The 119,708-nt window shown below is 42.1% G+C and overlaps 8 protein-coding genes across 10 annotated transcripts in view; 4 read left to right on the forward strand and 4 right to left on the reverse strand.

The window, feature by feature from the left end:
• Positions 1–2,706: 2,706 nt before the first annotated feature.
• On the reverse strand, positions 2,707–20,905 carry engase (endo-beta-N-acetylglucosaminidase). Its single transcript, XM_085785210.1, has 15 exons — positions 20,731–20,905; positions 18,947–19,026; positions 18,622–18,823; positions 14,867–15,015; positions 13,678–13,832; positions 12,542–12,690; positions 12,266–12,437; positions 11,431–11,537; positions 11,242–11,353; positions 9,806–9,880; positions 9,612–9,727; positions 9,375–9,505; positions 6,244–6,343; positions 4,645–4,756; positions 2,707–3,306 (listed from the first exon to the last, which is right to left on the reverse strand). The coding sequence occupies exons 1-15, from the start codon at positions 20,835–20,837 to the stop codon at positions 2,911–2,913; spliced, it is 2,163 nt and encodes a 720-aa protein (XP_085641336.1). The 5' UTR covers positions 20,838–20,905; the 3' UTR covers positions 2,707–2,910.
• Positions 20,906–22,943: 2,038 nt separating this feature from the next.
• On the forward strand, positions 22,944–51,120 carry csnk1da (casein kinase 1, delta a). The gene is made up of 9 exons (XM_085785213.1): positions 22,944–23,070; positions 32,617–32,727; positions 37,063–37,211; positions 39,567–39,795; positions 39,897–40,067; positions 40,919–41,067; positions 41,775–41,943; positions 42,708–42,817; positions 48,411–51,120. Exons 1-9 carry the CDS (start codon positions 22,995–22,997, stop codon positions 48,459–48,461), a joined length of 1,215 nt encoding a protein of 404 aa, XP_085641339.1. The 5' UTR covers positions 22,944–22,994; the 3' UTR covers positions 48,462–51,120.
• A 4,144-nt stretch (positions 51,121–55,264) lies between these two features.
• On the reverse strand, positions 55,265–67,788 carry slc16a3a (solute carrier family 16 member 3a). Its single transcript, XM_085785212.1, has 6 exons — positions 67,721–67,788; positions 61,383–61,649; positions 59,387–59,530; positions 57,842–58,455; positions 56,491–56,671; positions 55,265–55,705 (listed from the first exon to the last, which is right to left on the reverse strand). Exons 2-6 carry the CDS (start codon positions 61,603–61,605, stop codon positions 55,281–55,283), a joined length of 1,587 nt encoding a protein of 528 aa, XP_085641338.1. The 5' UTR covers positions 61,606–61,649; positions 67,721–67,788; the 3' UTR covers positions 55,265–55,280.
• Positions 67,789–70,887: 3,099 nt separating this feature from the next.
• Positions 70,888–82,173, forward strand: dus1l (dihydrouridine synthase 1-like (S. cerevisiae)). Of its 3 annotated transcripts, XM_085785218.1 has the most exons (14): positions 70,888–71,013; positions 72,426–72,667; positions 73,883–73,991; positions 74,110–74,160; positions 74,304–74,416; positions 75,483–75,565; positions 75,765–75,868; positions 75,975–76,122; positions 78,499–78,595; positions 79,693–79,790; positions 79,952–80,121; positions 80,208–80,245; positions 80,516–80,591; positions 81,838–82,170. In XM_085785218.1, the coding sequence occupies exons 2-14, from the start codon at positions 72,431–72,433 to the stop codon at positions 82,053–82,055; spliced, it is 1,542 nt and encodes a 513-aa protein (XP_085641344.1). In that variant the 5' UTR covers positions 70,888–71,013; positions 72,426–72,430; the 3' UTR covers positions 82,056–82,170. The 3 variants fall into 3 exon arrangements, with proteins under 3 accessions (XP_085641344.1, XP_085641343.1, XP_085641342.1); XM_085785217.1 differs by lacking the exon at positions 70,888–71,013 and having other exon boundaries at positions 72,385–72,667; positions 78,499–78,607; positions 79,714–79,790; positions 81,838–82,173; XM_085785216.1 differs by lacking the exon at positions 70,888–71,013 and having other exon boundaries at positions 72,385–72,667.
• Positions 82,174–85,826: 3,653 nt separating this feature from the next.
• LOC146983773 (tryptase-2-like) lies at positions 85,827–88,822 on the reverse strand. The gene is made up of 5 exons (XM_085785219.1): positions 88,744–88,822; positions 87,022–87,193; positions 86,586–86,863; positions 86,288–86,427; positions 85,827–86,160 (listed from the first exon to the last, which is right to left on the reverse strand). The coding sequence occupies exons 1-5, from the start codon at positions 88,793–88,795 to the stop codon at positions 85,984–85,986; spliced, it is 819 nt and encodes a 272-aa protein (XP_085641345.1). The 5' UTR covers positions 88,796–88,822; the 3' UTR covers positions 85,827–85,983.
• A 1,534-nt stretch (positions 88,823–90,356) lies between these two features.
• LOC146983774 (tryptase-2-like) lies at positions 90,357–93,961 on the reverse strand. The gene is made up of 5 exons (XM_085785221.1): positions 93,888–93,961; positions 93,152–93,323; positions 92,191–92,471; positions 91,784–91,917; positions 90,357–90,696 (listed from the first exon to the last, which is right to left on the reverse strand). Exons 1-5 carry the CDS (start codon positions 93,937–93,939, stop codon positions 90,523–90,525), a joined length of 813 nt encoding a protein of 270 aa, XP_085641347.1. The 5' UTR covers positions 93,940–93,961; the 3' UTR covers positions 90,357–90,522.
• Positions 93,962–96,581: 2,620 nt separating this feature from the next.
• Positions 96,582–116,140, forward strand: cln3 (CLN3 lysosomal/endosomal transmembrane protein, battenin). The gene is made up of 15 exons (XM_085785320.1): positions 96,582–96,651; positions 96,833–96,869; positions 98,067–98,163; positions 98,291–98,374; positions 98,704–98,783; positions 100,415–100,500; positions 103,341–103,413; positions 104,313–104,456; positions 106,959–107,092; positions 110,278–110,333; positions 110,531–110,599; positions 110,713–110,768; positions 110,873–110,966; positions 112,920–113,060; positions 114,175–116,140. Exons 1-15 carry the CDS (start codon positions 96,582–96,584, stop codon positions 114,289–114,291), a joined length of 1,338 nt encoding a protein of 445 aa, XP_085641446.1. The 3' UTR covers positions 114,292–116,140.
• Positions 116,141–116,635: 495 nt separating this feature from the next.
• The window catches only part of LOC146983776 (serine/threonine-protein phosphatase 4 catalytic subunit B), a 9,546-nt gene continuing 6,473 nt past the window's right edge, over positions 116,636–119,708 (forward strand). The window contains exons 1-4 of the mRNA XM_085785222.1: positions 116,636–116,759; positions 117,462–117,728; positions 117,999–118,050; positions 118,138–118,188. Coding sequence (XP_085641348.1) covers positions 117,619–117,728; positions 117,999–118,050; positions 118,138–118,188 — 213 coding nt within the window. The 5' untranslated portion in view covers positions 116,636–116,759; positions 117,462–117,618. The remainder of the gene's footprint in view (positions 116,760–117,461; positions 117,729–117,998; positions 118,051–118,137; positions 118,189–119,708) is intronic.

Consider the following 119,708-nt stretch of genomic DNA (forward strand, 5'->3'; position numbering starts at 1 on the left):
CTTAGAGATGTTGCTTGGATACAACCCATGCTGAATTAGAGTTAAAAGTCAATAATTGCACGTTGCTTGTAACTTAAACCGAGAACTGTGATCACATGACTCATCCGGTTTCCGACCACCAGCTGCCTTACAAACGAATTTGAAATTGTATTGTACATCTTTTACTATTCTGCATAGCACAAATAGACTCAGACAAGAAAGTAAATGGTAAAGTATGGTTTATCTTGATATTTCATCTTTAAAAAGCATAACCGTGTCATATAACATTATCTGCAGAGGTACATTTTTGCTTAAGCACGTACAAGCACAACAGAGTTAGAAGAGGGTGAACTACAGTCCTGTCTGTGAGGTAAATGTGAAGATAAAGCAGACACCAAAGTGTAAAAACTACGTCCCAAAGTCTTGTCGTCATTATGAGGTTCATTTGTGTTCATCTTTTAAAGATGGTGATACAGATTTTGTGACCACAGAGCAGAACAGAGCTGTGTCCAGTCTATAATGATCTAATCCACCCTAGAATGTGAATGTGTAGCTTCATATTTACTGTTTCTTACAGATGTTTTTTTTCTCAGAATTCTGACTTTAAACTGAGAATTCTAAGATTTTTTTTTTATAAGAAAAAAATAAAATAAAGAGCTCCAGAGACCGAGCTTTTTTTCTCTCTCTCTCTCTCTCAAAAAAAGAGTTTAAAGTCAGAATTCTGAGAAAAGTCAGAACTCAGTTTTTTTTCCTCTTCAGTAGTTTCTCATCTAACTCTTGATAAGACATTAAATGGACGGCTATTTCCCAACTGTTCCTTTAAGATCTATTTGCTGCTCTGGAGCTTTTAGCCACATTTCAAGTTCTTCACCCGTGAGTGGAGTTTGCTCAGTTCTTGTAGAGAAGGAAACTCACACCAAAAACAAAGTGTGTGATGAGGACTGAGCTGATTGGTTAAAGCAAGACACAGAATAGTTCGAGCACATTAGCGTCACGTTGTTTGATTAAAAGCCAGGCTTTGCCCCTCAAACCCAAAATTTAGAGACAAACTATAAAAACGGCCAAACATGTCAACAGACATCAGCGGGGGCCGAGGCCTCCTCCTGGCTCTTTGAGCCAAAAACACATCAACCCTGTGTCCATCTGAGCATCATCATCTTTTAACAGTTGTTAACTGAACTTCCTGAAAGGCTTTGGTGATGTCACTATGGCTCCTTTTCAGACAACCAATCAGATGAGGCTGGGACTGGTCACCATGCTCAATAAGAGAAGAATACTGTCTCATAAAGAGGGCGATGCTGGACGATTAGGGTTGCAAAATTCTGGGAATTTTCAAAGTTGGAAACTTTACATGGGAATTTGGCCCTTAACAGGGAACTTAAATATAGTTGAGGAGAATATATTGTAGCATAATCTTGGCTAAAACAACCAGATTTAATGCAAATACACTTGAATACCTATACAGTATGTTATTCCTCAGTTACATGCACACAGCTCACTGCTGACTGCAGCGCTATAGGCCACCCCCCCGACATGCACTGTGCCCTCCTCCATCACATGCACAGATCATTTCTTGAACCCTGGAGGCCACACTGTTGGGGGTCATTTTACTTTTTGATTGGGTGGGGGAGAGGAGGGGGGTGGGGGGTAATATTTTACTCAACATTCATGTTTTTGTTGTTCAGTAAAATAATTGATTGTTCATACAATAATTAAAACTTGATAAAGTTCTACTCACAAATAAATCTGTTGAAATGTCATGTTTTTCAATTGTATTATGTTGCATGGATGTCTGCTTATGACAAAACTAAATGTTTGCATGATACAGTTTGTTTAAATTACCTCCAATTTCCAGTTAATTCCCATAAATTCCTAGCCTATAAATCTCTCTGCCCCCTAGCAGCAGCAGATCTCTTTGCTCCGTAGGTCTAGAAACGAGCCATAGGAACTTTTTGAGTCTCCAACACCGTTTGTGTTGACCAATCACAGCGCTCTATCTGTTTAGAGAGTCGTTGGGCGGCTTAACGCCATGACGACATACATTTTAATTGGCTCGTCAGGCTAACGTCATCCTGCTCTTTGCTCTGATTGGTCGTAGCGCTACCCTATTGGTGCAGAGGCAGGTTGAAAGACAGACTTCATCCCCCCCCTGGATTGAGCCGAGGTCGACCGCTCGTTGCCAGACTGTTAAAGGGACAATGAGGAGTTTTGTTAAAGCGAAGTGTTTTCTCACTACATTTATGAGCCTCCGCACCGTGAAATTCTTTGACCGGTGCAAGACAGACTCATGTTTTCATTCATCAAGAATTAAAGTCAGAGGTTGGAAGACGATCACATACCGTCGTAGTTCCCACCATAAACGGAGATTCGGCGGCGTTATTCTCATGACTCGCCACGAAACCGAAAGTAAAGAAACACTGGTCGGCTCGCCCAGCATTTCCACCACCACTAATAATAACAAAATAACCATAGAGACAAAACCATAGATTTATCTAAAATGGACCATTAACAAGTGGTAACGTAGATTCATCCACATTAACGTGACACTTTTTTATAACCAAATAGAAACTCCTCGTTGTCCCTTTAATTCCCATAAATTCCAACAATTCCCATAATTCCCATGGAAAGTTTCCAATTTCTAATATTTCCAAAATTCCCCAGCTTAACTTCCTATAGAAAGTTTCTGGAAATTTACTGGGAATTTTCCGTCCCTTTGCAACCCTATGGACGATACAATGGCTTTTGGTGATTTGTGGTCAAGGTGCTGTTGTCATAGAAACAAACTGGGATGGCACTCCCCAGACCAGCCAGTAAAAAGCTCTAGATGGAGCCAGGCTAGAGTTCATCTGACATGTTGAGGTTTATATCATTATAGTCTGCAGCATCTAGAGAGAGCAGCAGCAGCAGCCTGATGACATCATCACTGTGGGACTAGCCGTCCTCTGTGTAGCTGAGGCTCCTCCTCCCCCAGTGGCTCTCTGGGACCGAGAAGCCGTTCTTCATCACCGGCTCCACCAGCAGCTCCAGCAGGCCGGGGGGCTCGGCCACCGACAGCTCCGTCACCCTGAACAGGTTGCAATAGGCCCGGCCCACCGGGATGCGTGGACTCGGGGGGATCCGGGGGTCGGGGCCTCTCAGCCGCCGCCAGTACACCCTGAAGTGGCGGACCAGCTGGGTGCGGTAGTCCCAGCGCAGGGTGGCGTTGAGGCGCAGGCAGGGCGTGGTGGAGTCGGGCGAGGTGCCGGCACCACGCAGCCACACCACGTCGTAGATACACAACCCCAGGAGGGGCTCAGAGGGGTCCTGGAGACTGGCCACGTCCAGGAACTAGCAGAGAGACAGAGGCACACGGACAGAGCAGCTGTCAGGGACTGTAGGGACATCGAGCTTTAGTATTTGCAGATCAAAGTGGCACAAGAAATACAAACACTGAGTAAAAGATCAAATGGAAGTAGGATTAATTAAGTAACTGAACGTTACCAGACAGAGTTGTTTTAGAGGTAAATGCAGAGACTGCTTGCCCCAAAAACTGCCCCCTACGGGAACGCGCATCAGCTGTTTTGCATGAATTTACCTTGAAAACAACTCTGTCTCCTAGTGTTAACTTATTATCTCATAGCGTGGTGAATGTACAGGTCACTACTTGTCCAAAAGAGCATTTTGGAGTTGTTGGATTGTGTATTTGATGAGTTTGATGAGGGATCCAAGAAATCGGTTCTGAGCTCTGAGCAGCTTGCGGCTCTGCTCCGCCGTTCTAAAAACAGCTTGCACCTACAATTACAGGTAACGAACCTACTCCTTAAAACTATAGGGATTATGGCAAAATGTTGAACTATCCCTTTAAACTTTAGCACATTGATTTAGTGAAATGAGAGTTGTGATGTCAATGATGAAATGTGGCAACACAACTAATTTCTAATACCTAAAACTATACTGTAGGGATTATGGCAATGGGCCAATTTGCCAAAATGTTGAACTATCCCTTTCCAGAGCTTCACTGCCACACCACAGCCCATTCAGGATTTTTGATGATGTGCAATCATTTTGTCAGAGGGAATGGTCATTTATGTATTTTATTTTTTCACAATATGTATTCCTTCATGTATTTATTTATTATTTTCTATACAGTTGTACAAGTTAGGGCTCATTTATTTATTTCTACCCCCCCGCCCTATGATTTGTCATGTTTACCATTTTGCCATATTTATAACCAGGTGTGTTTTTACAGTGGTTGTGATGTTTTATTTCTCTAAGTCACGCTATTTCAGTTCCATGGTCTCTAAACATGTATTTCACCTTGTGACTGTTGGTTTTACATTTTGTTTATCTGTGATCTCTTCTCTCTAGTATGATGCAGCCTGATTAGTAGTAGTAGTAGTTTGTGTTTAGAAATTCCATTGTGCTGCTCGTCTTCTCTTTACCCAACGACCAGCTGGATCTGGATGATGTTTCTTCTATTCTGGTATGGTATCCCTCCTCTGTGGGGAGCAGCTGCTTGTTTATTACACCGGTGCACCTTATCTATCAGTTTCACTATGTCGGCCTCTGTTTGGATTTGTTTGTGATTTTAATCATATTTGGATCAGTTGTTCAGTCGACATGGACAGATTAGAGCTGCGTCTCTTCTAATGAACAGAATGAACAGAGTGAGACCCTGTGACTCACCATGATCTCCCCCACCCTGCAGCTGAACGGTGTGTCCTGAGCAGCTCCACTCCGCTGGATCCTCACACACACTTCTCTGAGAGCGCTGCCACCCAGCTCCAGCTGTGAACACCTGCACACAGGGACCAGACCAGCAGACAGTCACTTACAAAATACAAGTCAGCTATGTCAACGTTTTTATGTTGCAGCTTTATAACTAATGTAATCCAGACCAGGCCCGTCTCCATGGTGACAGGCTGTTGTGACCATAGATATAGAAATGTAGATGCCGCGTTCTATATCTGGCGATACGTCAGCGGAGCCGCCATATTGTGCAGGACACAGAACGTCTAAGCCTGGGAATATTCTCATTTCATTTTGATTTATTTCATTCATGGTTCTCACATAGTTGCACATATACATTGTGTACACATTTTCATCATGAATGAAAAGGAGCAGGATGAAGAAAAAACTTATAGTACCTGCCCCTCTCTGTTGTTACAAATTGCATTGGCTTGCTTCAACACCAATATTATTCTCTGTTTCAAAATATTAAAGATAATGAAACATAGTAATGACAAAAAACAAACAAACAAACAAAATAACGGTAAGCACCACTCATCTATCTATCTTTTTCTTTTTTCCCTTCTTTTTCTCTTTCTCCTTCTTCTTTTTTGTAAATACTTATCTTTTCTTTAATATTCTCATTTGTCCAGGTCCAAGAGGCTTCATCAGTTGCTACATGAACTGATGAAGCCTCTTAGAGGTGAAACGTCTTCCTAGACAGAATAACCAGGTCCAGTTGCGTTTGATTTAAATTTCTTTGGGGATATCTACAGGTCTACAGCTCTAGGTCACTGAATTGTTAGACTACACTACAGTAGGTCATTCCAATTTGCGCGTCTGTGTGTTTTCCTTTTTATTTTTTTATATAATATTCATTTATATGCAGATCAAGAGTGAGCGAGTGAGTGCGAGAGAAACAGCAGATGCACCAGATGCAGGCTGACCGGCAAAAACTGAAACGAGACGGTTAAAGAGGAAAAACACAGAATATAGCTACAATAAGAGACTTTGTCCAGTCGTCACGACGTGAGTGGATCTGGTGGCTCAGGTTTAGTGATGAGGAAACTGTCACTGTCAGCTGCTGCTCCAAACAGTCACTAACTTTAATTTGAAGGGACAGATTAGATGTTGATTTTGTTAACAGGGACTTTGTTGCACCCAGACATTAAGCATATCACCGTGGTGCGTCTTGAAATCCCTCTTTGTCCAAAGCGGGAGACGACAGAAAGAGTCTGAGAAGTGAACTACTTCATTGAAGCTAGATTGTTGCAGGTTGGCTGCGGCGTACAGGAAGCTCTGCTCCGTGCTCAGTGTTTCAGCTGCTTCTAGGATCATGTAGTTAATTTGATGGTGGGGACCAAATCGTTCCTGACGTCTCCAGCGTAAATGACGCCTGTGAGTAGATTTAATCAGAATCTGGGGTTACAACCGTGGTTACAACGTTTAGAACGTCAGTCCTGCACAACATGGCGGCCAGCAGACGCATGGTGGCGCTGTTCAGCAGAATGGAGCTGCATCTACGTTTCTATGTCTATGGTTGTGACTGTGTCTTACCTGACGGTCCAGCCGCCGGGGTTCATGCCTCCACACAGTGTAAAGTACTGTCTCACCAGCTCGTGCCGGTCGTCCAACACGTCAGGACTCACACTGGAAACTACACACAGTCAGACACACAACGTTAGTGAACACTGAGGCTGTTGGGATTTATACAACTAGAATCCAGACAAAGCTCAGACTGAACGGAAACCAGGCTGACGAGAGGCGAGGCTACTCTGCCCTGTCACAATAAAAAGGTACATTTCCACCCCAGGAACTTTCCCTAGAAACCTTTCAAGGTGTTTCAATCACAGGAACCACAAAATACAGTTCTGGGATCAAATACAGTGGGGAAAATAAGTTTTTAATCCCCTGCTGATTTTTGTCCTTATTTCACCTGATAATGTAAATGAATTTCTAACCTTTATATAATGATATTATTTCTGGATGTTTTATTGATATTCTGTCTCTCTCTGTTAAAATAAACTTGCCATAAAAACTATGTCCCGTCAATGTCTTTGTGGGAAAGCAAGCCAACAAATTCAGCAGAGAAGAGGAGCAAATACTTCATTTCCCCACTGTATATATTCTGGGTTTTTTTGGTTGGTTTGGCCTTGCTCAGCGATACCCAGCGGGGATTTGAATCGAAGACCCGATATGATAAGGTCTGTGTGAATTAAACATAGACCACAACCCTGTCCAAAAATACATATTTTCTGGTGTAAGATTCAGAACTAGTGACTAGACTTGGAACTGACATCACATTTAACTGGGACAAACTTTTTTTTTTTCATGTACATGTCATGCCCGTGGGATTCTGCACCACTGCACATTTTGCACTATGTAAGGTTGTATGCTCCAACGGAATTTCTTTGTTATTTATGACAATGACAAATAAATGATTGATTGATTTGTGCCTGTACGCTCAACTGCAATAAGTGTGACAACTAATTATTAATTTGGAGTACTGAGTTTATCTGCTAGAAAATCAGTCACAAAGAAATGTCTTCAGCCAGACATCCCATCTGTTGACCAATGGTCTGGTATGATGTCATTTACAATATATTTGTGATGGAAAGAATCACTTTTTCAGTGAGGCTTCAGCGATCTAAAATCAAGACATTTGGAAGCAATGAAAAAGGTATATTTATTTATATTTATACACCCTTCTTTTGGTTTGATTGGCTGGTTGGTTTTGGTTTGTATTATTATGATGATAGAAAACACCTCATGTTCAGGTGTTATTTTATAAAATGCTTTGTAAAAGGAAAAAAAAACCCTAAATGAATAAATAAATATAGGCCGCACCGTGAAATAGGCCTGGAAGAAATTAAAGAAAGTTAAACAGGACTATGTGTTTTTCTAGTATTGGAGGCCACTCAGAGATCTGATGTGAGGACACGTCAACATGCAGACTGGAAAACTCCGGCTCAAACCACTGACCCCACAGTCACGTCTATATTTGTGCTCCACTTTAATTTTAGGCCTGTTGGTTACACTGATTTATTCTATGTGCCTCACCACAGTGTTAACACTGAACACCACATGTTTATTTTATGATGTTTTGCTATTTCACAACCTTATTTCAGTGCAGAGCTGAGCAGTGGACTGATTCCCCATAACTTCCTCCCTCATGACCACCCTGCAGACTTTAAAGGGATAGTTCAACATTTTGGCAAATTCGCCTATTGCCATAATCCCTATAGTCATAGCAGTAGGTTCATCACCTTTAATTATCGGTGCATGTTGTTTTGAGATCGGCGGGGCAGAGGCGTGAGCTGCTCAGCCAACACAATGGAGGTGAATGGTGCAGGTCCCCGGCTCTCATCAAACTCATCAAATACACAATCCATCAATTTCAAAACGCACATTCATCATGCCATGAAATAATCATGTAACATTACCAGATGCAATCATTCTGTATTTTCAAGGCAAATGCATAGCCGGAACTACATTCCACACATGGCTGCTGAGCGGAGTGATTTCAAAAGGGCAAGTAGTTCCGACTATTTGCTTCATGTGTTGTAATTAGGGCTGGGCAAGTTAACGCGTTATTATTGCGTTAACTCATTAAACTATATTAACGCCGACATTAATTTTATTGCGCATTAACGCATGTTGCTCACATGCTTTTATTTTGTAAAAGTCTGTTGCTGGCTGCTGCGGTGTAGGAGTCAGAGTCGCCGGCCGGGTAAACCGCATGACTCTTACCCGGGAGTCTGGGGTTCGAAGCCCTCTTCGCCTTGCCACATATGGTTTGTGAAGACGTACAGCGCGATGGAGAGAGAGAGAGAGAAAAGAGGGATCATGCAGTAGGCTATACAGCGCGCACTGCACACCAGCTGATCCACCGGTCCACTGAGTGAAATATGCAAGTTAGTGGAGCAGGGCCGTTGCTAGGAATTCTGGGGCCCCTGAAAGAATACTAAAGTGGGCCCCTGACCTTTCCACTACGTATGTATTATCATTTTTTATTTAGCCTACTTTGTTTTGATGCTAATGCAGCATTACTATGAGTATTAGTCAGGGTCTTATGCAGAATAAATCAGTCATACAAAGATTAGACTACTGGGGTTTTTTGTGGGCCCCACTGGGCGCTGGGCCCCTAGAGTTATCATCACCTTTCTCCCCTATACAACGGCCCTGCAGATAATTAATGACATGTCCTGAATCAAAAGGTGGCAAAGTGACTGGACTGACGAGTTTTGTTTTATTTTATTATTATTTTATTTTAACAACAAATGTTATGGCACTTTCGTTCATATGGCAGCAGAACATTGAAATAAAAGTGCACTTTACACGACTTTTGAATTCATTATTGGATTTTGCGTATACAATGCGATTAATCGTGATTACTCAGGAAAATCATGCGATTAATCGCAATTAAAAATTATAATCGTTGCCCAGCCCTAGTTGTAATGTTACATAATTATACATGATTATTTCATGATGAGTTTGATGAGGGACAGGGGACCTGTCAGCAGCTCGCGTCTCTGCCCCGCTGATCTCAAAACAACATGCACCGATAATTAAAGGTGATGAACCTACTGTTATGACTATAGAGGTTATGGCAATAGGCGAATTTGCTTAAATGTTGAACTATCCCTTTAAGCAGCCATTGGATAATGGATAGAGAGTGAGAAACGTACGTGTGACATCATCTGTTGGCGTGTAAACATCAGTGGTCTTCAGCTCCAGGGAGACGGTGATCCCAGCAGAAGGTTTACAGATGAAGCTCACCAGCGTCTTGGACGGCAGGGTCACGTGGAGCGAGAAGATCCTGACACACACACACACACACACACACACACAACATGGTGTGAGACTTGTGTGTGTTTGAGGGAGGTGAAAGGATGGGACAGAAAACACACACATCAAACACACACTTGGCACAAAGTGGAGCTGTGTGAGCGGCGGGGATGAGGCCCTCCAGCAGCAGCGAGCAGCAGCCGGTCCAGGCGTCCTCGGGGCAGCCCCGGGTCTTCAGCCAGCCCTGATCCCCCTGGACCCCCTGGACCCCCTGGCCCCCCTGGCCCCCCTGCTCCCCCTGGACCCCCTGCTCCCCCTGGCCCCCCTGGACCCCCAGCTGGGTGTGGTAGTAGAGAGGCTGGACCTCCTGGGCAGACAGGTTGAACCAGCTCCTCCTCAACTCCTGCTGCAAACACATCCAACCACAACACTTAGACAGGACAGCCAATAACACTTCATTTATACACAGTATACAGCTCTGGAAATGAAGACACCACTTCAAAATGATCAGTTCCTCTGGTTTTACTATTCATAGCTATGTGTTTGAGTAAAATGAACACTTTTGTTTCATTCTATAACCTACTGACAAAATGTCTCCCAAATTGGAAATATAAATATTGTCATTTAGAGCATTTATTTGCAGAAAATGGCAACAGGTCAGGTTTTTGGTGTTTTCAGACCTTGTATAATGCAAAGAAAACAAGTTCATATTCATTTTAAAACAACACAACACTACTTTTTAAACTTAGGAAGAGTTATAAATCAAAATTGGTGGAATAATCCCAATTTTAATCGCAGCAATGTTTTTTTTATTTATTTATAATCTTTCTTCCTCATTAAATATGATTTGGTTCAGGTGATCAGAGGTGCTTGTGTTGGAGTTGTGTAGGAGACACTGGAATCAATGGCTGCCATACATGTAGAGAAGCTGATTATGCATATATGTATGTATATACTATATTTACTACTGACTTTCTGATTAATCCTTGCATGTTTTTATTATTTATTGACTATAAAAATATGTATGCAGCACCACGGAGCCTATATTATACTTTTATCCAATGATAGAGTGCATGACAGACAATCATGACTCAGCAGGCCTGGAGCTCACATAAACTCCTCAAAAAAGTTTAGAAACATTATTTCAGTCATCCATTTCTCCCCTTTAATAATACCAATTTCTGTTTTCATGTTTCATATTGTTGGAAAGCCTGATTAGTCATCTTTCCAACAAGGTACAACTTGTAAGGATTTTGCATTCGTGGAATGGTCAACACAGCTAAACGTGTGGGTAGCACACCCACAAAAAAATTCTGGAGCCTGTGGTGATCTGGGACCTCCATCCTCCAGGATGACAACGCTCTCCCCCACAGAGCCAGAATCATCACACAGTAGCTCCAGAATTTGGGAATATGAGAAATGATTGATTGAAATAACGTTTCCAAACTTTTTTTTCATGGCAGCCACATCTTCCCTCCCAATTACCTCCACTATCTTTAAATAAATGTGTTTAACGTTAGTTTTTGCAGCCATCCTTCACTTCAAGGTGAAATGAGAGCTTTTATTCTGAAAAAGTCCAACAGAAGTTCAAAGGGGCCTGTTGTAATATCTGTTAATAATCACAATATGATTCATTTTGTATAGAAGTTAGAAGTTAGAAGTGTTAGAAGAAGTTAAGAAAGTACTTTCACTATGAATATCTAATGAAGAAAACAAACGTATAAGGTGCTGATGAGCAGTGGTGGAGATGTGATCCTGGATCAGTACCTTCCCTCTCCGGTAGGTGGCCTTCCCAAAGCCCTGGCAGAAGGAGGAGATGAAGGGGAGGGGCGAGGCCAGCCGGTGGATGTACAGGTGGTCTGACAGAAGAGCCCAGAACCTGCAGGGAGTTCAGTCTGTCAGCAGCTGGTCCACATGGCTGTGTTAGAGTCAGTGGAAACACCAAACACATCTCACCTGTCCTGATTCTTGCGGAACTGGGTCTTATCCTCGTGGGTCTCGTACACCCAGCCTGGAGCAAAGATGGCTGTGGAGAAGCCGTGCTTCCTGATGAGCTCCAGAGCCTGAAGGCAAACACACGACAAGAGGCACAGTCTCAGTCATCTGACAGCTGACAGTGGATTAGATCAATTGGAGAAAGCTCAGGGTGAGAAACAGAGGAGAGATCTCTCACCCAGGACGGACAGACGTGTAATAGATGTTGTTACAGACAAGAAAACAGTTTATAGTTTATGACACAGAATGTGAGAAACATAGAAATGTTAACAAGAGTTGATGAAGGCAGCCTCTGGTGGGGGGGGGGGGACTGGCCAGTTTAACAGCAGGAGAAAGGGCGGGGGGGGGTAACTTTGATCCAAAAACTTTGAATGTTTTTTCCCCAACTATTGGACATTTAAATGAAATTTGAAATTTTGATTTTGAATTTGAAACAATATTCACAATGTATTTGAGTAATGTATATTATTTTGTGGGTCTGACAAGGTCTGGCACCTTGTCAGACACCTCATTTTCAAATAAAAACACTTTGAGTGAGCCCGTGCTACCTGCTACTGTTGTTTACAGACCTAGTAGCCTTCAGTGTGATAAGCTCCAGATTTGGTGATCTTGAAAAGTTTGTATCTGGATCAGACTGATCTAATCCAACTTTGCTTTGAACAACTGGGATAAAAGTAAGAAGTAAGAAGTAAATCTGGATAATTGTGATCCAAATGACACCTTTTGAACAACTGGGCCCCGGTGGTTAATGTCATTCATAAAAAAGGTAGGCCTACACATTATCCATGGTGACTACCTTATTTGTCTCCAACATTCCTCCCACCACCTTGCCGCGGGCGAACACGTCCACGCCGACGTAGACGTCGGCCGCGCGGCCCTGGACCCCGCTGTAGTCCTTCATCCCCTCCAGGTTCTGCTCCGTCCAGTTGTAGTTGGTGAAGAACCCGTCACAGGCGTCGAAAAACACCCTGAGATGGAGAGAACGAGGACATGTGTGTGGTTAGTCTGTTACTCATTTCTCCATTCGTCTGAGTTCTTGGAGTTCTGTTCCTACGGTAACAAGGTCTTGTACCTGTTGTTCTGGTTGAGCTCGTTCTGCCAGTTGAGTTGTCCGTTCTGGGTCACGCTGTCGTACCACAGCACCAGGCTGCTGGGGACTCGCTCATGCATCTGGTCCGAGAGGTAGCGCAGGAACAGAGGAGTGTTCTTCACCGCGGTGTCCTGTAGGCAGAGCACAGCACGCTCTCTGTTTCTATCACGCTACGTCACACAGGCTGCTACAGGAGCTGGACTGGACCTTCAGACTGCTCAGTCTGTCAGATAACCTCAGCTGGTGATGTAACAGGTGTCAGGGTTGTTATAAGCTCATTCAGATCATAAACACTGAGAAATAAATGAGAGAAAAGTTCAATATTAATTCTATTTATCGATTATTTCTGAGCCTGTTATCACTGGAGGAAGAGGAGGCTAAATGTGTGCTATAGTCACAGAATAAACAATTGTATTATAGAATTATTTTTTTTGACATATACTATGTCTTCAAAATAACATAATGTCTATATTGTCTAAGTCACAACAACATGAGGTGGAGGCCAAGCATCAACCTCTAAAAAATGGAACCAATACAGAAGATGTGCAGTTCCTCTACTGGCCACTAGAGTAGGCCCTACGTATCCCAGTCCCCATTAACTCCTCTGTTAAAATATCCAACTTTACAGCAGAAACAAACATGTTTACTACCTGGTATATAAAAAAAAACTTCTTCTAGGGTGAGTGAGTGTATATCTACCACAAGCCAGCTGCCAGTCTCAACATGCACCCCTCCTCTCTGGTCATTTTTGTATTAGCTATAAGTGTTTTAAGCATTATTAAAGGTTTCATTGGAGAAAAAAAAGTTGTCTAACAGAGCTAATCACATTACTGAATATACACTACTCACAGACAGTTAGGGATATTTGACTTTTGGGTGAAATCTGCAGAAAATGTAAAAGTAAACAGTCACTATTTTAGTCAAATGAAAAATGTCTGTAAAGGTCCGTCAATAAAAGGGTATTTTATTGTTGTAAGTAGCACTTGCAATTACCCCTAGCAAGTACCACTAGGGATCCGATTACCCCGGTTGAGAAACACGGCTGTAGTCTGTGTGATGTGATGTGGGGTGAAGAAGCTCATGTGTTAGTCAGCTCAGCATCTTCTTCTTCCACTTACACTGAGGACGTTCTCCACGTTGACCAGCCAGCCGTCGAAGCCGTAGTAGTGGCTGATCTGGACCAGTTTATCGGCCACGGCGCGGTACGACTCCTCGTCCTTCAGGAAGGCCTCGCACATGGCCGCGCCGTCCGTCCACTCTGTGATGAACGTCCCTGGAGAGCGGGACAGGGACAGGGGGACAGGCACAGGGGGACAGGCACACAGGGGGACAGGCACAGGGGGACAGGCACAGGCACAGGGGGACGGGCACAGGGGGACAGGCACAGGGGGACTGGCACAGGGGGACGGGCACAGGGGGACGGGCACAGGGGGACAGGCACAGGGGGACAGGCACAGGGGGACAGGCACAGGGGGACAGGCACAGGGGGACAGGCACAGGCACAGGGGGACAGGCACAGGGGGACAGGCACAGGGGGACAGGCACAGGGGGACAGGGACAGGGGGACAGGCACAGGGGGACAGGCACAGGGGGACAGGCACAGAGGGACAGGCACAGGCACAGGGGGACAGGCACAGGGGGACAGGGGGACAGGGACAGGGGGACAGGCACAGGGGGACAGGCACAGGGGGACAGGCACAGCGGGACACGGTTACACCTGTGGGCTAGGGTTTCCAAATTGGAAACTTTCCATGGGAATTATGGGAATTATGGGGATTTATGGGAATTAACTGGAAGTTGGGGGTAATTTAAACAAACTGTATCATATCCAAACATAAATGCAAATATTTTGTTTTGTCATAAGCAGACATCCATGTAAAATAATACAATTAAAACACATTTCAACTGATTTATTTGTGAGTAGAACTTTATCAACTTTTAATTCTTGTATGAACAATCAATTCTTTTACTGAACAACAAAAACATAATAAAAAAAGTAAGCAGTGTGCTGTGTGCATGTGATTGAGGAATAGCATAGATATTCAAATGTACTTGCATTAAATCTGGTTGTTTTAGCTAAGATTATGCTACAATATATTTCCCCCTACTATATTTAAGTTCCCTGTTACGGGCTAACCTTAAATTTTCTGATTTATTCCTGTTTATTCCCATATATTCCCATAAATTCCCATGGAAAGTTTCCAACTTTGAAAATTCACGGATTTTTGCAACCCTAGACAGGACTCAACCGTCCTCTCACATCTTCACGCTGGAAGCTGTTTGTGTTATTTTGTGGCTGTCGCTCACCGATCATGACGACTCCGTGTTTATGAGCGGCGTTGGTCCACACGGCCGGGGGGATGGTCAGCAGGTGGTGTGTGAAGTAGTTGAAAATATCAATGTACTGCCAGTGGTAGAAGGCATACGGTGTTTCTGCACTGGTCCCCTGGATGAACCTTAAAGGGATAGTTCAACATTTTGGCAAATTGGCCCATTGCCATAATCTCTATAGTCATAGCAGTAGGTTCGTTACCTTTAATTGTCGGTGCAAGCTGTTTTTAGAACGGCGGAGCAGAGCCGCGAGCTGCTCAGAGCTACGCTACGGAGGCTCATTATGGGATTTCTTGGTTTCCCTCATCAAACTCATCAAATACACAATCCAACAACTCCACAACGCTCTGGTGGACAAGTTGTGAGCTGCACATTCACCACGCTATGAGATAATAACACAACGTTACCACACAGAGTTGTTTTAGAGGGAAATACAGAGACTGATGATGAAAAACTGTCCCTGAAGGCAACGTGCATCAGCGGTTTTGCATGAATTTCCCTCTAAAACAACTCTGTGTGGTAACGTTGTGTTATTATCTCATAGCGTGGTGAATGTGCAGGTCACAACTTGTCCACCAGAGCGTTGTGGAGTTGTTGGATTGTGTATTTGATGAGTTTGATGAGGGAAACCAAGAAATCCCAATAGTCTCTGTAGCGTAGATGTGAGCAGCTCACAGCTCTGCTCCGCCGTTCTAAAAATAGCTTGCACCGACAATTAAAGGTAATGAACCTACTCCTACTATGGGGATTATGGCAAAGGGCCAATTTGCCAAAATGTTGAACTATCCCTTTAACAACAGAGGGAAACATGACAGGACTGTATGACACATGGAAAAACAGAAATCCCCATCAGGACGAAATTAAACTCATTTTGTGCCTAAATAATTTCACCTAGGGGTTATGACATCCTAAACTACAAGCTACTGTTACAGTCTTCATCGGAGGTTGTGTTTTGCTTTATGGATGATGGGATGTTGACACACTCTCAGTGCAGCTCACACACTGCTGCTACTGGCCTCTCTGAGTCAGACCTCCCATCTGAACATGCAGACACGACGCACATATTTTTAGATGCACTGCTACTTACACTTTACCAGCACATCGTTACCCGTGTCCATTACAGATAAATATCCATCAGCCTGCTGCCGTCTGACTGCAGAGGTTTAGCTTTCCTTCACTAGGTCAACTAATCCACTGTTTCCTGGATATACATTACAAACAGTAACTGCTAATATAATATAATATGTAAGTCAGCGTACTTTTAATTGTGCCATTCTGCCAGTTTACATCACCAAGAGCATTATGGGAAATGTAGTTCCTCATCACTTAAATATGAAAAGAAAAGGAAAAACAGAATTGAAAAATCCAGAAAAGGAGTCGTTAGAGCATCAATGGTTGAGATGTGTTGAGATTGTGAGTGTTGATGTGAAGTCTACAAAAAGGCAAACTCAAGCCACCTATTTTATTTAATTCATGTAAAATTAATCTCTGTATTGGCCAAAAGACCAATGTGTATTAATTTAAATTCCAAGCTTTTTCTCTTAAAATGAAATGAACTGAAGTCTTATAGAGAAATTTGTACTTAAAATCCTTTCACTTTTCTTTTTGTTACTATACAGATGCAACAAAAATTATTGTATATTACTATATATAGCCTTGATTTTGATTATATTTATATTCACTTTCGGAGAACAAATCAGTGCAGTCAGTTTCCTGCTTCGAATGCAAAGTCTTCCCAAGAAGTGAAGGCTGTTCTAGGCTGTTCTAGGCTGTTATAGACTGTTATAGGCTGTTATAGACTGTTATAGGCTGTTATAGGCTGTTATAGGCTGTTCTAGGCTGTTCTAGGCTGTTATAGGCTGTTATAGGCTGTTATAGGCTGTTATAGACTGTTATAGGCTGTTCTAGGCTGTTATAGGCTGTTCTAGGCTGTTATAGGCTGTTATAGGCTGTTATAGGCTGTTGTAGGCTGTTATAGGCTGTTATAGACTGTTATAGGCTGTTATAGGCTGTTATAGGCTGTTATAGGCTGTTATAGGCTGTTATAGGCTGTTGTAGGCTGTTATAGGCTGTTATAGACTGTTATAGGCTGTTATAGACTGTTATAGGCTGTTCTAGGCTGTTCTAGGCTGTTATAGGCTGTTATAGACTGTTATAGGCTGTTATAGGCTGTTATAGACTGTTATAGGCTGTTATAGGCTGTTATAGGCTGTTATAGGCTGTTATAGGCTGTTATAGACTGTTATAGGCTGTTATAGGCTGTTCTAGGCTGTTCTAGGCTGTTCTAGGCTGTTATAGGCTGTTGTAGGCTGTTATAGGCTGTTATAGACTGTTATAGGCTGTTATAGACTGTTATAGGCTGTTATAGGCTGTTATAGACTGTTATAGGCTGTTATAGGCTGTTGTAGGCTGTTATAGGCTGTTATAGACTGTTATAGGCTGTTATAGACTGTTATAGGCTGTTATAGGCTGTTCTAGGCTGTTCTAGGCTGTTATAGGCTGTTATAGACTGTTATAGGCTGTTATAGGCTGTTATAGGCTGTTCTAGGCTGTTATAGGCTGTTATAGACTGTTATAGGCTGTTATAGACTGTTATAGGCTGTTATAGGCTGTTATAGGCTGTTATAGGCTGTTATAGACTGTTATAGGCTGTTATAGACTGTTATAGGCTGTTATAGGCTGTTCTAGGCTGTTCTAGGCTGTTCTAGGCTGTTCTAGGCTGTTATAGGCTGTTATAGACTGTTATAGGCTGTTCTAGGCTGTTCTAGGCTGTTCTAGGCTGTTCTAGGCTGTTCTAGGCTGTTATAGGCTGTTATAGGCTGTTATAGGCTGTTATAGGCTGTTCTAGGCTGTTATAGGCTGTTATAGGCTGTTATAGGCTGTTATAGGCTGTTATAGACTGTTATAGACTGTTATAGGCTGTTATAGGCTGTTATAGGCTGTTCTAGGCTGTTATAGGCTGTTATAGACTGTTATAGGCTGTTATAGGCTGTTATAGGCTGTTCTAGGCTGTTATAGGCTGTTCTAGGCTGTTATAGGCTGTTATAGACTGTTATAGGCTGTTATAGGCTGTTCTAGGCTGTTATAGGCTGTTATAGGCTGTTCTAGGCTGTTATAGGCTGTTCTAGGCTGTTCTAGGCTGTTCTAGGCTGTTATAGACTGTTATAGGCTGTTATAGACTGTTATAGGCTGTTATAGACTGTTATAGGCTGTTCTAGGCTGTTCTAGGCTGTTATAGACTGTTATAGGCTGTTATAGGCTGTTATAGGCTGTTATAGGCTGTTCTAGGCTGTTATAGGCTGTTCTAGGCTGTTATAGGCTGTTCTAGGCTGTTATAGGCTGTTATAGGCTGTTATAGACTGTTATAGGCTGTTCTAGGCTGTTCTAGGCTGTTCTAGGCTGTTATAGGCTGTTATAGGCTGTTCTAGGCTGTTATAGGCTGTTCTAGGCTGTTATAGACTGTTATAGACTGTTCTAGGCTGTTATAGACTGTTCTAGGCTGTTATAGGCTGTTATAGACTGTTATAGGCTGTTCTAGGCTGTTATAGACTGTTATAGGCTGTTATAGGCTGTTATAGGCTGTTCTAGGCTGTTATAGGCTGTTCTAGGCTGTGGTTTTAGAATCTGTGCTGTAGTTAAATGTGAATATGTTCAGGTGTCCCCATAATGTGGCAATTTGAAAATCTCAATTTATGATGAGCAGAAAACCGCCTCCTGTAAACACACCGTACCTGTCGTCTAGGTAACCGCCCATCATGTCATGAGACACCAAGGTCCGACGTGGAGAACTGGCCAGAGCAGGTTCCCGAGGGGCCAGGGGGACCGCTGCTACGTTGAAGGGGTTCGCCTCGCTTCGTTTCCATGACAGCAGCTCGTCCAGAGTCTGAAGGCCGCAGCTTATTGGCTCGGTGGTGTCGAGGTCGTAGTGTTTGGCTGGGGGAGAGGAGGAAGATGTCACAGCAGGTCCTACAGAGGAACTAGTGTACTGATGATGTCTTCACCTCACCTGGCATAGATATATAAACCTAACCCTAACGTATATATAGCGATGCTCACCTGGCAGCAGCGAAGGTGAGTAGCTGATGACCTCATGGATGCTGCTGGAGTCCATAGGCTGGTCCAGACAAGACTCCAGCCTGGTGGAGGTAAAAGACGAATCATACAGCAGCAGGCCGCCTGAGGACTGAAACCTTTATCTGGACTGTTTAACATCATGTCTACTAGTCTTTCTTTATGAAATATCAATCAATCAATCAATCAATCAATCAATCAATCAATCAATCAATCAATCAATCAATCAATCAATCAATCAATCAATCAATCAATCAATCAATCAATCACTCTGTATTGCAGACACAATAAACCAGTGGTTCCCATCCTTTTTTGGCTTGTGACCCCATTTTGACATCACAAATCACTGGCGACCCCACGATCACCATGGTATTTTTATATGCAGCATTGTTTGAACTCGATTTATATTCGAAAAAGTGAAAGTACAGAATAGTTGTTTAAGATTGTGCGTGGTGTTTTTAATCAAAATTTTTAAAGAATAATAATAATTAAATAAAATGAAATATATTTATCAGTAAGTTTTTTTTTTTTTTTTTTAATCAATTAGGCCTACTAGACATTTCAGGCGACCCAATGTGGGGTCCCGCCCCCAAGGTTGAAAAACACGGCAATAACCGGTCCATATGGACAAAAAGAATAAAATATAATCCCTGAGGGATGAGGCACAAAGGTCTTTCTGCAGCTTATCTGTGATAATGTACACTTTAAATGTCTAATCCGCTTGAATTTAGTACACTCTTTGAAATCAGATAACACTAGTTTTTACAGAAGCTGTTTTCACTCATCACTTCAGTTTACTTGATGCAGCTCTATAAAAAATAATACTGTATAAAGTCTTCTGTGGATAAGGACTGACATGTTTGGCAGAATTACCCTGGTGATTTATAACAGGGAGCTTTTTCATTATAACCTCTGATGTTAGAAAAACATATAGAACCAGGCAGGGGAAAGTATACAGAACAATCAAGCTTCATTTGGGGAAATGTGGGATGTAGTCTACTGTGTGCAATGAATTGATGATTAAACTAAACTAGGATCTAATGCGCAATGCAAACAGTAGGGGTTGACTCCTCAGTGATCCAACTCTGCCATAACACAGCTCAAATCCTTTTTAAAAGATGTAACCTGATTATCAAATGCATTATGAGAATAGCAAAACACCTGTGCAATATTTCAATATGTACAAGTTGCAAAAGTGCACACACACAAACAAATATATACACATATTCACATATTAGGAACTGGCATGATATGGCAAACCCACACAAATATGTGTGTATGTATGAAGGCTGTTGTAGGCATATGTTACATAAATATAAACCGATCCCAAGCAATAGAGTCAGGTGCAAAGGTCTGAAAGGAAGTTAGACACTGAGAAATGAATAGGAAAAGATACAAGTAGGTAGAGATATGTTATTACAGTATAGCCTACTTTTGATCAACTTTTCATAGATGCACATACACATAATTACTAAGGTTATTTATATCTCCATTACTCCAGAGCATGTGTGATGATGAGATCACTTTATAAGTAACTTTATAGGAAACATCACTCACACACTGTGGTTTAACATTACATACAGACTGAATGAAATCAGAGTGGCAGCAGTAGGCTACAGTAGACTACAGTAGGCTACAGTAGGCTACAGTAGGCTACAGTAGACTACAAAAAGTACAGCGCAATGCACTCAACCAGCCCAGTCCTTGTGGCTCAGGGTAATTCAACAGGGTAAGTTCTGTTCTCTGATCAGCAGCTTACAGTAACCTACCGGCTGGCTTCTCTTCTGTTCTTCTTCACACCGACATCCTCCTCTTCCTCTCCGTCTTGTCTCTTCCTCCGCAGTAAGAGCTGCTTTCCCTCCTCAGTCAGGTCCATGTTGCACTGCTCCTACAGACCTATGGTACAGACCTGGAGCATGGAGGTGACTGACAGCCTGAGGAACAAGGAAACAGACTGAGCCGTGTCTTCTTCTTCTTCCTGGTTGTTTGATGGCGGTTGCCAAGCAGCTTCCAGGCGCAGTACCGCCCCCTGCTGGGCTGTAGAGGCTCAGAACAGACTGGGCCAAGCGGTGCTAAAATAACACCAAAACACTCCTTTTGCTCCATCTTTTATTCTGTCAATATCATCAAATCAAATTCAGCTGGTTTATATATTTCAAAAATATATCTTTTTTTTTTTTGTTAATTTCAGGTGGAGCTTCACTTTACCATGTTATTTTACACTTATCACTATTTAGCGACTGTTTATATTCAGTGTTTTATTATTTTACAAAGTTGAGCCAGTCACCTGTACTAAGAGGATGGACTGAGGCCAGCTGGACAAAGAAACCACTCTTTTGTTGTTGTGCAGCACCAGACACAGTCACTTGGAGGAGAGTGGCCCCTAGCAGTAAGTCACGGGAACAACAACACGAGTGGGGAGGGTAAAGATGGCGGCTGTGATTATTAGCCTATCTTTTTTCTATATGCAGTACTATGAGAATTTAATCCATTATTTAAAAGCAAATACATGTTGAGTTGCAATTAAACTATCACAAAGTGCAAGCCCGAATAATTATCAGTCAAAAAACATTTCACATCTGGGATCAAATCGTCCCAATGAAGTTATAACAAAGGCTACAGTAGTTTAGCCTTAGTGAAGGATTGGAGGATTTCTCAGCAGACACGAAAGGAGCCAGTTTGAATGTATGAATAAATCAATGGACAATACATAAATGTGCAAGATATGGGTCATGAACCTTCACTAAATTTATGGAATCCATATAGTAGCCTGTATGGACGCCTGACAACTGAATGTTACTTTTATTTTTTTGCAGTTTGGGACTTTTTTTTTTGCTGCTGCCTGTCAGCTGCTGTACCTTCACATTTACCTTACAGACATGAGTGTTATACATCCTCTCATCTAATCTAACTTTATCATAGATAGTCTACAGCAATACATTTTACTTAGATGTTAGCAAAATAAACAAACAAAAAACTCCCTGCTGATATAATGTTATACAGTTATACTTTTCAAAAATATATTTTGAAATATCAAAATAGACCATCCTTGACTGTTTCCCTTCCTGATGTGAATTAAGGTATAGGCTACCCTATTGTAATAATTGTAATAAAGTTTATAGCACCATTCTATCTATCTAAGAAAGAAAGAAAGAAAGAAAGACTAACGTGTTGGTTTCTGGTCGTGGTGTGTGTTGGTGTCTCTTTTTTTTTTCCAAAGACATTACTTTTCTTACAATAAAAATAGAAAATTAAATCTACAAGGCTTGGTACTGAATAAGTAAATAGCTATTTTTAAAAATAAACAAATAAATAAATAAATAAGATAAAAGATATAACACAAGTTGAAGGCATTGTACTTATTGGGACTCTTCACAAATAAACAAATTACATCGTATTGCAATTTCCATCATACCATTCATTTTTTCATTTCCATCTGCCAGTAAATTTAAGGAACTAAAATATTTGTTTAGTTCATTTTTTAAACAGATTATTGACGCGGATTTACTTTTCCATTTACAGCAGTGTATGTGGTATTTTGTGTATTTTGTGTGTTGTGTCTCTGCGGTGAGAGGCTCTCTGGCCGCGGCCCGGAAGTGTCGTCAGACCGAGCAGCAGATCACTGAGCAGGACTCGAACAGGGAGCACAGACACAGCGGCTACAGGGAGAGGATCGATCCACAGAAAACCTCAGACAGTAGCTCCTCAAAATCCGTCTTCATCCGCAGAGAACTGAACCCAAATCACAGCGAAAACCGTGCGAGCACAAAGTCCGCTGTTCCACCTTCCCGACGAGCACCGTATTACCGCCGTGCGACGTTTGCGACGTTTTAAAACAAGTGGCGAAAGATTGTGAGAGCCGAGACAACAAACGGAAGACAGCTGGTGTCCTGCTGCAGAGAGGTCCTGTGAGCTGGATGCTTTGCCCCTGAACGCACCGGGACTGTAGAAACCTCTACATTTGTTTTGTTTTTGTGACCAGCTCGGAGCTAGCGGGCGAGGCGAGCGCTGCCGGCTGAAACAGCCCGTTACCATGGAGCTGAGAGTGGGAAACCGATACCGACTGGGCAGGAAGATTGGAAGTGGCTCGTTTGGAGACATCTACCTGGGTGAGTTGTAGTCTGAGACACCTGATAGGTCTTTCTATGTGTGTCCTGAACCCGGGGGCTGTGAGGGTTTGTCCGCTGCTTTCCTCTCGGGATAGTGGGTGAGCTGATAATCGATCAGCTGTTCGATGTTTGGAGCGTTAGCCGCTAAGCTAAGCTAGCAGTCTGTGGAGCTAACACAGCTAACGCTAGCTTAAACCGAAGCTCTGCTACGTTAATAATAGTAAACGTTATATTTGTACACTGGGCTCGAGTCGGGGACCACTTCTCCTGTCATGGTGTGATAGCAGCGTCTAAAACGAGCCGTGCTAACGACACACAGGGTCACTGACGGCTGCTGTGGAGCTAAAGCCTGCATCGCCAACCTGCTAGCTGGTGTTTGAGTTTGCTCTTTGCCTCGAAGGGAAGAGTCAGTTAGTCCGGGAACAGGGTGACTGACAGGGCCAAAGGTTCTGCTATGTGGTGCCTGAGGTGGTAAATGGCATTTAACAGCCGCCTTCAAATAACACAGGGTCGATTCCGTCCCTCCCATCCTCTGTTGTATGAAGCTAACGTAAATCAAACAGTGAGTGTTAGCCTCCGAGGTTAACACGGGTTAATCCCTGTATCTCAGGTTAAGCTAACACTGCCTCATAATGTTATTAAAAGTGAGTACATATCTGCAGGTCTCAGTTGGGGGCTTGATTTGAATATAATATGAAGCTTTGACTGTATCCATCCGCCTGTGTAAAGGGACCGTTCATATGTTATTACAGGTATTTGTAGTAGAGCATCAGCTGTGTTTCCTCTCACTGAGGACAAAGCTTCAAAAGAGAGAGACCGACCTGCAGCAGCAGTTTGGCCAGATGTGAGAAATCGGAGATAATGGGAAGTGCATCATCACTGTGTTCTGTGAGGTACAAAGGGGAACATAAATCTGCTAAAAGCCTGCAGCTAGCTAATGTAGTAGACACCAGAGCCCCCCCCTGCCCCCCTCCCCCATCCCGCCCCTGTCATGGAGCACCTTTACTCAGCGCATCCTCTGAAGGTCCACTGCTCTTGGCAACGGAGGTCAAGAAGAGCTGATCATATTTCTGAGCTTAACACTCAGTCATCTGAACAGCGGTGGGGAGAAGAGACATTGTTAATTCATGAGGCTTTTACAGGCTGCTGGGACACTTCATCACTGACACCACATCAGCTGCTGCCCTGTCCAGGCAGCAGACACACTGACACAGATGTTCAGTCTGATCTCAGAGGCCTTGGTGTTTACCAGCCATACCATAGAGACAGACCCTTCAGACTGCATCATGAAAAGGTTGAGGTCTAAAAATTCCTGATACATTTCTCACGTATGAAGGTTTTAATTATTAAAGTTGTTATAAAAAGGTATTAATTTCCTATTGATCAACTTGTTAAGGTGTTATGTAAGAGTGCTATGTACACATTACCAACAGCTAACTATTTAAATTGTCTGTTGAGAACGTATTTTATTTTCCTACTCATTCATGTGGTTTTATGGATTTTCAGTAAATTACCAGTAATTAAAAAATCACCTATGTTAAACAACATTTTAGGATTTTGCAACCATTGCTGCCAGATTTTAGAAATGTAAATGACTTTTTTTCTGTAACTGATACTGAACTGAAACTTGATTGCATAATGGGATGCTGCGGTGAGGACTATTAAAAACAGACTGCAGTTGAACTGCAATGACGGAGTTTAACGCTGAAAAACATGAGTGTAGATTTAGTTTCCTTTCAGTAAATGTTCAGCAAACTTGAGATGTACCCTTTAAATATCTTGCATGTGTGGCCTTTTTTCCCTGCACGTTAATATTTAATTTGACAGAAGTCGACTAAATGGCTCATTTTGATGCTGGTTGTGATGAGAGGTGGGCCACCTCCACCTCCACAGCAACACAGTGGATAAAAGCCTGAGGCTTCATGCATACTCATACATTTTAGTCTCATTTGCACCTGTCGTCCACACTTAGCGCCTCAAACAGACCCTCTGAAACATCAGCCCAGCTGTTTAAGCCTAAATACTTGTGGACGGTGATCAGTGTGAATGTGTATGAATGAATAATGGTTTCTGTAAAGTGCTTTGGGTGTTGGGAAAAGCGCTATAAATGTAAGCCATCAGTATTATTAACAAGAGTTACCAACCTCTCTTTTGAATTCTTATTTGTTTTTCTGTAGCACTTTGAGATTGTTGGTTCAATATAAAGTGCATTACAAATAAAATCCATTATTATAGAATAATTATTATTATAGTCTTTGCTCGCAGCTGTCGTCCAGTTTAATTCTGCTTTTTAATGCTGAACTCCGTCTGCCGTTCCTCATTCGCTCTATCTTGGGCAGCGGATCAAGTGAGCAGCAGACGACCTGCTTCCTGTTTACACCAGCTCACACACGTCCAGCGCGCGTGACTGCTCCACAGTTTGTGCTTTCAGGTGTGTTGGCTTCTTGTAGCTGCTGTGTCGTCTAATGATCGGGTCGTACTGTTGATCCTGGGCTAGGGTGAAAGTGAGCGTTCAAAGACGATTTATCAGTGAACAAGATTTGGCTTCTTTGCACATATCTTCATTATTGATCAGTGAGCTGATGAGGCCTCAACCTCAGTTTATTTTGTTGTTATTGTTTTTTCACTCTAAGCAAAGTCCAAGATAACAAACCGGATGGTTGAAAAAACCGTTTCCAGTCAGCCGTAGTTGCTGTGAACACAGGCTGCTTACATGACCTCTGCACCATCAGGTGTATATTTTATTTTTCCACTCACTCAGAGCTGTGTATTGAAGTGCAGCCGTGTGTTTGTATTGGTAATAGGAGCTTGAATAAAGGTTTGAAGTTGTCCTGAGTATCTCCTGGAGCTTGAATAAAGGTTTGAAGTTGTCCTGAGTATCTCCTGGACAACCGGACCAGTAGCCGGCCTGCCAGTGTCCAGCAGAGGGAAGGTTAATTAATGCATTAATTGGATCTCGTCTATCTTCCACATGAGCTGCTGTTTGGAGCGACAGTGAGCGCTGCCAGCTGCTTACATAATCACTTTGTGTTTTTGTCTTTCCTCGTCTCTCCCTGCTCTCCTCCCCACTGCGCGGCCGGTGACTAAATGTGACGCAACATTGTTAACAAGCCAGAACAGTGCTGCGTGTTTATTTAAACTCAAAGTACCTCACCCACCCAGCGCTTCAAGTTTGTTAGGTCTGCTGCCTGGCACCGTTGCGTGCTTGTAGTAAAAAAAAAAATTATGTAACTTAATGCACACAAGATCAATCTGAAAAGATAGTTTGAAGTTTGATAAATGTGTGCAACCTGACACCAAACGTGACAGTGTTTCACAGCGAGTCCCACGTGAACACGCCCACGCGGTGCGCTGCCGTGTGCGAGCAGCTCGCTGCGTCTGAGCGGTGGATTGAGCCTGTATCGGTGTGAGAGAGGCTGCTTGTTGCTGGCAGCAGCAGGAGGAGATGAGGTCAGCTCTTGGAACCGGTCCTTGTACTCTATGTTCTGTGACTGGGTTCAAACGTGGACCGTCGAATATTCACAAACTGGTAGAAGAGCTGGTGATCTCTGTCCAGGTTGGACAAGACTGTCAGTCATATGGCTGAGACGGCACAGCTGGATGATGAAAGAAGCTGCAGATATCCAGACTGTCACTCAGTGCGTTTACATGATGTTTACTTTAAAGAAACAAAAACAAATTATGGCCGTAATGTGTCTATAACTGGACAACTAAAGTGCATGTAAACACACATAGTCTGACTAGGATCTGACTAAAATGCCTGGATGATGTGATTGGAAAGTGAGTTTCTTCTGCATATATACGCCTTAAAGAGGAATATGTAGGATTTTCGCCTTAACTATGCTACATTTTTACCTTAATTAAACAGCTTCGGAGTCATTATAATATTTAAATAAATGACTTATAAGTTGTTCCAGGGAGATTGGAAGCTCTCTGCCTTCCACCGAGCGTCTCTTGGCTGAAAACCAACCTGGTAAGACCAGAGCCTCCGACCCGGTGTCCCAGCTCTCGCGACACAAACTCGCCCCGTAACCCCGTAATCTCTTGTTTATGACAGATAAGGCTACACAAATATACACATCGTGTCTGATAAATAGCGTTAGCCACCGCTCCATGGATTGCTTTCTCACCAGCTTCATTGAAAACAGGAGGAGGGTTAGCAACAGTGGAAAAGAGACGGGGTTTGCAGAGTTCCCCTTTAATCTGACTGAAACTGGACAATGCATGTGCGCACGCTTCACAACGGTAACGTTCTCGCTTCGCGAAATCGCCACAATCACGAGGGACAGCGTGCATCTCATCTGTACTGTATGTAAAGTCTACAGTATGTCAGTAAGACGTCACATTCTCCACGTTCTCACTGATGCGTCGGCGCCACTTCAGTGCAATTCATAATCAACAACACAGTACAACCAGCAAGAAGAAGTTGTATTAAAAAAAAGTGCATCTCTCCTGGTCGGTCGTCCAGTTGTTTACTAGGTGGAGGAATGGGTCAACCAGGGTCCATATGGTCACATGGATCTAAATAATGCCTAACGCCACCTAATGTAGAGGTGGCAGACATGTTTCCGTCAACTATTCAATTTTCCCTGTTGCATTAAAGAGGAACTATGCAGGGTTTGTAGCTTGACTCTGCTACATTTATTTTACCCCGATTTAACAGCTTTGGAGTAATTGTGACAGTAACCTGTAGTCTCTTGTTTATGACAGATTAAACTAACTAACCCTCTGTTGATTGCTTTCTCGCTGGCTTCGTTGTAAACAGATGCACATGGCCAGGAGAGGGTTAGCAAAACAGCGGAAAAGCGAGTGGACTTGCATAGTTCCCCTTTAAATTGTGACAAGGACAGAATTCCCATAAGACGGCCAACTGGACCTATGAGCAGAGCTTCTCGGCTGGTTTTGGCCCAGTGAAGTCAGATATTTGTGTTGTTGTCAGCCCTGTGTGTGTGTGTGTGTGTTTGTGTCCCATCAGGAGCGTTCTACTGTCAGGTACCATGAATATCTGCTCACATATTTAAGATTTGCAACTTCCCACTTTGCATGTGTTGCTTTTCGTGCAGCGTACAGGGACGTGTCCCAACATGTTTTGCCAACCGCACCGCACCGCTCGCACACAACACCACACGTGTGCCTGCTGCACCGCCTTCCCTGGAACATTGGTGCTCATTTTATTGATTTGATTTGATTTAATTTTATAGTTTTAGTGACATCTATCTGACCTCGTCCTTTTTTATTCTTTTACCTTTGGACTCTTTATTCATAATAAAAAAACATTTAAGTTTATTTGTCATTGCTTTTTCCAGGGTTCAGACAGACTGACCTGCTGTCCACTGCATCTTTACTCTATAGGACTATGTTGTTAACACAGCTGTGTCTTTGATCTGACATGTGACGTAGAGTATAGTTATCCTCCACATCTCTGCTTGCAGCTACGGTGGTTGTCTGTGTTGTTTTTGTACTCTGAACTTACCCACTACCTGTTTAGTCTTCTTCCTGTTTGTCTCTGCTATGAGGACAGAGGGGAAGAGGAGGGGGGAGGGGGGAGGGGAGACTCGTATACAGTTGTTTGTCGTGTTGGAAAATTTAAAAAAAAAGAAAGATATTATGTAAATGTTGTTTATGTTTTCTAAACTGGTTTTAACAGGTAGGTTTGCAACAACATGAGCAGGTTCGCTGCGTCGTAACGCTCAACAATATGAGTCAATCAGAAAAGAAACCTCCTCACAGTCAACACATTGTGCAACAGCCCTGCAGTAAATCCCACGCCAATAATGTTCAGCCTGTGGCAGAAAGTGCTGATTTTTTATTTTGAAGGCCTCGGTGGTTGTATTGTACTGACAGGGTTTAGAATAGGTGGAGCATTCACTATTTGAATAGGAGAAGTTATCTGCCGTTGTAAAGAAGGGCTTTTAGGCTCGGACATTGTTTGAAAAAAATCATTTGTAATTTCATCAACAAACATGGGGAGAGCTTCTGGTGCAGCTTTTATCTTCTCATCTGTGTTTCAGTCGTGTTTTTTTCCACTGATGTTGCATCTCGGATTGAGAGTCACGGTGACGTCAGAGCTGTCTTGTCTTACTCATGGAAACAAAGGTAGTTGGTGGTGGAACATATTTAGTCATAGTTAACTACATTAAACAAGGCTATAACGTGCTCTCACACACACCCATGTACACACACACACACACACACACACTCAACTACCCCACCGTGAGAGGACCAGTGGGTGCAGGGTGGGGCAGTGGGGGCGCATTCCCCAGAAAAATCTGCCCAGGCAAATCACATTCCTATTGTGCAAGACGGCACAGAGCACAATGGAACATGTTGACTGTGAAGAGCCTTTAGACACACACACCCCCCTCATCGCTGATAGTTCATTGATCGATTGACGTATTGATCGGCCCGGCACGAACTAGAACAACTCCCTTTTGGTGCGTTTCAAAGTGCTGTTCACTTGTGAGTCACAATGGCAGACTTAAAACACATATAAACCTCCTACATGTTTGAATGCTACCTGCATTGTTAGATAATCTGTCACTTATTATTTTCCATAAACCAGTCTATAAAATGACATAACAGATATGATTGGATTAGTTATTAGAGATGCACCGATCAATCGGCCGCCGATTAAAAAGGCCGGTTTTATATCCAGTCGGTGATTGGATAACACCATATAACGCCGGGGCGGAAGCTCCGAGAAGCGGGGGCATTTTCATTTCAGTGTCCAAATCCTCCGCGGCCGGCTCGCGCCCTGCAGCGATCGTTTCGGCATCTGGTCTATTTTGTGAACGAGCCGCGAGCGATCGCGTCAATCTTGGCAGGAAGTCACACAAAGAAACACGAGAGAATCTCTTTCAAAATAAAACAATTTTCAAAATAAAACACAGCGCTAAACAGAGCGCGAGAGATGGACACACACACAGACACACACACAGACAGAGCTGAGGGGCAGAAGCGCTTATAGACTCTCACTCTATTTCTTATTTGTGATGTTTTATTCTTGAAAAGGGGGGTTATGATAGCATCATATAGCCTACCACTAGTTGTGGTTTTAATTGCAATTATATAAGCAAATGTTGTCTGGGAGAGGGGTAGCCTACTTGTATTAAATTTGGGAAAGGGTACTCAAGCCAAACAAATGGTGTCTATTGTATGATTATAAATATTTCTTAGGTAGAAAATCGGTATCGGAAAAAACGGTTTTGGCAGGTCAGACCTCCTTAAAAACTGGAAATCGGTATCGGCCAAGAATTTTGCAATTGGTGCATCTCTATTAGTTATCGTCAAAGCCAAAATTATGGGTTTAAATCCTGTAATCACTTCAATACAATTATAATAATTGAATAATAAAAAATGTAACGACTCTTGTTGATTAACACATGATGAATGAGACGCTCTAACTCGTTTTGCATCCTGCGCGTCATGTGCACATAAAACTGCCTCTTAAAGTTGATATGAGTGATGACTAAGTGCCCCGCCCTGGTGGGAGCGGCCCACCTCCATGACATCATACAAAGAAACCCACCATGCTCTGCAGCGAGCCTCCACGATCCAAAGGCTGCTCACATGAGATCACTTGTGTGTGCGTGAAGTGCGATTATGTAACCCGGTGTCCAGTTGCTCTGTTGATGTGGAGGGAACTGGACCCCATGGCCATATTTAGGAAGAAAGCAGCTGAAGCTCTGGTTTATCAGATCACAGAGAGAGAGAGAGAGAGAGAGAGAGAGGTCCCAGCCAGGCAGACAATTCCCACAATCCTCCTGTCTGTCGGAGCAAGATGGAAACGTAATGATAGCTGGGAGGAATGTGGGCTGTGCATGCAAGTAGATGCATGAAGGAAGAGCAGCGCGCGGGTTACTGAGCCGTTTTTACACACGCACCACAAAAACAGAGGTTTTTCCACCTGGATGAACCAGAGAGACGCCCCCCAGTGGCTGAGTGACCCCACAGGAAGAGGGTCTGGAGGGGAGGGCAGTGGGTAGGTGGGTGTGTTGATAGAGTTTCTGTCATTTCTCCTGCATGCTCCACCCTCAGCCTGGGGGGGGGGCGGTGTATTTCCACTGGGTGAGAGTGGGTCTGAGACCAGCCCTGTTTCCACTGCAGGAACCTCAGGGTGATGTTACAGGACCGAGACCGGAGGAAAGAACTGTTTGAAGAGTGTTAATTAAATGACTTGTACTGAGAAACAGTGGGAACCTTCTACTGCAGATATTAAAGGTATAATATGTAGGAATCCCCCCCATCTAGCGGTGCGGTTGCATATCAGAACGTATTCTTGATGTTGCATTCAGGTGAAATGGGGCAGACGTCAGACAGACAACAGACGCTGCATGTAACAGGATAAACAAGCGTCTATGTAAACAAGTGGTCCGCCAGCACCAGGCAAAACAATACAGGCGTGACAACATGTTGTCATGGTGATGTGGTATTGTTTACCTGACCCACGTTTTACTTTCTCTCGTCTCGTCCTTCCTCACACTACACAGTGGTGACAGTTTTAACAGGCCGAGCCCACAGCTCCGCTCAGTTTCCGTGGTTACCTACGGTCATGCTGCCACTGAACCAAAAAATGGCGATGCAACATGGCCGCCCCGGTTCGGTTCGCCCCCCCCTTGCATATTTGTAACGACTTGTAACAACTCATTCTAAGGTAGAGAAAGCTTTCATTTGTAGCAGCTGTGATTCACCTTCAGTGAAATACGTATTTATGAAAGACATATTTGATTTTTGCTGATAAAAAGCCAAATAAGTTACAGACTGGGGCTTTAATGGCCATACCTCATACAACCCCACTTCAACAAAAGCTGGACTATCCCTTTAAGAACTGTTACATAATACAATGACTACGTTTATGGGTTGAAGTCAATATTCTGGTTTCTGAAACATTCGGTGTAACCTGTTTACATGTGTGAGCAAACAGTGCTATTCCTGTTAACATGGTAATTGTAATCCATTGGGATATCCTGATCAAAACAGCGACGCGCGGACAACGTCATGACGCAATGCGCCTCAATTCCACCTCAGTGTCCCAAAACAACCTGAGACACAAAGATTATGCAACGATCAAAACCGATGCACGTTAATTCCATGGCCTGGACAGTGTGGTGGGTCTAATACAGAGCCTACGGCCTCTTACATTTTACCAAGAGCTCCTGGTGTTAAAAAGTCCAACCGTGCACAGACCTGGTTCTCCTGGTTTTCCCAACAGGTCTTGTCGCTTCTCCTCAATTATGGCTCCACAGTATTAAGTAGCATACAACATATTCTAGGTCAGCTCAGTAAAACTCACAAACCGTATTTGTGAAACACGGCCATCAGTATTTGTTCAGTTCCAGCATCTCTATGACTGACTCACATAATTATGTAAAGTAGATTGAACCTATTCAAAGAGCCAGTGATGACGAGGTGTCGGTGCCGTTGGTTCCTCTATTAAAGTCTGGCCAGACTCAGAGCTGTGTGATTGTGATTGTGTTGTAGAACTGGTTCTCTGGACGTGTTACCTTGCAGCTGACTGTCCGTCTGTCTGTCCCTGTCTCTGTCTAGGCACTGATATCTCAGTCGGAGAGGAGGTCGCCATCAAATTGGAATGTGTGAAGACCAAACACCCACAGCTCCACATAGAGAGCAAAATCTACAAGATGATGCAGGGTGGAGGTACGTTATACACACGCACACACACACACCATGCACACACACACACACACACCTCCTGCCATGCATGACTGTTGTTGCTGCTTTTACAAACCAAGTCCTCCATAGTCACTTGCAAGCACTGAAAACATAAAACATCATATATGAACCTAATGTGGTGGTAAGACTGAGGAACTGACTGAAGGTAGGTGGTGCTCATCAACAAAACTGATTTATTGCCTTTATGTCCGCACTGACCACTTAACATTATGAGCTTCTTGGACTGCCCTCCTTTTCTTTCTTTCTTTCTTTCAAAATTATGTTTATTGGATTTTCCTTGTATGCATGTTTATATCAACTGTCAGGGCCCACAGGATTTAATCCAATATATCCATAAAATAGGTAAGTACAACGGTAATTATAATACCAAGATTATATAGAATCAAAATATACCAGAACAATATGAAAAATAACCATATATGAGAAAGACATAAAAAAAAAGAAAGACTGTCCTCCTTTTCTCCCCCATTCCCACACATAGAATCAAACACCAAGGCAAAATGTCATACATTTTGAATGTGTGAACTGGTCCAGTGTTTATTAAGCAGCACGCTGCAGAGAAACACTCGGGTCTGAACCATATTTAACTCCAGGCTACGCCACGCTGGCTGCATGTCCACATTAGGACACGTGTCCATATAGTGTTGTCCTCTGGTGGAGCTCTGCATCCATAAGCACCAAGAGTGGCTTTTGTTTCCATGGCAACATATCACCACCACAGCCCTTGTATGATGTAATGATATACGATCATACAGCCCAGGATAGACAGACACGCCAAGAAGTGTTAACCCCTGATGTACTGGTTACCAGGGTGATGAGCCCTGCCACATCTGATTTGGTTGTTTGAAAGGAGCCTTTCTAAAAAGTGAGCGGCCGATTCAAACGAGAGGTTCCCCGAACACACACACACACACACACACACACACACACACACACACACACACACACACACACACACACACACACCCTGAGTTTACTGTGAGTGTGTAAAGATGAGTGGAACCTAAACAACATTAAAACATGTTGTTCAAACCTGTGTCGTAGTTACAGAACACTCTTAGAACTTAGTGACCCTGAGACACCGGCAGTTTGTTATGTCTCTCACCCATCTCTGAAGGGTCTGCACTACGACCTTGGTTGCTATGGCAACATCCAGGTTGCATTGGGCAGATGTGTCATCACGGATACTCGATAAATAATAAATGGTTGCAAGCGACTTGTGTGGAAGCATGACAAGAGTCGTCTGAGTCTCAACTACACATTTGATTTCAAGTCAGTTTTACTTGTATGATGACAGTTCACAACAGAAGTCTTGTTGAGACACTTTACAGAGAATCTAGACCAGGCATGGGCAAACTATGTCCAGAAAGCTGCGAGCTGCTCAGAGCTACGCTATGGAGGCTAATGGGATTTCTTGGTTTCCCTCATCAAATACACAATCCAACAACTCCACAACGCTCTGGTGGACAAGTTGTGACCTGCACATTATGAGACGGAGTTGTTTTTGAGGCAAATTCATGCAAAACCGCTGATGTGCGTTCCTGTTTTTCAGCAGCAGTCTCTGCATTTCCCTCTACAACAACTCTGTCTGGTAACGTTGTGTTATTATCTCATAGCGTGGTGAATGTGCAGGTCACAACTTGTCCACCAGAGCATTTTGGAGTTGTTGGATTGTGTATTTGATGGGCTTGATGAAGGAAACCAAGAAATCCCACGAGCCTCTGTAGCGTAGCTCTGAGCAGCTCACGGCTCTGCTCCGCCGTTCTAAAAATAGCTTCCACCAACAATTAAAGGTAACGAACCTACTCCTAAAACTATAGGGATTACGGCAATGGGCCAATTTGCCAAAATGTTGAACTATCCCTTTAACAGAGACCCAACAGTCCCCAGTTACACACATGGAAAGCAGCTCACATGTGATCCAGGCGGAGTAACATTGATCTGGACACTCAGCCAGTTAGATGGTTAATGGACTTGTTCCTGTAGCCTTGATGGTGTTACGTTGTGTAAAGACTAACAGCTCTAGTCTCTGTGCGACTGAGCGTGGACTGTAGAAGAGCTGGTCTGTCTCTGCCAGGACAACACATGCATCTGTAGCTGGGATATATCGAGGCCTGGTGGCTGACCCAGACTGCGGGGTATATTTGAGTCAGTATGTATATAAATAGCGGATGCCGAGTGCATATATGTGCGAGTGCAGTGCCAGGTGCTGAGCAGCAGCATTTTGTTGCGGTCTGCCTGTAGAAGGAAATGCCATGTGGCCTCCTCGCCACGGCAACGTCAGCTAATTACCAGCTACTACAAAACCAGCTGCACTTTGCCCTGACACCCCCCCTGTGGGTGGGGGGAGGGGAGCTATCCTTCTCTTTTCATTCATTAAGATTTCTGTTTGCAAGCTACTGTCTTTTTTTAGGTGACAGTTGGTTTGTAGGTTGACCTGTAGTGACTAATATAAAAGCAGCAGCATTCATAGAGCTCTTTTCTAGTCAGTGGACCTCTCACAGTGCTCTACAGTGTCTCATGTCCTCAGTGATGGGTCAGCACCAGGAACAGTCAGGGGTCTGCTAGGACACTTTAAACTGTGGTCTGGAAAAGTCAGGCGTCCACTCAAAAGTCCTCTGACTACCAGTCAGCCACCGCCCTCCATAAAAGCTCCATAAAACAAAGACAACTATACAAGTGAGAAGAGTAGCGTTATTCATTTCAATATCAAATGGTAGACGTGCACGATATATCAGTCAAGTGGTGATATCGTGTATCTGATTCATGCCTCAGAAGCCAATCAGCGGGCAGGATTCAGTCATGTGGTGATTACGTAATCTCCCACAAGCAGTCTCGGTGGCGACCGTAACACATCGTCTCTAAGGCTCAGAGCAGAGAACTCCCAATTAAACTCCACACTGGGAGTTCTCTTAAATGCTGCAGTTTATAGAAAATAAAAAAGAACTGTGTCCATCTATAGATGTTCTGGTAAGAAGGAGAGTCTTACAGCATTTTTTGTAAAAGAAAAATCACATTTTAAAGGATATCGTCAGATCATCATTATCGTATAATTTTAAAAAAAATCTATTTTTTTTGCCCATATTGCCCACCACCCTAAGTGCAATATCCAAGAACAGGAGCTTCAGTTCTTGGTACATGAGCACTGTGGTGGCACAGAGAAGACTCAGACATAAGGAAACGTGTCGAGCTTCAGCAAAAATCACATCATCATTCTTATATTTTTATCAGTGAAAATGAAACGCAAAACGTCTCCAACTGAAGTCATAATTAGTTTCTGCCTAAGAATTGAAATATGGTGTTTTTTTAGTTGACAAAACCGTAGCAAATTCATAGTTCTGTTGATTTTGACTCATGAGACTTAAAAGGATAGTTCAACATTTTGGCAAATTCACCTATTACCATAATCCCTATAGTCATAGGAGTAGGTTCATTACCTTTAATTGTCAGTGCATGTTTTGAGATCCGCGAGTTGTTGGATTGTGTATTTGATAAGTTTTGAGGGACAGGGGACCTGTAGCGTTCACCTCTATTGTGTTCATTGAGCAGCTCACGTCTCTGCCCCGCTGATCTCAAAACAACATGCACCGATAATTAAAAGTAGGGATTATGGCAATAGGTGAATTTGCCAAAATGTTGAACTACCCCTTTAAAGCAGCAGAAGGACATTCAATGTATTAAACAAGAATACAGTATTCATTATTGTCCTATGAGGAAGGTGTGTTGTGGCTGCACCTACTGACTTCGGGTAAACCTTCAAATGTTTAGTATTATATATGATGACGCACTTCCTCTGGGTCTGAGTGAGGGGCGTGGCCTTAGATCACAGCTCTGTGGCATCAGGATGAGCGACGTGTGGTGTTGCCTCTCCCGCTCGTCCGTTGGTGCCTCGTGCTGAGTCACCTGGTGACCTACTTCCCTCCTCTGCTCTGTTATTATTTTAAATATCAGAGGTCAGAGCCGCAGGAGCGTCAGACTCAGTCCCTGGAAATCTGGAAAATCCAGCCTGGCTTTCTAGGTCAGCGGTGACCTTATTAGGGAGGAAGTATTATCCTCTTGTTTGTTTTACTTAAGGATGTGAACACTAATGACAGTACAACCAAGAAACACTTTCCACAGGAAGAAGCGTTCACTGGAAATGAAGAAACAATAAAAAACACCACAGTTTATAATCACTCCTGATTTATAAACCGATCAGAGTATGAATGATAGAAATATGAGCTGAGTGTCTGTTGGGAACTGAAGAAGCATCTCTGTGTGTTTACCTGCTCTGACCCTCTGCTCCCTCCTTTCTTCCAGTGGGCATCCCAACGATAAAGTGGTGCGGGGCCGAGGGCGACTACAACGTGATGGTGATGGAGCTGCTGGGACCCAGTCTGGAGGACCTGTTCAACTTCTGCTCCAGGAAGTTCAGCCTCAAGACGGTGCTGCTGCTGGCCGACCAGATGGTGAGACACACATCAAGACGAGGGCTGCCACAAACCATTATTTTGATAGTCGACTAGTCACCGACTATTTTCTTTCGATTAGTCGACTAATCGGATCATACGTAAATTGAATGTAAAACATACATCTTATCGCACCAGCATGCAGCTGCTCTTCTATAACCATAATTAGCTTTCAGCTTGAAGTGTTTAAGGTATATGCTAACTAAATAAAAGGACAATTAAGATGATAGTTCATTAAACTTTTAATGAAATATGCAGCTTGTAGCAACAAACAGTTCTTTAACTGTAGCATAAAGTGCAAACAGCTGAGTAAAATAAGGATAAGGCACTGGCCTAAACAACACCAAAATAAATACTTAAGGTTTTTTAGGTTTTTCTTTCCTTCATTTGTCTCTGGCATCAAACATACTGTATATGAATAAAATGAGGTAGACACCTGAAACTAAGGAATTATTCACAATAAAATGCAACAAATACAACAAAAGTAGCCTACATTTTGTGCTCAGTGTAAATAATAGTCGTTCTTTTTAAAAAAAATCGAATAGTTTGAGACAATCGTCTTGTCTGAAAAAATATAAATGTTCCCTTTTTTACTGTCACAGAAGGAGAAACATAGAAAGACTCAACAGAAAGTTCTGTGTGAAACTCTGTCAAGTGAAAACAAGTGAAACTGAGGTGCAGCTCAAACTCTGCAAGATTAAGATTAAGATTATACTTTATTATCAGATCACTCTGAAATTTGTCTTGCGTCCCATGACGTCCAAAGTTTCACATAAATAATAACAAAATACAAAAAACATACATTTACAGAAAGCATGTGTGGACTGTGATGAGAAGCTACCGGAAAATATTGACGTAGTTTTATGCCGGGAGAGAAGACTTCCTTGTTAAGATGAGCGCTCATTACGTGACCAGGACGCTGTGACCAGAAGCTGTAATGTTCCAATATTCTCCAATACCGAGTCTCAAAGTTTTTCAGTCCGTGATTTAAAACGGTCAACGGTTAAATCAAACTGTGATAAATATGAAGCTACTGTACCACAAGTAGCTAGACTTACGGTGCATAATGACAACATGGAAACATAATGGTGACCTCCAGACAGTGAGAAGAGATGAACAACATGGAGAAGCAGGAGAAATAAACAGCACAGACGTACCAGTGCTTAAAACAGGCGGGCAGGTCACATAGTCAGAGGTCAGAGGTCAGTCAGTTCTCAAGGAGAAGAACCACAGCAGCAGAAGCTCAGACACACTATGATTTGTCAACACTGAGCAGCACTGAGTCATTGTACAGTGTGGGCTCACTCACTGATTTATGTGAGTTATGGTGCGTTCCCGTTGCACTCGGAAGTCCGAATTTCCAACCTCCGAGACGGAATTTTAATCAGCTCGCCCCCAGAAGTCGAAACTCTGACTTGGAAAGTTGGACAAGTCTCACAAGCCCCAACAACAACTCATGATGGCTGCTGGTCACAGAAACAGTGGTGAACACACTGTAAATTAACTGTTTTATTTTATTTCTCTTGTAATTAAATCAAATCAGCCATGTGCCTTGCACTGGTCAATTCTTATCCCTGGACATTTCAGGATCAGGATATTCTTTATTGTCTCCAAAAGGAAATTTATCTTGGACAACAGCACTGTTGGCTGCAATTCATAATAATTAACGCATGTAATTGGGCAAACAAGACAAACAAGACAAACAAGATCAACACATTAGACATGGAAAGGTACTTGGCACGAATGGAGTATAACATGATTATTGTATTGCACGGACCCGTCAATCAATTGCACTTAGAATATAAAGAAAAAAGTGACAAGTGCATAGAAAAAGTTAAGGACTTAGTAAAAAAAAAAAAAAAGACACTGTGGTGTAAAGAAGTGACATCATTAGAACAAAAAAAAACAAGTAAAAGAAAAATGGCTCCATTTTCCTACACTGTATTTGTAAAAACAGTGGTATTACCACTACCATTATTAGCAGTGGTTATAATGGCTTGTTACATAGTTTTATTGTAAATTTGTAAGGCTTTTTAAAAATGTTATAAATTGTTAGCATTGAAATCTTCACAGAACATCTCCAAGTATATAAATGTTGTATTTTCGTTTTCTTTTGTTATCGTCCATTTTTCCGACTTCCATGTTAGTTTCTCAACTCAGAGTTCAGACTTCCAGTGTGAATGCAACGCACCATGACAGTAGAAACGTTGCTGTAAGACAAGAACACAGTGTTGGAGACAGAACAGGGTGATGAGTTTGAATAGACCTGAGATGTTCAGGTGGTTTGTCTGGAGCGTTGAGCAGAGCCACAAAGCTTTAGTTGACGTTAACCCCTCTCCTGCTCCCCCTCCTCAGATCAGCCGCATCGAGTACATCCACTCCAAGAACTTCATCCACCGGGACGTGAAGCCCGACAACTTCCTGATGGGGCTGGGCAAGAAGGGCAACCTGGTCTACATCATCGACTTTGGCCTGGCCAAGAAATACCGCGACGCCCGCACACACCAGCACATCCCCTACCGCGAGAACAAGAACCTGACGGGCACGGCCCGCTACGCCTCCATCAACACACATCTGGGCATCGGTACGACACAGCTAAAAAACAAAAACAAACACTTGACTTGAACGGATAAATCCTACAAAATAAAACCACCCGCTCTGACTTTGTCTGGTCTCTGTCCACAGAACAGTCCAGACGGGACGACCTGGAGTCGCTGGGCTACGTGCTCATGTACTTCAACCTGGGCTCGCTGCCCTGGCAGGGCCTGAAGGCAGCCACCAAGAGGCAGAAGTACGAACGCATCAGTGAGAAGAAGATGTCCACACCCATAGAGGTCCTCTGCAAAGGCTACCCATGTACGTCGGACCAAACCTCCATCTCTCATGAGAAGACCATTCTCTTTCTTCTTCTTCCTTTTTATTATTAGTATTTTTTAAAGGGATAGTTCAACATTTTGGCAATTTTGCACATTGGCATAATCCTTATAGTTTTAGGAGTAGGTTTGTTACCTTTAATTGTCGGTGCAAGCTATTTTTAGAGCAGCGGAACAGAGCCGCAAGCTGCGCAGATCTTAAAATAGCTTGCACCGAGAATTAAAGGTGTTCAGAAATGGCTGTTTGTCCTGTTTGTCGCGCCTCCTTCTACGAGTTTCAACGAGTTGCCGCATGAGTTTACCCGAGTAAGGAAAACAAATTTGATTGGTCATTACCCAGCGGGCGGGATATTCAATGTTTGGGGCGAGACCGAGCTCCGTGTGTGTGTGTGTCTCAGACGTTTGATTGGCGGATGACAGATCCAATATCAGTGGCTGATGAATCTTGAGCAGGCTGACGTATAATCCGTGCGCCTGCATTATCCAATGAGAAAAAAGACGACCCCACTTTCATCCCAGATTTACTCGAAAATAGAATTTTGCACAAAGTTTGGGCTCCATCGTCTGATAGATGAGTTATTACACTAATGTTAAGACCCACAGTGGAATCAAATTCATTTTTCTTTTCTGTACAGCTTTAAAGATAATGAACCCACTCCTAAGACTATAGGGAGTATGGCAGTGGTCCAATTTGCCTAAATGCTGAACTATCCCTTTTAATACGTATTACCACAGGAATATAGAGAATCAATGTGGACCTCCCTCCCGTTTCAGAGCTGAGTGTCAGTGTGATGTTTCTGTTGGTGAACCCTCGTGTCCGTTGTGTCTCCACAGCTGAGTTCGCCACCTACTTGAACTTCTGCCGCTCTCTGCGCTTCGACGACAAGCCCGACTACTCGTACCTGCGGCAGCTCTTCAGGAACCTCTTCCACCGACAGGGCTTCTCCTACGACTACGTCTTCGACTGGAACATGCTCAAGTTTGTACGTTGGATTTCCACATTCAGGGGATGTCCCACTCCCTCCCACATCGGTCACTTTCACCTTGTGCAATACAGACTGAAAACACCCTGTCTCGCTTTTATGAACATCAGCGTTAAAGGGATAGTTCACCCAAAATTTAAATTTCACTCATTATCTCCTCCCCCTCATGTGGACTAAGGGCTGGGAGAAGTTTCAGAGTCCTCCGTGGCTTCTCTGAGTTACAGGGGGTCTCGGCGTAGCAGTGCATGTCCATATAACGGTTGCAAATGGATACCAACTGTCTTCATAACAAAAAGACACACCAAAGAACATCCAAATACCTCCATGCTGCTCGTATGTAATGTCCCTCTGGTATTGAAGCCCCGAAATGCGAAATTGTCCCGAAAAAAATTGAATAAGTCTATATTTCAAGCTTGTTTGTAGCGGAAGCTTCTCTTCCCGGTTTGTCAAATTTGGAGGAACTGGGAAGAGGACAGACCCTGGTTCGTCCAAATTTGACGGACCAGGAAGAGGAGCTTCCGCTACAAACAAGCTTGAATGCAGCATGCTACCTCCCTGTCTCCACTTTGCTCCCAGTGTTGACTTTGTTTGTTGCCTTGATAAGATTGCCTTGAGGACATTGAGTTATCAGGAAACATCTGTAACATGTATTTACTTGTGGATTTACGCTGTGTTTGCGTGTGTGTGTGTGTTTGCGTGTGCTCCAGGGTGCCAACAGGGCTGTGGAGGACGCCGAGCGGGAGCGTCGGGAGCGGGAGGAGCGGCTGAGGCACAGCAGGAACCCCGGAGCCAGGGGCATGGCCTCGGCCTCGGGAAGAGCCAGGGCAGCTCAGGACGTGGCAGCCCCCTCCCCGCTAAACCCTGCCTCACACACAGGTCAGAACACACACACATAGAGTAGAATTGCACGAAACACACATATTTCCTTATGTCTGAAGCGAATGGTCTGCAGCTCCTGTCACTGGGAGATTGCACTTGGCCATTTTGGAAAGACCCGGGCATTAGGGATGTCCCATATTGGAATTTTTGCAGATATCCAATGCACCGATGCAATCAAACACTTAACGTCCAAAGCCGATAACCGATACCGATATGCAGGCTGTTCTTCCTCCAAAGCTAATTCATAACTGCTGTCAGTATTATTCCTACTTTTATTGTGATACCCCACAAATTAACATTGTTTTATTTGTATCACATATCCCTGAAACTACAAGTAACAGACAAACAGCCAATCATTTAACAGCTGTGTAGTTCGGTTGCAGCACCGTCGCCATGTGTTTGTTTACAACAGAACAGCGTGTAGTGAGAACACATGTGAGAACAGTATTACTGTGCGTCTGAAGCAGCTGCTACTTAATTCACTAAGATATCCAGGCTTTACCTTATCAGGGTTTTGTTATGGACAGATATTAATCATATGGACAGATGAAAAATGAAGATGTACAGCCTCTTGTGCTACTTGACTTCTGCTGAAAAAGCATTTCGTACAGCCCCGTGACCGTTTCCTCCTTCCTCTCGTCTGTCCAGCTGTTCCTCTCCACATATGTCTGGGTTTATTCTATATGTGAAAGCAAAACCAAACCACACTGTCTGCATTTCTATCCTCTAATAATCAGCTTCCATGCTCTCTGCTCTGTCAGGTATGGAGAAAGAGAGGAAAGTGAGTATGCGGCTTCATCGCGGAGCACCTGTCAACATCTCCTCCTCAGACCTGACAGGACGCCAGGACTCCCGCATGTCCACCTCACAGGTAACACACACACACACCTCCTTATTCTTTGGTAAATAGATAAGCTACAGACTTCTTTACTAATCCCCAAAGAGAAATTCAAAGTTCTTCTTCTTATTCACCTGTGTATAGCAGTATAAGTAATCTAGGACTGTCTCTATAAGGCACACAGTCCTCAGCAGATAAAAAGGATAAAGGGACAATAAAAGCACTAAGTGTTATGAGGTAAATGACGAGTGTTCAGTTGCCAAATAAGATTGACGCAGCTCAAAAAAAAGGAAGTGTATATTACAACAGAACACGCAGTGTGTATCAGCGCTAACACATCCTCCTCAGACGGCGTTAAGGTTGAAACATTTCCTCTTTTTTTTTTACTCAAAACTAAAGTTTGTTCCCCTTTTTTCCATTTTACAGTCCACAGTGAATCAGTGACAGGAAGCAGCCAATAAGAGCTGTAACGTCTGAACCAGAGTTAATATAGTTCACTAAAACTAAGACTAAAACTAGCCATGAAAAAATAATTTAGTAAACTGAAATAAAAAATAAAAATGACAGTTTTTCCCAAAACGAGAACTAAATAAAAATGAACAATGCAAAAATAACTAAAGCCAACCTGAATGTCAGATAACATCAGCTTAGTTGTAGTTTTCTTAGAGATGCTAAAGTTGCAGGAAGAAAACGCCACAGCTCAATATGGGACGACCCACAGGTAGATAAGTGTGAATGGCACGTGATGAGGACTGATTATGGGATGCAACTAAAAGGGAAAAATCCCACAAATTTGGAAGTTCATCTTCAAAGGTCTGACAGAGGCTCACACTGACTTTTCACTGTGGCTGGCCTGTGGCTGTAGCTGTAGCTGTGGCTGTAGCTGTAGCTGTAGCTGTAGCTGCAGCTGGCTGTGGCTGTAGCTGGAGCTGTGGCTGTAGCTGTAGCTGTAGCTGTGGCTGTGGCTGTGGCTGTAGCTGTAGCTGTGGCTGTGGCTGTAGCTGTAGCTATAGGTGGCTGTAGCTGTAGCTGTGGCTGTAGCTGTGGCTGTAGCTGGCTGTGGCTGTAGCTGTGGCTGTAGCTGTAGCTGTGGCTGTAGCTGTAGCTGTAGCTGGCTGTGGCTGTGGCTGTAGCTGTGGCTGTAGCTGTAGCTGTCTGTGGCTGTAGCTGTAGCTGTCTGTGGCTGTAACTGTAGCTGTAGCTGTAGCTGTAGCTGTGGCTGTAGCTGTAGCTGTGGCTGTAGCTGTAGCTGTCTGTGGCTGTAGCTGTAGCTGTAGCTGGCTGTGGCTGTGGCTGTAGCTGTAGCTGTAGCTGGCTGTGGCTGTGGCTGTAGCTGTGGCTGTAGCTGTAGCTGGCTGTGGCTGTAGCTGTAGCTGTAGCTGGCTGTAGCTGTGGCTGTGGCTGTAGCTGTAGCTGTAGCTGTAGCTGGCTGTGGCTGTAGCTGTAGCTGTAGCTGGCTGTGGCTGTAGCTGTAGCTGGCTGTAGCTGTGGCTGTAGCTGTAGCTGGCTGTAGCTGTGGCTGTGGCTGTAGCTGGCTGTAGCTGTGGCTGTAGCTGTGGCTGTAGCTGTGGCTGTAGCTGTAGCTGTAGCTGTAGCTGTAGCTGTAGCTGTAGCTGTAGCTGGCTGTTTGTGCGTTCAGAGTTGGGGTGTGTTGTCCAGGACCGTCCTGTAGCACAAACGTTCCCCCAAGAGGTGAAGAGTGGAACAGCACAGTCCACACTAAAAATTAAAAACTGGTCACGTCCACTGAAGTCAGGGATGTGATTTTACATTTAAAGAAATTCAGGAGGAATAATTGTTTGGATCTGATAGTTATTTTATTATTATTATTTGTATTATTATTTTATTTCACAAGAATCAAAGTCATTAATACAAATCCATAGTTATAAACACATAAATATGGTCATGGTATACACAATTATACCAAAAAGGAAGGACAAAAGAAATCAACAAAGGTGAAAATTATGTATAGCAAAAAAAAAGATCTAATAGTTAATTAGATAAAAGTCATTAATTTAAAATATCTACTGACAGGAAGTTGATCTTTGAAGGCATCCTCACTGAACCACAGTGGCCTGTGTTTGTCTGTGCGATCTCTGCTCATGAATAATGCAGATCCTGCTGAATAATTAATCATCATTATCATTTTCATGTATTAATATGCAAGACTGTGAATACTTCTGTTAAACCTAGACACTCACTAGCACTGTTGTCTGTGTAAAACAAACCACTGAGTCCGTTTAATTCTTAACGAGCCTTAATGAGAATACATGATGAACCTGATGTGATGATTAACAGTGTTAAAACCACTGAAACACAGTGTAACTGACTGTAACAGAATTTATAACCTCAACTGTGTAAAACACATTTTATATATTTAAATAATTAATTCAATTCAGACACAGCACCTCGCCCCCTGGTCACATGTCATCAGTTAAACAGTCATTAACAGAAGATTCCCTAGTATGTCCTATTTTTTATTTTCTTAGTTAGATTTCTTTCAATTCTTTCTCTAACATATGAGATATTTCTTTATAGTATTCCAGGTGGCCGATTTGGATATCAACACTGTTGTGCAGTGGATTTTATTTCTGTTCGAAAAACTGAGAAAAAAAAAGAAGGCTTTAATCCCATTATATGAATTTAAGGTTTTTAAAATCTCCTCTGTTCTCTTTGATGTGATGTCAGTGTTGTGTAGTAAAGTAGGATTAGCTTCAGCCTTTCTTTTGGATCAAACATTTTCATTTGAAGCAGTGGTGCACATAAAGTACAGCCATTCAGCTTGAGATTTAACAATAACATATAGACAAAGCTCAGTATGGACGCAAAGAAAGAAAATAAAAAGGGGGGTGGGGTGGCGGGGAAGAGACCGCCTCACCCAACCCCATCCCCCAAACACCAAACCCCAAACCCCAAACCCCACCCGCCCAGCACCACTTGCAATTCTTAAGTTTGTATTCAATTTGTATATTTTCGGAGAAAAGAACTAAATGGTGACCAAATCCTGAAGAATTGTTCCGTTTTTTTTAAAGGGATACGCCAACATTTTTTTTCATGTCTTGCCTACCATCCTTTCCACTGTGCGTGCAGTAACAAGGGAGATACGGGCGGAGCTGGCGCACCGCTAATTAGCTTAGCTCAAACACTGGAAGTGTATGGGTAGTGTTAGCCTGCCTCCTACCTGAGCCGAAATCAGCAGTCAGAAGCTGATTTCATTTTAGCTCTAAACTCTGTAAATATATCACTTTATCAACATTTCAAACATGTTTAGGTGAGAAAGTAGCCGTTTAGATCAGCAGTGTGTCGTTAATTTGTCTAAATACCAGCTGTTTACAATTTTGTTCGGATGAATTCGGCGCTACTCAAACTAGCCGCTGTGACCAACGCACTTTTGGCTACTTCCGGTTACTTTCACAAAATGAAACACCCGTTGCCCTTTACATACAGAAAACCATGACGATAGAATTTGTGCTTTTACTTTGAAATAGCGGCATTTGACCGCTCAAGATGCCTTACCGGAGAGTTCTGTCAGCTCTGAGACGAAGATCGGCCCGCTGGTTTCCGTTTAGAGTTGCTGAAGAGTTTCTCTGATGACTTTAGGTGGAGGCAGGCTAACACTACCCATACACTTCCAGTGTTTGAGCTAAGCTAATTAGCGACTTTAGGTAGGAGGCAGGCTAACACTACCCATACACTTCCAGTGTTTGAGCTAAGCTAATTAGCGACTTTAGGTGGAGGCAGGCTAACACTACCCATACACTTCCAGTGTTTGAGCTAAGCTAATTAGTGACTTTAGGTGGAGGCAGGCTAACACTACCCATACACTTCCAGTGTTTGAGCTAAGCTAATTAGTGACTTTAGGTGGAGGCAGGCTAACACTACCCATACACTTCCAGTGTTTGAGCTAAGCTAATTAGCTGGTAATGTTAAGGCTTTTAATTTCCTACCTTTTTCTATAGTAGAGGTTGCTAAAGCTCTTAAAGACCTTGATCCTAAAAAATCACCAGGACCAGATAATTTGGAGCCTTTGTTTTTAAAACTGGCATCTGAAATTGTAGCTGCTCCATTGTGTCACATTTTTAATCTTAGTTTGTTGACCAATGTAATTCCAAAAGCCTGGAAATCTGCATTTGTTATCCCCCTCTTGAAAGGAGGAGATCCAAATATTTTAAACAATTATAGGCCTATTTCTAAACTGTCTGTTCTGGCTAAGGTACTTGAATTCCTTGTCAGTGAACAAGTAAAAGCATACCTAGCCACTAATTCTATCTTGTCGATTTCCCAGTCAGGATTTCGCAAAAAACACAGTACTACCACTGCAGCCTTGAAGGTTATAAATGACATAACTGAAGCCTTAGATAATAAACAGTGTTGTCTCTCTCTTTTCATAGACTTTTCTAAGGCCTTCGATACCGTGGATCATGACATTTTGACTGAACGTCTTACAGCAGCTGGGTTTTCTGTACAGGCAGTTGGATGGTTTGCTAACTATCTTAAAGACAGAAGCCAGGCTGTTCAGTTAGATGGTGTCTCATCTGAGGTTCAGTTTGTCCACAAGGGAGTGCCTCAAGGGTCAGTGCTAGGCCCCTTGTTATTTACTTTGTATATAAATAATATTGAAATTAATATTCCAAATGCAGCCTTTCATTTCTATGCTGATGACACCGTCATATATTGCCTTGCACCCACACCTGCAGAAGTGTTTGCATATATGCAGAATGCATTCAATAGAGTGCAAGAACAACTCTGTCATTTGCAACTTGTTCTAAATGCAGATAAAACAAAACTTATGCTTTTCACTAATTCTAAATCAGCAAGATCAAGTCAGTCTGTCATTGTCACCAGTAATGGTCAAGAAATTGAACTTGTATCTACTTTTAAATATCTGGGGTTTTTGATTGATGACCACTTGTCTTTTAAGGCACATATTCAGTATACTGTAAAGAAGCTGAAGCTTTTACTTGGATTTTATTTTAGAAATAAGTCTTGCTTTTCTTTTAGGGTGAAACAGAAACTGGTGGAGTCGACCTTTCTTCCGATTATTGATTACGGTGATGTGTTATATGAGCTTAGCTAAGCTAATTAGCGACTTTAGGTAGGAGGCAGGCTAACACTACCCATACACTTCCAGTGTTTGAGCTAAGCTAATTAGCGACTTTAGGTGGAGGCAGGCTAACACTACCCATACACTTCCAGTGTTTGAGCTAAGCTAATTAGCGACTTTAGGTGGAGGCAGGCTAACACTACCCATACACTTCCAGTGTTTGAGCTAAGCTAATTAGCGACTTTAGGTAGGAGGCAGGCTAACACTACCCATACACTTCCAGTGTTTGAGCTAAGCTAATTAGCGACTTTAGGTGGAGGCAGGCTAACACTACCTATACACTTCCAGTGTTTGAGCTAAGCTAATTAGCGGTGCGCCAGCTCTGCCCGTATCTCCCTTGTTACTGCACACACAGTCGAATGGATGGTGTCTATCTGCTCGTCATGGACTCGGGAGTGAGGCAAGACACGTAAAAAAAATGTTGGTGTATCCCTTTAAAACATCTGATTGTCACTGTGAGTGTGTATTGATTGTTGATGACATCATCACTGAGTGCCCTCCTGTGTCCTGTGTCGTCCCCAGGCTCTGTCCCGGGTCACGCCCAGTGGCCTCCAGTCTGCAGCTCCACGGTGAAAAGTCCCATCAGCCCTTGCACCATGGAGGCCTCAACATGCAGCACACACAAACACACACACATACACACACACACACACACACACACAAACACACACACATACACACACACACACACACACACATACACATGCATACACGGGACTCTTGATTGATGCTGAGGACGACTGACCCAACGCGCGGGAGTCTGGCTGCGCTCTTGTTCACACGCCGGAGGAAGAGTCGCACAACCAGGAGTGTGTTTGTGAGAGAGAGAGAGAGAGAGAGACAGTCTGGTTGCCTTAACGACCTCGGCCAAGTAGCAGCCACAGCCTTCCTCCTCCTCCTCCTCCTCCTCCTCCTCCCCCCCCATGGAAGACGTGGACACACTCCCCCTCCTCCTCACTGTTGATGAAGCCATGGACTCACTTTTCTCCAGCATCATGTTTTTTATTATGTTGTTTTTTTTTTAACTTTGGTTTTAGTTGTTTTTATCCTCAGCATTAACCCCTTCCTCTCTCACCAGCTCCACTGGTCTGAAACAGGAGAAAGACGAGTCTCTTAGTAGTTTGAAAACAGCGTGCAGGACTTTATTTTTCAAATTCTCACATCAAGACGACGCATGATCCATCGCGGCAGTGTTAACAGACAGTGCCTAAGCTCTATTTTCTGTCCTGAAAGACTCTTTAAATACCACAAGTCAACTTTTTTTTTCTTTTTTTTCTTTCTTTTAAGGTGTTTGCGGTTTAGATTTAAAGGCGGGGGGAAACCCCCCCCCAATGTTTTTAAAACGGGACAGGAAAGGTCCTGTTAATTGTCTGCGCTGGTCCCGCGGTGTGAGTGTGTTTGTCCTCAGGTGCATCGGAACCAGGATGTCGTAGTGAATCTTAAAAACAAGACGCAGCGACGTCGTCCCTCGGCGGCGGTTTGCTGCTGGGGGGGGGGGGCTGTGAACGGCCAGAGACGTCCGGGACGTTTATGTTTTTTTTGTTTTTTTTTGTGCATAGTGACCGTGGTTTTTCGTGTGTGTTTGCGTGGTTCTGTCTTAGGCTTATACAGGCTCAAAGGGGGAGGGGGGGGGGTATGTGTGTGTGTTGTCTTTTTCCCAGTGTAACGATAACTACGCTGCAATTTTCCAGCTTTACAACTGTAGGACGGAGCATAACATTTTGTTAATTGTTCGATTTGCATGATTGTTTTTGGAGGAAACGCGTCTTAACACGAAAACACGACGGACGGCTTCGTGGCCGGTTGGTTCAGGATCGTCCCCCGATTCGTTCTTCTAGCCTCATCCCGAGCTGAGCGTCGTCACATCCAGTTACGTGCCATTACACAATGTTTTACCACATGGTTGCACAGTGCACAACTGAACTACAACAACTCCAGAAAAAAATAATAACACAAGCCCACATGAAGGCACACTCCTTCTGGATCACTCCTCCACCTGTGAAAGCAAATGTATAAAGTCTGCTGGTGCTCTGGAAGCCGCTTTCACTTCAGACTGCCCAGTTGCATCATGGTCTTTGTAGGCTTCAGTGTTTCTGCAGCTTGGTCGTATTAGGAGGATTGTATCTGTCTTGGTTGCCTCTTTTTTTCACTGAATCTGTTGTTGCGAGCCCGTCTAAGTCATCAGAGACAATATTTAACAGTTGAAAAGATGCTCTCCTGGAATTTAGTACCCGACCCACGAGTTGAGCTTCACACCGTCAGCAGCAAATTAACGATTCTGGAGCTCAGCAAATCCAGCTCGTGTCCCGGCCTCCTTTTAACTCTTCGTTTTAACAGAATAAACAGAGGAAGTGTCATTATTAGCTGTAACTGGCACCACCTTTTTTGAAAAAAAAACAAAAAACCACACACATAAGTAGGAGTTGGAGCCACCACCAGTGCTGTCATGTCTCAGTTTTAGACATTTGCCGGAAAGATCCAATGTACAAAATGTAGAAATCGCAGCGGAATCAGCTCCACGTCGTTAGGAGAGATCTGAGAAGCCAGGTAGATGATGTGTCGGTGTGCTTTAAAAGAGGGGGTGGGGGGGGGGGGGAGTTAGGAAGGCCGACTAAAACCCTGCAGGTTTTTGAAGTAGCTGGTAGACTGGTTCCAAAGTGTCGTAGGCCGTTATCTGTAGTTGAAGCGGGGGAAAGGGGGGGCAGGGGGGGGGGGGGGTTGTAGTGCTAAGTTGTACATGTTTGTTCTGTTGTGTATAGGATGTGCCTCCTCTGGTCACCGCGGTGACGACGGGTGTACAGAGGGCCTCTGGGATGCTTCACTCCGTTAGGGTTTTCTGCTGAGGCAGCTTTTTGAAAATAAACTTCACCTGTGGGCTTGAAAAACCAACCAAAAAGGAAAAAAAACAAAAAAAAAAATTATATCGATGAATATTTGTCTCACTGATGATGGCTATGATAACTGCAAGTACACTCTACATGGGATACTAGTTTACTTTTCTTCTCAGTCTGCTTTACTCAGTTCTTTCTTACGTACGTCACCACCTGTGCAATTTGCTTTTGACTGTGCAGTGGAGGCGGTTGCTCATGTCCCACATTGCATCTCTTTTCACTGTGGATTCATGGGAAATCTTTGTCTTTCCACTCCCACCTTATGACTTTTGCTCCTCACTTGTAATACCACTGTATTTGTGTATTTTAAAATTGTGTAAATAAATTAATAAGTACTTGTATTTGTCGATTTTATTGACTCGGGTGAAAGGAAATTGTCGCGTTGCTTTGGATATCCTATGACTCAACTCACTTTAACATTTTCGTAAATCAAAACTGCTTTTTTACTCAATTTATAATTTAAATCTGAGTTCAGTTCATGGAATATTTTTGTAGTTTAGGATTTAGACATTAAAGGTCCAGTGTATAATATTTGTCAAGATTTATTGGCAAAAATAGCTATGAAAACCAAACAGATATTACTTTATATACACTTCTTTTATATATACATATAGCAAGGGTCTTGCTTTGAGAGTGTCGCCATCTTGTGCCACCATGTTTGTACTGAACCAGAGAGCATAAATACAATAAACAATAGGATTAGTTAATGGATAAATAATAGAATCAGAATGTTAGACGTCACTGTTTTCCCCTCATTTTATACACTGGACCTTTATCAAACAACAATAGAATTATATTTGTGATTTTTAAACCTAAGATATTTTTTCTATAATGAAAAGTGAAACCAGGTCCTTTGAATTTCTTTTTTTTGTCAAGTCATTTGGTAACACTTTATAAATAAGTACACACTATTAAGCATTTAATACTGAATTCATCATTTATAACACATGAATACTCATTAGTATGTAGTTTATAAACACAGTTAAAATGTTTTACTCAACATTGATAAGCACTAACTGCATTTATAAACTACATACTAATGAGTATTCATGCGTTATAAATTAATTCAGTATTTATTAATGCTTAATAGTGTAGGCTACTTACTATGAAGTGTTACCAGTCATTTTCATTCCTGTGATCAAACCATTTATTGTCTATACTGCTTATCTGTGGTGTGCGGAGTCAATCCCAGCTGACAGGGTGAGGACGGGGTTAGTTAGACCTGTCCACATACAAACCATTATGTTCATAGCAAACCAGAGGTGGCTGATGGGAACAAGCACACACACCTCACCACGGTTCACCTGTAAAATGACCCACCACCACAAACACAGTTCATTTTTGTTGTTTGACTTTATTGATGTAGTAAGGCTTCATATTGCACATACAGCACATGAGGAGGCTGAATAAATCAGATCTATCTGCTTCTAGTCGCTCATCGATCGGCCGAGGCGTCGTAACGAGCTCGTATGAAGGGAACATTTACTGTTTTACTGCACATTCTGACCACATCTTTTACAGCAACTATGTAAAGCAACAGAGTTTCCAGCATCAACAGTTTTAAAGGGATAGTTCACCCAAAATTCAAATTTCACTCATTATCTACTCACCCTCATGTCGACTAAGAGCTGTGAGAATTTTCCGAGTCCTCCGTTCCTTCTCTGAGTTACGGGGGGGGGGGTCCGCGCAGCAGTATTTGTCCATATAATGGTTGTCAATGGATACCAACTGTCTTCGTCAGACACACCAAAAAACATCCAAATACCTCCATGCTGCTCGTCTGTAATGTCCCTCTTGTATTGAAGCCCCGACATGAGAAATTGTTCCGAAAAAAATTAAATAAGTCTATATTTTAAGCTTGTTTGTAGCGGAAGCTCCCAGTGTCTCAGTTCACTGCTCTTCCTGTGTCAGTGCAAATCTCGTGTGATTTGCACTGACCAGCGGAACAGTTTCTCATGTCGGGGCTTCAATACAAGAGGGACATTACAGACGAGCAGTATGGAGGTATTTGGATGTTTTTTGGTGTGTCTTTTTGGACGAAGAAAAGGGAGCACCATTCACAACCATTATATGGACAAATACTGCTGCACGGACCCCCCCCCATAACTCAGAGAAGGAACGGAGGACTCTGAAAATTCTCACAGCCCTTAGTCGACATGAGGGGGAGGAGATCATGAGTGAAATTTGAATTTTGGGTGAACTATCCCTTTAAGGACAGTGCAGAAAAAAACACTTAACAGGGTCACAAGTTTGAGTTCATCTCCAGGGAGACACATGAGGTCTGTAAGTCTCAGGACATCCCATCCCCTCACACACTTGATGTGATGAAGGTAAAAATGTCGTCGTACTGTGCGTATGTCAAAAACGTCCACAAGTGCAGGTGTTGGAGCGTGTCCTGTATCACACATGGCAGATGGTCAGCGAGTGCGCGTGGTGTACACAGCTCACCACAGGACACTGGTTTCATCAGGGTTCCCTGAAGGGAGCGTAGTGAATGTTGTTCACCTTAAATTCAGCAAAATGTGTTTGGGTTTGTTGCCAGTTTTTTTTTTTTTTTGACAAAACTGTATTTTCATGTGCTCAAATGAAAGACTTTGAGCTTGTAAAGTAAAAAGTCTAAAGTGCTCAGAAATAAATCTGCATGAGAAATTCAAGTTTGCATGTGTGTAGAAAGTATTTGTATTGGTAGAAAAAAAAGAAAAGAAAGATTTGTAAAAATAAATAAATAAATAAATAAATAAATAAATAAATAATAGTATAGTGCTTGAGTAGAAAATTTGTATTTGTAAAAAAGAAAATAAATGTAAAGTGAATAAAACCTGTGTCGTTACACAAAGTCACTTACAAATACTGTTTCCAATACAAAGCAGAAAACTTGAGTGTGAACCTCAGCGCTCACACTTCACCTGTATGATGGCAGCTCTGCAATGAACCGGTTCATCTGTGGAGGTGCAAGCCTGTCTGATGTGAGCAGGTCTTTTGTGGGAAAAAATAACTCTATTTATTTACTGTAGTTATTCCTTTAAAAGGGAGGAAGAGCATAATACACTTATTGCACCATACTGTATATACGTAGCTAAAAGCTGATTTCCTTTTATGGTCTTTCTGTGGGGTGTGTGTGTACACCAGTACAGACTATTGCCATTATTTGCTGGTGGCTACATCAAAAATAAAACATGTGATAGAAACTGTACACACAAGGCAGTGCTGTAACTGAGATCCTTTATGGTCTCATAATAACCGCCTCACTTTAAAGGGATGTTTAAACATTTTGGCAAATTCGCCCATTGCCATAATCGCTATAGTTTAGGAGTAGGTTCATTACCTTTAATTGTCGGTGCAAGCTGTTTTGAGATCGGCGGGGCAGAGACGCAAGCTGCTCGGCTAACACAATGGAGGCTAATGGTATTTCTATGTTTCCCTCATCAAACTAAATACATATTATATTCCAACAACTCCAAAACGTTCTCATAGACAAATTATGACCTGCACATTCACCACGCTATGAAATAATAACGTGTAATTATGTAACATTATGACACATGAAGCAAATACTCAGAACTACTTTCGCTTTTGAAATCACTCTGCTGAGCAGCCGTGTTGGGAATGTAGTTCAGGCTACGTATTTACCTCGATAACAACTCTGTCTCATAACGTTACATTATTATCTCATAGCGTGGTGAATGTGCAGGTCACAACTTGTCCATGAGAGTGTTTTGGAGTTGTTGGATTGTGTATTTGATGAGTTTGATGAGGGAAAGGTGGAAATACCATGCGCCGTGCAGAGCTCACGTTTCTGCCCCGCCAATCTAAAAACAGCTTGCACCGACAATTAAAGGTAATGAACCTACTCCTAAAACTATAGGGATTATGGCAGTGGTTCCCAACCCATTTTGGCTCGTGACCCCATTTTGACAATACAAATTTCAGGCGACCCCGCGATCACGCCGCCGTTTATCAAGATGCGCCAGCTCAGATATTTTTATATGCTGCATATCATTTGAACTCGATTTATAATCAAGAAAGTGAAAGTATAGAATACAGTTGTTTAAGATTGTGTGTGGTGGTAAAATATTTTTATCAGTAATTTTGTTTTTATCAATTACTAGACGTTTCAGGCGACCCCATTTTAGTTCCAGGTGACCCCATGTGGGGTCCCGACCCCAAGGTTGAAAAACACTGGATTATGGCAATAGGCAAATTTGCCAAAATGTTGAAATATCCCTTTAAAACATCTAGTGATCGGGTATTGATAACACACAATAACTCCTGTGGCAGTGATACTGATGCCGGCCATCCCCCCTGAAACAACAAGCACTGGCACATAAACACACACACACACACACACACACTGTATGACAGCACGACTGAGCCATCAGGGGACTGGACTCATGGGAAAACTTCACAACACACGTCACACTTCCTCCTGCTGCTGGACCGTTAGACAGAGGAGGTGTGTAAGAGGAGGTGTGTGAGCCTGTCCATCCTCCTCCGTCTCTCCTCAGGCCTCGGCGCCGGCGGCCATGTTGCCGTTCGGCTGCGGCTCTTTCAACATCGTTTCCACTTCCTGTGAGTCCACCGTTTGGTTCTCTGGGCCGACCTCCTCTCCTTTCTCTTTGTCTCTCTCCTTCTCCTCCTCCTTCTCCTTCATTTCCTCTTCCCCCTCCTCTACAGTCTCCTTCTCTTGCTCCTCTCTTGGTCCTTTCTTCTCTTCATCCTCGACCTCTGCAGGTTTACTCGACTCCTCGGCCTTGGTGTGGTCATCCGTCACCGTGACGTCCTGCAGCATGTCTGCCGGTGCTGATGAAGGTTTCCTCTTGATGAACAGGAAGTTGCAGGTGGCCAGAACCACAGCGGAGAGGACCACCTCGCTCCCCGCCAGCATGAACACATACATGTAGTTCTTGGTGGCATCGAGCAGCCGGCCTGAGTCAGAGGGAAACAGGTGAGAGGATCAAATCAGCCACAGATACAATCAGGACAAGGTTTTCCACAAACAGCCACGCTCGCTGTAGATCAGCCTCAACATGTCTGCCCCCTGCATGGAAACTCAAATGTCTGATCAGCGCAGTACAGAAAAGAGAAACTATGATTACTAGGATATTTACCTTGTGTTTCATTTGTACCGTCATTAAACAGCGTCGGACTAACAGTGATGTTAGAGATAAATGATTTGTAACTTGTTACAAGGAGAGTGGAGGCTCCTTCACATCGTGTAAACAGTAAAGTTAATCTCTTGTTTATGACAGATACGACTACACACAATACACACATCTTAACACGTGTATGGTAATCCATCGATCCACTGATTGATTATCAAGGCTTCAAATGCACGAACGGGAGGAGGCTCGGCAAAACAGCGGAAGTGACCGGTCTTGCAGATTCGCTAAATTATGCAATTTTAAATCGATGAAAGTCGTATTTTGGTCAACATTATGTTTCAAATTAATTATTTCACTCGTAAACCGTGTAATAAGCGGGATAATGTATAGTTGGTCGGTTGTTATGGAGAAATAAACTCCTTCATGTTGAATGAATCTATACAACCTGTCGGGGTTTATTTCTCCATAACAACCTCTGAACTATACATTATCCCTTACGTAAAGCACATTGAGTTGCCCCTTGGTGTGAAATGTACCATATAAATGAAGCTGCCTTGCGTTGCCCTGCCTATGTGAATGTTGTGGTGTTTGGTGTATAGGCCTACCGACCTGCCCCCGGTGGCCCCACCAGCACAGCGATGGCCTCCATGAGCAGCACCAGGCCGATGGCGCTGGAGAACTTCTCCGTGCCAACTATCGCCATGAGAACCTCAAACTGCAGGGCCCCCACCATGCCGTAGGAGACCCCGAAGAACACACAGTAGACCACCAGGGACGAGTAGTCTTTGGCCTGGGGACAAATATGAAGTTCAAGTTTATTTGTCATATACATTAAAAAGTACGATGTACAGTCAATGCATTGAAATGTGAAAAGTGTTTTCTTCCTGCAGCGGGTAGTGTAGATGTCTTGTAGCTGCGGTAGTTGAGATCCTGTAATTTTTGACGCAGGTTTTACTATCCTTGTTAGATGTTTATAATCTTGTGCTGTAATATTGCAGTAATAACCATACTATGATGCATCCGGTCAAGATGCTTTCTACTGTGGACCGGTAGAAATGAATGAGAGTTTCTGTGGACATGCCGTACCTCTTCAGACACCTGAGAAAATAAAGCCTCTGTTGTGCCTTTTTTGCAATGCAGCTGATATTCAGTGACCAGGAGAGTGAGTCCGAAATCTGGATGCCTAAAAACTTGTAGCTGTTAACAATTTCAACAGCGATGTTATTTATGTAGACAACTGATTTAACAGTTTTAATTTTCCTACAGTCGATTATAAGCTCCTTTGTTTTATCAGCATTTAGGGACAGATTGTTGTCATGACACCATATAGACAGGTCCTTCACCTCACCCCTAAATGCGCCCTCATCGTTGTTTGAGATGAGCCCAGTTAATGTTGTATCTGTTTGTATCATATTTGGCCACACAATCATATGTATAGAGACTGTAAAGAAGAGGACTTAAGCAACAGCCTTGTGGAGCACCGACATTTGTGACCGTGGGAGATGAGTAGCTAGTTCCAACTCTCACTGTCTGAAGTCGACCTGTCAAAAAGTCATATAACCACCTGCAGATTGTATTGCAGAGGCCAAGGTCTGTCAATTTAGACACCAGCTTGGATGGTATGATTGTATTAAAAGCGCTGCTGTAGTCAATAAACAGCACTCTCACATATGTGTTTTTACTCTCCAAATGTTTCAGCCAGAGATACAGCATCGTCCACAGATCTATTAGTCCGATAAGCAAACTGTAGAGCGTCAATACTGGCAGATATATTATCATTTATGTATGTCTTAACCAGTTTTTCAAAACATTTCATTATGACAGAAGTTAGAGCTACAGGTCTAAAGTCATTCAAACAGGCTGTATGTGTTTTTTTGGGAACAGGCACAATTATGGATATGGATGAAATGATGAAGTCAGAGCAAACTGAGTGTGTTCAGGTCTTCAGGAGTTCACGTACCTGTGACCCGATCAGGTCGGTGGTTCCGTTGAAGATCAAAGCGAAGCTGAACAAGTAGACGCACCGAGGCCGAACCCAGTCCAGTCCAGCGATCACTCCACAGGCGGGCCGGGAAAACATGTCCACGAAGCCCAGGATGGTGAGCAGCAGAGCTGACTTGGTGTCCTCGTTCCCCAGCTCCTTAGCGTAGCTCACAACGAACACCGGGGGCACGAACAGCCCCAGCACCATGATGGAAGCTGCTGCCGTGTAGATGATGAAGCCACGGTCTCTGAAGACGGAGAAGTCCAGCAGCTTGGCTCTGGGCTTCTTCCTGGTCTCCTCTGCTCCATCCTCTTCATCCTGCTCCACAGCTCTGGATGAGCGGGTCTGGGGGGCCACCAGGGGCTTCATCAGGGCCCCACATACGCAGCAGTTGAGCAGAAGGCCACCTAGGATGAGGAAGCCCCCCCTCCATCCGTACTGGTACTGGAGGACTTGACCCAGCGGGGAGAGGCAGCACAGAGCCACGGGGCTTCCTGCTGCTGACAGCCCATTGGCCAGAGGACGCTTCTTGTTGAAGTAGCGGTTCAGCATGATCAGAGATGGCTGGAAGTTCAGCGCTAACCCCAAACCTGCAGCAAAGAGAAACATACTGTCATCGGCATACAGGATGTTGTGACTTTACATCACACTGGTTGGGATTCATTCTTGTTAGAAGAGGTCAGAAAAAAGATTTATTTCCTGCATGTATAAAGACTCAAACTATTCCACTGACCACATACGAAGGCAGTGGCACATTGATTTGGAATGTCAGATAGGAGAGGATACTTGGACAACAATCATAAAAAACACATGAACCATTCTGAGCTGTAATAATGACAGAGAGAGACTCCACTATACCCCTCTGATGAGAGGCAGCTTGGTCTCAGCTCCTCTAACTGTAATAAATGTGACAGAGAAATTGGTAGCTATGCACATATGTTTTGGAAATGCTCGAAGATACAAATGTTTTTGAATGAGGTTAAGAAACACTGGACACTTTGATTGGACATAACTTGGACCTATCACCTCTTCAGTGTATTCTGGCGGCCAAGGTCTCGAGTGCAAGGAACAATCACAACGCAAAACTCAATGGAATATGGCACGAAAAACTATTCTTAAGTTCTGGATTCATAAAGACACTCCTTCATTGGACGATTGGTACAGAGAGGTAATGAGTATTATCCCTTTGGAAAAATGGACTTATAGCCTTCATGATAACATGGAGGGTTTTACAAAGGTATGGCAACCAGTTTTTGATGCTGTGGATCCCTCTGGACTGAGCTTCAATATCCCTCACTAAGTGACATAACATGGATGACTCTGGTGGTGTATTTATGTGTAAGCTGTTACTTGCTTTGTTATGTTTATTCATAACTGTTGAGTATGCTACAGAAAAATGCACAGTTCTGTGGAAACCATATGTAAAGGACAATATGTGCCCTGATTGAACCTTAATAAAAAGAAATTTAAAAAAAAAGAGGAGGTCAGAAGCTGCAATACTCTACTTTTATTTTGGCAGACCTGTAATGACCCCAACAGTGAGGTAGATGTGGATGATGCTGGTGGAGAAGGAGGCGAGGATCATCCCCAGAGAGGCGAACAGACCGCCCACCATCATCACCGGACGACAGCCAAAGCAGTTGACCAGCACGCTGCACAGAGGACCTGGACCGAGAGCAGTGAAGCTAGTTAGCTCTGTGTAAAGGTGGACTGGGATGTTAAGGATCAGTGTGTGATAAAGCATGTATATGAGACTGATATGACCGTGTAGTGTCTTGGAGGATAAGGGCGTTTTTGATTTTCTCAGCAGGAAAAAGCATATATATTGCGTCACATTTGCATCCAAATCTCAGGTTTTTATGATTGACAATAAATTATGAATAGAGGCCGTACAAGGAGAAAAGTTATGGTGATACTTGTTCAAAGGGATAGTTCAACATTTTGGCAAATTGGCCCATTGCCATAATCCCTATAGTCTTAGCAGTAGGTTCGTTACCTTTAATTGTCAGTGCAAGTCAGGGGATTTCTTGGTTTCCCTCATCAAACTCATCAAATACACAATCCAACCTGACCTGCACATTCACCACGCTATGAGATAATAACACAACGTTACCAGACAGAGTTGTTTTAGAGGTAAATGCAGAGACTGCTTGCCGAAAAACTGCCGCCGACAGGAACACGCATCAGCGGTTTTGCATGAATTTACCTCAAAAACAACACCGTATTATAACAATGGGCCTCGTTGTCCCTTTAATGCTAACATTTGCTCCGTAGAGCAAAGGATTAACTCACAGATCCTTTGAAGCTACTGACTATTTATTTTTAATGCAAGGTTTTAGACATTGTTTTAAAATGTCACATTCTATTTCACACTAAAGTTTTTTTGTGTGTAAATGGAATAAGAAAGTATTGTGTTTTGGTATATTTATTTAGGAAAAGTCAAAGCCCTCTTTTCAGTTTTCAGTTTATATGTTAAACTGAGCTGAGCAAAGCGATGCTACACAAATCGTTTGCTGTGCATGAGCTCACCATGATAAGAGCACTTTCCTTTAGTACTACACTTTTGCAACTGCTGAGCTATCCACTCCTACACACAGGCACAGTGCACATACCTGACCCAACTCCACACCAAAGAACTCAAACTAAACATTCAAGTTCTGCTTTTGTCTGAAAATGAGTTTGTTAAAATGCTTAAAGGGATAATTCACCCAAAATTCAAATTTCAGTGAACCGAGACACTGGGAGCTTCCACTACAAACAAGCTTAAAATATAGATTTATTTAATTTTTTTCGGAAAACAATTTCTCATGTCAGGGCTTCAATACAAGAGGGACATTACAGACGAGCAGCATGGAGGTATTTGGATGTTTTTTGGTGTGTCTTTTTGGACGAAGAAAGTTGGTATCCATTGACAACCATTATATGAACAAATACTGCTGCATGGACCCCCCCGTAACTCAGAGAAGGAACGGAGGACTCTGAAAATTCTCACAGCTCTTAGTCGACATGAAGGTGAGTAGATAAAGAGTGAAATTTGAATTTTGGGTGAACTATCACTTTAAATATGAAAATTAAAATGTGGAAAGTGATGTAAACTAGTTAGTGGAAGGTGCTCAGAAGAATAATGATAGAGAATACATAAACACTGATCTGCATTGGGTGATTATTGGACTGGACAATATGGTAACATGTGGGCCTACAAGCTTATCAAAGGAGGTCATTTAATTTTTTTATTTTTTTAATTTTGCCTTTATTTAACCAGGTCGGTCCCATTGAGACACAATGGCCTCTTTTTCAAGGGAAGCCTGGCCAAGACAGCAGCAGAAAAGTTATTACACATACATAACACAGAAATCACACAACACACAGATAAAATACAATACAAGATAAAAGCAACAGGACTAAAAGTTCGGATTCACATTAAAACATAAAAGTTCGGATTCACATTAAAACAGTCATTACAAAGGGGCAGCATTAATATAAAACTACTGTGCACTGTCAGCCTACTGTAGCCTACCTGTGCCGTAGAGCATGGCCAGCAGGATGGAGGAGATCCAGGCGGTGTCGCTGTACCCCACCCCGAACTCCAGAATCAGCTCTTTGAAAAAGACACTGACAGCTTTTGGGAAAGCGTAAGAGAAGCCAGTGATGACGAAACAGCCGGCCAGCACCGCCCAGCCCCACCCTCCGTCCGGTGCCTTCACCCCGCCTGCACCCACGTCCACCGCCGCGCCTCCCATGGTGATGTCTCAGGGCAGTGTCTTAATGGAGGCAGATAGACAAGCTGCAAAAACAATGACAAGGACAAAAGGCAGCTGCATTGAGCTTCCATGTAAATGAATGTAATATAGTTCTGCAGCACAGCTTCTGTCTGCCAGCAATAAAACTGAATCTAAGTACCCAAAGCGAGTTTTTAGAGTTCTTAAGATTGCATTTGCAATTTAATAATGCCACCTTGTCATAATGTCAAAAAAAGAAGAACAGAATATGATCCTGAACAATCACAGATGCTTTAAAAGTGATGTTATACGGGCTGAAGAGCCTCACAAAGATCCTGATGATCCTGGTGAGAGCTACACTACGGAGGCTAATAGAATTTCTTGGTTTCCCTCCTGAAACTCATCAAATACACAATCCAACAACTCTACAACGCTCTGGTGGACAAGTTGTGAGCTGCACATTCACCACGCTATGAGATAATAACACAACGTTACCACACAGAGTTGTTTTAGAGGGAAATTCATGCAAAACCGGTGATGCGCGTTCCCGTCGGCGGCAGTTTTTTGGCAAGCAGATTCTGCATTTCCCTCTAAAACAACTCTGTGTGGTAACGTTGTGTTATTATCTCATAGCGTGGTGAATGTGCAGCTCACAACTTGTCCACCAGAGCATTTTGGAGTTGTTGGATTGTGTATTTGATGAGTTTCAGGAGGGAAACCAAGAAATCCCATAATGAGCCTCCGTAGTGTAGCTCTGAGCAGCTCACGGCTCTGCTCCGCCGTTCTAAAAACAGCTTGCACCGACAATTAAAGGTAACGAACCTACTGCTGTGACTATAGCGATTATGGCAATGGGCCAATTTGCCAAAATGTTTAACTATCCCTTTAATTGTGTTGCAGATTTATTTTTGAAATTAATGAAACTGTCATTTCTTCACTTTGCTCACAATAACTTATAATGGCAAAGTTGAAAGAAGAAGTGAGTGTGGTGATGGGGGTATTTTTTCTTTGTTTGCTCAGTGGAAACGGCTTGTGGCTCCGTCGGGTCATTTCCAAGCTCTTAAGGAACGAGCAGTGTGGTAGAAATGTAGGCTGGGTCAACAATCCAGTGTCTCCAGGTAGGACGGTCATTCAACCTCACACTGACAGTGACGTGATGAGCCTGACTGTCAGACCCTGTTGGTTTCAGTCAGCCCCTCCCTGGGGACCGAGCTGCAACCTTCATGAAGCATCCAGCAGCATCACTGTTGTCTGAAGTGTATTTTAGTCTTTTATAATGTCGTCTGAATCTCCCTGGACAGCAGATCAAGTCTGGAAATAACTCAGATATTGATTTTGTTGTAGAAGACAGCAGTGCTGCAAAGTCCTTAAATGTTCTCCCAGCATAATGTTGATGATTCCTTTTCTTACAGGACAACCGGGGTTGGTGGGCTAGTGAGACACTTACAGTGTAATTAAATGTGTTATGTAACTTTACATCCCATATGAAGATGCTCACGATGTTAGTCATAATGCAAAGAAAAGCACATATTTAAAAAAGCTGGAGTGCTCTGTTGGCTAGTGTTGTAGTACTCGTTGTAGTCTTAGTATCAAGACCGGTCTTGAGACCACGTTTTCAAGCAGGGCCGTTGTCTAGGGGAGAAAGGTGATGATAACTCTAGGGGCCCAGCGCCCAGTGGGGCCCATAAAAAACCCCAGTAGAATCATCTTTGTATGACTGACTTATTCTGCATAAGACCCTGACTAATACTCACAGTAATGCTGCATTAGCATCAAAACAAAGTAGGCTAAATAAAAAATGATAATACATATGTATAGTCTAAGAAAAAAAGTGGAAAAGTCAGGGGGCAGGGGCCCACTTTAGTAGTCTTACAGGGGGCCCAGAATTCCTAGCAACGGCCCTGTTTTCAAGGTCTTGGTCTTGTCTCAGAATCGACTAAATTTTCACTCAGTCTTTTTTCTTAACCCATAAGAACCCAGACCCATTTATCCTTGAAGGAAAATTAAGTGGGGTGAAACACAGACCAAGTGGAATGCATGGAACACATTTTTGAAGTTTTTTTTGAAATAGCGCCACCTATTGTCAGAGATCTGGAATGTTGCATATATGTCACATTGGGCGTTTTTGGTATCTTAAATTTTCACTTGAAAATAAATGGGCTTGACATTTTCTTTTGCTCTGTAACACAAATTTGACCTTTTATTTGCATTTCCATAGCCTATATCAAAATTACAAATTTGCTGGTTACTATTAACACCTTTTTAAGACAAGTTTCACAACAAAAAAGGGCAAACACTATAGAAATGCGAATATTGCCTCATATTGAAGGCTTTAACCAGTTACTGAAGCCTTAAAAGCTGTGCAACCACAATTTTCTTTCCAACTACAAATACCTTGGCATCTGGATGGACAGTTGCGTTAATTTTAAGCACCATATCACCGCCCTCATTGCTAAACTAAGAACAATACTTGGCTTTCTATACAGAAATAAGCACCGTTTCCCGACTCACCACAGGAAAAAAATTGGAGACACTATTTTTTCTCTGTTTTAGACTATGGAGATGACATCTATGGAAGAGCTGCTAGCTCCACTTTGATTCCCCTGGATGCTGTTTACCACTCAGCTTTACATTTCATTTCCAGTGATTCATATAATACTCATCACGGCACTCTTTATCAAAATGTCGGCTGGTCATTTCTGACAGTAAGGGGACAACAGCATTGGTTTTTATCCATTTTTAAAGCCCTGTCACAGTTATTGTCTCCTTATTTATCATCTCTGTTAACTATAAAATCAGAAAACATTGGTACCCACTCACAGAACTGATTGTTGGGTCATATTCCATTCGTCAGAACTGAGCTGGGTAAAACGTCCTTCTCTCACAATGCACCACATGGGACCCTCTCTCCCATCAGTACAGCAGTCCAGAACCCTTGTCTCAAACCTGGTTCATGACTGTTTGACTGAGTTAACTTTTCTTATTTGTTTCCTAATATTTTCTTATGTAAACTCTCATTCTTCTTTGCTGTATTTGTTGTTCTGTATACAACATCTATTGCACGTCTGATGATCGTCAGTGCATCCTGAACACTGTATCCTATTTTGTTACAAAAAATACAGCAAAAAAGCATAATTACATGAATATGGGACCAGCATGGGATACTAAAATCTTGTTCATTTACTGAGAAGAGTGTCTCTGCTAAATCTGTGGTTCAATTTCCGGACTGATATATCATTTTATTAAATATTGATTGAATTTGACATTATTTTTATGTTAACATTTTTAAATTATGTTTTAAATTGAACAACATAGAGTATATTAATTCAAAATACCTGAATCACCTAATTTAATTGAGCAGTTCTTTCCCATTTTTCTCATTGTGACATAGGCGTCACATGGTATTTTTCCTGACTTTTTTAAGGCTAAGGCCCGATGTGACGTATATGTCACAGCAATATTTTCTTAAGTTGTTTTATATGAGTTTCTTCAAAAAATGAGGTCAGAACAGGTTAAATACAACAAGGGACATGTTATAAAAGGATTTGCATTGTGAAATGGGTGGTGGCTTATTTTATTGACAGAAAGCAAGCTTTTTAAAAGTAGCTGCCTCTGTGAAATGTGCCAACTCTGCTGGCCACCATCTTGGAAATGTTGTCATGGATAGAGAGATTCACAGAGAGTCATGTGACTGCACCAGGATGTTGAGTAGATGTCACTTAGGGACTTCATGAGTTAAAAGTTCAACATCAATATGTGTAAGGGGCTTTCCAAGACACTTGAAGGCGGTGTGACACCCGTGTCACCGTGGGTCCTTATGGGTTAAGACCAGTCAAGACAACATCTGTTTTATTAACTGCTAGTGTTTCTCTGTCACTCGCTCACTTTGGTTTATGTCATGTAATTCAATAACTTTAAGATCATTAAAATTGTTCTACAAAGTAAATGCCATCTGAAAAACCTGGTTGCACCAGAGTCAACAGTGGGAGGAGACTTCAGCAGGTTCTTTGTTCTTCTGTTCAATCCAAACTTTGTTTACATTAAATATGGTTTAGAGTTTATATACAATTATCTTTTCTTTTCAGTTGTGGAATAGGCTAATGTAACTATCAAGCCACATTATTATTATGAGTACTGGTACTGAATACAGTAATGGTCTTGATGGTCTTGCATTGGTTTGGTCTCGTTATCGGACTAACCCAACAATACTGTTAGCGGCTCCATCATTAAAGCTGCACTAATTAATATATTTAATAATGTATGTCAATTTGTAATGTATCTAATGTATCCTAATAATGGATTAGATGGTTGTGTAATGTCAAAGGTGTGTGTCACAGTGACAAACCCACAGAGAATCCTCCCATCATCACTAGTGATCACATCATCAGCATCATCAGCATGTTGTCGTGGAGCTTTCAGCAGATAAATAAAGATTTAGTTCTGAACAGAGTAAAACTGAAGATGGAGACTGGAGCTTGACTCTGTTTGCTGTTAGCAGCTAAAACAATGTTTAAATGCAACATCCTGACACACTGCCCTCATGTGGGCAGATTGTAGAAGTTTGTTTTCTTCTTGAAAGCAGCATCAGTAAATGTGTGAGTCACTCAGTGATGAACTCACACTGATAGTACAGTGATGGTGACGCTTTAAAGGGATAGTAGCGTTTTTTTAAAGTGGGGTTGTATGATCTACAAATAGCCCCTAAGTACTTTAATTGCAGTAGAAGACTCTCTGCACTCCTCCCGTTAGCAACGCCAGCCCATAATAGCCCTGCCCAGAGATTTACAACATACAGTGTTGTGAACAGACCCAAAGAAACGGCCTATTTTCGTGGCCTAAAAGAGGTTTTACCTGGAAAAAAATACACAGTTCCATTGTTCGCTATAATATAATTTTTTCCAGCCCTTCAAAGTGCAGGAAAAACACAGTTTTTATTTGGACCAAACCAACTCACGTATCCCTCCGCCCAGGGTTAGCGCCCGCCGATCAGCAGTTGGTTAGGTCCAAATAAAAACTGTGTTTTTCCTGCACTTTGAAGGGCTGGAAAAAAATATAGTGAACAATGGAACTGTGTATTTTTTTTCAGGTAAAACCTCTTTTAGGCCGTGAAAATAGGCCGTTTCTTTGGGTCTGTTCACAACACTGTATGTTGTAAATCTCTGGGCAGGGCTATGGGCTGGCGTTGCTAACGGGAGGAGTGCAGAGAGTCTTCTACTGCAATTTAAGTACTTAGGGGCTATTTGTAGATCATACAACCCCACTTTAAAAAAAAACTGCTACTATCCCTTTAAAATCTCTTGCAAGGGCATTGGTGTACAGCATTAAGACTTTGCATCAATGAGAGCAGATAGTTTTAGGTTTATATATATTTTTAAAAAAATTTTAAAAGTAGGTAGTGCAGTTATGAAAAATGGAAGCTGATGTTGCTGAAAGACATTTTCTTCAATACAAAAGCTGACACGGTTGTGATGCTTAAAACCTACTGCATCACAGCTCCATGAGATCAAGTGAACTTATACACAGTAGCTACACAGGAAGTTATAGTGGAAAAAAACTATTCAGTTGGAAACTGATCGTTATTTGAATCACTGTAGTCCAGTATGTCCATCACATCACGTGAATATTTTTTCTAACTTTTTATTATTTTATTTTCAGATAAGGGTTATTTGAGAACAGTGGGGTTTAAGGTAAAGCTGTTAAGTTTCAATAGTAACAGGGCAAATGTTTTTTGTTGTTGTTTTTTTGCAACAGTGTAAATGTTAGGCTACTAGTTAGGTGAACTTACGTCACTCACTCCATGCACCTGCATCATGGGGATCTCTGTCTGGATGCCCATGCACTCCTTATATAACTCTGTCATGACATGGGCGCTCATGGACTGTACGAGAGTTAACGCACTGAAAATGATCATTTACGTAGTTTAACGAATATCAACGATCTCAGAACGATTTTTAAAAACAACTGTGGCTATAAATAGGCTAATTAGCCTATAGGCAACATGTCACTGCGACTGTGACTGCCGCTCTCCTGCCGCGTCCAGAACTAGTCCGCCACAGCCTGGAGTGTGAATGGAATTAAAAGAGAAATGAGATTTCTAGAGTCGTGATGTCCGCACGGTGCCAGCTGGGTCTCTTACCGGGTGGTGCTGATGAGAGGTGTCCCTCCTTCAGTCTCCTCCCTCGGCTCTGGAGCCGCGTTCCTCCCCGCACGTCTGCCTGCAGACCCCCAGAGAGAGGGGGGGGCAGCGCCACGGTGCTGGGTCCTAAAGCCTCCAGCTCACTGTCCGCACTGACTGATGACGACCTGTTAGGCCATTTTGATTCACAGTGTGGCTGAAACTGAAGCTGAAGTCTCAGAAGTGCCTCAAGATGAATATTAGTGACAAGGGTCTTACATTTTATTTATTGACTAATCTATAGGTATACTGTATAATAAACAACCACTGTAATAATGAGGATAATTTACAAGTTATCAACTTAGTGGTTTTTTTCTTCTTTTTTTAAAGACATATAGGCCTACATACATAGGCTACATACATACATACATACATACATACAGTACATGCATACATACATACAATAAACAAAAAATACATACATACTACATACATAGAAAGGGGTTATTATATATCATAGGTATATATTATAGGTAGCCTATTATTAAATCATATCTTGTTTGAAATAATTTATAATATTCCAAGGTTTTTATAGCTTTTCTGTCTTTCATATTTTGTAGTATCTGCATATCATATCTGATTTCTATTTTAAACTCATAAAAAATTGTTTTTTTTTGGATGACCATTTGCATTTATGGATGTAATATTTTCCTTGTAAAATAAAAAGATTCAACAAAAACAATTCCTTTCCCTTAAATTAAATTTTTTCATCATAAGTGAGAATTATATCTTTTTTTTTTTAAAGTTTAATCTTGATTAAAAAGAAAAAGAAGATGACAAATATTTTCCTCCTCCTGTTCACAAAACCCTACAGTTGACATTGATATCTTTAAATTTGGAGATGGTATTATCATTATCAACTGTGGTAATGTTGTTGTGTTCTTTGTATTCTTTATTTTTTCGCACTGCTCTTCGTAACCAGTTTTTATAGTTGTTTCTGTGGCTGCTATGACATTTCACAGATCATTCTTACACATTTAGATTTTTAGAAATATAATTCAATAATGATAGTTTACTGCATTAGTAGACAGCACGCTCACACAAGTGGGTGCACACCATAGACTGCTGCTGAGATGGAGACTCTTATGACCTGTTCTGATTTGTGACTAAAGCAGTAGTGTGGACCTTTGACCACTAGATAGAGACAGAGAGAGCTTTTTATGATTGAAACCAAGTAGGCTACAACAAACTTGATTAGCCAGCTCTCTGTGATACTGTCTGATACTTACCAATGCAGTATTATTGCATAAATAGGCCTTGGCTACTTGTGAGGCAACACATGCCTCCTTGTGGGTTCTGTTTAAAAAGGCAAGCATTCATAAACCTCAGGTTGTCTATAATGGTTGCTTTGTTTTTTGGCAGGAAAACCAAGATGGTGTAGTGCAAGTGACTTGTTTTGTAAGTTAATTTGTCTAATGTTCTTTTTATCTGTCGACTGAATGGTTTACATAATGCCGTCATAATGCTATTGTCATAGTAGATACTAGTCAGCTATGTGGAAACACTAGTATGATTGTCTTTTTAAAATGTCATGTGTGTTTGTTTATTTCCTTTTTAATGGACCTGTCTAAATAATGAAGTTTACCACTACTACAACTACTAGGCTACTACTACTACGACTAGCTACTGCATGACAGTGGAGATCATTAACCATACTGTCTATTAGGCAGGCCCGGTTTTGAAGATCTGGACCGGGACAGTTTTAAAGCACCACTTAGTGGTGCTGGTAGGCTACCCTGGTTGAGAAGGGCAACCGTCTGCTACCCGTGTTGTGTTGAGAAGCACAGTAGCCTATGAGTTTGTTGCCATTGTCGACGACACCACGGGTACCAGTGCCGTTGCCGGTAGCCTACCTTTGCTGTTGTCGGTACTGTTGCCATTGCTGTTGCCGATAAACTTGCCGTCGTCCAAATCTTATGACAGATGTTATGAGACATTTAGAGCTGGAGAAAATCAGATTCTCACTGAAAAATCAGGAAAGAAAGTTCTATAGTATTTGGCAATGATTATTTTAACCACAACATAGTCTGAGGGCAAGCTATAGAAGTGCTCTTCATAGAAGGAAAGACTTTGTATTTTATTTATTTTTTTATTCTATTTTTTATATATACACACACACACACATATATATATATATATATATATATATATATATAATTTTATTTTTCCCTGTCTCTGTTTAGTTTTTGTCTCTTTTTCTTTCTTTCTTTTGAAGAGTGTATACATGTTTGGGTACGTATAATCTTTTTTATCTTTCATCTGTCTATTTTTCATCTTGACATAGCCTACATAAGTTACACGTGTACGTGTAAATGTGTAAGATGTCTATTGTGTCTGATGTGTTCTATGTTCAAAATGAGAAAAATCAATAGGCCTAAAGAGAGTTGGAAAAAAAACAACAACTTGCTGTCGTCTCCTACCATTGCCGTTGCCGGTACCGGTGCTGGGTGGCAGTGACGTTGCTGTTTCTGGTAGACCTACTGGTGGTGCGGTTACTGTTGTCCAGAGGCCAGCCGTGCAGCGGCTGCAGCCTAGCACAGGGCTGGAGCACAGTGTCTGGAGCTTAGTGGAGCTGCGGTGTACCAGGACCACTGTGGCGCTGTGTTCCTACCACAGACAGTAGCTATATAAAAAGGGTTCCTACCATAGACTGTAGCTATATAAAAAGGGTTCCTACCACAGACAGTAGCTATATAAAAAGGGTTCCTACCATAGACAGTAGCTATATAAAAAGGGTTCCTACCACAGACAGTAGCTATATAAAAAGGGTTCCTACCACAGACAGTAGCTATATAAAAAGGGTTCCTACCATAGACTGTAGCTATATAAAAAGGGTTCCTACCATAGACAGTAGCTATATAAAAAGGGTTCCTACCAGCAAGGGAAAGTTACAGAGTGCAGTTGTAGCCAGCGCGACCCCACTCAGGCTGCAGCGGTGGAACCATTCATCTTTATCCTATTCACCGTTTTTCTACCTAAATGGTAAACATGATTTTTAAGGTCGAAAAACTCCATAGTGTTGCTTTAAAGTGGTTTAGACGGTGAGGGAGGATGATCCTGTAGGTGGCAGTAATGCGACCATAGACAACGAAGGAGAAGAAGAGAAGCAGGAAGTCCTCCCTCGGCGGCGGCGCGCTCCCGGGGCTTCGCGAGGACGCGCCCGTAAAGTGAGGCGCGCTGCTGCGAGAGCGTGAGCGCGGTTCAGTCCGGACGGTTGGACCCATCCTCTCTCCCCGAACCTCACACTGCTCCAGGTGAAACAACAACAACCAGCCGCCGTGTGTGTGTGTGTGTGTGTGTTTAACTACAGTCAGTACCGGACCGAGCAGCGCGTGCTGCTGCTGCTGCCATAGAAACAACACCGGGACACATGTTTCTGTCTCGTGCTACATGTGTTTGCTAGCTAGCTGACAGCAGAGCAGAGAGAGAGAGAGATAGCAGTAGCACCGACTGGTTAGATGCTAGTAACTGTTCAGAGAGACAACCTGACACTCTATCTGGAGGTTATTAATGTTTTTATGTTGTTATTTATCTCCCGTCAGCTTTGAGTGGGCGACGTGTAGCTACACTCTCTGTTAGTAACAAGGGAACCCAATTAAATGACAAATATTTAATATTTACTGAAGTATTGGACTGCTAGCCACTTGGAGAACTCGGATAAGTCCTCATCTTACTGCTACTGTGTCTAACTGACTGCAATACTTTCACTTAAAGCTGAAGCTGTCCACTTCTGAATATAAAGTGTGTGTGTGTGTGTGTGTGTGAGATGGAGCTGAAGCTTTAGGCCTATGCAAACTCAATAGACTTAAATGTTGGGCTTAAAGCACAATATCCCACACAGATCTTTTTCATTTACTCTGTTCAGTGTTTCCATTGACAAGCAGGAAGACACAGCTTTGCAGGATTTTTTTTGCATGGGGTTCAATGCAAGGGCTCAACTTTGGGTTATACACGGGGGAGGGGTGGTGAAGATCTCTGTTCATATAAACAATGCAAAAGGACAAGGCTGATTTACCTCTTAACTGTGGCATTCCCATATTAGTTAGTATTAAGGGTATTTGAGTCATTTGTTGTTAATCAGTTCAAACAACACATTTATTCCTACAGGACTCATGCTCAGTCGTTAATTTCTCATATCACCGCTTGCCACTGGGGAGCTTCTTACCAGGCAGATGAACCAAAGACACAGTCTGTGATTTAGACAGCCGGGCTATGACAAGGCTAACTAAACAGTTAACCTGCCTGCAGAAGCATTATAACGTAGTACACCACACCTTGTCTTTAATACAATGTAAAGACCAAATTTAATTCAGAGAGAATAAGAGGATCAGTTTTCAGAGCATCTAATCCTGCCACACATTTCTGTGTCGTCCTCCTTTAGCTTTACCTCCAGCGACTAGCAAACTAGCAACCAGCTAACAACAACAATCCACTTGCTAACTTCATGACAGGACTATCACCTCCTTTGGACAGTGGGTTTTCTCCTACATGAGGAACCAACTATTTCAAACTGTTTGTTGGCTTTGTGGCTCTTTTCATTATGTTTCTCAGCAGAATATGGGCTTGACTTCAGGGCGAATTTTAATTTCTTGTGTTTAAATGTGGTCTTTATTAGAAATAATTGATTACCTTTCTGATCTTGTGGTCTTCTGTGTGCTGTCGCCAGCTGTGATGGCCAAGCTCCAGGGCTTTGAGTTCTGGAACAAGACCCTGAAGGCGTCGCGGTTTGTGGTGGCACCCATGGTGGACCAGAGCGAGCTGGCCTGGCGCCTGCTGAGCCGCAGACACGGCGCCCAGCTCTGCTACACGCCCATGCTGCACGCTCAGGTGTTCGTCCGTGACGCCAACTACAGGAGAGAAAACCTGTACAACGAGGTTTGTGAGGAGGACAGACCTCTCATCACACAGGTGAGGAGCGGCTGCTGCTGCCTGCTGTTTGTTAACCAAACCCCACACGGCATGTCTGTCATCTGTGATCACAGGTTTGTCACAAGGCCACTTACATTACCATTGTGCTCCTGGTTTGTTAGATTTTAAAGGAGATATATTCTGCCCCCTTTCCACAAATGAGAATAGTTCCCAGGTGTCTTAAAGACATGTCTGTGACAGGCTTTGGTCAAAATCCCCCAAGGATCAAACATCACAGCTCTTTTCATCCTCTCTAAACAGCCCTGTTCAGAACAGCTGGTTTCAGTCAGTACGTTTACATGACACTTGAAAAAAACGAATTATTGCCTTAATCCGACTATAACTGGACAACTGAAGTGCATGTAAACACCTTAGTCCGACTGAAATCGGAGTTGGAGAACTCCGATTAAGACACCCAGATAATGCGATTGGAATTCGATTTTCTCCGTCATGTGAACACCTTAGTCGGAGTATAACTGGACAACGCATGTGCGCTGCTCCACAACAGTAGAGACGGCACAAAGTGGAGCAGAGAAGCTGCCCGAACCCCGCAAAGTAAACAAAAAAAAACCAACGTCAGCGCAGATTCAATGCATTTCACACAGCGCCACCAGCAAGAGGGTTTTATTTGAAAAACAAAAAAAAAGGGAGAGAGAGGTAAAAAGAAAGCCTGTATCCTATTCTCAGCGTGAATCCGGCCCAGACTGACGCGTCTGGTCGGGAACTGCAGTTGAGAATTTATTATTACGCTCACTAAATTGTATATTCAGTTTTTTAGGAGGTGACAGGACACCGTCAGTTATTCGATTTTCTCTGTTGCATGTAAACTGGGACAAGGACAGAAGTCAGATTAGAAGCCAAAATCGAATTTTGAGCATAGCTCGATTAAGCTCTGCATGTAAACGTACTGAGTGTCTGTCCCTTTAAATGTAAATGAACCACTGCTTGCCCCGCCCCTTCTACCGGTACCAGGTAGGGGTGGGATTATGCAAATTCGAAACCTAGTTACATCACTGGAAGACAACTGAGGGAACAGTTCGTAAAACCACGTGGATTTCAACTGTGGGAGCCTGAAAATTGTAGATTATTTTGTCAATTCTCACATTTTGGGGGCTGGAAGGCAAGACAAACACCTAAATATATGTTAAAGAGCCTTCAGAAAGTGATATTTCCATAATATGTCCCCTTTAACCAATTTTCCTTTTTGTGTCTCAGTTTTGTGCCAATGATCCAGATGTGTTCCTGGAGGCTGCTCTACTGGCTCAGGACTACTGCGACGCCATCGACCTCAATCTGGGCTGTCCACAGATGATCGCTAAGAGAGGTATGCAGAGTTTGAACAGAAACAAATTCTCACCTCGTGGTCGCATCAGACAAGATACCAATCACCCTGCAGACGACATAATGAAGGGGAAACTAACTTGTTCTGCCCTGTGCCTCAGGTCACTACGGAGTCTTTTTACAAGACGAATGGGAGCTGTTGGAGAAAATGAGTAAGTCTCATCATCTTTTTGTTCAGTAAACAGACATACCAGCAAAGATGAAATTTGCTTCTGCTTTTTCTGAAACCATCAGATGTGCAGCACCGCTCTTCGCTCAACTGTTTTCTTTTTAAAATGCCACTGTTATCTTGCAGTCAGGTTAGCCAATGAAAAGCTCTCGGTGCCCATCACATGTAAGATCCGGGTGTTCAAGGAGATTGAGAAGACCGTCCAATATGCCCAGATGCTGGAGAAAGCTGGATGTCAGGTATGATCACAGTGATGGTGGTGATGAGTACACTGCCTATCCACTCTAGTCAGACCAGCTCCACACTCACACAACTCTGCCTTGCAGCACTATTCTTAGTTTATCTAGGTAATTTATATAATTCATTACTGTTTTTGTCTTTTTTTATATATTTAAAGGGATAGTTCAACATTTTGGCAAATTGGCCCATTGCCATAATCCCTATAGTTTTATGAGTAGGTTTGTTACTTTAAATTATTGGTACAAGCTATTTTTTAGAACGGTGGAGCAGAGCCGTGAGCTGCTCAGAGCTACACTACGGAGGCTAATGGGATTTCTTGGTTTCCCTCATCAAACTCATCAAATACACAATCCAACAACTCCACAACGCTCTGGTGGACAAGTTGTGACCTGCACATTCACCACGCTATGAGATAATAACACAACGTTACCAGACAGTTGTTTTAGAGGCAAATGCAGAGTCTGCTATTGAAAAACTGCCCCCGACAGAAACGCTCATCAGCAGTTTTGCATGAATTTCCCTCTAAAACAGCTCCGTCTCGTAACATTGTGTTATTATCTCATAGCGTGGTGAATGTGCAGCTCACAACTTGTCCACCAGAGCGTTGTGGAGTTGTTGGATTGTGTATTTGATGAGTTTGATGAGGGAAACCAAGAAATCCCATTAGCCTCCGTAGCGTAGCTCTGAGCAACTCACGGCTCTGCTCCGCCGTTCTAAAAACAGCTTGCACCAACAATTAAAGGTAACGAACCTACTGCTATGACTATAGGGATTATGGCAATGGGCCAATTTGCCAAAATGTTGAACTATCCCTTTAACCTTGGTTTCTATCAACTGAACTGTATTGTGAAGTTGACTTATCTGTACAGGATCAATAAAAAATGAACATTAAAACAAATGTATGTAATAATAGCTTCCACCTTCCTTTTAGTATTAAACATATTGGATGTATTATAAGTTTCAGAATAATTATGAGTAGATAGTATTGAGGGTATTACCCTAAATGTGGTCAGAGAGGTCTTAAAAGTGTGTAATATGCCTTTTCTTCCTCCTCTTCTCTCCCAGCTGCTGACAGTTCATGGCAGAACCAAAGACCAGAAAGGAGCCATGACTGGTATCGCCAGCTGGGAGCACATCAAGGCAGTACGGTGAGTCACCGCCACGTTACTGTGTTGTATCTGAACATACCTGCAGTTTTTCCAGTTGTTTCAGGGTAATCATCTATTTCCTTGCTATCCTATATTTACAATATTGAAACAAAATCAAAAAAAGTCACAGTGCTGAACGTTTCTTGTCCCCATCCTGAGATCCAGTTTTTCTTCATCAAGTGTTTGGCTCCTGCTACAGGAAGGCAGTCAGTATCCCTGTGTTTGCCAACGGCAACATTCAGCACCTGAGTGATGTGGAGCGCTGCATTCAGGACACAGGAGTTCAGGGAGTCATGAGTGCAGGCAGGTTACTGTTCACCTTTGTTCTACACACATTTTTTCGATGTACTTTTCTGATTGTCGTTATGCATACTTTAAAAACGACTTTGTTTCCATGTTTTATGTGTAGAGGGGAACCTCCATAACCCAGCGCTGTTCGAGGGCCGCAACCCCCCAGTGTGGGAGATGGCTGAGGAGTATCTAGAGGTGGTGAAGCAGTATCCTCCCTGCACCCTGTCCTATGTACGAGCCCACCTCTTCAAGCTGTGGCACCACACGTATGTCTATGTCTATATCTACTGTGCTATGATCTGATCCCCTGCTTTACCAACAGTTGGTCACCATTATGTCAGAGAGGTGTGGGGGGCAGAGGGTCTCTGAAGCTGTCCAAGTTTGGTGATAGACAGGCTGCTTAAAAGTCTACATACAGCCCAGTAAGGCTGTCTTTACACTGCAGGCCTTGATGCCCAATTCCGATTTGTTGCCTATATCCGATTTTTTTGACTGTCTATTTACATGTTCTATCAGAAGTGACCCAAATCTGATCATCTGCATTTACACCTGCTGTGCTGCATGAAACAACCTGCTGGAAATAAACTAGTGATTTCAGGAGATAGTCACGTAATAATATAATAATATTTTTAAACGAAGGTGAGTCCGGTGTTCAGAGTTTATATCCAAAGTGAACGTTACAAAATAACGTTAGTGAAGTGGCTGCGTGGAGCGGAGCTGCTGTGAGATGAGCAGCTGACAGTGACGGTGACGTTGTGCCACCGTTCCATCCTCCGTCGCTCACGTAGTGAGGACGGGACAGCCTCACACATTTGTGTACATTGTTTTTCCTCTCCTGATTTCTTATCGGTTCGGTTCAGTTTTTGCCGGTAGGAAAACGTGAAATCTGGTGTTTATCTCGCGCTCCCTCGCTTGCCCTTGTATCGATCTGCATAGAAATGAATGTTACTGTAGGCCTATATGAAAACAAGAACTAGTGAGGGGGAAAAAAAGACGCGCTGACACCACAAAAATTAAACACTGTAACGCCTGTGACAGTGACTACAGCTGACCACAGCTGGCCACGGTAGTCCAGGTCAGCCCCACGTGTCAATCACGGGCTACAGAGGTTCAGCGAGACGCGTGAGCACGTGAATTAATATTATCACTAGCTGGGTTTCCATCCAAGTCGTATCGAATTTAAAAGCGGATTTTGTGAAAATGCGCAAAAAGCAAACGCGAATTTATGACCGTTTCCATTCATTATTGTTTTGTGATTATTGGGAGAGGAGGAGTGCGCCGTGAGATTACGTCATAAGAGAGCGTGAATGTATCCAACAGTTGACACTCAGCTGACACTCAACATCATGGACAATTTACGTACTTTCCGGACTATAGACGCACCTGTATAATCCGCACCAGCTACACTTTAAAAGAAAATACATATATAGGCCGCACTTGAATATAAACTGCAGGTTTTCATGTTGTAACATGAGATATTTACACAGAAAGACAGTAGGAACTGTGACAGTCCGCTCGCTTTTCCGCTGTTTTGGTTATGCTCCTCTCCTCCATGTGCATCTGTTTACATACGAAGCCGGTGAAAAATCAATAAGTTACATAACGATGTTACGGCGTGTGTTTGTGTAGTCTTAACCGTCATAAACAAAAGATTACGGGTTACGGAGCGCGTTTGTGTCGGGGTGCAGAGAGGAGAGCTGGGAGACCGCGTCGTTCTCCATTTGTTTGAACGTGGCTGGGTGAAGTCCAGCAGCTTCACCCACAAACTCTGCCTCAATTCGCATTATCTGTTTCCATCACAAAAACTTGCATTTCCTTTAATCGATACGCTGACAAATCCACCCCCTCCAAGCGTATAAACTTTTATGCGCATTTACTGCCTTTATTCGAATTTCTGGCGTTTCCATTCAAGTATTTATTCGCAATTTTTCGAAAATGCGAATAAAAAAAGGTGGATGGAAACGCAACTATTGATGACGTATGACACGCATTACCAGGAAAGATCCGATCTGTGTGTTCAGACTGCAGACGCATTGGCAGATATCCGATTTGTATCTGATTTATTTCCACATATAACGGGGGCCTGAATCTGATCTGACAATATCCGATTATGCGCATTTGTCCCGTTTACACGTTCATGTCACAGATCCGATCTGAGCCACTTGAGAGGAAGAAATCGGAATTGGGCCACTTGAACCGTGCAGTGTAAAGACAGCCTAATAGACCTCCTCTGTAATTCACTCCATTCAAAGTAAATACTGGATCCAATTTGTTTCTAACTTTATGGTTTACATAGAGGCCTTATACTTAACAGGACTTCATGGTTAAATAGTCTTTATACACAATTTTTACATGAATGCAACGTGTTTAAAATGCTTCATAAACACATAATAAACATGTTCAGTTAATTTATCTGTCAGTAGTTTATAAATGTGCTTATTTAATATTAAATCAAGGCATTCTATATCTTTATGTGTTGTGGATTTTAGCCATTTCAATATATTACTTCCTTATTCGTATATAATATTAAATACATATTAAGGTAGGATTTTTTTTTACACAGAATCAGTAACAATATCTTGTTGCTCAGCTTTGACATCTTGTCCAGTGTGTAACTTGTATATGTGTGTATGTGTGTGTAGGCTACAGCTCCACCACGACCTCAGAGAGGAGTTGGCCAAAGTGAAGAACATCGAGGGTTTGGCTGATGTCAGCAAAAAGCTGAGGCTGCGTTGCCAGGTAACCAGAACTGTAGATAAAACCATAATAACATTTCACTTGAAATATAAAATATCTCTTTTTCATATCAGAAGAAACATCAGGAAAACAAGTGAATGTCTGTGAAACAGTTGCTTTAAAATGCTCATAGAGTGTCATCTCCAGGTGAAAATAGAATGACAGACAACATTTATGCTCAAAAATAGATTTTAGACTTGTTTTCTATACTTATCTTTTATTTACTCCCATATTCCACTGCTTTTGTGAAGCTAAGACTTTGGTAAACCTATTTCAAGCACCAAAAGAGTTTGTCCTCAGGACTGAAGTTGTGTTTTCACAAGAGATGTGAACATTTTCAAAAAACAGACTTCAAATTTCCAGCATTTGGCTTAAAGCTATCAGTAAGCGATCCGGTGGTTTTGGCTAACTTCTTGTCAGCAGATGGAGTTAGCAGTCCCCGCCCTCGTCCCTACGTCACCACATTCAGGCGCATCCCTTGGCTGCACACACAGAGAGGACTGCCCCTTTATGCCGTTCTCTCTCCTCATTGGATAAAGGTTGTAGGATACAAGGAAAGTTTTCTCCTGGGCTCAGAGCAGAGCAGAGTGACTGACAGACCCGTGTTTCAGACCAAACACTCTATAGAAGTGATTGCTGTCGGAAGATACAACTATTTAAGACTTATATTAACACAAACATTCACCTTACTTCTGCTTTAAATTATTTCTTAATTCAGTGCTCTAAGACAGACATGGGCCACAGAGTACACAGAGCTGAGACATAAACACTTGGGTATTGTTCTGTCTGCAAGTACCTTAACAAGGTGAATTTAAGAAAATACTGTATGTAAAAATCGAGGAAATGCCCTTCAGACCTCAGAGGGTTAATAATGTAAATCAGATCTTGGATGGTAGCCTCGAGCTCACAAACCACACAGCAAATAAACTGCGTCTCAAACTTGTTGTACATGCAGGTGAACACTGACCCCTGCCGATATCGAACCACATGTTTGAGATCCAACTTTTCAGAGTGACAGTGCTGTTTAATGAGCAGACTAACTGGATGAACACTAACTGGATGAACACTAACTGGATGCTCGGTGTGCTGTGTCTGCACAGGAGGAGATAGCCAGAGGAAAGGAGGAGGAGGAGGAGGAGGAGAAGGAGAGCAGTCTGCCCTTCCCCCACTGGATCTGTCAGCCGTACGTCAGGCCAGCGTGAGTCACCGCTCTGTTGTTATTGCTCTATATGTGTATATTATAGTGTCACTGAGACATTTTTCATCTTTTTTTTTAAATGATCAGTACACTTGTCAAAGGACATGCTGTCCTGACAGATGGTAAATAAACTGTTTCTGCTGACTGACTACACCCTACAGGCCAAAGGAGCCAGTTGCCAATGGTAACGGCAAGGGTTCAGAGGTGAAGAAGACGGTGTGTCAGAAGAGAGCGCTGGAGGACTCGGATGGGTCCGCTGACACCCTCTCCAAAAACAAACAGAAGAAGAGATCCCGCAACCCCCACAAGAACTTCTGTCCCGATCAGAAACGTGAGTCTGACACACCGATGAGCTGTGGTCCTGATCACACACACACACACACAGTCTGACGGTGTCCCGCCTCTTTCTCTCCACAGCCAAGTACATCAAATGTGAACAGTGTGGGAACCCAAAGGTAAGCTGTCTGTTTCATTTGATTCACTGTGACAGAAGAGCCCAAACTGAGTTCAGCTTAGTTTTTGTCCTCAGTGTCACAGATGACATGTGTGATGACAGTGTAAATGGTGACCTTGTTTAGCAGAGGTCACCCACACACATGGGACATATAAATCACCTATGCAGTAATGCAATGTGTTGCATTTTGTATTTTCACTTTACCAAAGAGTCGGTAGCTGCAGCTTCTGTTGTGTTTGGTTCATCTGCTTTCATTGTTTCCACCCTGCAGGGAAATAAATGTGTGTTTAACCTGTGTCGAGGCTGCTGCAAGAAAAAGGCCTTCAAGGAGGTGGCAGACTGTCCAAGTCAGTACACACACACACACACACAACACACACACTCTAGTTACCTAAATCTTTAAAATTGTAGATTATTAGGTTCTTGTCTCATAATATAGAAAATAAATGTTGAACATGTTGAAAAAATAAGTATTTACATCAACAAAATGGCTTTCACGTATGTGATGGATCATTCTGTTGAAGAGGAACTTGTGTCCGGTCGCTTTTCCGCTGTTTTGCTAACCCCCCTCTTGGCCATGTGCATTTGTTTACAAGGAAGCCTGCAAGTAGTCAACCAATTAATAGAGCGGTAGATAATGTTATTTATCATACACGATGTTACCATGTGTATATTTGTGTAGTCTTATCTGTCATAAACAGAGATTATGTTTCACGGGGCGTGTTTGTGTCGCAGCAGCGCAGAGATGAGAGCTGGGCCTTGATCCTACAAGGTTGGTTTTCAGCCAGAAGATGTGACACACGTGGAAGGCAGAGAGCCTCCGTTCTCTCTGTAACAAGTTACAATTTATTAAACCATCACAATTACTCCAAAGATATTTAATTAAGGTAAAAATGTAGAAGCTACAGATCCTGCATAGTTCCTCTTGAACAGCTTGTACAGTTGTGGTTCAGTCTTTAGCTCAGCTGTTTGGAGGAAACAGATTCTGCTCTAAAACACACAGCTCGACCTCGTTATGTAACTCTGACACATGGAATTAGTTTAATTATGACAGTCAGACGACTATATTTAGGTCCTGTTTGGGGTTAATATATTTTGATGCTCCTGCTCCATCTCCTCAGGATCCACAGCTGCTGTCTGAGTCCAGTTAACTCTGACGATGACAGTGGAGTGTCTGTTCTGGGTTTGGAAAATAGGAAGCATCTTTTGGAGTTGGGTTGGAGCTAGCTGCTTAGCATGCTAATTATAGCAGAAGATCAGAAGTGATAGATATGGAGGGTGCTTCCAAAAGTTAAGTTAACAGTTGTTGATGCCAACATTAGCCATGAAGGGTCAGAAGAAACTTTGAAGAGTTTTCATCTGTGCACCAATCATTTTCACACTTGGCTTATTCATTGATGTATTTCTGCTGAATTACCAATCAATAAACCACAATTATTACTAAGCAAAATTAACTGACATTTGCTCCTTAGCAGATGTGAAGATGTGCTGTTTCTCTGTTTAAAATGACTGCAAATTCACACTCTGTGAGTTTGGACAGCTAGTCAAGACGAACCAGTACCGACTGTAACATTCACCGCCTGTGATTGACAGGTCATGGGCTGAGGTTCAAGACCAAGGCAGAGAAACGAAAAGCTGAGGAGGAGGAGGACAGGAAGGACGGCAGCAGCTCCCCTCAGCCGACACCACCCCCAGGTCCAGAGGAGCGGGACCAGGACCAGGACCAGGACCAGGACCAGGACCAGGACCAGGACCAGGACCAGGGCCAGGACCAGGACCAGGACCAGGACCAGGCCCATCTGCCGCTATGAGCAGGACTCGGGGTTTTCCCTACATGCACCAAGCAGCCTGCTGCTGTTACTGCCCTAACAAAGGCTCAGTAATCAGAAGGAAAACAACGGCAGGCGCGTGCATGTCGAGGTAACAATGATTATTCAGGACATCATATCAGACAACACAGCTGCTGAACAACCTCAAGGACAGTTACTTTCCAGGAAGAGACTGTCTGCACCAAACTGATGGTGGACATTGATCCACAGACCAAAACCAACTTCTTAAAAACTATTTTTAATTTCATGTGGACTCACTTGGCATCTTTTCTTCTTCTTGTGGTTGGAAAGTTGGGAGTTTTCCTCATGAAAATGAATAAGTTCTCTACTAGTTGTTTTATTTTTAGGACAAAGACTGTATTAGGATGAGTCTAGGACTTCATTTTGGCCAAAGTTGTTACTGAGACACCAAAGCGTGAAGATTCAGTAATTATCCGACTGATGGGGAAAACACTGTGTCCTGACACATTGAATTGCTTTCATTTAAGGTCTTGAACGTGGCTGCGTTTTTATTTGATGAGAAGTATTTATTTAGGGTTTTATGTTGTGCCTGTAGTGCATTGACTCTTTGTGCCTTCGGATGTGAAACGCCACTGCCAATCCAGATCTGAGCTGAATGCAGGAAGATCAACGTGGTGCTGCATCTAGTGTCTAAAGGTCTGCGGGCCTTTAACAATGAACACTATGACCTTTTCTTTCTTTTTTTTATATCATACGTTTCTTCATGTTACAACCAGACAAACTCATTATGCTAGGTGTCTAATGTAGCTTAGCACAAGGAGTTAGCAGCTAGCAGAGCCCCTTCAACAGTGGAAAAAAGAAATCCAGCAGCTCAGAAATGTTGTTTACATGTTGTATACGTATTTGACACAGAAAGAAGTAGTTACATATCATGACAACTTTTGTAATGGCATCTGATCTAAATAACATCAGGACGTCAAATCCACCAGTGCTGCTGCCTCTTCTCCCCCGTGTTGCAAGACTTTGTACTGTTCTAAGCTTCGTGTTTTCAACATTACATAAGAGAGGTGTCACTCCTCTCATGCTATACAAGATATAAATCAGAAAAAATGTGTATCTCTCTAACGAAAAGCTTGCATATCAAAAGGCACATCATGCAAGAGCCATCCGTACTTATGAGAGTTGTCCGTGTTACATTAATGTGAACTAACTTAACTGCAAACACAAGACGGATAAAAACAAATCAATCACCTTCCTTTCATATAAAGACTCATGTTAGTTACTGTAGCTGCTGTGACAAACTTCCCACTTTTACCCTGAAGCTTGAACCAGGAGAAAACTGCTGCTGCTGCTGTTGTTGTTGCTGCCAGACTCGAATGGTACTAAACTAAAATTTGGAGAAAACTAATTGTTAACGAAATTCTCTCCCTACAGGATAATTGTCTTAATAAATACACAAAAGGGTGATTGTCGAAGAAGTCTTAATTAGCCCTGTAGCGCCACATTACTGTATGTAATAACGCCACATTATGTAATGATGTAACACATTTTCACTTCATGATGTAATAACACGGAATTTTGTAATATTTTCCACATTTTGTAATAAAATTCTTTAATGCAATATGTAATAAACTTTGGTGCATTTTGTAATTTGTGCACCAAATTATTACATTTTCTTCATGAAAAAAGTGCAACACCTGCATTTTGTCGTAACTGATGCAATATGTAACAACTTATTACAAAATGCGGCAATATTGCGTTCAAGAATTTTATTACAGAATGTGACATAATTACATCATGAGGTGAAAATGTATTACATTATTACATAATGTGGCGCTACAAGCCCTACTCTTATAGAGTTAGAGAAAAACTGCATCATCTGCATTTCAGGAGGTATTCGAGGCTGGTTGTAGCTTTCAAACTCAGCATTTGTAAATCCGACCATACTAACAGTGTGTTTTAAGAAAGGTTACTCTCTGGGTCCGTTGCTTCAGCAGCTACCAACTTTCTCATGTTCAGCTTCCTGTTTACTGGCGATGATGCTTTGATTAGACAAATAAAAAAGTGCATCTAAATCAGCAGTAAGTGTTATCTGTAATCTGATGATGCAACGGCATCATTATCTGAACTTGGAAATCCATAACAAGTTGACTGATGATTTAGCTTGTTTTTTCTAGAGCTGAATCATTGTGCTGCTCTGATCAAAAGGATATAAATACTCAACAGAAATATAAATGTGCAGATTTGTCACGGAACAATTCCAAAGACATTTTGAGCTAGTTTGCATTTGGCATCCTGAGTGTTCACCTGTGAGCTGAAAGTCCATGAAATGAAGCATCACTTACAGGGATAGTTCACGCAAAATTCAAATTTCACTCAGTTTCTACTCACTGTTATGGTGCTAGGCTCGCCTCGGCTCTACCTACTCAAAAACCCCCTCCCAGAGGTTAGCCCAGCACCTAACATCAAACCTTACCCGTCCCTGCGTGATGCATCGACGTGTAAGTGTAGTCACTGTCCTGGGTGAGTGTAATTGTTCCTATCTGGAGGGGGGCGACGTGTGTTGTGGGAAAACTCACCCAGGTTAGCGGCGCGTGCCCTGTCCGTGGTCGGCACCGGCCGTCTCCTTTCTTCGGTTTCTCGGACAGCCCGCTCTTTGTTACGTTGTTTCAGTTCATTAAGTGTGGGTCAAAAAGAAAAACAAGTGGTGGTGTGGTGGATGTCGTTTCAGTCTTCTCGGTGTCGTTGAGTCGCCTTTTCCCTGTGGCGTCTTCCTCGTGGGCTCTGCCTTCTTCCTCCTTCCAGCCCAAAGTCCCGACTCCTCTCGCGGGAGCAGCCGCCAACAATTTAGAGAATCCCCCAACACCACGCCCCCTTTTCACGTGTATGTCAGTGAGTCCCTAGCAACCACTCTACCGTAAATCCCACCAGACTGACTCATAACACTAACCCTCATGTGGACTAAAGGTTGGGAGAAGTTTCAGAGTCCTCCGTGCCTTCTCTGAGTTACAGGGGGTCTCGGCGCAGCACTGCGTTGCCATATGACGGTAGCAAACGGGGCTCACTTTTCTTCGTCCAAAAAGACACACCAAAAAACATCCAAATACCTCCATGCTGCTCGTCTGTAATGTCCCTCTTGTATTGAAGCCCCGACATGAGAAATTTTTCCGAAAAAAATTAAATAAGTCTATATAAGCTATATATAATAAAAAACTCGTATTGACATGAATCTGCATAAATACGCTGTGAAGAGCTACTGTGAGCAAACCAGACCTAATAGGCGGCAGTGTAATGAGAAGCATGAAGTCATGCACAACTCAGTAACCAACTGAGTGGACTTCTTCACTTTTGGCAGATCCACTCACTTTGATCCCAGACTGGATTTCTTTATTTCTCCATACCATACCTTTGCCTTTCCCTCCATCCATAGAGGTTAATTTAGGTGTCATTGGTCTGATGAACATGACAGAACCCAGATAGTTTTGAATCGTGGTGAGTCCTGAAGTTTTGGTCATAAAGACAACAATCAAGGGAGGGCAGGATTTTTCCTCCCCATTCTTTTACAGTCATCCATAAGGTTTTATTATTGATTTGCCAAACCAAACAGTTATAGAATGGATGAACAAATGAATCAATCAATCAATCAATCAATCAATCAATCATGTGCCATTGGTTGAAGGAGTAGTTGTTGATATTGTTAACGTTTGTAGATGTCAGTTTAGTTTATGCTAATGTGCTTGAAGTCTGTGAACAGGAATTCATCAACACACACAGACACTAAGACCAATGCTTCAAAGCTTTAATGCAGAAAGAATGTGGTTGAACAAACCAGAGCAGAAGACAATCAGGATAAAGGACCATAGGGACTGACAGTACAGAGCAGGAGAGAGGCTTTAAAGAGGAGCGCTGCTCATCAGGTGAAGAGACTGGACCAGGTTTAAACCTCAGCTCAGGCTTCTTCAGCGCGGTTGATGTAGTCATTGATGAAGTCCAGATACTTGGACACCTTGGTGAAGACACCTGGGTGGGGTACGACAGCACATCTATTAGGACTCCCATAGCTCATGATGCCAACCTGCACAAAACCACTGGCTCCACGACACACCAGCGGGCCGCCGTAGTCCCCCTGTGGAGACCAAACAACACACTCATACACACACACACACACACACACACACACATTCACATTGTTAGTCTGTGTTTGCATTGTTACTTCCTTCCATTCATCAAACTTAAATATTAAAATGTTATACTGTGCACAAGTCCTTTCTTCTGGTCATGTCCCCTGCACACAGCATGTCAGAGGTCAGCTCAGGATGCTGTGTCTCACACACAATGTCGGGGACGATGGGAACCTTCAGCTCCTGAAGGGTTTCTGGATCAGGCAGGGGAACTACAGGAACACACAGGTGATATTATATAGACAGACTTTTATTGTGAAAAACATAATTACATAGTGGAACAACGAGTGTGGGAAACAAGAAGCTGTTTATCTATTCATCCTAATGTGACCGATGTTGTTCTGGCTATTTTGTGTACAGCTGAGCTTACCCCCAGTCCCAGTGTTGCCCCAGCCGGTGATCCAACACTCAGACGATGGACCAAAGGTGTCGTCGACACTGGGCAGACCCACTGCACCAACGCTCTGTGTGAATGTCAGTTTTTTGTCCAGTTTGACCAGGGCAAGGTCATTGACATAGCCGTCGCCAACAGCTCCGTAGCCAGGGTGACGAAGGACATGACGTATCCCACAGTATCTGACAGCTCCCTTCTGCAGGCTGTGTGTGCCGATCCAAACTATTGATCGTCTGTAATCAGGATTGAGGCTCCTGGAAACACAAGACGTGTGTTAGTTTTCCTGCACTGATGGACCAACCCTCCATTAACTGTAAAAACCCAACACACATCCACTACACATGGCTGTTGAGGTCATGTGAAGGAACTGGAAGAAGAAAGAAGAACTTGGAGAACACAAACACACACTCACTCATCCCAGCAGCGTGCAGCGGTCAGCACCCATTGGTTGTTGAGGATGGTGCCACCACAGCGCCACTTCTTGATGCCATGAGATGTGATGTTCAGGTGGACCATCCACGGCCATCTGTCCTTTGGAGCGTCCTGCCCCCTAAAGATGAAGCCCATCTCAACTTCATCCAAACCTAATGAACAGAGCAGCAATGACAGCTTCTAAAGGCTGCATTAAGGTAGAAACATTAAACACACACTGTGATGACATCAACATGGGCTGTAATCTCACTTCTCTCTTTTCTCCTCTTGATTTGCACACGGCGATAAAAAACAAAACAGAAAAAACCTTCACAAGTGAATTCACTCACTGTCATTACAACAGGACAGAGTGAGCAGACACTGGTCCATCCTAATGCAGATAAATAACTGCATGAGATACTAGACAGTAGTTTTGAGGAGTTTGACTGTTTTTCTCCAGCAGAGGCTAATAAAGGCCTTAGACAGAGGTTTTTATGTATTTGGTTTAGTCAAGTCAAACATGTGTCTCTGGGATCAAATAACATAATCATGAGTGAAACAAAGCCTGTAAACGCAAATCAATCAAAATCAAATCAAATAAACTTTATTTGTCTCGCAAGGGAAATTTGTCTTGGGCAAGTAGCGCAGGAAGAAACAACTGCCTTGTTCATACAACAGTAGCCTATCAATGATATGCATACTTGGTTTAAGGCTTACAGTGGCCACGTGCACCATGATGACCCAAGAGCAATACGAGCAGGTTGCTGCTTGTAGCTTTATATTTAACATATTTGTCATGCCACTATGACAAGAGAACAAAAAAAAAGTCTGTTTCTTTAAATTTGTAATAGGTTACAGGCAGATTGTACCATTTGGACAAAGGAAGACCAAACTAAGCTGTCAGGTCAACACCAGTAGTCAAACAACCACCAGCTAGTGATGTGTGGATCGATACTCAAGTATCAATACTTCCAATACTGTTTTAGGATTAATACTATCACCAGTCTGTAGTAATCTGGGGTTAACAACTATTTTATCACAGTAGACTGTTATTTTGCTGTTTACAGGGCCTACATCTGCTTCCACTTCCGAGTGTAGATTAATCTGCACACACAGCCACACACACACACACACACACGGCTCAACTGATAGACCAAATGAGAGCAGGAGGATTCAAGTTTGGATGTTATTATTGATGAAAAAAGTGTTTCTAATGAAAGAATAAGAAAGATAACCTGTCATTTACTCGCTGCTGCCTCAGAGAAATTTCAGACTATTCCTTCAAATGTGAATTCAAATGGTCAGTGTAGCCCTCAAAACTACACTCTAAATTTTGCAAATTTTCCCTTTTGCATTTAATGTCTGTATGTAGGCTATTTTTCAGTGTTTTATTGCCACTGACAATTAAAACTAAACCAAAGAAAGGTAGTCTGTATTTTAGTGTCATTGCAAAATTTAAAACTGTCTGTGTGTATGAAAAATATTCATTTCTTAACAGCACCACTATAACAGCAGCAACCACTAAGGCCAAAACTATGAGCACTGAAAATCAGACGCCACCTTGTACATACTTTTCAATCATGTTTTTTTATATAATAAAAGTTAATTCAAACAACTCATATCTGTCTATAACAAATTAGATTTGATCTTTATGAAATCAAATAAGTAGAACATATAAGACAAACCTTGACACAGTGAATACAGATGGATGTATCTTTCTCACCTCCAGTGATGTGGACCAGCAGCAGCACAGTGGTGAGTCTGCAGAAGGCCATGGCTGTGGCAGTGAAGCAGTGGCTCTGCTGCAGCTTTATATACACACCAGAAGAGATTTAATCATCTATCAGTCCTTCCTTGGTGGGGCCAGTTGCACAAACAATGTTTCAGAAGATTTTCTTTAAGGTTTCTATGAAACAGAACAGCTGCACAAAACATACTTAAAGGGATAGTTCAACATTTTGGCAAATTGGCCCATTGCTATAATCCCTATAGTCATAGCAGTAGGTTCATTAACTTTAATTGTCGGTGCAAGCTATTTCTAGAATGACAGAGCAGAGCCGTGAGCTGCTCAGAGCTACGCTACGGAGGCTAATGGGATTTCTTGGTTTCCCTCATCAAACTCATCAAATACACAATCCAACAACTCCACAACGCTCTGGTGGACAAGTTGTGACCTGCACATTCACCACGCTATGAGATAATAACACAACGTTACCACACAGAGTTGTTTTAGAGGGAAATACAGAGACTGCTGCTGAAGAACTGCCCCCGACTGGAACTCCCATCAGCGGTTTTGCATGAATTTACCTCTAAAACAACTCTGTCTCGTAACGTTGTCGTCCGTTATCATCTCATAGCGTGGTGAATGTGCAGGTCACAACTTGTCCACGAGAGTCTTTTGGAGTTGTTGGATTGTGTATTTGATGAGTTTGATAACAAACCTACTCCCTATAAACTATAGGGATTATGGCCATGGGCCAATTTTACCAAAATGTTGAACTATCCCTTTAACTTTTATACCTCAAGTGTTTGACAGTTTCTTTATTGTCACCAAGAGGAACTTTGTTCTGCCCAAAATGAACATCACAGTCATTGTCACAAAGAAACAGACTGTACTGGGACATTAAGGTGCAGTGCAACAACATGACAACAAGCAGCAGAACAGGACAGAAGAGGATTCAGCAGGACGTCTTATTATGGTCTGCTGTGGCCGAGGGTACTCTTCTGCAGGGCCTGTAGCTTGGACCTGAGGGCTGTCTGGTGAAGTAGCAGCTGATTGGAGGAGAAGCGTCCCGTGAAATGAAATGTTACACTATAGCTAGTCGAGGTGGAATCAGTTTGATAAATCTTTTTTAATAACTTTCAAGCACGATGCCAAGAAATGTGAACATTGATACAGATTTAGTTTTTATTGTTTTTTAGAGTAGGCTATATAAGAGCATGATACAATTGTGGATGTATGTAATTGTCTGTCAACTGTGTATATAATAATGTGTATAGAATGTGTTACTGTACCTTTATTTTATTGTTGCTGTCTTTTTTAAAGAATGCTGCTGTACTCGGGTACATTTACATTTGTTTTTACAATGTTTTATTGATGTACACTGTCCCTTTTCAAATAAACTAATAAATAAAATAAATAAATGAATAACTTGTATAATCAGTTGAAATGTCTCAAATATGTAATTGAGTCTATTATTCATGTAAATGTATAGGTGTAATCAGTGGAGCTATTGGTATAGGAGTTGTTGATCTTGTGTGTTAATGGTTGTAGATGTCAGTTTATGTGCTTGAAGTCTGTGAACAGGAATTCATCAACACACACAGACACTAAGATCAATGCTTCAAAGCTTTAATGCAAAAAGAATGTGGTTGAACAAACCAGAGCAGAAGACAATCAGGATAAAGGACCATAGGGACTGACAGTACAGAGCAGGAGAGAGGCTTTAAAGAGGAGCGCTGCTCATCAGGTGAAGAGACTGGACCAGGTTTAAACCTCAGCTCAGGCTTCTTCAGCGCGGTTGATGTAGTCATTGATGAAGCGCAGATACTTGGACACCTGAGTGTAGACGCCAGGGCGGCCTGCAGCACAACCACTAGGACTCCCATAGCTCATGATGCCAACCTGCACAAAACCACTGCCTCTACGACACACCAGCGGGCCGCCGTAATCCCCCTGTGGAGACCAAACAACACACGCATACACATGGTTTTAGTCTTTACAATTTGCATTGTTCATCAATTGTTGAGTTTGAGTACTTTCAGTGGGTTAGTTTTGGAGGAATAGGTCAACTGTTATTCAGTGGGAGAAGATGCTCACCGAAAATAACCAAGAGAACTAATTAGATTCAACACCTCTACATTCAAAATGTATATTACTAATAGTAAAAGTGAAATGAGTAGGTAGAGTACAAAACACCTGTTCAGTATTAAAGGGATAGTATCATTTTTTTTAAGTGGGGTTGTATGATCTCCAAATAGTCCCTAAGTACTTTAATTGCAGTAGAAGACTCTCTGCACTCCTCCTGTTATCAACGCCAGCCCATAATAGCCCTGCCCAGAGATTTACAACATACATTGTTGTGAACAGACCCAAAGAAACGGCCTATTTTCACGGCCTAAAAGAGGTTTTACCTGAATAAAAATACACAGTTCCATTGTTCGCTATAATATAATTTTTTCCAGCCCTTCAAAGTGCAGGAGAAACACAGTTTTTATTTGGACCTAACCAACTGCTGATCGGCGGGCGCTAACCCTGGGCGGAGGGATACGTAAGTTGGTTAGGCCACGAAAATAGGCCGTTTCTTTGGGTCCATTCACAACACTGTATGTTGTAAATCTCTGGGCAGGGCTATTATGGGCTGGCGTTGCTAACGGGAGGAGTGCAGAGAGTCTTCTACTGCAATTAAAGTACTTAGGGGCTATTTGGAGATCATACAACCCCACTTTAAAAAAAATGATACTATCCCTTTAATGAAAAATGTTGTCAGTAACAGGACAAAGAGAGAGATATTTCAATGGCACCACCTGCTGATGAATTAATACATTAAAACAAAATTAAAAATTAACAGGCAAACTAGCAACATTTAACATGTAACAGGAGGCTCCACTAAGCACTTTTGTTTTTAACAGGCTGCAACCCAAAACGCCTAGCAGCCACTTGTTACATTCAGAATAAAAACAGTCCATTGGTTTCTGTTATGACCAGACTTTGTCCAAAATTTAAAAAACAAAACAAAAACAATAACAAAAAAAAACTCTACCTTGCATGCATCTTTCCCTTGCCCCCCTGCACACAGCATGTCAGAGGTCAGCTCAGGATACTGTGGCTTGCACACACTGTCGGGGACGATGTTAATCTTCAGCTCCTGAAGGGTTTCTGGATCACGCAGGGGAACTACAGGAACACACAGGTGATATTATATAGACAGACTTTTATTGTGAAAAACACAATTACATGTAGTGGTAGTAGAACAATGAGTGTAGGAAGCAAGAAATGATTTGTATCTTCATCTTAACAAATCCTCTGGCAAATATACTGTATGATTATGGTAATTTAACCCTTTAATGAACAAGCATTACCATCATCATGTCTATTAGATTTGGACAAACAAAGAGTGTATAAACCCTGTTAGAAGATCTCAGTATGTCACAGTCTATCTGAGCTTACCCCCAGTCCCAGTGTTGCCCCAGCCGGTGATCCAACACTCAGACTTTGGGCCAAAGGTGTCGTCGACACTGGGCAGACCCACTGCACCAACGCTCTGTGTGAATGTCAGCTTTCTGTCCAGTTTGACCAGGGCAAGGTCATTGACATAGCCGTCGCCAACAGCTCCGTAGCCAGGGTGAGAAATGGGCGCAAACTTTATCCCACGGTAACTGACAGATGCCTTCTGCAGGCTCTGTGCGCCGACCCAAACCATCGATCGTCTGTAATTAGGACTGAGGCTCCTGGAAACACAAAAACATGTTTAAGTTTTCCTGCACTGATGGACCAACCCTCCATTAAAGGGATAGTTCACCCAAAATTCAAATTTCACTCATTATCTACTCACCCTCATGTCGACTAAGAGCTGTGAGAATTTTCAGAGTCCTCCGTTCCTTCAATGGATACCAACTTTCTTCGTCCAAAAAGACACACCATAAAACATCCAAATACCTCCATACTGCTCGTCTGTAATGTCCCTCTTGTATTGAAGCCCCGACATGAGAAATTGTTCCATAAAAAATTAAATAAGTCTATATTTTCAGTTCACTGCTCTTCCTGATTTGCAGTGACCGGCGGAACAGTTTCTCATGTCGGGGCTTCAATACAAGAGGGACATTACAGACGAGCACTATGGAGGTATTTGGATGTTTTTTGGTGTGTCTTTTTGGACGAAGAAAGTTGGTATCCATTGACAACCATTATATGGACAAATACTGCAGCACGGACCCCCCCGTAACTCAGAGAAGGAACGGAGGACTCTGAAAATTCTCACAGCTCTTAGTCGACATGAGGGTGAGTAAATAATGAGTGAAATTTGAATTTTGGGTGAACTATCCCTTTAACTGTAAAAACCCAACACACATCCACTACAGACGGCTGATATACCGGTATATGTACATACTATGTGCAGGTAAACACTCACCCATCCCAGCAGCGTGCAGCGGTCAGCACCCATTGGTTGTTGAGGATGGTGCCACCACAGCGCCACTTCTTGATGCCATCAGATGTGATGTTCAGGTGGACCATCCACGGCCATCTGTCCTTTGGAGCGTCCTTTCCCCCAACAATGGAGGTCCCCACCTCAGCTCCATAACCTACATGAGAAATATTGAAACTTATTAAGCACTGAACGTACGTATGTTCCAACCTTTTGTCCAAATCCAAACACTGAAACACTGGTTTGGTTGCAGGAGCTGATTGACATTTGGAGAAATGTTGTTATTTGCCGTTGAGTCAAGGGTCAAAAGAGAATATTGATACCACTACCTGGCCTTATGTTAAATCTGAGGCACAGTCAGTTAAGTTTAGCTGAAAGACAGTTGTACAGATTACTAAAGTTTTGGTCCTTCTCTGAACCACAGTATGAAAAATATGAATTTCTTAACTTACAATAACAGCACCACTATAACAGCAGCAACCACCAAGGCCATCTAAACAAAACTGTCTTACTGACGCCACCTTGTACATACTTTTCAATCTACCAATAATCACATAATAAAAGTAAATTCAAATTGTTTATATCTGTCTATAAACAAATAGATTTGATCATTATGAATTCAAATAAGTAGACGAATAAATTATACAACATTAACCTTAACCTTGACACAGTGAATACAGATGGATCAGTTCAGAATGATAATCTCATGTATCTTTCTCACCTCCAGTGATGTGGACCAGCAGCAGCACAGTGGTGAGTCTGCAGAAGGCCATGGCTGTGGCAGTGAAGCAGTGGCTCTGCTGCAGCTTTATATACACACCAGAAGAGATTTAATCATCTATCAGTCCTCCCTTTCTCAGCAGGCACCACCCAAAGGAACGCACATTTACTCTGAAGTGAAATATTAATGTAGTACTTTTTGATTAAGGCCGAACATGTCATATACACTACACTTAGAACAACCTTGTAGCACCTTGAACAAAAAGGTTATGATACAATATGAAATGATATGAAGAACATGTTTTTAACCCTAACCCCTAACCCTTTCAACTTGAGTCAAATATTAATATTCTGATCTAAAGTGACAGAATTTTCCTCATCACTAATATGAATGACAACTTTTAAAAGAAGATTTGAACCGTAAGTTTGCCTTGTGCAATTATGAAGTTATAGTTATGAAAGTAGTGCAAAGCTTATAGGCTATAATACAAAGCAGCCTATTCTAATGTTAAGCTATCAAACTGAATCATAAAAACATAAACCTGAAATATTGCTGCTTTTATTAATTTATGAATTATTTTGTTATTATTTGTGTCTGAAACTACCTCCTTGTTCTGTTGCATTACAAGTCATTCTATCCTTTAACTACTCCTCAAGTGAGGCTTTTGTAACAGTCTGCTCAAATAATTGCAGGGTTGCCAACTCTCACGCATCTGGCGTGTGTCACACGCTTTTAGGTCCTGTCTCACGCTCTCACGCCACTCAAACAATTCTCACGCCAAAATCAAGCGATTTGGAAAAAATAGATAAATAAATAAAAAGCAAGCTTTGGCACTCATCAATAGGCTCTCTGATTGGTGTGCGTGATGCTTATCCGCGTGTCGATTGGACGGCTGCTCAAGCTTGTGATCACAGCACAGTAGGACGGGGAGTTGTCGATCCGCGACCCCCCACCCCCCACCAACAGCGGCGGTGCGCAGAGGCAACTGGCATCTCTACACTCTACAATCACGGACTTAAAAGTTAAAATCTAACCTGGCCCGACCCGCGGGTGCTGAAGCCTGGACCCGACTTGGTCCGAATCCGATGGTCAAAAGAAAGAGGGAGAGAGCGAAGCCCGAGACACAACCTGACCTGACCGAGAATGTTTTCAGACTGAACGCGGCTCGAACTGACGCCTGCGGTCGGGCTGTTGGGCCAGTCCGTTGAAAACTATAAAATCAAGATGCAGACTGGGTAGCACAAAAGTACAGCCAGGCAGCTCAGTCCAGAGAGCAGAGGAGAGAGAGACAGCGCAGCAACAGGTGTGTGTGTGTGTGTGTGTGTGTGTGTGTGTGTGTGTGTGTGTGTGTGTGTGTGTGTGCGCGTGCGCGCATGCATGCACGTGGGCCATACCTGCAAACTCCGAATGGGTATGTAGAATGTTTATTACAGAAGAGAAACACACATTTCAGGACCTGACTTGTATCATCAGGCTGTAGTAGAAGACTGAAAATCACAGGACATGTCTGTTCTGTCCTTTCATATATTAATAGGCTCAATAGGCTGGTCCAGGCCAAAAGCCACAGCTCCCCACTAGACCAGTTTCATACACTCCAGCCATACAATGATAGGAACCACAGATCTGCTTTTTCCCTCTTATCTGAAGCAAATGTTGTGTTTTCCCTTTATTTTCTTCTCAGAGTACACCAGAATGCTTCAAATACATGTTAAAATCACAATTTTTTCCTGGGGGGGTGCCCCCAGACCCCCCTAGACGGGATATATTTTGTCACCTAATCCACTTCTACTCAGTTTGCAGGTATAATGTGTGTGTGTGTGTGTGTGTGTGTGTGTGTGTGTGTGTGTGTGTGTGTGTGTGTGTGTGTGTGTGTGTGTGTGTGTGTGTGTGTGTGTGTGTGTGTGTGTGTGTGTGTGTGAGTGAGAGAGAGAGAGAGACAGAGAGAAAATCTACATTAAACATTACTATTACTATTATTATTATTATTATAGACAGCCCCCCCGCTAACAGAATCTCACTCCAGCCCAGGACCAAAAGTTGGCAACCCTGTAATTGATAAAAACACAATAAGCATTCTATCATATCGACTTTATTTCATTTTACATAGAGTGACTTATATTTGCTAACATTACATTTCGTTTTTCATTTATTTTTTAATTTTATTGTTTTACTCTAATTATAGTATTTGTGTATTGAATGAAATGATCATGAAGAAGGTGCATTAAAAAACTTGTACATCTTTAGTGTAAACTAACTGCGACACTGACAGACTGCTGGGTCGGGGTTGGACCCTGCTGCCTGTAAAGGGGTGATGCAGAGTTTTATGAACGTCTCGGGCTTTAGTTGCCTCTAACTTTTATTCATTCATTCAATTTGACTTTTATTCATTTTATTCATTCTAATAAGCATCCGACAAATTAACGCGAGAGTTCCCGGTTTTCAACCCGAGCAGCAGCTTCCCCCCCCGGACGGGAACTCCAGTCCGGCTCGGCTTTGTTTCCGTGGGGCCGTGTTTGTGTGGGACACCGTGACAAGTGTCGTAGCTTTACGTTACGGAAAAGCAAAGAGGCGAAGTTATTGAAAGTGCAGCTGTGTGTCGTAGCAGCTGCTCCACCATGTCTGTTAGCTGTAGCAGCCTGTAGCCCGGTGACTGTAGCTCGGCTCGGTCCGGTTCGGCTCGGCTCGGTAGTGACCATGGAGCCGACAGCCAGCGTCAACGCAGACCCCGCACCCCCCCGCCCCGACACCGACACCGACACCGACGGTGGGTCTGAGCTCCGACTGAGCTCCGTCTGGACCGATGCGTGTCCCAGTAGTACCACTGTTACTGCCATAGATACTGTATATATATATACTGACATATATACTATACATATATACTGTCAGTATGTATATCTGTGTGTTACTGTTGTGTTGTTGAGACGTTGTCCATCTTCTCTCTGCAGGTCGTTGCACGCAGCGGCGCAACTGGGCTGGGTTCTGGTGAGTCCTCCTCACTGTTTTAAACTGTCTAAAGTTTAACTTAGTTGTCAGAACCTATACCTATACATTCACTGTCATTAAAATGCATTTTAATATGTATAAAACATCAGGAATGCTGCTTGTGAAACTAAAGATCAGACTCATGACGCCCACAGCTTCCTATCCTACTCTGTAGCCCAATCTGACATTGAAATCACACCGCTGTAGATAGAATACATTTCATAGCATACTGCGGGTTTCCATCAAAAGGTCGTGTTCAAAGATGCAAAAAAACAACAACAATAACAACAAAACAGTGTGTGTATCCTATTTATAATCATTAGATATTAGTTCATAAGTAAGTAAGTAATTAGAAACAACATGTCTCCCTCAGCTTGTATGTTATGTGGCAGAGTGGGACGTCTCTCCCCACAAGTTATCTTTGACCAGACTCACGTGCTCTCAGTCAGAAAGTGGAAGCAGGAAGCTCTGCTGTATTTAAAATAATAACTCAACAACTGCTGTTTCTAATATCTGTGTTATTTACTGAGGGCGCTGATAATAAATAGTTAATTGTTAATCTATTGAACACAGGTCGCAGTATGTGGGCGCAGACGGTTACAGCCTCATACTGCAAATAGAATTAATTAATAAAAGAAAACTGATCTGCATCAAGTGAATTTACACCATGAGGCACAATTTTCTCACCATCAGTAAAAAGTTAATAGCAAATAAATATTTAGCAACATAATATTTTTAAAAAAAGAAAGAAAAGAAAACGGTTTCTGTTCATTGGTCACATGAAGTTAAGTGGTGCAATCAGAGGAATAAACAGTACCTTCTGATGACATCTAAACTATATGGTACATACATACTATAACCATTCAAAAACAACAAATGAGATGCAACATGAACATTGTGAGACACTTAAAACTGATGTTGTTGTGCATAGTCTGCAGTTGCTTAATCATTACATCTGTAGCTTGTCTGCAGTGCATTTATGGTTAAAAGAGTCATCAACCAGATAGAATAAATATACACAGATACTCAAAACATTACTTTGTAAAGAAAACATTAGGCTACTTTCTGAAATGTTTATTTGAAATCTGCAGTTCTTTTGCAGTTTGCTACGACTAAAAACCTCTTGTGAGGTGGTTTGACACGTATTGATCTGTGTGTGTCTGATTGATCTGTCTCGTCTGTTGACCAATTCTCCAGGTTCCTGGGATTATGCAACAACTTTGCCTATGTGGTCATGCTGAGTGCTGCCCATGACATCCTCAAAAAACAAGAGTCAGAAAATGCTACAACGCCTGTAAGACGGAAAAATTACATTTTATTGATGCATAAGCAGCAGATACACATTCTAAACTATAAAATCTGTAAATATGTAAAGCAGATTATTGATTTTGGACTGATATCTCCTTGATATCTCATTCTAGACACCAGCCACGGTGCCGGTGGACATCCAGAGCAGCAACAGCAGCAACAGCAGCCGCTATGACTGCAACCCCGTCTCTACTGCGGTATAGTATATATATATATACAGTATATATAGTAAGTAGAGATTCACAACACAACTGCAACACAGTGTTGTCTCTTGGTTAAGTGTTGTGAAAAGAGACACGAAGGTGAAAAAGAGAAAGAATGACTCAACAGGTACTGAGAGTCGAATGGCAGGAAATTTAGAAATAAAAGGGAATTCCCTGCAGCTCTCAGCGCTGCGCTAACCTGTTGTGTTATGAGGTGAACTGGTGTTTTTATTATTTACACAAAAGAATACAAAGCAAGTGGAGCGGACTATACAGACTGACTGCAGCACCTCTCTCTGTCTCTCTCTCTGTCTCTCTCTCAGGCCGTGCTGTTGGCTGACATCCTGCCAACACTCGTCATCAAGCTCTTTGCTCCCTTTGTAATCCACCAACTGCCTTATGGGTAAGACCACGATCATTAATGAAAGTCCTGGGCTGTGATTATGGTGTGTATTTATTGGGAACAACTTACAGTGCTGTGAAATGGTATCGGCCCCCTTCCTGGACTGAACAACCGTGGTCCCAAAGATTTAGAAACTGTCTTTGTCAAGCTTTCCGGATGTTAACGACTTTTTCATCTGTTCTTCAGTTTCTTTAGATGGTGACACGATGTGTTGCTTTTTGAGATCTGTGAGCCTCGCTCACTTGGAGTTGAACTCAGCTTTCCAAAACATATGGTTTATGATTAAACCAGGGGGGGCAATTACTTTTTCCACATAGAGCTATGTTTTATATATTATTGTATTAGCATTTGTTTGTTGATCTTAAACATTTAAATCGGCAAAAAAAAAAGAAATCATAAAGGGAGCAAATACTTTTTCACAGCACAATGTCCCTGCTGTTAATTTAAAGAGACCCCGAGGAGTTTGTATTTGGTTTTAAAAGAGTCTCATATTAATGTGGATGAATCTACATTACCAACACTTGTTAATGGTCCATTTTCAATAAATATATCGTTTTGTCTTTATAGTTATTTTGATATTATTATTTAGTGGTCGACTCGCCCAGCATTTCCTAGTTTCCCAGACGCTGCCCGGCGAGTCATGGGAATAACGCCACCAGATCGCTAGTTGGTATTATGGTCAGAACTACGACGGTATCTGATCGTCTTCCGACGTCCGACTTTCATTCTTGATTAGTTTTCACTTTCGTCCGTCTTGCGCCGGTCCAAGAATTTGAATGTAGTGTGAAAACACTTTGCTTTCAGAAACTCCTCGTAGTCCCTTTAAACACTGGTTGACCAGAGAGCAGACGGTTCCTTTTCTGTCCATCCTAGCAGCAGGACTTGATGGACGGCTTTAGTCATTCATTAACAAGTAGTTTCCCCTTGTTCCTCAGTGTTTTTTCAGATGTTTGCATCCTTCATTTTCCTGATGGGCTTTTACTCTGAAAAATGCGCAGGGTTAGGGTTGAGTTTAATTGACAGAAGCTCTGCTCGTGGCCTTCATTCGTCCATGCTGTCGGCTTTTATTTCATCATTATTTACAGTGACACAGGCTCATTGATTATCAGAAACGTCAGTGTAAATATTCAGACAATCATTTTTAACATGGCGAGAGAAATCTTGTACCGTTATAAGAGGAGACATGGACATAAAGTTTCTATTATTACATAATTATATTTAATCATAAGCAACTGAATGAATAAATGACACCTTTCATGACTCATGGTAGGTTCTATGTTCCATTTTAAACTAATCCCACTCAGTTACCTCATAAACAAATTATACTGTACTTTTATTGTGTTTTCCTAATAGTGAAATAAATAGAAACACTCTAACAAAGTGAAATCTCATGTATTTTCAATAAGTTGCAGCTGTCCCCGTCCATTGCAACATCTGAACTCTTCTACTCAAATAAAAATTGTGAATGTTAACTAAGTCATGAACATCAGAGGTCCAGATAAAGACACACTGAGAAATGCAACTGTCCGTGCTCTCCCCTGAATATGGTTTGATATATTTGCTCTACCTAAACATTGCACTATGTTTTGCAATGTATAAATTTTGTGTCTGATTTCTGTCTTTAATTCTAGTTTTCGAGTGGTGTTCTGTGTCCTCATGGCAGCCACGAGTTTCCTGCTGGTGTCCTTATCGACGGCCGTCTGGATCAGCATTCTGGGTAAAAAGACAGCACTTTTTGTAATGCACACAGCAATCATTAATTTCAATTTTATTCCTAGCCGTTATCACAATTAGTGGTTAAAGCGACTCAGATTAGCTGCAGCTCGAGATGCTCGGCCTCGGTTTCATTTCCTGCCGCGTTATCTGGAGAAGAGCAGCCGCTCCTCAGAAACCTGATACTATTTCAGTCTTATCACCAGCGGCTGCTGGAAGTACGTAGTTATCACCAAACTTTATCACTTGATCAGCAAGAAAGAGTTCAAATAAGTGTATTTACCTCTGTGTTGCTTATTACATGCTTTATGATGAACTCACTAAATGAATCAGATGTATTGGAGAAGTATTTAAAAATAATTCACATCAAAACGATTTTAGTAGATGAGTGATTTATATGAAATTTGAAAGTAAAAGGTCAACATCATTTAGTTCCAGTGTACAAATGCAAAGGTATCTGTATATATGACACTATTAAGAACAATTTGAAATAATTCAGCAAGAAAATGATTCTCATTTTAACTGTGACATTGTAATATGTTTTACTGTGTCTTCTTCTAGATGCTGAAAACAGAGCTTAAGCTTCTTAGACTAAGAACAATACTGTATGATCTGTAAACAATCAGTACTATAAAGATTTCTTCAGGCCAAAGTAAACTCAGGTTTTAGAGAGTTTAACTGCTAAACTATATGCTAAACTTTAGCATATAGTGCAGTTTGGATTTGGTATCTTTTTATTTTTATTTTTTATTTTTTTGGTAATATATTTTATTGATTTTACAAAAACAACAGACACAGACACAGCCAAACTGCAAAACAGAAATACACTAATTCACATACATGAATTGCACATCATACAACATACAAAAATTGACATGGGGACTACGGTGTATTGGGAAAAAGAGGAGAACGGAAATGAAAGTTTTCTATGACTTATTGATGAAGGCAAAGTATGGTCGCCCTTTCTGAAGCAGCTCAACAAGGTCACCAGGAAGATAATTCAGGAAAGGTTGCCAGACACTATAAAACAAGTCGTCATTGCCCTTTAATGAGGCACTAATGTGTTCCATAGGAAAAACCTTGAAAATGTCCCTGTACCACGGTGTAACTGGTGGGGGATTGTCTTTAATCCACTGAAACAAAACACATCTCCTTTTTTATTTTTATTTGATATGATATTGTGAGGAAGGGGCTTTGTGCTTCCCTTTGTCCCCACTCCAACACATTCTTTATTTTGTCGTTGTTTGTTTGTTTTCTGACATTGTATAACTTTTATTCTTATGTTCAAAAAAAGAAAACCAAGTCCAGGGCAGGACTTTTCCCTGTCACTGAACACACTGTGCATCTACAACAGCCAGTGAGCAACAGTAACTATACTACACTGTATAATATCTTACCATCAGAAATCAGAGCAGCCTCTGTGGCAACACGAAGCCACAACAGTCTGACTGATCAGCTGTGGTGGAGCTTAACGGAGTCACATCTGCCTCGTCTTCTCCACTGTGCCAGTGAGTGAGTGCAGTGAGGTGGCAGCGCTGTGGCCAGATGTTTGTGAGCCGGGGTAGACAGCTGTGGAGGGGGCTGAGTGTGAGCTGGTCACCCCATCGCTCAGAGCTCTGAGGCCCCGCAGAATTATTACTGGTTGATTAGACCATTTACATTTTCTGTTTTTCATTTCCACATTTATATTTAAAAAAAAAAAACCCATCAATTTGAGTAGTTTGTCTGTGTGATTATCACGCAATTGACAGACATTGTTGCTATTTGCATTGGTATCAGTTAAAGGGATAGTTCAACATTTTTGGCACATTGGCCCATCACCATAATCCCTATAGTCATAGCAGTAGGTTCGTTACCTTTAATTGTCGGTGCAAGCTGTTTTTAGAACGGCGGAGCAGAGCCGTGAGCTGCTCAGAGCTACGCTACGGAGGCTCATTATGGGATTTCTTGGTTTCCCTCATCAAACTCATCAAATACACAATCCAACAACTCCACAACGCTCTGGTGGACAAGTTGTGACCTGCACATTCACCACGCTATGAGATAATAACACAACGTTACCACACAGAGTTGTTTTAGAGGGAAATTAATGCAAAGCCGCTGATGCTCGTTCCAGTCGGGGGCAGTTTTTCAGCAAGCAGTCTCTGCATTATGGCAATGGGCCAATTTGCCCATATAAAATGTTGAACTATCCCTTTAACAAGGTCTGTTTATAAATGGCAGTGGCACTGACCCCCAGCAATGTTTAATTATGGCACTAGGCCCAGTTTAATATAAAACACATGTTATACAACATACAGTAGGCTATATACAGCACGGGCTCCCTGCTCCATCTCTCCATCAGTTTGGGGTCTTGGCCTGAAGAACGTTGAAGACCTGCTTCATACAGCGCAGATCTAATGTTTTATGTGTAAATAAACCAAATCTAATGGTATGAAAATCCCTTAGTGCAGGACATACCCAGAACCAGCTGCTGTCAGTGTTTCCTCCTGGGTGTGATCTGAGTGCAGATTTACAGTCATGTGTTCTCGTCTGCGTCCATCATGTTTGACAGTTGTATTTCCATCTGTAATTATCAATAAACAGAAGCTTTTCTTGGAGCCTCCAACAGTACATGTGATGTACAGCACTGAGGTCCTTGTCTTCTTTAGGACGTCAGAGGTCAGAGGTCACAGTCCAGAAAGCTAAAAGAACTTTTAGAATGACAGCTCTGAGGAAAAGGTGACTGAGTTCTGATGACAGATTCTCAGTTTTTAGCCAACTAAAGATGAAATGCCTCCTCTCCTGTCCTGTCCTGTCTGTCCCCGCTCCTCTCACTCAGACTGTCTCTGTCTCTGTTTGTAGGAGTGATCTTTGCCAGCTTCAGTGCTGGACTGGGAGAACTGTCCTTCCTCTCCCTCACCGTCTTCTTCAGCAGGTGAACGCTTCAACCTTTTTCATTCTTACTGACAGTTTTGAAAAGAAGAAAAGAAAAGAAAAGTGTAACACAGTCTGTGAAGAGACTGGTGGGTCCAAACCCTGCAAACCAGTCTGTATTCCAAAATGGTAACTGAATGGTAATGAAAAAACTATTTCTGTTTATTGATTTATTACATAACGTCTGTGTCTGTATGGGGATTAACATCAGTCTAAAGTGGTGGGTGTTAGCTGGGTGAACCAGACAGAAGGAAACAACATGGACACAGAAATACACAAATACCAAAAAAGCAGTAATATGTATATAAAGAGAAATGTCATTTTTTATTACCAAAATTAATTTATTTTGCATGTAATTATTCATTTCTGTATTTTATTTATTTGTTTTGACAATGTTTTGTGCCAGGAAAACATGTCAATAGTTTAAATAACAGAAATCATAATTATGATTATGACTTCTAACTTTGTCTTGCTGTCAGAGTTTTTCTGGTTATTATTTCAAACTTTTCCTCCATTTGGTTCTTTCCATGTCAGAAATAATGATGATAATGAACAGAAGTTTATTTATACAGCAGAGTTTTAGTGACCAAGTGCTTCACAGAGAAATCAAACCAGATAAAAACTCTGTCAGGTCTGTAATGGGAACATGAGAAGAAAGCTCCACATGCTTGACTTTAGAAATGTGCCAGTAAATGATACTTCACAGTAACCGACTCTATCTGACATTTCAAGTCCTTGAAAGATGATTTGATTATCCCTCTCTCTCTTGTGAACATGAATCACAATCAGAAACCTGTCAGCAGTGATATCCAAAAAAGCTGCGTGTGCTCCTCACATGTTTGAAATGACTGGTTGGTTTGTACAGGATGAAGTCTGTGAACACGGGTTTTGTTCCTGCAGGGATGTGCTGGGGGGTTGGGGCTCGGGCACCGGGGGCGCTGGTGTTGCTGGGGCCTTCCTGTACTCAGGCCTCACCCAGGTGGGCCTGTCGCCACAGGTCACACTGCTCATCATGCTGGTGGTCCCATTCGCCATGGTGATCAGGTGAGAGACAGAGAGTGTAACCAACTGTGTGTTAGGATTGTCTAATATCCAGATTTGTTTGATGATGAATATGCAAAAAAAGTAAGAAATCAGGAAGGGGGCAAATAGTTTTTCACTGCACTGTATGACGGCTGACGGCGCCACACCTTTCAGATTTTTATTCGTACATAATCTTAGACACCATGTATCACTTTGTGTTGGTCTGTCACATAAAATCTCAATAAAATACATTTAAGTTTGTGGTTGTAACGTGACAAAATGTGGAACAATTCAAGGGCTATGAATACAAAATAAGGCCCTGTATGTTGGGTTTTCAAGGAAGGAGTATGGGAGTCAAGTGTTAAAGGGATAGATCAACATTTTGGCAAATTGACCGAGTAGGTTTGTTACCTATTCTTAGAACGGCGGAGCAGAGCCGTGAGCTGCTCAGAGCTACGCTACAGAGGCTCATTATGGGATTTCTTGGTTTCCCTCATCAAATACACAATCCAACAACTCCACAACGCTCTGGTGGACAAGTTGTGAGCTGCACATTCACCACACTATGAGATAATAACACAACGTTACCACACAGAGTTGTTTTAGAGGGAAATGCAGAGACTGCTGCTGAAAAACTGCCCGCAATGGGAACGCACATCAGCGGTTTTGCATGAATTTCCCTCTAAAACAACTCTGTCTGGTAACGTTGTGTTATTATCTCATAGTGTGGTGAATGTGCAGGTCACAACTGGCAGCAGCCACATTAACATACACACACACTTCCTGTTTCACTCCATTAGTCACACAAACAACACACAACACGATAAATGAACGAAGGGATCATAATGTCTGACGAGGTGTCCAGTTATCAGGGTCAGACCTCGAACGGCATGATCCCGTTTATACCATGGTCACTTACCAGATAAATAGATATTAAATAACATTTTTATACTTCAATATTTGTTTTGTTTTTACAGTTAACATCATGAGTTTTTCACAAGCCACAGCTGAGCTATTTAATATCTCTCATCTGCAGGCGATAAAAAGGAAACCGGCTGTGGCCACAGCGACTCTAATAGCTGATTAGTGAAGGGAAGTGAGGTGACTCCAACTCCACAACGCTCTGGTGGACAAGTTGTGAGCTGCACATTCACCACGCCATGAGATAATAACACAACGTTACCACACAGAGTTGTTTTAGAGGGAAATACAGAGACTGTTGATGAAAAACTGTCCCCGACAGAAACGCGCATCAGCGGTTTTGCATGAATTTGCCTCTAAAACAACTCTGTGTGGTAACGTTGTGTTATTATCTCATAGCGTGGTGAATGTGCAGCTCACAACTTGTCCACCAGAGCGTTGTGGAGTTGTTGGATTGTGTATTTGATGAGTTTGATGAGGGAAACCAAGAAATCCCATAATGAGCCTCCGTAGCGTAGCTCTGAGCAGCTCACGGCTCTGCTCCGCCGTTCTAAAAACAGCTTGCACCAGCAGTTAAAGGTAACGAACCTGCTGCTATGACTATAGGGATTATGGCAATGAGCCAATTTACCAAAATGTTGAGCTATCCCTTTAACAACACATGCAACTTCTTTATTATCCTAGCAGCTCTGCAGGGTCACATCACCCCCTGGTTCCTAGCAGCTTATTGTTAGACATAAACGTGCAGCCCCCTACAACAGTAACACAACATGTCATAGCCAGATTGCTGACATACAGATTTTCACAGTTATTATAATGTTTATCTTCTACACCATCGTAGTTGAGAGTGTTGAACAACATGAAAAACAAGGCGCTGGTGCTGCTGGTGTGAAGTGTGGAGTAGCTGTGTAAAGGTGTAGTTGGTCGTCAGTCAGAAACCACAGCATCTGATGTGACGATGGTGCTGGATGAAGAGTCAGTGCTTCACATCTGGAGCAGATTTCACAGCAACTGGTTGAACAGATATTTCAATCTGGACCAGCCAGCTTTATCACTCATCATTACACCATCGTTACAGACGATGGTGAATTCTTTCTGGTTCCTTTTTTCTCTTTACTGACTCCGACTCAGTTTCTCTTTTTAAAAAAATGTATCTTAGTATTTCTCAATGCACCCAATCCATGAAATGATCTTAAACCTTATGGAATATGAACTATGGAATTCTAAAATGTTTTATATATATATTCTGTATCTTGTAAGACTTAGCTTTTCTCTCCATTGATCATATAGGATAGATAGGGTACACCTCTCTCAGGTGTGTTGCATCTGATCTGGTCTTTTTAGATGTGGAAACTGTTTTTTTTTTTGTATTGTCTATGTGTTGTTTACTGTCTATTTGTGTATCACTCTTGTATAGTAGTTTGTGGTCTGCGTTTCTTGTCTGTTTGTTATATGTTACATGTTGGGACTGCAGATGGAAATGAGCTGTGAGCTAAATCTGGTGCAACCATCTTCTCATTTTCTGTAAATGATTAATGTCATTGCACAATGTCCCCTAAATAAACTAATAATAATAATAATAATGTCGTCCTCCTCCACCAGCTATTTCATCCTGCTGGTTCGTCCACCTTCATTACCTCAGTGGAGCAGCAGGGGGGCCGAGTACGCAGCCGTGGGCTCAGAGGACAGGCAGCAGCTGGTGGACGAGTCAGACGGAGAGGAGAAGTCGACCCCAGGTACACGTCACACACTCACATCATAGAGTTTATATACATGTATGTTCAAATAGAAAACATCAGTCTGGCCAAATCCAGTGGAAGCAGGATCATTTAAAGGGATAGTACTATTTTTTTTAAAGTGGGGTTGTATGATCTCCAAATAGCCCCTAAGTATTTTAATTGCAGTAGAAGACTCTCTGCACTCCTCCTGTTAGCAACGCCAGCCCATAATAGCCCTGACCAGAGATTTACAACATACAGTGTTGTGAACAGACCCAAAGAAACGGCCTATTTTCACGGCCTAAAAGAGGTTTTACCTGAAAAAAAAATACACAGTTCCATTGTTCACTATAATATAATTTTTTCCAGCCCTTCAAAGTGCAGGAAAAACACAGTTTTTATTTGGACCTAACCAACTGCTGATCGGCGGGCGCTAACCCTGGGCGGAGGGATACGTGAGTTGGTTAGGTCCAAATAAAAACTGTGTTTTTCCTGAACTTTGAAGGGCTGGAAAAAATTATATTATAGCGAACAATGGAGCTGTGTATTTTTTTTTCAGGTAAAATCTCTTTTAGGCCACGAAAATAGGCCGTTTCTTTGGGTCTGTTCACAACACTGTATGTTGTAAATCTCTGGGCAGGGCTATTATGGGCTGGCGTTGCTAACGGGAGGAGTGCAGAGAGTCTTCTACTGCAATTAAAGTACTTAGGGGCTATTTGTAGATCATACAACCCCACAAAAAATGCTACTATCCCTTTAACGAAAAGCAACGACTTGTTTTGTTGGTTGGTGTGAAGAGTAATCTAACACCACGGGTTTTGTTTTTTTTTAACAACAGCATCTGCGCAGCTCGTTTATTTAGAAGATGGTTATCTAGTGGGTCGATAATGAGAGCGTGTGTCATTAGAGCTCAGATAACAAAAGTGGCTGCAGCTGTTTTATCTTGGTTTGGTTTGGAGGATGTTATCGTTCAGACATATGTTATCTGTCAGGATCGTTCAGATGAAACTAATGTAGTTTAATACAACAGTCCTGCAATTAATCTTCATTATGGTTTTTTTTGCATTGCATTGCTATAGAGAGGAAATGGAGGATAGTGCCTGGGGCTGCTGAACTGCATTAGGTGTATCTATTATTTTATCTTTTCTTTTTAAATTTTATATAATAATAATAATACATTTTATTTATAATGCTCAAAGACACTTACAGAACACAATAAAATAAATAATGTCAAATAATGCACAAATTTCAACTCTTATCATTGCTTTTTCACATATTTTGAACACAACAAATAGCAGATAATAATACAAAGACAATATTTAGTATTAGTATATTAAGTTTACACGTAGAACTACAACCATACCTAATTATAGTTAAATTAGGTATCTTAAAAATTGGTAAATGGGATTCATTTAAAAGATATATACTGTATATATATATTTATACACACAAACACATATAAACATAAAACAAATATTAAATATAAAACAAACAGAAAAAATACACAAACAAACAAACTTTTGTTAAGAGCACCTTTAAATCTCCATCAGACTACGTGTTGTGGTTAAAATGGTCAATAAATTGCGGCCAGATTCTACAGAACTTTCCTTCCAAATTTTTGAATGAGAATCTTATTTTCTCCAGCTCCATTCAGTCATAAGATTTGTTTTTTGCTTCCAGTTGAGTAAAATCAATCTTGGTGCAAGAAGGCTGACAGACAAAACCATATTACAGTATCAGGGCTCCAGACTGCAGACTGTGGACCCTAAATGGGGACAGTGCAAGTAAATCTTTCATCTAGTTGCACATGTACAACCAGGATTTTCTTTTTCTTTTTTTAACACTTTAGAAATGTGAAAGAGGCGACTCTGTCATTACAGGCAGCAGGCCAATGTGTGTGAGACTCATGAATGAAAAGGAAATGTGAATATTTGCTGCTCTGCAAGTTGATTTGCGGTGTTCACCCCAGAATCTTCTGTTTGCGCACCTAACATTTTAAAGGTCCAGTGTGTATTATTTGTCAAGGTTTATTAGCAAAATCTGAATATACTACCAATTTATTTGTATACGGTAAGTGTATAATCGCTAAATAAAACCAGTTTGCTTTTCATAACCTTATAATGCTTCTTTTATATATATACATTTAGCAAGGGTCTTGCTTAAGGTGCATTCACACATTTATTTTTGTTGCTGGCAACAAGTTTACATATTAAGTCAATGCAAACGGAATCACTCAGTCGAGATTAGAAATCCCAAGTCTCTGGCGGCCAGTCGCTTGTCGCTCAGCGCTGATTGGCTGCCGTAATTTATGCTTCACTATGACAACTACTGAAGCCATGGAAACGTAATACAACTCTACTGGTCTGGAAGAGCAAAGCTGAGTGACAGAGCGATTTGTTTGGAGCGACACGAGCAACAGCGACAAAAATAAAAGGTCCAGTGTGTGAACGCACCTTTAGAGAGTGTCGCCATCTTGCGCCGCCATATTTGTACAGAATGGAAAATCCAGCCAACCAGAGAGCACGTTTCAAGAGTTTCACATTCATACATAAACAATATAATTATTTAATAGATAAATAATAGAATCGTAATGCTATGTCACTGTTCCTCTCATTTTACACACTGGACCACTGTGCTCCTAGTAAGAAGAAGTTAGTCTGGAGCCCTGCATTATTATATTATTATATCTATATATTCTTTCCCTATACACACACAACCTGCACAGCCAGAATGTCTTCAGGGTGAAACACTCGTTCTTGCTATCTGGCAATTATGATAACAACTTCCCAAGATGCAAACACAGCTGACCTTTAAAGGGAACGGGAGCTGGCGCGGCCATTGGTGTGTTGCACGTTTGACTTAACTCTCCCATGATTAAGTAAGACAATGTCCAACCCTCTTGAGTTAAACCTCTGGTCCTGTGACCAGGTTATCAGCTGTTAAACAAACAAAGAGTGGACATGCTAATATTGTTAAAACACAACCCAGCATGTTCATTTTGGATATAATTCATTGCCCACCTGTCCAGGGAGAAGAGTTCTCTTGTGACAGAAACAACCAGCTGCCTCCTGTACAGGACAAGTTGACTGTGGAGAAAAGCCAAATCGTTTAATTTGCTATTTCAGAGCAATGAAGTGTCATTTTAAAAATGTTGCTGTTGAATAACGGCTCAGGCCATGTCCCCCCCACCCCCCCGAATGCAGCAGACAACCGGATCACTGGACCTCTGACCTTCACAGAGAAACTGCATGTCATCAGAGTAAGTCACCTCCTCCTCCTTTTATCTCCAGTAGCTATCACACCTACAAGGAATTTGACTTAGTGCAAAGAACAGGAAGGAGGGACAATTAAATAAGTACAAAAATTACGACTAATTAAATATAAAGAAAGACAAAAGTAAAGAAGAAATGATAGTAAAAACAAGTCAGAGTATCTGTGTGTTTCTTCCTCTCTCAGGGGTTACTGAAGTTCGTGTTTCCTCTGGGGCTGGTTTACTTTGCTGAGTACTTCATCAACCAGGGCTTGGTAAGTTACTGATCTTACTGCATGTTGTTAAAACCTCCTCAGAAATATTTCAAACCATCCAACGTGATCACTTTGAACCTGATCTAATGCAGATCATGTTTCCTCCCCCCCAGATGGAGCTCCTGTATTTCCCCAACTTCTCCCTGTCCCATGCAGAGCAGTATCGCTGGTCAGTTAACTTCACTGGAAGGTTATTTTAAAGGAGTTACTGTATTTAAATGGTCTAAAGAGGCAGACTGGTGTCCCACTCAGATGTTACTGGTGTGTGTTCAGGTACCAGACGCTGTACCAGGTCGGTGTGTTGGTGTCTCGCTCCTCTCTGTGCTGTGTGAAGATCAGGAAGCTGTGGACTCTCTCTCTGCTACAGGTGAGGAATAAACATCATTTCATCAAATCATCATAAATATATTTTTCTGGATTACATTTTTTTTTTAGAATTTGCATATTTATAATATTCAATTTCTTCTTCAACTTCCACATGCAGCATCTAAATTACAGTTTAAAGGTCCAGTGTGTCAAGTGCCTGAAACTTGCATTATCCAAGTGTGCAGATACTTCTCCCTTTTTTTTTACACTGTCTGTGTTTTCTGGCACCTTGGCGTACGCTGGTGCGAGTGCTGTGATTTCCTTCAAAGTTCCAGTGTTGTAACGGGGGGAAACAGTGACATCTAGTATTTAGATTCTAGACTTCTTCAACGCTCACTCGCCCCCTCTAACTCACCGCTCCTGTCGGCAAAGTGACGGTGGCCTCAGAGGACAAAAACAAAAGTATTTTAGGAGCATGGAGCGATGAGGTGAAGATCTAAACCTTTTTATATTTTTATGGATTTTCCATTCGGGCTGCTGTACAAACATAAGATGGCGTAAGATGGCGACACTCTATAAAGCAAGACCCTTGTTTTATGTATATATAAAAGGATAATTATAAGGCTATGAAAAACAAACCAATTTTATGTTATAGCGATTGTACACTTATACAAATATATTCATGGGTAGTATACCGGTATTCAGATTTTGCCAATAAACCTTGCCAATTGTTACACACTGGACCTTTAACTTGAAATGACTTTTCTGAGGTTGGTCTAGGTTAGATGTTGCAAGGTGCATTACCTACAGTCAGTATATATATATGAATGTATTTGTGTGGTTGTTATTGGAATTAAAGAATAATCTCACAGGAGTACAGATGTTTACTAAAATGAAAATGGACAAGTCACAAGACAAGTTCTGACATTCTGATGATCAGCCCCAGTTTCTACATTAACAAAAGACAGTGGCCATTAAAGGGCCAGTACACCCCATAAAATGTACATTTCCACTTGTCAAATAGTGACTGTAGCCCCTTCCTAGTAGGATAAAGGGGTATCTCTCTCAAAATGACTGGGTTTCATTCAGGAGGATTATATTTGACAGATTATCCCTCACTCAGTCTCTTTGACCTGTTGAAATACCTTTAAACATGAATCCTCTAGATGTTACTCCAGCTGTTTCTGTTGAATTTGTTCTCACTATGTGAGTTAATAATTATTGCAGGTCACTTTTCAGTGGGTCCAGCGGGGTGATTTCCATTTCTGTATCTCCCTCTTATTTTGAATACATCTGCCCTTGTTTCTAATAAAGAAGCCAGAGCCGTTATCAGAGTATTCTGGCTGTCAACACCTTCCTGTGAACATCTGTCTGGAGTGATCCAGTGGACAGCTGTGAACACACCGTAGATCTGACCTCTCACATTCAGACGTGGTGTGGCCTCATTCTTGTAACTCTGTCAACACAATATTTATTTATAGTTGTGTATGAAAGACCACCCACTCTACTGTCACAGTGTAGTTAGTCCTGGGCTGGCACAGGTCAGAACAAACTCAAATGGATAAAACCTTATTTTGATATAGATGCTCACTGATTCACTAACATTATCACAGGTTTTAATACTGTGACTGCTCAGTGTTTTTTTAAGCCATGAACAATAAAACCAGTCACCTGTTTCAATTTCTTGGCTAATCGGGGAAGTTCCATCTGTCACTTGAGATGTAGATGGAAAGACGCATTTTAATACGAGAGGTGAACTGATGTTCTTGGAGCTAACCACTGAAGATGCAGCTCTGAACGGGGCCTAAGTGGCAAAGATAAAAGCTTTAAAGAGGAAATACGCAGGATTTTTACCTTAATTGAACAGCTTATTTTGTGAAGGAGTCCCATCGCTGGTGACCTTTAACCTGTGACCACTGACTCATCTGTTCTCACCTTAGTCCTTCTTGTATGAAAGGTAAAGTGCTGCTGGCCAGGCTGTTTTTTCACCTGTCCTCCTCTCTGACCTCCACAGGTGGTGAATCTAGTGCTGCTGCTGCTGGCCGTGCGTTTCCAGTTCCTGCCCAGTGCCTGGCTGGTGTTTGTTATTGTCCTCTACGAGGGTCTGCTGGGTGGAGCGGCGTACGTCAACACCTTCTACTTCATCAGCAAGGAGGTCAGGCTCACAGTTAACCAGTTGTTAACCTACATCCTGTTCTTGTTGTGTTTTAAACCAACTTTTATTGTAATTACAGGGGCAGTATTTAAAAATGCGCCAAATGAGGTTTATTTACAGTATCCTACAGATTATTATGTGGGGAGGCTGTGCAGCTGTAGCTTCGTCCCCTAACCCCAAATTTCCCCTCATGTATCATTAATGTGGGTTTGACTAGCAGTCTTAAAGGGATAGTTCAACATTTTGGCAAACTGGCCCATTGCCATAATCCCTATAGTCATAGCAGTAGGTTCGTTACCTTTAACTGCTGGTGCAAGCTATTTTTAGAACGGCGGAGCAGAGCCGTGAGCTGCTCAGAGCTACGCTACAGAGGCTCATTATGGGATTTCTTGGTTTCCCTCATCAAACTCATCAAATACACAATCCAACAACTCCACAACGCTCTGGTGGACAAGTTGTGAGCTGCACTTTCACCACGCTATGAGATAATAACACAACGTTACCACACAGAGTTGTTTTAGAGGGAAATTCATGCAAAGCTGCTCATGTGCATTTCTGTCGGGGGCAGTTTTTCATCAACAGTCTCTGCATTTCCCTCTAAAACAACTCTGTGTGGTAACGTTGTGTTATTATCTCATAGCGTGGTGAAAGTGCAGGTCACAACTTGTCCACCAGAGCGTTGTGTTGTGGAGTTGGAGTCACCTCACTTCCCTTCACTGATCAACTCACTGTGGCCACAGCCGGTTTCCTTTTTTTCGCCTGCAGATGAGAGATATTAAATAGCTCAGCTGTGGCTTGTGAAAAACTCATGATGTTAACTGAAAAAAACAAACAAATATTGAAGTATAAAAATGTTATTTAATATCTATTTATCTGGTAAGTGACCATGGTATAAACAGGATCATGCCGTTCGAGGTCGAACCCTGATAACTGGACACCTCGTCAGGCATTATGATCCCTTCGTTCATTTATCGTGTTGTGTGTTGTTTGTGTGACTAATGGAGTGAAACAGGAAGTGTGTGTGTATGTTAATGTGGCTGCTGCCAGGCCAAGTCTACAGCAGGTGTCTGGGTATCTGTCCCTGACCTCTCTCTCTCTGTCTTCCCTCCCCCAGACTGAGGACCGACACAGGGAGTTTGCCATGGCCGCTGCCAGTGTGGGGGACAGTCTGGGCATCGCTCTGGCCGGACTCGTGGCCTTCTTCGTCCACAGATATTTCTGTTCCCTGTGACCCCTCCCACACACTGACCAGCAGGATGATTAAGAGAGATGTGGGCGCGTTCCATTTAAGGGATGTTTTTTTTTCTTTCTTTCTTATCGGAAATGAAACAGCAGCGTCTACTCCTACGTAACGTTGACTCCACTGACTGGAACCAGAGAGATGTGCTTGTCCTTTTTACCAACTCCAAATGATCAACTACAGTAATGCTGCTTTTTTAAAGGCATGTTGAATCATCTTTTGAGTAGGTGCCAGTGGCTCGCCATACAATAGGAAAGGCACGATAACATCCCATAATATGCTCATTTCCAGCCTCATACTTTCATTTGGTACGACTATGAAAGGGTTTACACACACTGAAGGTTTGCTGGTTCGCACAAACTACACTGACAGCGAGTCGCCTGCTGAGAAATACTAATTACACAAGGTTAAGGAAAGAACGCAGGTGACGGCTGTCGCTGCTTTACAAGACAAAGTCTCCAGTGGTTTCATGTTAAAAGGTACAATGAAGAAGTACATGGATGAATAATAGAAACACAACATATGACACAAAGATGACATATTTTATATATCTACAGTATATTATGACCTAATAGTATTTCCTGCACAAAAGTGTTTTTGAATAACGGGACATGAAGCATCTCATCTTCAAATTGCCTCCTGCTGCATCTTTGTCCCGTCCTAAAGCTTGTAGCTTCCTGTAGCTGACAGCAACATGTAGATCTGAACTGAGCGAACACAAGACGACAGCCCAAGAGCTGCTTTCTGGCAGTTTTTAGATGAATTTGCCACAAAACGGCATAAATGAAACACTGTGGGGCGACAGAGATGCCACAGGCGTCAAACTAATTCTCCAGACATGAGGCAACATGTGTGTTTGATACAAGACTCAACAAAAATCTTATCATCATCATCATTTTTTAATTCCTATCACAGTGAGAATGACACACAAGCTTTCCAACTGAAATCATGACTCATACTGCAGTGTGATACGATTATCTTAATGAATCATTCAGCCCAACCTTTTATAAGTATTCAACTTGAGTCGGTGTGTTAACCCATGTTACTCTTTCAGAGCTTCATTATAGTTTTATTTTATTTTATCTTTTGCACCACTTGTGAGGGTGTTTAACCAAATGTGGGCATGTTTTATGATTGTTTAACTGACTTGTGTTTTTGCCTTTGTTTTGCCTTTTAGTCACTGCTGCGATTAAAAACGATGGTTACGTATTAAACGCGGTTCTATGGCAGTCAGTTGAAATGAAATACAACAGGTCATGACTTTAATGCCCAGGAAAGTCTTAAACTGTTTCTACCAAAGTTTTTACCATGTGGCTTAATATTTCAATATTTCATAGACTGTAACCATCTTGAAAACTGGACAATCAAAGGTTGCAAATGCAATTTATTTTAAACTTACTGCATATGATGTCATTAAAAAGGTTCCATAACAAAAGACACACAAGGAATACTTCAGGTAGATCTGTCATGTTACTTTGTCTTTCGTTTGCACTTTTTACTGAACTTATTTTTTGCTCCAAATATGTTTCCTGCTTTGTCAAAGGAATGTAAATCAGCTTGTTTTAATTTGTGATTTTACACATAGTACTAATTATCATGATCATTATTAAGCTAAACATGTACATGCCCTGTTTTTTTTGAATGTGCACATTCCTACTGACATTTTTAACTATACAACGTTTTATATGATACTGCTGCTCTTCAATTATCTTAACTTTGTAACAGCTTGTACATGTGAAAACAGGTGTTTGCGAATATTTTGAAGTTCACTGTTGATTGAACTACAATAAAACTGTAATTGCATTTTTGGTTTAAATTAAAACGGGTTATTGTATCATAAATAAAAATGAATGGTTTTAAGTACATTTTATAATTAGGTATTTATTTCAAAGATATCCAGTGGTGGAGTACTTGAATGTGATCGTTGCTCCTGTTTATTTGAAATTACGTGTATAAGCAGTGACATTTTTCAATTTTAATTACCTTAATCATTGGCAAATTACTTTATTTGTTTTACCAACAGCTCAAAACCCTAAAATATTCGGTTTATAAGATAAAATAGAGAAAATCAAAACATGCAAGAGAACCTGGAAAACCACAAAATTGTATTTTTTAAAAGAAACATTTAGAAATTTGACAATTTACCAATAAGTTATAAGAATTATAATATAAATTTGTATTTCACCTTCCACCCTAATTTGAAAACAAGAATATAAAAAGATATTCCTAGTTTACCATTTATCTTTTATGTAAAGCGTTCCCATTTCGCCGTGCAATGCGCGCTCCCCACACCGGAAGTGACAGTCGAGGCGGCGGTGTTCATGAGCACGGCTGCAGAGTGAACCGGCAGAGACCGGGGCAAGAAGAGGGGCCGGTGGACGGCGAAAAAACACCCAATCCACGGAATGAACATACTGATGTGTGCTTCTTCTCGAAGTTCAGACATCGCTCACCCGACGGTAATTAATCTTATTTCCAAATTGCCGATTTAACGGCGGTTGTATCAGTCGTTTAGCGATACCTCGTTAGCATTAGCATTAGCATTAGCTTAGCCTGCTCACGAAGTTAGCCGAGCAGCGCTAACCAGTGCCGCCTGCCCGAGATAGCCAGGTGCTCCGGGCGCTACGGTGCGCCAGCTAACACAGTCTTTTACCAAGTAACTTACATACATTACTTCGTGTAATTGCCGAGTTATCGGTGGGTTACTGTTCGGTATCAGCGGGGGAACATTGGCGTTAACATTGAGGGCAGTTTCCCACACAAAATGGGTGGTGAAGTTATCAAAGAGTCCGGGGTTCGCTGACGTCGTTAGCGGTGATGTAAGCTAAGCTAAGGTGCTAACGGTTAGCTCGCTGCTAGCCCCGGTCCGCCCATAGGCCCCGCATTCCTGGACGAATAGCGTCAGTGTTATCTGGTCCACTACTCTGTCTTGTGGATTATTGAATAAAAAGTAACGAGTTTCATGTAGATTTTTATTGAACGATACTAATCGTTCACACACGAACGGGCTCGAGGAAACTCAAATCCAAGTTAAACAGCGAGTGACGTTAGCCAAACACGATTCCTGGTTATGTGAGTGTTGTTGCGTTGTTTTGGTTTTTTATTATTCCGGTCTGCAGTTGAATCATCACATCGTTGTTAACTGTGTTTCTCTGTTACAGGTCCTTGTTCTGCTCGTCTGACCTACATTTGCTGAAGAGCCCTGTGGGGAAGGAGGAAGCGCTGCTGTGACCGGAGGAGACCGAGCCAGCTGAAGTTTAGTGACCTCTGTGTGTGGGAAGAGGAGTGTGTGACCATTGTGTGTGAGCAGCCCTCCCTATGTGTGTGACAATGGGGGACATCAGTGACCTGGACCGACAGATAGAGCAGCTCAGACGCTGTGAGCTCATTAAAGAAAACGAAGTCAAAGCCCTGTGTGCCAAAGCCAGGTAATCGATCACACTGACCTAAAATACAGACCCACTAAATCAAATGCCTGTGATGCTATTTATACATCTATACACACACACAATTGACTGTCACAGGGACTTTTGTTTCACGGTAGAGCTATCTGTTCACATATGTAGCTTTAAAACCCACATTTAAAATGCATCTTGCAGTCATAGTAGTTATTTGTGAATATCTTGGTTACATTAATGGAAGATCTGTAAAGCAACAGTAGAACATGAATTAATGTTTTGATATTTCTGTGTTTTCAGAGAGATTTTGGTTGAAGAAAGCAATGTCCAGAGAGTAGACTCTCCTGTCACAGTAAGAAACATTTTCTCTCAGTGTTTATGCTCAAAGTGTGAATTTAAATGAGTGTAGTAATTATGATTCTCCTCATTTTTCTCTCAGGTGTGCGGGGATATACACGGTCAGTTCTATGACTTGAAAGAACTTTTTAGAGTAAGTGTCTGTTTCCTGTCACAAACTGCTCAATGCAACATCCCCTGTGTTAAATCCTTGAATTAGTTGGTTATAAGTCTTGTGCTAAGTTTTACAAGTATTTTTTTTTTATGTCGTCATAGTGTTAAAAAGAGCTGTATGGTTTTCATATGGCTACTGAGTCAACATTGGCATCAACCTCTGTTTACTTACCAGTCGCGCCAAGAGGTTTGGTAATCTTGTTTACAATACAAGAGATTAGAATAGTCTGCAGGGCAGACTGGAAGCAACAGGAGCGTTTAATGACCAGACCGGCTGCCTGGGCTGACACTAGCTGGCTACTGGCTAGCATGCTAACTCCAGTAGAAGATAAAAACAGTGGTTGAGAATAAAGCAAAACTAGAAGGTAGCGTCTTACCACTCGACACATCCATTGTTGATGAGTGAGCCAAACAATTACAGAGTTTATGTAGCCAGATAGCAGTCACAATTTTTTTTCTCTTTCTTTTAAAAAAATATATATATTTGGGCTTTTTAAAAATATATTTGGGCTTATATTTGGGCTTTTTAAAAATATATTTGGGCTTTTTGCCTTTTATTGGATCACACAGTCGAGGCAGAGAGAGGGGGAATGACATACAGCAAAAGGCCGCCCTCGTCGGCGAGGACTAGAGCCTCTGTGTGTGTGTCACCTGCTCTTCCAACTGAGCTAAACGACGCCTCAGAAGTCACATGGTTTTTGTTGATGCTTGTTCAGTGCAACAGAATTATGGCCTCTCACTTTGTCATTTAAAGGTAAAGTCTGGAGATTAGTTCGTTTAAAGGTAGAGTCTGGAGGTTAGTTGGTTTAAAGGTAGAGTCTGGAAGTTAGCGCTGACTTCCGGTGGAGATAGCGGGGCTAGCAGCCCTCCTCCTCATGCTGCACCAAACTTCACCTGAGTTCTGTGATTGGCTGGAGAGAAAACACAACTCTGCACCAAGAAGTGTCACCGTACTCAACAAAACGAAGCAAGAGAGCGAAATACAGGCGGGGGGAGGGGCTTGAAGGCACAGCCAGCACCACACGTGGTGCCCATAGGTGATGATTAAGACGGATTTAATTTCATTTGTTTCTAGTGTTTATTTTTGAGCGAAAACCTCCAGACTCTACCTGGCAATATTACAAAATGTTTTTATTGCCCCAACATGATTTGTTATTTTTAAAAAAACGAAAGAAAGCTTACATTGTGGGTGCTTCAGGGTCTTGTCCTGTAGAGCGTCCTCACCACAGAGACCTCAGCTGAATGTCGGCCCCCACCCGTCATTTCCTGTCTCTCACTTACTGCCCTTTAATAATAAAGGCAAGAAAAGCTCACAACGGGTCAGACTTTGAAAAGTCCTAAAAGGACTTGGACATGGAACTTGCAATAATGCATCTGTAGTAACCGTAGTGAGATTTACACATGGCTCCTTAAGAATATTTCCCCCTCAGTGATCAGTAGTACCTTATTAAAACCCAGCTGATATCATATATCATATCCTGGCAAACTAATGCTTGATGA

The sequence above is a fragment of the Trachurus japonicus genome, chromosome 8 (assembly GCF_045865225.1).
Source record: "Trachurus japonicus isolate A0001 chromosome 8, Traja_1.0".
NCBI classification, from domain to species: domain Eukaryota; kingdom Metazoa; phylum Chordata; class Actinopteri; order Carangiformes; family Carangidae; genus Trachurus; species Trachurus japonicus.

Excerpts from the sequence above, each read along its gene's own strand:
- engase (XM_085785210.1), bottom strand. The coding sequence starts at position 20,837 with ATGGACCTGACTGAGGAGGGAAAGCAGCTCTTACTGCGGAGGAAGAGA. Across the intron at positions 9,881-11,241 it reads CCACCTACCGGAGAGGGAAG|CAGGAGTTGAGGAGGAGCTG; the intron begins GTACTGATCCAG and ends ATGTGTTTGCAG. Across the intron at positions 9,506-9,611 it reads ACAGCTCCACTTTGTGCCAA|GATCTTCTCGCTCCACGTGA; the intron begins GTGTGTGTTTGA and ends TGTGTGTGTCAG.
- csnk1da (XM_085785213.1), top strand. The coding sequence starts at position 22,995 with ATGGAGCTGAGAGTGGGAAACCGATACCGACTGGGCAGGAAGATTGGA. Across the intron at positions 32,728-37,062 it reads CAAGATGATGCAGGGTGGAG|TGGGCATCCCAACGATAAAG; the intron begins GTACGTTATACA and ends CCTTTCTTCCAG. Across the intron at positions 42,818-48,410 it reads CCCGCATGTCCACCTCACAG|GCTCTGTCCCGGGTCACGCC; the intron begins GTAACACACACA and ends TGTCGTCCCCAG.
- slc16a3a (XM_085785212.1), bottom strand. The coding sequence starts at position 61,605 with ATGGGAGGCGCGGCGGTGGACGTGGGTGCAGGCGGGGTGAAGGCACCG. Across the intron at positions 59,531-61,382 it reads GGCCATGCTCTACGGCACAG|GTCCTCTGTGCAGCGTGCTG; the intron begins GTAGGCTACAGT and ends CTCTCGGTCCAG. Across the intron at positions 55,706-56,490 it reads GGTGGGGCCACCGGGGGCAG|GCCGGCTGCTCGATGCCACC; the intron begins GTCGGTAGGCCT and ends CCTCTGACTCAG.
- dus1l (XM_085785218.1), top strand. The coding sequence starts at position 72,431 with ATGGCCAAGCTCCAGGGCTTTGAGTTCTGGAACAAGACCCTGAAGGCG. Across the intron at positions 76,123-78,498 it reads TTCAAGCTGTGGCACCACAC|GCTACAGCTCCACCACGACC; the intron begins GTATGTCTATGT and ends ATGTGTGTGTAG. Across the intron at positions 80,122-80,207 it reads CTTCTGTCCCGATCAGAAAC|CCAAGTACATCAAATGTGAA; the intron begins GTGAGTCTGACA and ends TTCTCTCCACAG.
- LOC146983773 (XM_085785219.1), bottom strand. The coding sequence starts at position 88,795 with ATGGCCTTCTGCAGACTCACCACTGTGCTGCTGCTGGTCCACATCACT. Across the intron at positions 87,194-88,743 it reads GCTGGTCCACATCACTGGAG|GTTTGGATGAAGTTGAGATG; the intron begins GTGAGAAAGATA and ends TCTGTTCATTAG. Across the intron at positions 86,864-87,021 it reads GCTGCACGCTGCTGGGATGA|GAGCCTCAATCCTGATTACA; the intron begins GTGAGTGTGTGT and ends TTGTGTTTCCAG.
- LOC146983774 (XM_085785221.1), bottom strand. The coding sequence starts at position 93,939 with ATGGCCTTCTGCAGACTCACCACTGTGCTGCTGCTGGTCCACATCACT. Across the intron at positions 92,472-93,151 it reads GCTGCACGCTGCTGGGATGG|GAGCCTCAGTCCTAATTACA; the intron begins GTGAGTGTTTAC and ends TTGTGTTTCCAG. Across the intron at positions 90,697-91,783 it reads AAGGGAAAGATGCATGCAAG|GGGGATTACGGCGGCCCGCT; the intron begins GTAGAGTTTTTT and ends TGGTCTCCACAG.
- cln3 (XM_085785320.1), top strand. The coding sequence starts at position 96,582 with ATGGAGCCGACAGCCAGCGTCAACGCAGACCCCGCACCCCCCCGCCCC. Across the intron at positions 96,652-96,832 it reads CACCGACACCGACACCGACG|GTCGTTGCACGCAGCGGCGC; the intron begins GTGGGTCTGAGC and ends TTCTCTCTGCAG. Across the intron at positions 107,093-110,277 it reads AGAGGAGAAGTCGACCCCAG|CAGACAACCGGATCACTGGA; the intron begins GTACACGTCACA and ends CCCCGAATGCAG.